Raw genomic sequence first — 144,179 nt, 5'->3', positions numbered from 1 at the left:
ATACGTTGTTGGTGGATACGGGAGCAACTAGAACCATTATACGCCCGACAGTTATAAACAGCCGTAAGAAACTGTTACTAACGAGGTTGCGACTTCGGACCGCTACAGATGAAAATGCCAACATTCATGGAGAAATCCAGATACAATTAAGAATTGGAGCAGAAAAGTTCGGCCATACTGTTATAGTTGCTGACATCGAAGAGGATGTTATATTAGGAATGGACGTAATAAATATGCATGGATTTAAATTGGATTTTAAGAATAAGGTAATCAAAGTTGGTAACGAGGAGGTATTTCTTCATCCACATGATGACAACACTGTGCAAGCAACCGTTAAAGAAGATACAGTCGTGCCTGCGAGAAGTGAAACGATCATAGTAGCGCGGTTACAGGGAATTGTGGACGAAGGGACACCTGATATGATGGAGCCTTGGAACCATGACGACGAGGTTGGTCGAGGAATCATAATTGCAAAGAAATTGGTGACTTCGGCTAAAAAAATACCTGTGAGACTTATCAATGTCAATGACTACCCAGTGACCATCAAAAAAGAGACAAAAGTAGGAACTTGTGTACCTGTGACATCCATAATCCGTCAGACGACAACATTTGATAATTCCAACGACAAATTCGACCAAAAGGTTGCAGTTGCTTGATAGTCTCTAAATCAGATGGAGAAAAGGAAATTTCTTCGGCAGTATCGTGATATTTTCGTACCGAAAGGAGGAGAGACGGGAAGAACTACCGTTATTAAGCATAAAATTGATACTGGTAATGTTAAGCCAATTCGTCAAACAGCTCGACGATTACCACAGGCGAAAAGAGAGGAAGCTGAAACGATTGTTCAGGAAATGAAGAAAGACGGAGTGATAGAACCTTCTACAAGCCCATGGGTCTCTCCGGTGGTCCTGGTTAAGAAGAAAGACGAAACGACGAGGTTCTGTGTGGATTACCGTTTGCTGAACAACGTTACTAAGAAAGATAGTTATCCTCTGCCTCGGACCGACAATTCATTTGACACATTGGATGGAAGTAAATTTTTTTGTACTTTGGATTTGAAGTCTAGATACTGGCAGGTGGAAATGGACCCAGTAGATAAAGAGAAGACAGCCTTCACCACAGGATCTGGATTGTGGCAATTCAACGTTATGCCATTTGGACTCTGTGCTCCTACGACATTTGAGACGCTTATGGAAAATGTGTTGAGAGGATTATCTTGGAAAACATGCCTGGTTTATCTAGATGACATAATTGTCTTAGGGGAGACATTTGAAGACCATCTGAAGAATTTAGAAAACGTTTTTAATCGACTTAAATCTGACCAATTGATGTTGAACCCCAAGAAGTGCCAGCTATTTCAGATTCGAGAACTAACGGCTGTTTGATATATATATATAGAGAAATTTTCATTGTTGAAGTCAGTCAAAAATTAATATCGAATCGAGTTTTGAAATGTAACGCGCCGCGTATTGTCGGGAGTATCAATTGTAATAAATGTAAATAAATTATATAATTATAGTGTGAAATAAATTAGTGTATTAGCAAAGAATATAGACGCTAGAATAGACGCAATATAGACGCAAAGAATATAGAAGCGTCTATATTCTTTGGTATTAGTGTAATAAATTTATATAAATAAAGACTTCAATAAACTAAGTGTTAGAACATTTTCTATAATAAATAAAGTTAATAAATTAGACTAATAAACTCAGTTCAATACTTTGCCAAGACTGTATAAGTTTTGAAGCATCCTGTATATTTGGCCTTGTATTTGTTATTGTTGTTGTTGATCATGATCATTGTGGTCATAGACACCGAACAACTCATAGATAAGAGGAAGAGGGTTAGTTCTGGTGTGGTCATAATAGTATAAAAAAGAAGTGGTTAAGTTAAACTGTGGTGTGGTGCTTGTGGTTTGTGTTCAAAGGTGACAGGTGGTTGTGGATAACAGAACAGCCGGTATGACATAACCTTATTTTTCAACAACTTACTTTGTTTTCTTTGAGTATCATTATTTTGAACTTTTGGTGGTTTAATATCTGTGGTTTACATTGTTTACACTTTCCTTTTGCCATTTAATTAAATTTTGTTTTGAAACTTGTGCTTGTGTCTATCAGTCAAGCTAAGGCAGAGCTTAAAGTATTATCTTTGGTATTATACCAATACCATCCCCTGAGTATAATAAAAATGAGTCTACAAAAAGTTGCTGTGGTAAGATATTGTTTATTTTTATTACTGTTTAAATATTTTGGTACTAGTGTAGTAAAAGTGTATGATATCTACCGAGATAAAATTTATATTAATGAATTCTGCTTCACTTACTGATAATTACAATGATTTTAATTAATTATTGGAGCTCAAAGGTTGAGTATCTACTCATTTTTGTTTTCAACATTCATTGACTAATTACAAGATTTCTTATTGCTTGATATAATTTTATAACTTCAATTTATAGTATAAATTTTCGAAGTTTGTCACTGTGTAGTTTTTACTTTTTTTAACTAAATTTAATGTTTGTTGTTATCATTGGCGTAGCTAGGAGGGGGCCAGGGTGGGCCTGCCCCACCCTTGAAATATTCTAATAGAAAAAATTGCAAATTCATACAATAATGTAAACAAGAAACAATAAAAAACCAACGTACCAATCGCCTATACTATAGCCATCGGAACACAATTCTGTGTGTTTCATGTTTCACCAACACGAAACACACAACACTTTTTACTGAATTATTGATACTGTAAGAGAATTTCTGAACAAAAGGTTCTCACTAGGAAGTATGGCGCTTGCCAATTCAGCAGGTCATTTTTTAGTTAGATTTTAAGGGTTCAGAGAAATTTATTGAACAATATCGCAAAATTTTAAATATCAACACTTTACCTTAGGGAGCAGAAATGACTGTTTTAAAAAGTTGTATTTTACAATCTAACGAAACTGTTTGTGATGAATAAATAAAAAAAAACTTAATTGATTCAGAAAAAACATCCCAACCTATATTAACTCTTTAAAGTATCGATAATTTTGCCTATTTCAAGCACAACATGTGAGAGGGCTTTTCTGCCATGAGGCAGATTTTTAACTGGTTGAGAACGACAATGACTCAAGATAGGCATTCAGATTTGGCTTTGTTGTATACAGAAAAAGATATAGACATAGACTTGGAGAGTGTTTTAAATTCTTTTAGTGAACAGAGTAGGAAGTTTCTCTTTTAAGTAATATTATGTTAATATTTTGTTTTTGTTAATATTTACTATTATAGCGCATTTTGTCTATTTATTTTTGTATTGCACTGCTAATAAAAAAAAATTAATCCACCATACACTGGGGCCCAGGCCCCTATGACATCTGAGGCTAGCTACGCCAATGGCTGTTATGTACATTTATTAACTCTAAATTTAGATTAGTTAGATTGGCCTTAACTACATTACCTATAATGCAATACTTATAATAGTTTCCTTTAACTATGAATATTATTTCAGACCAAAGCAAGTTAGTTAATTTTAAGATACTTTCTAAGCATGTGTGGTTAATTGTAAATGATTATTTCTTGCTATGCTATGATATTTGGGTTAAAATCTCATGATAGAAACTTTATAATTTAGATGATTAGTAAGGTGGATTTAATTTTCAGATAATTATTAGTTGAATGCACTGAACATAACCAAACATCACAGTGTTGCCATATTTTTTTTGTATAATGTATATGAAGGGTACAGGAATAAAAAGGGCTCATCGACATTTTGTTTGTTTTGAGTAAATCAATATTTAAGGGATACCTAATTTACATATGGCTTCTTTAAAACACACATAAACAACTATAAAATAATATCCCCTTATTACTGAATGTCTGTATAATATAAATTTACTTTTGTTTGTCTAATTATGTACTTGTTATAAAATATAAACGCATAGTCTCCTTAACAAAAGTTGGGTTTATCTGTGGGGAAATTAATGCAAATAAGGTTTCTACTGTTTATTGACATAGCAATAGATGTTTAATTTTACAATGTTACATTAGTTTAAAAAAACTTACTACAGTAGACTCCCTCTATAACGAGAACTGAAATGGCAGACTAATTACCTCATTATAAGCGGATCTCGTTATATCCAACAACAATATTACTGTACATACATATGAATATGTAGTTTTCTAAAACATTAACTTTCTATAGTGAAGCCATTCGGAGCAATATAAGATGCTAATAAATATTGTTTGAATGGCGTTTTTGAAAAAAAGTTGTTTACTTTTATTGTCAATGAAATACATTAAAACAAAAAAGAGTTGTTTACTTTTATTGTCAATGATATATGTTAAAACAAAAAATCTGTATTCTGTAAATCTGTATAAAGCGTATTTTCAAGAATAATATAAACTACTGCGTCTGCAATTGGAAGAAGTCTGTCATTTTTAACTGCTTTAAATTGTCCAGTATTCTATCTATCATATTTTCTAAAGATGTGAAACAGTTTTATGCTTCTTCATTTGCGTTTTTTCTTTGGATAAACTTTCTGACAACCTTTAAAACACTTTCCACATATTGTCTATTAGGACCTATATTATTAGGTGTGAATGGTCAACCCCCTACAATAACACTTGTGAATCATAAATTGTATATTTCCGACTAAGAATCATAAATTGTAAGAAGTTTATTGCGGACGGCACTTAAAAAGGGTATTTATTTATAGCTACGGTCGGGCCAAAACGTAAAAAAACATGTTTTTCAATCTTATTTTCTCTCGTTATAAGCAAATTTACCGTTATAGTTCAATAGAAATTTCAAGTTACATCTAATGTACCTCGTTATAAGCGAAAACTCATAATAACCGTGTTCGTTATAGAGGGAGTATACTGTATTTATAATATTTAATGTTAGTGTAGTATTCAGCCGCATTCGGTGAACAGAACTTCTTTAAATCTTGCAGATCCTTATATTTTTCTGCAGAAATTGGCAAGACATCTTCATAGGCAGATTCTGGTAGTATGAATTCAGTACCAAGTATATTCTTTCGTATCAAGATGGGATTTCCAACTTCGAAAAAATGAATGGTCAACATTTCTCTCTCTTCTCGTTTCCTCATTGCTGAGGATCGTGATTTCCTACAATGCGGGCTGTCAATTCTCTCCATCTCTTGCGATTTTGGGCTGCTCTCATGGACTCGGAAAACGTCTCTCCAGTGGCTTTCTGTACTTGATCTGACCATCGGATAGGTGAGCGTCCTCTGCCTCTACGTCCTTCTACGTCTGGTCAACATTAATTACCTCAAATGGCGTCGGTGTTTGACGATCATCCTTAACTACCTCAATCCAATCGTCAGGAACCTCGCAGATTTGATAAGTCCCATATTTTTATCGCACTGACTGGAAATGTCATCATTACAGATTCCAACTTTTTTCTGCGTGAACTAAATGATGAAGGAACCGAAACATTATAAAATTTTTGTTTTTGGCCACTGCAAGAGTCACAAAAGATATTTAGATGTTTTGTATTTCGTCGCATAATGTTGTACACGAAGTGGTGAACAAGAGAACAAACGTCATCACGACCTTTCTTCCCCTCTATTTCTGGATACATGTAGAAGATACTTTGTGATGTAGCCAGTACGTGAATATTAAGTATGTATTCAGAAAGTTGCCTTTTATAGTAGACATCATTAGTTTGAATATTAGTTACTGGAAGATTTTTTCCGTAATCTATGCAGATAGATTCTGAAAAATTTGCGTTATTTCTACTGTTAATTCGAGACTGTCGTTTTTTGTCATAGAACGTGCCTGCTTTTAGTTTATGTATTTTGTTTTCTACATGTAATTTGTGAATCTCACGATCAAGGGATGCTGAGCAATGCGGATGATTTGTACCTTTTTTTTTCAACGTCTAATGCTGTAACTTTAATTTGATATTCATCACATACACTACAAGTATCTGTGCGTGGATAACCAAAACTTATATTAAAATCTGTGCAGAATATACTCCGGTATGTTTCATAAGATACTGTCACGTCTTTGTTGTTCTTTAGAAACATCCTGTACATTTTTGTATGTTTAATTCTTCTGGTAGATACAGCTTGGTTGAGTCGTGAAGGATATAATGGCTGGTCCATCCGTTGAATGAGTTGATGTGTCCGCGTACTTTACTTTTAATTTCGTCGTCAAGTCTGTGGTGGTTTCCATGTTTTCCGCTTTTATCACTTGGGGCGATCCCTGTTTTCTTCATACTACTGACTAAATATTCAATTTTCTTCTTAGTTATAGCATGAATCGACATAAAAGCTTTCTTACATACGGTAACCTCTGTCGCCTGAGACTCTATCATAGCGAGCACCCTATACTTGTAGACAGCGTCATAATGACGTGCATCTTCATTCTTCGACGGTTTTTGAACTGGCAAAACTGAGATCAGACCACTCAAATAGCTATTTTGTACACCATGAGATTCAAGAATATTGAAGTTTTGCAGTATAGTTTGTCGAGCTTGTTCTGGTATTTACTTGAAACACTTCTTTTTACACTCACATGATAGTCCCGGTTCATGACTCGCGAATTTATTTTTTTTACAACGTCTGCCATCCGTCCGTATGACTTTCTTTTCTTAGTTTTTGGATCTATACGCACTCCCATACTACCAATACTATAAGCTATCAATATAAGCAATATATAAAGCAATATATATAAGCAATATTATAGCTTCATTACTCATTTTAATTCTTACGAATACTATTTTAGCTAAACAACACAGACATAAAAAACGCATAATCTCTCTTCAAAGAACGCGTAAGAGTAAAGTATGACGCAACAATGAACAGTTGTTACTGAAAGTATGCGAATTCTCAGAAGGTCAGGTAATGGGCGTGATCTTTCGCTGAACACACATAAACAGCCCCTTGTATCGCTTTTTAGCCTGTAATGTGCTCCTTATTCCCTTTCGGGATAAATTAGAATAAACGGGAGGTATATATGTCAGGGTGGTCAGGGTAATACGCTCATTCTTATCTTTTGTTGACTTCCTAGCTGAAGAACGTTGAGTTGCAGGCATTTGTTCTAAATTAACGCAGTAATTATTTTCGGAAAAAACGTCATAATTAACGTGAATTATTTTCGCATTTTCATTGCGGATCTGCAAATATTTAATTTCAGACCATTTTACTTTATTGTTTTTAATATCTAGTTCCAAATTAATATGGGTGTCCTTAAATAGTTTAAAATTTAATATTTGTTTTTGATTTATTTCTGTTACTGAATATGGCTTGCCTGATGTTTTGGCACATTGTATTATGGTTATCCATTGTTCTGGAACATATACGATTTGATGTTTTCTACGTCTTTCTATCAGGGCATGCATTGAATCGCCCTCGTTTTGTGAATGCCCTACTTCAAAAAACACGTGTGTAATATTAATGTTAAACTTTTTTACTGTATAGGAGTACATAGCAAAAACTATTCTATTTTTGCTTTGTCCTCCGCAACTATCCGAAAAAAAGAAAATGTCTGTAAATCCCTTTTTTACTTTTATTTCAATAAATAAATATACAGCACTACTAATTTCGTTAGCACCTTTCCGGCCAATAGTCTCATCCCAGACGTAGCAGTGTCCTTCATTGTCTCCTAAATCAACGACTGTAAAATTGTAAACGGTGAGTTTTCGCTTATAGTATGATGCAGAAACTTCTGACATTGGAGTGAATAAAATCTTCTGGAGATCAAAACATGCCGCAACTACTGAGTTACTACATTGAGCAAGCGACTTAATTTGCGTTACACAGTTGTAGAAGCGATATGATAAGTATAATTAAGCTATAAACTTTCCCTTTGTTAGCATAATAAGGTGTAAAACTCAAAAAATGTCGATAAGTCGATGATTTTATTCCTCTACCCTTCATATGAATGTTTTAAATTTAAAGATACTTTTACGAAATTATATTGTGTTATGAGAAGCTACAAGTTTTGAATAAATATAAGACAGCATTCATAAATATTTTTATTTTACTTAAACGCAGCTAAACATTGTAAGTTATTTGTGGCAATTCAGCTTTGATAAATTAAGTTTTAAAATAAATTTAAGTTTAGTTTAATGTAGTGTACTCTTTAGGTTATCTTCATTTTTTATCTTTAATATAAATTTCACCCCCGTAGACATCGTTCCGTCTTACTACACTAGTACCATGCATTTTATTAAATATATTGTATTTTTAAATGCATCTTTATGTAATGTGAAAGAATGAAATAACTGACGATATGGCAAGACTGACATCATTTAAGCTTACATTTAACGTCAAATTTAACATTTCTTTTCTTCCATTACACACTTAAATCTAAGATTTCGGACATACTCATATAACAATTGAAATAAATAAACAATGTCTGATTTCTTTAACCTAAAACAAGACATCATTCAAGGTTTGCACCTTTCACTGTTCTTATAGTGATATACAGCATTTACAGATATGATCTTTTCTGTACATTTCGCAATGATGATAGTGCTTATGTTTTACTATTAGCAGATGACATATCAATTGTTGATTATGCTAAAAACCTTGTTGTCTCTCTATCTGTCAACTTTTCATAAAATAAAGCAATGTTTCAAAAAAAGGATAATCCTTCAAAATCTGGCAAAAATTTCAATATATTCAATATTCAATCATCCCCCTTCTTGTCAATCTTCCACTATATATCGCACACTAATTTCAATTTGTGAACAAATGTAGTGAAGAAAAGTGTAATTAGCAGAGCCAAATACTTCAGGAGCATTGGCAAACAAAAATTGGGAATATTGATCACTACTGATACAGAAGTTTACCCAAGCCTCTGTTAGCCCCTACTAGAATATGTTCACATTTCCTATTGAACTTCAAAAGACCTGCCATTAACAGCATTGAAGTAGCTGAACAAAGTATTCCTAGTAGAGTTACAAATATAAGGAATATCAATAACGCTATCCAAAATTACCTACAAAGATTCTTTATAAAACAAAACAAACAACACATATCTCTCAATGTGTGTAGTAGCTCCCATTCAGATTCTAAAAATGACAACACAACAACTTTAACATCCTTCTTCTACTGTGAAAGCATATGCCACTAGATTATGGCATCTAGAAGAAATTTTGTCATCTAGAGAACACTATATTGAAATGCTTTAACCAAATGCTGCAATACGAAGAAAAAAGATTACGGTATCTATTAACATGTTGAAATACAACCAAATCTTCGGAAAGGTTATCATCGTTTTCTACTATTGTTCTAATACAATCAACCACTTGCCTAAGTAATTCAAGATACGATGCACCATTTAAGTTTCCAGTGATAAAGAAGGGTCCGTTAATGTGATTACTTAGTATACCACAACATTGTACAATATGTACAATGTATATGTTAATATGTATTGAAATAAGTATAAGTAGTCAATAAATTATACTCATAATATAACGGCTTCTCAAAATCTTTGTATTATAAAAATGTAGGCATACATATACTATTTTACCTGAATATTTAATGAAAAAAGTTTGTAATTTTTGTTTGTCGCCTTCCTTGAACTTCTGAAAAAAACATTTTTTCAATTGATGTGGAAACAATCGATAATGATTCTTTCACACTCTGGAAAGTTTCAACAGTCTGAATAAATGCTCTTATGGCGAAACAAGCAGCATACGCTTCAGCAACAGTAGGGATTTTGCCGAAATCTTCCAAGTCTTCATCAACCTCACAAGTACTTTGTTTGTCACTAGTTTGGTGACTCAGTACGATGTCCATATCTGACAGTTCTTCGCTCGTACTTATTTCGTCATCCACCCGTACATAGTCATCTGCAGAGCAGTCAGAACTGAGAAGGGAAACGGCCTCCTGCAAATGCGTTTGTGCAATATCGTTCTATGCGATTCCTGATGGTTGTAAGTCGTTAGTTAGGCCGGAAAAACGAAAACAGTTAATGATCGTTTCCTTCCGCACAGATTCCCATGCCTTTGATATCATTAGTATAGCATCAAGAATACTGACTTTCGTATCGTCGTATTCTCTCTCTTTTCGATAATTTTGTACACCAATTCTTTCCGAAAGCATGCTTTAAGACTTCTTATAACTCCTTGGTCCATGGGCTGCAGTACGGACGTACAATTTTGAGGCAGAAAAACGAGTTTAATTTGTTTTAACCTGTCAACTGGGAGGTGGGGTGGACAGTCGACAATTAAAATTATGTGTTTCTTTTGTTTTAAAAGTTCACTGTCCCATTTTATTAAAGTCTTTTCAAAAATAACCGACGTCGTCCAGCCTTTTTTATTGAAATCGTAATCAACAGGGAGATTTTTCACGTTTTTAAAACAGCGCGGCATTTTACTTTTTCCTATCACCAAAAGCTTCCTTTTTATGGAACCGGACATGTTGGCTGCAACAAGAACTGTAACTAGCTCTTTTAAGAGTTTACCACCGGAACATTTCTCCCCTTTAAACTTTAACGTGTGATCAGGTGTCAGTCTAAAAGATAACCCCATCTCGTCAGCATTAAAAATTTCATCATCGCTATAGCCGGACCTGAGTGTAGGCCACACATTTTCAACCCAGTCATTTGTAATTGATCTGTCAACAACTACTGACTCACCTGAAATTTTTCCATGGACAATATTGTGGCGAGCTCGGAAACGTTGAATTCAGGAAGCATTTCACTTAAAATCCTTCTTCAAAATCACAGCGAAAGCGTCAGCCTTTACCTGAAGCATCGGCCCACTCACGGATACATTGTTTGCGCGTTGTTGTTTGAACCAATCGAGCAAAGCAATTTCAATGTCACTGTGATTTGATGACCCAACGCGTTTTCCTTTTTCACACTTATTAAATTGCATAATAATTTTCTCTCGCCGTTTCATCATTCCAGCAATTGTTGAGCGTGACGTCTTAAATTCCCGGGCAATCGAACTCGCGGAATCACCGAAATCGACTCGGCAAATTATTCCAAACTGTTCCTCAATAGTAAATTGTTTCCGTGACATTTTTTCTATGAAGGCTAGACACAACTGAATTCAAATTCAGAAACTCTTGGCTTGGGCCAAATGGTGTAATATAAACAAAATTTTGTAATACAATGGACCCGTCTTGGGAGGTCTAAATGTCTAAAGGACAAGTAATCAAGTTTAGATGCCTGTCCGGATGTACTATAACCATAAATTAATAAATCCTTACTTCTCATTTCGTGGTACTAAATATCGGTAATACCTGTGACAAATAAAACACTACAATGTCCATTTTCATAACTTTACAGGATAGCACTTTTAAACTTATTTATTAAGATGTGGAAATATTATATTGAACATTGTATCTACTGCCATTTACATCATGTGTTGGTTATAATTATTTATTATTTATTTATTCTACAGTGTGTAAAAATGTCACAATTGAAAAAAATGGATGTTGTATTATCTGAGGTACAGATATGTACTTGAAATTGGACTCTGTAACCAATATTTTAACTACTAGTGTTCCAAGAAATACGTTTGCTCTAACCGATTTGTTCATTATAAGCAATATAAATGCGTTTTTTGTATGTCATTTTATGGGACCTACTATTTTGTTTGTTATATCCGATTGTACGTTATAGCCGGTGCCGTTGTAAACTATTTTGACTGTACTTAATAAATAATGTTTTGTATTCATTTATTTTATTTATAATTTATTTAGTAAAATGGCGAGTGAACATAGATTTCAAAACCAACAATACACCACAACATACTAATATTTTTATCCACTAAAGTTCAAACAATGAGTTAAAATTAAATGAGTTTTAAATTTAAAGTATGTTACCTTAACGAAGGTTACTAATTGCTTAATGGTTATTTTTTAGGTTACAGGTGGAAATAAAGGCATTGGATATGCCATTGTCAAAGGTCTTTGTGAAAGATTTAATGGCGTTGTGTATCTTACTGCTAGAGATGTCAATAGAGGGAAATTAGCTGTAGCTCAGTTGGAAAAAGAAAACAATTTAAAACCTGTGTTTCATCAGTTGGATATCAATGACCAAAACAGTGTTGATTCATTTAGAGATTTTATAAAAAAGGAGCATGGAGGTTTAGATTTGTTGATTAATAATGCTGCCATTGCATTTAAGGTGAGATTCTATTAAGAATTAAGTGGCACCCTAGAATCAGAACAATCACTATTACAACCACAAATATTCACTAAGTTTTATACTATGTTCATATCGTTTACATTGTTTTTTATTAGTAAAACAGTCACTATTATGCTTACCAATATCCACTAAGCTTTATATTGTTTTCATGGTAAGAATATGACTTAATGTGAATTTTTTTTATTTATTTTCAGTCTGATTCAACCGATCCAGTGGCTGTGCAAGCAAGAGAAACTGTAAGAGTAAATTATTTTGGAACACTAAGAGTTTGTGAAGCTCTGTTTCCTTTACTGAGAAACAATGCAAAAGTAGTAAATTTATCTAGTTCAGCAGGACATTTATTTAGGATCCCGTCTGAAGCTCTTAGGCAAGAATTTTCAAAAGGGGATTTGACAGTACCTGAACTTACTAATATAATGGAAAGATTTGTAAAGTAAGTTTGCATACATTCCATATACTATTTTGATCATGGGTTCAGTAAAGTGGTACTCTATTGTTTTGAACTGGCTGTTATGCTTTCTCTTCTAGATGATGATATTCCTTCTGTAATCAATTGGTTCTTTAGCTTCATGGGTATTATTGCTGCATCACGAACGCCACATTCTAAGTCTCCCCATTTAACTTTAAAAGAAGATTCTTCTTCTTCTTAAAGTGCCTATCCGTTCCGGACGTTGGCGATCATCACGGCTATCTTCACTTTGCTTATTGCAGCGCGGAACAGTTCAGTGGTAGTCGTGTTATACCACTTTCGCAAATTTTGAAGCCAGGAAATGCGTCTTCTTCCCGGTCCCCTCTTACCATTTACTTTCCCTTGGAGAATCAGCTGGAGAAGGCCGTAACGTTCTTGATTTCTCATTACATGACCTAGATATTCCAACTTTTTAGTTTTGACGGTCATGAGAATTTCACATTCTTTCCCCATTCTACGCAGGACCTCCACATTAGTAACTCTGTCAACCCAGGATATACGTAAGATGCGCCTATAACACCACATTTCGAAAGCTTCGAGCCGATTCATAGATGCAACAGTCAGTGTCCATGCTTCCATTCCGTAGAGCAGAACTGTGAATATGTAGCAGTTCAATAGACGGCATTTTGTTTTTAATGATATGTCTCGACTGTTGAAAATAGTTCTCATTCTAACGAATGCTGCTTTTGCTTTTATTATTCGCTGTTTAATTTCTGTTGAGTGGTCCCATTGGCTATTTAAATTGGTGCCTAGATATGTATATTGCTCGACTCTTTCGATATTCTGTTGGTTGATTGTAAGTTGAGCGTTTAGTATTGGTTTTTTACTAATTGTCATAAATTTGGTTTTCTTTATGTTAAGAGCTAGTCCGTATCTGTTGCTGACTTCTGTTATGCGATTTGTTAATATCTGTAAGTCATTCAGATTATCGGCAAAAACTATAGTGTCATCTGCATATCTAATGTTATTCAACCATTCACCGTTTATTAGTATTCCTTTCGCACAACCGTCTAAAGCTTCCTTAAATACCCATTCAGAATAAATATTGAACAACAATGGAGACAAAATACAGCCCTGTCGTACTCCACGTTCTATTGCAATTTTATCAGTTAACTGGTCTTCTATTTTGATTTTGGCCGTTTGATTGTAGTAAATGTTTCTGATAATTCTAAGATCTTTGTTGTCAATTCCAATTTCTTGCATTAGAGTCATTAATTTGTCATGTTTTACTCTGTCAAATGCCTTCTGGTAATCTATAAAGCATACGTATATATCACAATTCACATCCCTGCATCTCTGAAATAGCACCTGTACAGCAAAAAGGGCCTCCCGTGTTCCCAGAGCATCACGAAATCCGAATTGTGTTCTTGTTAGTTGTTCCTCACATTTTGTATATATTCTTTTGTGTATGACCTTTAGAAATGTTTTAAGTAAATGGCTCATAAGGCTTATAATTCTATAGTCTTCGCACTTTCTCGCATTGGGTTTTTTTGGAAGATTTATAAAAGTTGACACTAACCACTCTTGGGGAACAACGCCCGTATCATATATACTGTTAAATATATTTGTCAACCATTTTATGCCATCATAGTCCATAAGTTTTAAGAATTCTGAGTGAAAATTATCAGGGCCTACTGCTTTACCATCTTTGGTGCTTTTGATGGCATATTTTACTTCTTCGACTGTAAATGGTGGTCCAGATTCGCAATTGGTGTTTGTTGTAATACCAGTGTTACTTCGTATATCTTCAAAAGTTTTTTCCACGTATTTGATCCAAATATCTCTTTTATGCTCTATTTCCAGTACTATGTTTCCCTGATTATCTGTCAGGAATCCAGTGTTCTTGTGTTTATATAAGCCTGCCGCTTCTTTAATCTTTTTATGGAGGTTAAATGAATCATGTTTGAAAGAAGATTACAATTAACAATCACAACCAAACTTAATCCCGTAGATGCTATTTTTCAGATTTAACTGAACATCGTTTGTTGCTGAAGTACTCTTGCAAAACCTTCTTTCATTAGACTTAATACATAGAAATAATTATTGAGTCCTTCTATTAAATACCCAAGTGAAAAATACTGACTAAACATGAAAGACAAAAGATTTACCTGTTGATTTGCTAGAGCAAATATTCAAATGCAATTACTATTTTTATTGGGAATAAGCCACAATTTAAGTTTAAAATAAGTTTTTTTGACGTTTCGATTTTCACTTCAGAAATCGTTCGAATTTTTTTATGAAGTTAACCGTTTTCAAAAAAAAAATTTTTTTAATTTTAATCCATTTGATTATTGTTCGCAGAAAAGGAAATATAGCCGGCAACGTTGCGTTCCTTGTTATTCTTCGTTAATTACTGTAAATCAGCTATCATGAATCATCGATCGTTAGGCATAATATGTATTGATACTGATAACAGTGATAGAGAAAAAGCATGTATGTATTTGTTTTTATTAAATATTTAATAATTAAAGTTTGAATACTGTTTTTACTTACATGGAAAATTATTATTACAATAAATGTTCGAAATGGCCACCATTTGCACAGATACACGCGTTTATTCGACGAATCCAATTATTCTTAATATTATAAGTATGTAAATTATGTCTGATTATTTCAGCAGCATCAGAAATTCGTTGTCGCAATTGAGCTTCTGTTTTAATTTCATCCTGGTTGTCGTATACTAATGATTTTAGATGACCCCAAAAATAAAAGTCCATAACATTGCATTCTGGTGGTCTGGGTGGCCACAGAACGTGTCCATTTCTACCGATCCAACGACGAGGAAAAGTGATGTGGAGGAAATCTTTAATATGTCTCGTAAAATGTGCTGGAGCCCCGTCATGAAGAAACCACATTTCAGAGCGTATTTGTGACAGAACGTCTTCAAGAAGTATCGGTAGAACATGCGCAAAAAATTTAAATAGGATTCTCCATTCAATCTTCTGGGAACTTCGTACGATCCAACCAGACGATTACCAATAATCCCAGCCCATAAATTTATACTAAATTGTTTTTGAAAATTTGTCCTACGTATAGCATACGGGTTTTCATCACTCCACACGTGACAATTGTGAAAATTAAACACACCATTTCTCGTAAAACAAGCTTCATCTGCACACAACACTTTGCACGGAAATTCGGGTTCTCTGGCGATTTTGTTTTGAAACCATCTACAAAATCTTAATCTTCGAGGTAAATCGCCTTGGTGTAAATCTTGCACTCGTTGGTAATGGTAAGGATGTAACAGTTGTTCCGTAAATGTCTTGTGAACAATGTTTTTTGAAATGCCAACCATTCTAGCCACAGATCGAGTACTTACTCTTGGATTATTACTGACTATATCTAAAATCACATCTTCTGCATTTAGTCTACGGTTACTTCGTGTTCTTCCGCTAGTTTTTTTAGGTATCACACAACCCGTCTCTAATAATCTTTGGAACGCGTTCACAAAACTTCGGGCATTAGGATGTCGTCGTTCGGGATAGCGTTCAACATAAAGTCTAACAGCCCTATTACTGTCACAGTGGGCTTCACCGTACGTAATTAACATATCGTGATACTCGTGAATCGAAAACATGACAATACTATTTATTCTTGAGCTACGGGTAATTACAACTGTTTACAAATAATGTACCTTTTCTGTATCAAAATAAATTAAACTATCGCATTCTGCCCATACCTTTTGGAGCGCAACGTTGCCGGATGTATTTGCTTTTCTGTGGACACTAATCAAATAGATTAAATTTAATATATATATTTTTTTTGAAAACGGTTGACTTTATAAAAAAATGTTATAAGACTTTTTTGTTTTAAATGCTACACTACCTTTAAGGAACGCACTATTTTCCGGGACACCCTGTATATATATATATATATATATATATATATATATATATATATATATATATATATATATATATTGAATTAAATATGCTGATCAGGAAGAAGGTAGGCCAGGCACTCATAGAGCTTAATGTTAACTAGGTGTTAAAAAACCTTCCTTTGTTGAATGTCAGATGGTAGACTATTGTAAAATTTAACACAAGTATACAAAGGACTTATCTCTATTAGAGACAATCTCTAAAGTGGGAATTTCAAATTAAGGCTTGAGCTATCTACTGCAGCACCCCAGAAGACTACTCCATATCGCATAACGGAATAAAGTGTGCATAATATACTGATGGTAAAATCCCTTGGTCTAGATAGCTCTTTAACACCCTTAATGAGTAACAGGCTCTATTCAGTTTTTTTGTTGTATTTTGAATTTGTTCCCCCTAATTCAAGTTCTGGTAAATATGACGATCAAGAATTTTAACTAATCTAGCAGGTTCCGTGTTTTGTGATTCCGAACTGTTCTCGTGACTGGCTGGATCTAAAGTAAACAAAAATTATCTTATCAGTATTAAGCAACAACCGATTTCCACTGAACCACTGTTGAGTCTTGCTTAGAGTTTGCCCTGCCACTGTGAGGAATGTTTCTAAAGTTTTTTTTTCCAGAAAAACACATTTGAGTCATCAGCGAAATTTACAAGGTTTGAGTAACTACTAACCACCGCATTTGGAAGGTCGTTTATGTAGACCAAGAAGAGACAAGGCCCCTGTGCTATGCCTAATTTTAAATTGATTGGTTCAGAGTAAACCTTACATCCCTTTTTCTCCAAGCCTACTTTTTGTAACCTATCTGTGAGAAATGATTTTATCTATTTTAATGCTTGTCCCTGTATTCCATAACGATGAAATTTTTGTAATAAGAGAACATAATCTAGGCTATCGAAAGCCTTAGATAGGTCCAAAAAAGCACCTAGTGTTTTCATCTTTGCCTCTAGTTTTTCTAAAATTTTTGATATAAAATCATAGGTAGCTCTCTCCCTGGGAGAAAACCATGCTGCAAACTACTAAATGAGTTGTTTGTAGTAAAAAAGTTTTGTAGTCCAGAATATTTCGAGTTTTCGAAAATTTTTGAGAATGATGGAAGAGGACTTATTGGTCTATAGTTCTCCATTTTAGTAACATCACCTTTGTAACTGTAACATCTTAGTAACATCACTATCACAAACAATTGCCAGTTTTAAACTTTGAGGAAATTTAAGTACCTTCCTGAAAGAAGCAGTAACTATAAAAGAAAGAGGAAGAGAAATCTCTGATGAAACACATTTAATTATGTTGGTTGATATTTCGTCATAATCACAGCTATGCTTATGTTTTTTAAGTTATTTATTATGTGGTTTATTTCTTTCTCTGAGACGGGAGTTAGAAACATGCAATGATTATTTTGTTCGATATTAATTAGAAAATTTTTTACATTTTTTATAAATTGATTTATTTCGTTAGAAAGCACCCTAGGGTCATACTATTAACAGAAATTACCTTGATTTGTGGAATTATCCTTAACTTCTTTTACCAATAGCCAAGCCATTTTATAATCGGTTCACAATTTGTCGATAGCTCACTACAAGTTTAACCCTAATTAGAGAACTGAAATACAGAGAGGATAGGTAATACGATATAATAGAAAAACCAACCTGAAACTGACGGTTTAAGATGTTTTCGACTAACCCACCTTGTATCTGAAGGAATACAATACCTTATAATCCTATTACGAGGGTATTTTAAATGGTTAGAGATGACCGACCAGTGTCGTAGAGTATATGATTGAAACATTTATTTGAACTAAATAAATATATTTTTTAAATTGTACTTATGTAAATTGTATTTTTTAATTTAATTTAATTTATTTTATTCAAAAATAAAAAGTTTCTTGCCATTTGTAAAAGATACATTTATTTAACTAAGGGGAAAGGCGCCAAATGTCGCCTGGCAAAATTTCCAATGTGTTTTAAATATATCCATTATTTTCGAATCCGGAGAAAACTAATAAATATTTTTGAAAAATTTAAACGCAGAATGAAAGATTACATTATTACTGAGGGCAGAAAGTCCCTGAAAACTTCTACAATGTTTATTTTAATATGTTATGTAACAGGGGTGAAAATAAAAGAGAAAATATAGTATAATTTTTAATTGAAAATATTGTATGCAAAAGAAACTTTTTATTTATTCTAAAAATATTTCACTGCAAATAATTTACAAAAGAAATATTCGAGACGCTAATTACTGCCGTAGATGCGGAAACACCGACGAGCCATAAATTACATGCGATCAAAAACGTACTAAACAACAAAATTGTTTTCGTTCGTAATAACTTTACCCTTTCAAGTTAAGTTTCGAATATAAACTGAACAGACGAGACACGTGGCCAAAACCGGCATCTTTATACCCATTATATTATTAAAAATCTGGGGAATTCCATCCTAATTATCTTGCAACGAATAGTACCTTCGGATATAAATTCCAGGTTTTCTAGTAAAGTGATTAAACGCGAAGATTAGTATTGAAATATCCAAAGAGATAAGGTATTCTTATTTACAAAATTGTTAATGGTTAAATTCTTATTTTTATTAATATAATATAATAACCAACATTAGCCGTGAAAGTTTTAATTGTTTTTTTGCTAAATATATTAGTATTAAAATATTATTAATATTATATATAACAGTATTAAAACATTCCTATATTATTATTTAATGAATAGACATCTTAGGAACGCCTATGATTTACGACCTTTATGAGTTTGAGGCACATTTCGTGCTATCAACAATTTGTGAACGGAGAATAGTTTCATTTTCGTTATTTTCAATTCGTTCTTTATAACAATTTTTTCAAGATTGAGTGAGTAAAGAATTGTATTTTCGTTTTTCTGTCCTGTAAATGTCTTTATCTTTATAATCAACATTATTACTAGACAGCGTAAACAAAACATCAAACCTAGATTTACAATGTTGTATATCACCATTTTTAAAATACTTTTATTGATTTTTATTTATTTGCTGTATTTATCTCTTTGAGTGGAAAACATTGTATAAAAAGAATAGTAGAGTTATTTTATTTGGTACTTTGATTAGAAATAGAAAGACATTTACATATTTCCACCAAAATGCGAGTGGACTGTACACAAGATATTGATATACTAAAATGCATCAAAAGGAAAAGACTGTAGCGATTGGGCAATAAAACTATGAGAGATCGAGTACCATCCCAAACTCAAACACAGCTTTAGAAGGAATCTTACAAAGAAGTAGATGGAAAACTTAGATTTAGATATTACGGATATAAAAAAATCTGAGCATTTCTGGATCGTTTTTGGTATTTTGTTTTTTTGCTTTCTTCAATGTTGTGAAATTCCTTGTCTATAAATGACCGTGGATAATCATAATATTATTCTGAAGCTATTTGCTTTTGGCATCTTAATGCAATTACTATTTTTATTGGGAATAAGCCACAATTTAAGTTTAAAATAATTTTATTTTTAACGTTTCAATGTCCACTTTTTTAACTGATTTTCGAAGTGGAAATTGAAACGTCAAAAATAAAATTATTTTAAACTTAAATTGTGGCTTATTTCCAATAAAAATAGTAATTACATTAGGTGGATAATCATGGTTGGTTAAATTCATTGTTAGCAGGTTTTTTTCTGAAATACGTTTTCGTTTTCCCCACGTTTGGTTACTTGGAAATAGAAAAACTCTTTGGACAGTTTGATTTTAGCTGCCTCACTTAAAATGACCATTCAGTTGTATAATATACATTTTAGAGTAGATTGTCTTAATATTGTTCTGAAGCTATTTTTTTGTGGCATGTTAAAGTAATTACTACTTACATGGGAATAAGCCACAATTAAAGGTTAAAGTAGGTTTATTGACGTTTCAATTTCCACTTCGGAAATCGTTCTCAAAATACAAACATTAGTAAATTAAACAAATTTTAAAAGAAAATAAATTAGACTTACAATCAATTTAATTTAACTATCCAGACGACCGGTTTAGCTTTCTACAATATGCAAAGCATCTTCAGGTCTCGATACAAAGTTAAATACATGCTGAAATAATAAACCCATATTAGGGTGTTGTCTAATAAATATAAACGAATATAGTTGATATAAATTACAGTAATTATGCCAATATTACATGTCTGTGGTTTTTCAAAATGAATAAAATGTTTAAGCAGACAAGGTAAGACCCACAAATTGGTAAAATAGTCTATTAAATTGTAATAAATTAATAAATGAACAAATAAATAAAACATTACTTACATGCCGGTACTCTATTAATTGATGGTTGAAAGAACATGGTTCAAACTATCCTGTATTGTTGAATGGAGAACTTAAGTCTGCTATTGTAATTGTTTGACAGTAAACGGGGAAGTTCTTGAGGAGACAGATTTTATCCAATGAAGTAGAGATAGGTGTAATGTGATTGTTAAATGAAAGTAATGTTCCATACCATTGAGTTATTTAAAAGTTATTTATATTTATTCTAGAAATATATTTATGAAATGTGTGTTATTTATTGTTATTTATTGAGATGAGAAAAAAAAAATAAAAAAATAAAATCTCAATAAATAACACACGTTCACGATTTTTTCGGAGCTGACATATAATCAAAACATCTTTCGTTGGTCATAAGAATCGTGATGATCCCTTTCAAATTGCAGAATTTAGATATTTTAATTTTTTTAGATCAGCTGAAAACAATAAGACGGTGGAAGAAGGTTGGGGAAGTTCTACATATGTAGTTTCAAAGGTTGGCGTATCGGCATTAACAAACATTCAACAGCGATTATTTGATGAAGAAAAGCCGAATCGTAACATCTCCATCAATTCAGTTCATCCCGGATATGTAAAAACAGATATGACGTCTCAAAAAGGAGTTTTGTCTATTGAAGATGGAGCAAAAAGTACGTTGTTTGCAGCATTGGATGCTAACTTAAAAGGAAAATATATTTGGCAGGATTGTAAAGTCGTTGATTGGTATACTGATAGTGTACCACGAAATTAATGAATAAAAATTGAACAAAGACTTTGTGTTTGTAAATTATTTATGGCCAAAAACTAACACAATTGTAGTTTTCTATTTGCACATTTCAACATAACGCGTAACTTATTAGATTGGCATGGTTGACCTATCATCCTAATGATAGGTCAACATTTTGAACTTGTCAGAAACATTGCAGGTTAAAATATTGTTTTTGCTGGTATATATTCATAGTTGAGCACCATAGCCATATTGGCCGGAGTATTTGTTTGTAGGTAAAAAGTTACTTATCTATGGAGTTTTTTCTTTAGATCGGCCTTCCAACACAGTCTCGCCTCAAGATGTATACCCAGGTACCTAGCAGTATATGCAATAGGGATTTGGGTGTCGCCTACTTCAAATGGTACATATTGCTTCCTCTTATGAGTGAAATTCGCATGCACTAATTTGTATCATTCAATTTTATCCTCCATTTTTTCATCCAATCATCGATATTGTTCATTGAAGATTGAAGATTTTTGCAGCTTTTTCGTGATTATTTCCCACTGCAAGAATCTCTTTGTCGTCCCCAAAAGTTGCAATTTTGTTCTAATTAGGGAAATCCATTTTTTGCAATAAGTAGAGAACTGGGCCTAGTGTACTACACTGCGGTATTCCTACCTTGATTTACTTTAGCTCTGAGTGGCAATGCTCCTGTTTTATTATTTATTAATACAGAATTAAGAATTTTTAAATCTGATGGGCTAGCTGACATATAAATGAAACTGCAGTAGTATATTTTATAACGAATAAAACATCTATAAATTTGAATCAAGGAGTCTTCGTTTGCATCCCAATGATGATTGGACAGTTTTTAATATATTAAGATTTGCCATTTCCAAGTAAGTTTACTGTTGAATGTAAGTCCTAAAATCAGTATACTCTTTACTGCGGTACAGCACAGTACCAAAATTGTAGAAAGTTACTAATATTTTCAATGTAGACCTTTGCGGGTTTGACGGGAAAAGAAATCGACGAGTCAAAGGCGTGCGGTTTTTATTAAAAAAATAATCAGGATTTTAGAACGAATTGATTGTCATAAAAAACATTTTCTTATTTTATAGATGCCGTAGAAGAAGAAAACTAGTCCTTGTTAAATATATTTTTTGGGAAAAGCCCTTTATCCGTTTACATTAATAAACTTATGACTGATTCTAGGATTAAATTTAATTCTTATTGTCAAATGAGATTTAATGACATGGGATTAGAAAAAGGGTCGTCTAGTAACTTTTAGTACAGGTAAAAGTTTCTAAACAATTCTTGGTACGAAACAGTACTAGTAAATAAATGGGTCACCTTAACTGAATATGTATTTCCATAAAATATAAAAAATATGTTCAAATAAAAACTAACATTATACACAATCTAATCTGAGCCATCTATGTCATCTTTAGATTCATCAGTAGTATCTTCGGCTAGATCCACAACTACTGGTACCATGGTAATTTCAATGAAGTTATCAAGGTTCCACATATTCTCCTCTTCTTTCACTAGATGCTCCATACATTTTATTCACGACTGTAAGATCACATTGCTGAAAGCAGATTTTTTACATAATTGAATATTTGAAAGTAACATTGTTCCTTGCGACTTCATTATTATTTGAGCCCACATATGTTCTATCGGGTTTAACTCACAATGGTATGACGGCAATCGAACTATAATTACGCCTCGTTCTCGCACCATTTCATCTACTACATTGTTTAATAAATTTATCCTAATGACACCGTGCTAAGTTTAGTAACTCGATTTTCAAGAATTGGTTTATCGAATTTAATATGTTTTTCTAGTAAGCCAATCCGCAATCTCGGCTTTTTTCCACTTAGTTGTTGATAACAACTATTATACACGCCACCAGTGATATGGAGCGTTATCCATAACAATAACATATCCTGGTTCGATTTTTAACACAATATCTGAAACTCATTTTTCATAATGATCTGCATCCATTTTCTCATGGTAATCTCCAGTCTTTTTAGAAACAAATGCATTTCAACCTCCTTTAAAGAGTCGCTACCAATATGGCTAATAATAAGGCGTTTTCCCTTTCCGGATGAGGTTTTAAACCTGTGGACAAACCAGTTAGGAAAGCCTTTCGTTTGCTTTTCACGTTTAAATCCTGCCATATTTTTGTCATAGTATATCCTTCATTTAACAATATTTCATCTGTATATGTTTTTTTTATGTCTTTGAAATTCTTTTATTTTTTTCAGATACTTTCTACGCCATAAAATAATTTTTTATTTTTCAATAGGGATACTATTCCTCTTTCTCTTTAAGTACCTTTAAAGTTCATTTCACGTAAAGTACGTAACAAAACACGTCTTGATATCTTTTGAATATTTTCATTAGATTGAAGAGAAGAAGCAATCTTTTTTATAGTTGGTCAGTGGCCGTGTCAGCCACTCCACACTCTGTGCAGTTTCCATTCGCAACGTTCCCTATGCTTTTCAGGTAGGCCCGGAAGGAGCCGTGCCCTATTAGGAACTGGGTGAAAATGTAATTAGCGTATCTGTCATCGCACTTCATCCATTCTGCGATATTTGGAACTAATAACCTTGTCCAGGCTGCCCTATGTTCATTTGTCCATTTTTCCTACCACGTTATGCTGCATGCCTAACAAACATTTTCTCCTGTTCATTTTTCCCGTAGACTGCCGCCATTTCCCCTATAAAAAGTGTGTGATTCTTAACTTATAAAAGCAAGTGCTTTTTTCAATTCTGTATAATGATTTGTTAAATAAAGTAAAGATAACAAACATCTTAAGCTTATACTATGTATTTATTTTAACACAACCTTTACAACTTTACAATTAAATCTAATGATTTGATAAGAAATTAAAAATATGTATGTACAATTTTAACAATTTTTACAATTTCTACAAATGAATGTTCATGTTAAGATAAAATGCCAAATAGCATGAAAACATGTCTAAATTTTTAAAATTTCACAGTATAGGTTTCTAAAAATGTTTAAGAAGTAAGCAATAATTCATTATTTATTTATGTCGTATATATGAGAATATTGGAGAGATCCACTCTGTACATTTTTAAATTCTAATTTTTAGTGTAGGGCTGTAGTTTTCCATAGCTTTACTATCATCTACGGTGTAACTAGAGTTAGTCGAAGAGTTATACCTTTTCAGAAATAACATCCCCAATATACAGATACAAATCTCATAAAAAGAGGATCGATACTGTTGGACAGAAATGAAAACATAATTTAAGTTACCGGAGGAAAACTAAAAAGATGGCAAGTGCATCTCTTCTTCCAGTCTGGATGTTATTTTAACCGCTGGATTTTATCTTTGCTATTCTGGGTTGCTCGTACTGCACTTTCGAAGTTTGTATCTCATAGTTTTCCTACTGAGTCAGTCCATCTAATTGGTGGTCAGATGATCACCCTATACTTCTCTTTCTCTTTAGTTTTTTCTAGACCATTAGCCCATTTATAACGTCTGCAAAGGTAAACTGATGTGCCTGTATTTATGCCTGTGTTTGCATCTTTCTTCTCCAACATCACATCTTGAATACGTCGAAGTATAGTCTAGTATTTTGTTGTATTCCACTGTTTTTTCTATAAACTTTTTAATAACTAGTAACTGGTCGGTTGTATAAACCGATCTGAAATCTGTCTGGTTTTAGGTTAATAGAAATCGTAACAGATGGCGTTACAGCTCTTCGTGAGCCTTGGCCTGCCTGAAAACATCCTTCCCTATCGACTCGAGTGCCGATCTTGTCCATCTCCTCACTCCAATCTTTCTCAAATATTCTTCCACATCGTCCAGATATCTAAGCTTACCCTTCTGTTAGAACCATTTAATAATCATTTATTTCAGTTTCGGTTTTATATAGCCAGTATGTTAACGTCTTAAAAAAGCGTTCAATGCATTGAGTCGAGAGAGTGTTATCGGTAAAAAAAATTCTTCCACGTAAGACAATTTAGCATTTATTTTGTAATAAAATCCAAAAAGAGTATACAGAGAGTTCGGTTTGACGCTGCAGTGAACGGAAAAGATTACCCATTCGATTGCCACGATTTTTATTCTTTTTTCACGTTGATATTAGGAGATATATAAGAAATAAGCTTTTAATATCATAATAATAATAACCTTTTTATATTTTATTTTTGAAACTGTTAATTGAAGTTTTTTCTGATATTAGACTTTTATTTTCAATCGGAGGATGTAAAATTAATCGCGTGTGCATATGAGGTTTAACGAAAGTGTATTGACGATGACTGGACAACCGTTTCGACTGTAGTTTTCGATAAACGTGTGTGGTTTTGACTAAGTTTGCAGTGAAAAATCGTAAAGTGCTTCGTACCACCGCGTATATATAATTGTTTTAGGATTTTAATTTAACTTGTCCGGAGACCTGAAGATGAACAGAAAATTGTAGTGGTTGAAACCGGTTGTCCTAAGTTAAATAAAATAGATTGTAAGTCAGTATAAAATTTATTTCTACAAACCTGTTTGAAATGGACTCATATGTGCAAATGCTTTCTGAGCAGAAAGCGAAACGTCTTCAATAAATAGATGAAGTAGCCACCTTCTTTGTCTTTTATTTCTCCACTTTGACCGAAAAACCCACCACTCTCCGAGTGTTCCTTAGCTTATTATATATATATATATATATATATATATATATATATATATATATATATATATATATATATATATATATATATATATATATTGTACGTAAAAAATGATGGTACAAAAATGTAGTTCTTTTTTAATAAATATTTTCGTTTTTTATAAACTTCTGTACCGTAAAAAACAATGTTGATATCACCGATTAAAACTTGGTCTTGATGTGAACACCCAATGTTTCTAGTGCTTTAAACCTTAATTTTACAAAATTGAAGGGTAGTTTGGCTTTCTAATGAACCTAGAATTGTAGCCCTTGAAATTACTTTTCAAATAGCTTTATATACATATATTAAATCTTGCAAATCAACTAACTTATTAAAAAAAACCAATGATATTTTTAAGAGATAATTTTGAAACGTGAAAAAAATACGTAATTTGGAGCTCCCACATATCTAAAGTACGCAATAATGGTTTTGAAGATGAATATCTCGGAACCAACAAATAATATTGAGTGCTTCGTACTGTTATTAGCATTAGCATAGGGGTAGTTTCTATGGGTTAAAAAAGTTGCAACCAGAAAAATTTTGTTTCATAAACAAGGAACAAATTTTTATTGATTTAACTACATAAGTTTAAAATTTTAATGTATACAAAACTATTTTTAACGTTATAGTCGCCTTTAGGGGTTGAAGAGTTTAAACTAAAGAAATATCGTTCCATAAGCGAGGAATGAGTTTTTAGTTATATAAATGGAAAATTAAAATATTTAAAACTATAAATAGGCTTTTTAATTTTTTTTGCATAAAGAGATGAATTCTAGGGGTTAAAATTGTATACGAAAACTGCACTCTTTATCTTTAAAACGCATCTTGATCTTTGTCGATAGGTCACTTGGATCAAAATATATCGAATTTTTACCGTCGAGCTGATACAAATTTTATTGAACATTGATTTCGCGCACGTAATTGACATTCAAAATCAACGGTCGCTTCAAGCGTTGTTTCTAAGAGAACGGTTCATTCTACACAAACATGATAAACATTTTTGTTTAAAATTATCTCAGCTCATCATCATCATCATCAGTGGCATTACAGCTCGTTATGAACCAAAGCCTTCTTCAGAACAATCTTCCATTCGCCTCTGCCTCTAGCAACTCTTCTCCATGCTTTAACTCCGATGGATTTTAGATCATCCTCTATGTTATCTCGATACCTAAGTTTTGGTCTTCCTCTGGCTCGTCTTCCCACTGGTCCTCTTCGGTCGAAAATTTTTCTGATCGTTGCATCTTCATCTCGCCTAATTACATGTCCTATCCATCGAAGGCGTGCTAATTTAATACATTTTACAACGTCAGGTTCCCCAAAACTTCTATATAACTCAAAGTTGTAGCGCCTACGCCACAAACCCTGTTCTTGGATTCCTCCATATATTTTCTTTAGAATTTTTCTCTCGAAACGTTTAAGCAATTCTTGGTCGTTCTGTGTAAGTGACCACGTTTCAGACCCGTATGTTAACACTGGCCTTATTAGTGTTTTATATATGGTAACTTAAATTTTTCTGGGTAGTTTTGTGGCCATATGTTTCCTCAAGCCATAATAGCACTTATTGGCAAACACTACTCTTCTTTTAATTTCTTCGCTGACCTTGTTGTCTTTGGTCAGCAGCGAGCCCAGGTAGACGAAGGTGTCCACACCTTCCAGTTCCAGATCATCAATTAATAGTCTAGGTATCTGGTTGCCTGATCTAGTACAATACATATACTTGGTTTTCTGTGCGTTTATTTTTAATCCCATTCTAAGTGCAGACGCCCTTAGTGATCGAAATGCTTCGATCAGAGATTCTGTGGACCTAGCAATAATGTCTATGTCATCTGCATATCCAACCACTTGTACAGATTTATTAAATTATCTCAGCTACATATTTTATTTAAAACAGTTTTTTCTACGGAGTACAGATTCTTCGTAAATCGATTTTTTCCGTTTTTAGACCCCTACGCCTGGAGTTTTTGAGGGGGAAGACCGGGGGTAAAAGTAGTAAACTTTTTTGCATCTTTTTTGGAGCCCCAAAATTAATATTCTCGGCAAAATTCAGCTTGTTCGTATGATGTTTAGGGGTCAACTATGTGACAACTGGACTATAAATCCATGCAGTCGACAGAATTAGGAGATAAGGTGCTATTTTCCGCCCGAGTTACTGGACGATCAGTATTGTTTGTCGACTATGTAATGTCTTTACGAGCACCTTGACAAGAGGCGAGCATCACAGTCTCCTATTTTAGATAAAATTATAGTTGTATGCTGGTAGGTTAGACCTTGATCAGTTATATGTAGATCGTTTTTGAACACACTAAATGTTAAAAAGAAGCCATAATTTAACTTATACTAAAGTTCAATAAGTCATGCAGGGGGCGTAAACATTAGCGGGTGTAGGCCTCTAAAAGGACCGCATTTAGGATTATCCTTTCGTTTGGCCAGAATTATTATCTTGTAAAATATGAAATTTATAATTTAATTTTGCAAAAATGTTTGCTTGATTGATTTTAGTTGATATCCGACAATAGGAACCATCTATAAAGGACAAAAAAACCAAGAAATTATTTTTTATCTCAAAATCAGCCAACAAATTTTATGGTTGAGATTACCGAAAGTACACGCTGATTATAGCCGCAAATGTCAAACATGGAACAAAAAATTTTGGTTTAGCAGTGTTTGCATGTTTTATAATGTTATATGCTTCAAATATAAAAAGATTTAAAAAAGTACATTTTGTTTATATTATGTTATGAATTCTGCAATTTTTGATTTATATAAAACAAGAATGAGTAAATATTTCTTGGATATTATGAGTAGATATTTCTTTGGAGATTAATTGCAGCTAATTATTAGAATTTTTTTTGGCAATTACCCTTTGTTAGATTAGGGGATAGATTTGTCAATCATCAAATCAGCAGTTGCCAGATTGCAACAGATGTTTGCAATTAATCTCAAAAGAGGCAAATATTTACTCGTTATTGTTTTATATAAATTAAAAATTGCGGAATTCATAAAATAGTATAATCAAAATGTAGTTTTTAAAAGGTTTCCCGCTTTATATTTGAAGCATACAACATATGTATTAAAAAAACATGCCAACACTGCCAAACCGAAATGTTTTATTTCATGGTTGACATTTGCGGCTATATTCAGCTTGTACTTTCGGTAAACTCAACCAATTTTATATACAGGGTATTTTCAAAAAATATAAGTTTTGTTTATAATTTTTGTTATAGTTGTTTGTACGATTCCAAAAAGTTTAAATATTGAAAAACGGTTATTTTTTTTTTTTTTGGAATAAAAATACAAATTGATCAATAATGATTTCGGCGTAAATATATGGCAGATATCAAGATCTCGGCTACTTTTAAACATTATTCTGTGAACTGGATATGTCACTATCATTAACGTTTATAACAAGTGGTTCAAAAAGTGTTTCAATTATATTTTCCAGCCGCCACATTTCCTTATCTACTTTTTCTTGAACATGTAAAATGCAGTTCTTTCATATTTCTGGTGTAATTAATGAAATTGAATTATAAAATAGATTTATGGCATCATAAAATTTGAAGGAGGTGTTCTGTATTTTCATTTTTAATATTTGCCCAGATGAGTTCAATGGGGTTTTAGTGATACTGGGGAAGTCTCAATACCAGTTTATTCTGGGTTTTTGCCATTTCATCAATTAAGTATTCATATCAATATCATAAAAAATTTTGTTTTTTACGATTGAAAAAAGCTATATACGTTAAGCATATGTTGATCGAATTTTATATTTTTGGAACGGAGCCAATTCTGGATATTGCTTTTTTAATATCTGATAATTTGTAAGGATTTTTTAATACCGTTATCCATCCAAACAAGCTTTTTTAATGGATTTGACTGTAGTGTCTACTCATATTTTAGATTTTGTATGCCCAGCGTTCAACCATGTCTCATCCAGATAATAAATTTTGCGCTTCTCTTCTCTATATCACACCACAATGTCGTCTCTGAATAAAAAGGCGTTTTTTCCATGCGTTAATAAAGAAAATTAATTATTTTTAATTAATTTGGCAAATCAGGATCATTGTTCATGTTCTCATTTAAAACCCTATGTGTGAGTATTTCGTTTCTCATAAAAAAATTTCATTAATAACCGTAAACACACTTTGATCAAAACTCCAACTTTACTCTTTTTTACTCCACTTTTTTACAATATCTAAAACCACTAACATGGGACTTTCTCTTATTTCATATTTAAATACATTTAAAATTATTTCTTTCACTTCAGCGCTACTTCTTGTAGTTCGTTTTCGAGAAGAACTCTATGTATTTTCAACTAATTCACCAACAGAATCAGTGAAAGACGTTTTCAACAACAGTCCAACTTATACAGTCTTTATACAGATACAAATAAATACTTAAGTAGTTTTAAAACGCACATTCGTTTATATACACTATGTATTTTAGCCTTAGTTTCTTGAGGGCTTGAAGATGCTGTAAAAGTTTTAATAAAACCTATTACGGATTGTGAGTAGAAGACTTATTTCCCTAACATTCATGAATATGTGCTCACTGCTCACACCAGCAACCTTTTATCATTCTAAATAAAGTAACTTTATTATTTATATTTTAAACAAATTATATAAAATGAGTACCTTGGGTAAAACCAGGGGTAATAATAGAACGGTTGAAGCGTAGCACTGGCCATGTTACCTTCCTTGTATACCGTAGGCCCTAGATATAGCAGACTACCCTGCTATACTCCCAAAGCCGCGACAGCGGTATAAAACGGGAGACTATTATTATTATATTCTATTAAAATATTTTAATAACTTATTATGTCCGCTAACGCCACCTGCTAACGTATTAACAAAGCATACGTTGTTTACTTCTGAGAGACCTGTCAAATTCAGACGAAATATAAAATTATTAATAAAATATAAATAAATATCATTTGATAGTTTTAATCATATAAACTAAATAAAATGTTTAAAAATAATAATAATTGTATAAGTGAGAAGTGACATAAAAATTTAAACAGATGATTCAATATTTTTATTAATTGGATGACATTTATGACTTTTAAATTTTGACAATCGTTTTTTTACTTCTCATTTAATGTCTATATTTTGCTAGTTACTTTTCATGCAGTTTTTAATTTAACCTACATAGAATAAGTATATATGATGACTAGAAACTGATCGAGACTAGTGAATCGATGTAAAGAACCGCTATTTTGTGACGCCTTCTCTTCGTGGCGCTAGTTTCGTAATGCTCGTCTTAGCATTTTACTATAGAGAAAAAAGTAATACAACGCCAGTATAGAAGCTGTAGCAAATTTGTATTATTTGTTTATTTTTTATCCACATTGACAAGTGTCAATGTGGATATTTGTAGATACACGGAGTCAACAGCTTAAACCTTTGATTGGATCGATTAGGAATAGTTACAGTATAATTGCTTTAGTACAAATTCTTCTTTATTAAAATATTTAACAACTTTAATACTTATTGTATTGCAGCCCCACACTTAAACTTGAATTCTTAAACTGACTTCTTTAAAAGTTATCCAGAAAATATGAATTGCTTAAGATAGTACTGTGAAATTGTTCAGTCTTTTGTGAACCTTTAAACCTTTAAAAGCCTACTAACTAAAAAATCGCTCTGATATTTTAATATTCTTCCCCTAGCAATAAAACTACTAATGCTGACCAACCATTGAAAGGCCTCGCTCCACCACCTTCGCCAGTTTTTTCGTTGTAGTGTTCCCAAATGTATCCGGTTTTATAATATTGATCGATTACATTTTTTATTAACGCGGACCTCAACGTCTCGTATTTTTCTTTAGCTAATACCTGGTAAGGCCCATTAACTTTGGAATAATGATAAAGGGCTTTCGTGGCCAAATAATTGATTGGTATCCATATCTGACCTCTCCAATAAGGGGGATCGTGTTCGGTGTTTCTCTTTCCATATAAAGGTGAATCTTTCGATAAAGACTGTAACCCGTAAGGGGTAAGTAAGCGAGGTATTAGAACTTCTAAGGTTTTCTCTAGTTTCGGTGATTTGGGATCTAAAACTTGGAGCATGAAAGGAAACAAACTAACATAACCATACGTTGAGTCTACTAGGCGATATTCTGGTTTCTTCATAACAACCCTTTGCATTTCGAGGTTTTGATTCTGGTTTCTTGTTAACGGTTTCGGTTTTTGTAACTTTACAGCATCCGTATGGAGACCATAATCTGCATAAACTTCAGCGTGATCTGACCAATGTAACCTGTCCATTAACTAAAAAGGAAAATGAAGTCATTAAAATCATTCTTCTGCATAATCAATACGTGAAAAATATATCAAATATGAATGCCCCGGCCAAAATACATATACTGTTGCACCCCCAAAAGTGATACACGAAAAAGAGTTTTTTAATAGATCAATTATTGAGTTAAATAACATATATATCGATTTAAAATCAAAGTAGGACATATTTGTTAGTGACATCAGATGAAATTAAAAAAATAATTTTTAAGAGCCGTCTAAAATTAAGAGAGTTGAATAACCTATTTGCCACTTACTTTAGTTTTTCACTAGAGATCACAAAAAACAATTTTAGTTTAAAATAAGTTTATTTTAAAGTAAAATTGTGGCTTATTCTAATTAAAAATAGTAAACAGTGTTTTTCTGTTTATTTTATTTTACTAGATCTACAGAAAAATAATGTCAATAATACAAACCTCATTATTTAACAAATACTTTGCAGTTTGTTCATATTTGTAACCATCATTTCCTAAAAGTTTAGCTAGGCGAGCCATAGTCTTTGCAGCAATGGCCATCCAGCAATAAAGATCGATATGTCTTTCATCGTCAGTTGGATGGGACGCTCTAGGATAATCGTCTAGTCCTGACGTTAGCGTTTTCGGATTGAGTTCTCTTTTAGATGTGGCATCCCTTCCACGCCACCTGTATGATCCTGGCATAGTACCTTTTTGAGTTGTGTTGAACCAAGCAAACCAAGCCTGAAAGAAAAAAATGTATGTGTCAAAGACAAAGCTTTAATAAAACTAGAAAATTGCATATATCTAGATAATTTTAATTAAAGACGCCAAATTATTAATTAGATTTTATTATAATTCAGGGTTCTATTTCAATTCAGAAATACCTTAATCTTTATCTAGTGTTCAATAACAACAGGAGTAGAAGGAAATAAATGAAATTCAAATATGTTCAATACAATTACATATATTATAATGTTAGAATACCTTGGAAATTATGCGTATAAAAATAAATCAATTAGACATATCATTGTTATCCTATCCTGACAAATTGAACTGCGCAGAACAATTAAACTAACTTTAAAAACGTAGAGGGATTTTTTGAAAGTAAATTGTATAAAATTAGCAGCAATCATGCAGTTTAAAATCAATTTAGTCACAGTTGAAAGGTTTTCACCCATGTATTTAGCGGTTTTAAACATGTATACCTTTTTGTTATATTTATTTTAGGTAGCACTGAAGATGAAATATTTATTCCGCAAACATTCTGTGATTTAGCCCGAAAGGTTTTATTTAAATAAGCATACCTTTTATAAAGGATTTTTTACTAATTTTTTTGTGATAGATGGTATACAGTCAACTATAAGAAATTACTCTAAAGAGATTCCATAATCTATTAACTTACCTGCAATCTAGGATAAAGCCTTTCCAACATCTTAAATCTCTCACCATTCAATTCGTTATCATATCTATCCAAAATACTTTCCAGCGTCAAGAAGAAGGTAGGTGGGTTCGCGTTCGTATTCTTTTGAACTACAAATTCACTGGGTACCTTAGCTAAAGCTTCAATTCCAAGAATTTGCTCTCTGGGTATCCAACCTTCCACGTTCATGAGATCAAACCAATGACTCATAATGTCTAATTCCATGTCCAGACTCCATTTGGAAATTAGAAAACCGTGAAATCCTTCGTCCCAAAGGAAACCACGCGGGAAGAAGCTCCTAGAATATTAAGATATTTTTTTATTAATTTTGCATTCTTGTAAATTTGAATTGCAAACTTAACGATCTCCCGATATGTTTATTTTAAATATTTATGTTGAAATGTAGTACTTAATTTAATTTAAATAATTACACTAATGGCCATAAAATGACCTTAAATTATAATAAATTATAAATTTATTTTTTACAATAATTCAGAAAAAGAAATCAAAGAAACGTAATCTTATAATAAATTATTAAGCAAATATTTTATTATGACAATCAAAACAAAAAATTCGAAAGCAATGGAAAACCGTTAGTACTTTGTAAATCGTTCCTGGATTATTAACAGTAAGAACACGAGAAGTAGGCCTATCTAATTTTCCATTTTTCACATGGAAGTAGAAGAAACAGTATTACAACGTATAGAAAAACAACAATTAATATGGCATATACATCTAAGGCGAATGGGAGAGGAACAATTCCCAAAAAAGATATCGGAATGGACCTCGTCGGAGAAGAGAACGAGGCAGACGACATACAACATGGCTACACGGAATCACCAAAACAATATCAGAAAGAACTTTAAATGAAAACGACTGGCGGAATAGACAGACTTGGAGACAGGAAAAGGTGTATTACGCTATATAAGGGATTATGTAGCAGTAAAATTATTACTTAAACTTTTATTAATTTTATACAGATTAGTACGAGTTCCATGGTGAATATTTGACAAAATACAATACCACTAGGCAATCATAGAAGTGGCTCTGTCTATACTAGAGGATTCTAATAAAACGAGGAGTGACGAAAGTCTGTATGATGTCACCAACAATGTTCAATGTGTACTGGACGAGCAATATTAGCTGAACGCTTGGAAGACTTCAGATCCTTGTTAGTCTAGATAACGGATAAAGGCGCCATAGAGATCTTATATCAATTCACGAAAAAATACTACGACACTAGATAAAATACATATAGCTCCAGGTCATGGAGTACTTAATAGTGCAGTCGTAATTCTTACCAGAATTTACATATCTTGCAAGGCTTTTATGTCTTGTAACAGAACAGAACAGAAACAGTATTAAGTAGCAGAAATATCACTATGAATCTTCGCAAAAGTACTCTTAAATGGTATTAGGTATCAATATTTGGTCAGTCTTGCTATACGGATGTGAGACCTGGACTTATCGTGGATGGCACACTACCAATGCAGAGATAGTTAGAATAACGAATACAGAGAGGTATTATCGTCAAGGATTATGTAGAGACAAGTCTCAGGAGAAGATATTTGGGCGCACGAAACTATCTTGGTTATATACCTTAAGAAAATGAAGGGTTCCTCAGATGGAAGATCTATTTTGAGCGGTTGATGATAGCCGGTATCTAAAGATAAATAAAACGAAAATATTTACTGAGCTATTCAAACTCGTTGCAGTATTCAATAGTCAATAAAAACTATGAATAATCAACTATTTGTTGATCGATGATGATTCCCCATGCTACTTTCACAAAAGATAGTTTTTACTTTTTTACCAGAAACAAAATAAAAGCTTTTAATAGCACACACAGTTTATTCGACATTACTATTACGATGGCTGAGTAAACATTTGAAAAGAACAATTAAAAAATGCCTCCTCGGTAGCAAAGTGGGTAGAACAAAAATTGGGTTGTATCTCGCTGAGCACGAGATTTTACTATTAAAATAACGTCTCCTGTCCGCTTGATCGGTACTTAATAGAGAAATCGCAGTCGTTGGGACATAATAAGTAACTATATGCAAAGACAATATCCCACATACAAACATTGGACACATATAAATATCATTACATACAGTTGGTAAATGTGAGAGATGTTTGTATGGGACTCCATTTTGTCTTCAAAGCTGCAACTAGAAGACAGCATGCGTCCGATAATGAACTTATAAAGATTGTGTTACTAGAGCGATGAAAAATATCCTTACGAACCGATACTATCAAAAATGATAATAACATAATCACGCAGAAATAATATGCTATAAGAGATGACAGAAAAGTAGATTGTACAAGAAGGTTAAATACAATACCTGCACAAACTTTTGGTTGTAAAATATACGTCCTAAACATTGCTGAGCATATTAAATTTCAAATACATACCTCGATGGAACTGCTGTGTACAATGGAGCTCTCCAATAATAAACAGGTTCTTTAATGTAATCACTTTGAACTCTTGAAGAACCATAAAAATAACCGATTCCACCAATCATGTTACTCAGGGCTGCTTGAGCAAATTTAATTTCCCTTGGTTGATATCTAAAAGAGTTTTGTACTATGAATTAAAATATACATTTACCTAGAGTATATAGTTCTATTACGATAAGAATGAAATAATGTCATTCTAGTAACTTTTAATGTTCACCCATACAGCAAACTCCCTATGTATAGATTCTGATATAATCTAGTGACTTTTAAAGAATTATCAGTTGGCAAAATATTGCAGTATTGCCAGTTTATTTCTCGCGGTTTTTCGTTATTGTGTTTGTGAATTGAAGGTTAGGTCGTGTTGGTTATTTACTTTGTCGTTTCAATTTTTGCTACAAATTAAACTAAAAAAGTTCTTTTGAGAACTAATAAACCTTTATAAATTTACAAAAATGCATAAAGCTTTGAGAAATTGTGCCCAGAAAATGGTCATTTCTTTAAATACCTATTTTGAGACAGAACGTGACCATCAATTTCCATTATAAAGTCAATTTATATTACTTCCGTTTGAAGCAGTATATATATAATTAGAGATATATGTAATTGTGCAAATGAGATGGAACGACAAAACAAGGAGAGATGGACGGGAAACATTGTACATTGAAGACCACGCAAGCACAGTCATAGTATAGGGAGACCACAAAAGCGGTGCCTAGATGGCATCAAAGCAAAAGTGGGGAGGAACTGGTACCAAATAGCACAAAACCGAGAAGAGTGGAGAACTCATGGAAAGGCCTTTGTCCAAGTGTGCATGCAAACAGGCTGAAGAAGAAGAAAAAGAAGATGATGATGATGTGCTGGCATACTAAAGCTTCTTCTAATTTTATTCTAGTCAGAAAAAAAAATTAAAAATCAGTGGGAAATCATCTTAATCAACCGCAAAATAGATCGGTTAACCACTTTCTTTTTAGCTTGTAATATTGGGAGTGGATGTAGTAATTTGTTAAGATCATTTTCCAGTTTCTTATTGTGAGTAGTATCTCATATAGGTTATAATAACAGGTATTATCATTAAGTCGTGTGGATTAGAACTGTTGGGAATGTAAAAAATGTGATAAGATAAATGGACATATTTTCAGATTTTTTAAATATAAATTTTATATATCTTGTTTGAAACTCAATTTCATATTAAGAATATAAAAAAATGTCAAAAATATAAAAAAACATTTATGAATAAATAAAATATATTATTAAACTTACCCTTTTTGTTTTAATTTAAACGTTTTCTCAAATTTTTCCAAAAATTTGCTTCTGTATGTCTCAAGTACTTCAGTATAGGCGTTTCCATTTAAACTTTCCTGCGTATTGAAACCTGATTCATAACTGATATCTATAGTAAAAGGAACTTTTCCGGTTAATTGTATTGCTACGAGGTTTGGATCTATCTAGAAATAATAAAAATGCAATACTATTTATAAGAACTTTTTAAAACTTAATGTCACGGAACTACTATTCAAGTTACTTTTCATAATTGATATTTACAAAACAGTTACCTAAATTTAAACAATTCATCGTGGATGCTACATATATGTAACATAAATTAGCTCAGCAGACCTAGTCTGTCAATCACTTGGTGGATTATTCTGCTTCTTACTTTAGTTTTCCAGTTTGTGATTTTAAGTTCTTCTATATGGTCTTCTTCTTAGCCTTCTATCGTCCATCTTTGGATATAGGCCTCTCCCAACAACTTCCATCGATCTCTATCCTGAGGAACATACTTCCAATTTGTTCCGGCTATTCTTTTGATGTTGTCCATCCATCACATCTGTGGTCTTCCTCTTGGTCGTCTACCTTTGTTAGGTCTCCAATATTATATTGTGTCGTACCAACATTGATCTTACCAACTTCGCCTAGCAGTGTGACTTGCGAAGCTCCATTTAAGTTTGGCAATTTTTGTTGTGATATCCAACTTTTTTTTTATCTTATCCAGTCGTTTCTCTTTTTATCTAACAGTCGTATACCTAACATTGCTCTTTCCTCTGCCCTTTATGTTGTGGCTAGTTTATTCGTATTTGCCTTGGTTAGGGTCCAGGTTTGATATCCTTTGTTCCTTAAATATTGAGATATTTTGCGGTCCTCAGTATTCAACTGAGTTTTCCAAATCCTGTCCATGCCAGTCTTGCTCTTCTGGTGATTTCCGCACTTTGGTTTTTTTGCCAAGTTTCAGAATTTGGCTTAGGTAGAAATATTCCTGGACTTGTTCTATCTCACTGCCATTTTTATAATTATACATCTGGGATCGTCTGTGTTTGTCATTGTAGTCTGCGTTTGTGAAGTTCTTCTATACCTTCTTAAAAATCCCTTTTCTATTTGGTTTTATCTCTACCTTATTTTTCCGCCAATTCCACCACTTAAAACAGTAACAATATAAAATTAGAAATCAAAGTTTGTTTGCTAAAATGATTTATATTTTCGATTCTTCTGAGTCATGGACCTAGACTGAAGCGTCATTAAAGAGACTCGAAGCATTTGAAATATGGAGCAAAAGACGAATGTTGAAGATAGACAAAGTTACCAACGAAGAAGTTCTGCACAGAATGTATAAAGAGCGCGAACGGGTGATGACCAAAAAACAGTGACCATTGGCAAAATGTAATACCTTGGCCATATATTGCGTAATGAACAACGATATGATCTACTTCGGAACATACTTCAAGGTAAGTTGCAAGGAAAAAAAGGTACAGGAAAAAGAAACATATTCTGGTTGCATAACCTACAAAAATGGTTTAACTTGACCACTCTGAACTTTTTAAAGCAACAGTCAATAAAGTCAAAATACCCATGTTAGTGCCCAACATCCTTAACAGTTTGGCACCATAAGAAGAAGAAAAATGTACTCCTAGTATATCCATTCCTATATTTAGTCTCTACTTCACTTATGTATAATACTTCATTAATTTTTGCTTTTTCTCTACCTTCAATTTTTCTGTTAGTTTTTTCTCTTGGCCCCCAATTTGTAATTTTGCTCGTCCATCGTGAGTCATGCATTCTCGCTACATGGCCTGCCCAGTGTTTCAGTTCCGTTATGCGTTCCAGAACATCAGCAATACTCGTCCTTCTTCGCAGATCTTCGTTTCTTATTCGGTCCCGCAACGTCACTCCCAGCATGGACAGTTCCATTCGTCTCTGTGCCACTCTCAATTTCGAAGCCGCAGTCTTGGTTAGAGTCATAATTTCCGACCCATAGGTCATGACCGGTAATACGCATTGGTCAAATACTTTTCTTTTGAGGCTAATTGGTATGTTGGCCCTAAGTGTGTCTCGCAGTTTTCCAAAGGCTACCCACGCTAAAGAAATTCTTCTTTGGATTTCGCATGTTTGGTTATCCCTGCTGATTCTTATTTCATGACCCAAATACGTATATTTCTCCACCAGTTCTACCACTTTGTCTTGAATAGTTAAATGGTTATTGGGGACCATATTTGTCATAAACTTAGTTTTAGTCAAGTTCATTCTGAGGCCCACCTTCGAACATGCGAAGTCCAATTCATTTAATATCTGTGGCTAAATTATCTGTGATAAGGACAATGTCATCTGCGAAATGGAGATGGTTAAGCTTTTCGCCATCTATTGTTACTCCTCTGTGGTACCAATTGACCATCTAAAGGCATTCTCTAATGCCGTTATGAATAATTTCGGTGACAATGTATCTCCTTGCCTTATCCCACGTTTTATTTTTATTGGTTGGGTTTTATCGTGCATCTTAACAGTCATAGTGGCATTTTTGTAAATAAGTTCACTATAACTATGGTCAATCCTACTGCCATTCATTGCAAAATCTATGAAAGTGAAGACAAGAGGTTTGTTGTATTCTATAGATTTTTCAATGAGTGTCTTGACTGTATGGAGGTGATCATTGTTACCATAATTTGATCGGAATCCTGCCTGCTCTCTCGGTTGGTAGAAATCTAATTTTTTTTCCAATCTTGATGTCACTAACCTAGTGAAGAGCTTGTATATGTGGTTCAACAGGCTAATAGGTCTATAATTTTCTAGGTTCCTTTTTATCTCTTTTTTTATGCAAAAGGATGGTTATAGCATTGTTCCATTCTTTGGGCACCTCTCTTTGCTGTAAACATAGATTAAACAGTTTCCTTAATTTATTTAATAGCCTATCTCCTCCATTTATGATAGCTTCTATTACAATTCCATCCTCTCCTGGGGCTTTTTTATTTTTCATTTTTCTTAACGCTTGTCGAATCTCAACTACCTTTATCTCTGACATTAGTTTGGAACCTTGATTCATGATATTATTTGAAATGGCTGTTTGTATTCCTGTTTGATCTTCTCCTCTACTTCCATTTAATTTCTCGTAAAACTCTTCGACAACCTGTATTAACTCGTCTCTACGTGATATTATTTCATTTTGCTTGTTTCTTAATTTATGAATTTCTCTACGTAGAACTTTTAGGCTGTTACTTTCCTGTATAGTATGTTTAATATTATCGGTTTTAAATTTCCTTAAATCTCTCCTGATTGCCTTCGAAACAGTTGTATTCATTTCTCTTCATTCAGAGTGTGACTGTCTGCATTTTTATCGCTTCTCATTTGTCTTCTTTGATCCGGCAGCGGATCCAGTATGTGGACTTATTTTACTAACTGATTTTCTTTTAGGACAGCGCACTCGGTGACTTTCTTGTAAGACGTTTATGATGCAATTATTCAAGATCGTTCTCGGAGGTTTCATGCAGTAGTAGCTTATTATTGATATGTGCCTGATATCAGTTGATATTTAATGGGGGTGTCCAAATACCATGAGATTTATTTTTAATCATTATGTTCCTTTCTCGTTTTATGTTGATTTGGACTTTCGCTCGTATCATACTGTGGTCACTGCTTGTGGTGAACTTGTTGAGTACTGTTACATCTTTAATTATTTGTTTTTTGTCACTTATGATGTGGTCGATTTCGTTCCATGTTCTACCGTTTGGACTTTCACAGGTCCATCTTCTGTGCATCTTTTTGTGAAAGAAGCTGTTCATGTTGAATAAATTATTCTGAGTAGGAATCCTAGTAGCGTTTCTCCTCGGTCATTTCTTCCTGGAGAACCGAATTTTCCCAAGGAAGTTTCTAGCTCTGCTTCTTTTACACCTATTTTTGCGTTGAAATCGCCACATAAAATTGTGAATTGAGTACGAGAGTCATTAAGCGCAGTAGATATATCGTCATAAAACATTTCGATTTCTTCGTCTGTATGGTCTGTTGTTGGAGCGTATATTTGGATAATTTTGAGTTGATATCTACTGTTCAACTTCAGAATAAGATATGCCACTATAGATGATATACTTTGGTACTTATAACTACTCCATTGTGTACCTGCTCCAAAAAAAGGTTGATAGTGTTTAATGATTATTTTAATAATAAAAAGACGTTGATCAATTAAAAGGCTGGAAAACTGTATTAAAATTAAAAGATATTTATCCTAACACAAGAGTTTGGTGAGTAATAACAGATTTGCAAAATCCATTTTTTTTCAAAATATAACAAATGAAGCAAACACAAAACTAGAAAGTTCGGTTAGGTTTAATTATAATAATAATAAACGGTATTATGTATGCTGCCCTGTGTTGCTATTCGTAAAATGACCAGGCTACAGCTGAAAATTACTTAACATATTATTTACGGGTATCTCATATTATGAAGTTCTTTCAATTAATCCAAATTAAACGTTTAGCTTTTTGTTTGTGTTTATATTTTGAAAAATGAATTTTGTAAATATGTTATTAACTACTCAATAAACTCTTGTGTTCGGATAAATATGTTTTAAATTTAATACAGTTTTCCAGCCTTTTAATTGATAACTGTCTTTTATTTTCAAAATAATCACTTAAAACTAGTGAACCTTTCTTTGGAACAGGTAAACAATGAAATATAAGGTATTTATTTATACGACTTTTACTATTGCATTCAATAAGAGCACACTTAAAATATTTAAATTTCATAGCAAGTTGATTTTTTCATTAATATTATGTACCATTTTATTAGAAAACGACATTTTTGAGAGAAAACTGAACTTTTCTATATAATACAAAGTAAACTGCAGCAGAGTAGGACTCGACGGAAGACATTACACTTTGGCAATGTGGAGAGGGTACGAGTACGGGTTATCTCAACAATGCAATTTTAACAACCAGTAATTTTAACAGATCCTTTGCTAACATTTTTTATGATTTGGACATAGTGTGATTTTAGTCCATTTCTGTGGTATATTCCTGTGGTTAACAGATCTCTTTTACCATTTTTGACATAGGTATGCATAATTAATAATGGCCCTACGCTGTAAACATTGCGGTTGTTTTCTCATCACTCTGCAATATTTTATTATTTTTTAGCTTCTCTATTTTTTATTCGATTCTGTTTTCATTAGTTTCCTCAATGAAGACCAAAAAAGTTCTATATTCACTTGTTGCCGGGCATCTAACATTTACTTAAAGAAAGATTATTTAACTCTTTAAAAAACACCAAGAGAAAATATAATGAACTACGAAATAAATTAGACAATTAGTTCTTATATATTACCTTCTGATCTCCATTAAATGCTTGTAACTGTCCACCTAACACAATTTTTCTTGGTGATTTTGGATTGTCTTGAGCAAGTCTTAACGACGATATCACAGTTTCTTTAAGTAAATGCAATCCAGGTGCTGTTGTGCTTAAAAACGATTCATGACTCAGCACGCCTACAACAAATCATATAATACAACACTTAATAATTAAAAAAAAAGATGGTACAGTAGGCGGTACAGTAGACTAGCGCGAAGCTTCATATTGTGTTTTCTGTATTTTTAAAATTTAAATATTATTTTTAAAATTGAATAAAGTAATTTTATAAAGCAATATTTATTATTTATATTTTAAACAAGTTATATTATATTAAAATAATTCAATAAATTATTATGTTTGATCCTAACGCCATCTGCTAACGTATTAACAAAGCATACGTTGTTTACTTCTGACGAAATATTACATTAATAATAAAATATAAATAAATATCATTTGAAAGTGAATCTAATTATTAAACTAAATAAGATGTTTAAAAATAATAATTGTATTTATATGAAATTATTTTAATACGAGAAGTGTCATAAAAATTTAAACAGATGATTCAATATTGTTATTAATTGGATGACATTTATGACATTTAAATTTTCACAATCGTTACGAATCGAATTTTTGATTGATATATATTCTTTAATTATTTATTTCCCATTTAATATCTATAATATTTTAGTTATTTTTCATGCAGTTTTTAATTTAAACTTGCTTAGAATATAAAAAATAAATGATGACTAGAACCGAATTGATCAAGAGTAGTGAATCGATGTGAAGAACCGCTATTTCGTGACGCTACCCGTGACGCCTTCTCGTGGCGTAAATTCCGTGACGTTAGCCTCTGTATTTTACTATAGAGATAAAAGTAATACAAAGCCAGTATAGAAGCTTCGCTTCAAAAATTAGAGAAACGACTAAAAAAATAATATTTGTAAAGTTGTTTAGAGTAAAGTATGTATCAAGATCGGCTCTACTCTACCGTTCAACGCTCCAAATAAAATGTATTGCAAAAATCATATATACAATGATTGCTGATATCCCAGTTTTCACTAAGCAGCGCTTATTAGATATTTACAACAATATATATAGTCAAACATACCAGACAACTGGAAAAAATATTTAATTAAGATTTCCCAGACTCATACAGACCTATTTCAGTGGGATCTTGTGTCATAAAAACATATGAACGACTTATTATTAAAAATGGGTTAAAACACTGACTGGAAAAAAATCTGTTATTACCAGCAGTTCGGTATGTATTCAGAAGAGGGCGCTCGACACAAGAAGTTACAGCATCATTTGGTACAATTAGCATTAACTCGAAACAACTCAGTCTCCTGCTTATTTTTCGACATTAAGGGGGCATATGATGTATTTAGTCTAGTCTAGACATACTAACAGATAAATTATATGCTATAGGAATTCCAGAAGGTGATATTGCGAATCTAATGAAGTTGTACTGTGATAGTATGAGTAGAGTGATATGTATGCCCAAATCAACATCAGTTGGATTGCCATAAGGAAGCATTTTAAGTCCATTATTATTTATGCCGTACACTGCTGATGTTACCAGGTCTATTAATGAAGAAGCCAGATTACTTCAATACACAGACGACTTTTGCGTTTATACAGGAAAGAAGTCGATCGAAGCCATCAATGCATTAGAAAACGCCACAGAAAGAATTGCCGAATGGTCGCAAAGAAATGGCGAGTGTCCATTGTGAGTTTTAATTTATCAGCGCATTGTACATGCGCTGATAAATAGTGTTCATAATTTACATATTATATACATATAATTAAAAATACATTTTTAGAGCAAACGTTACTTTAATCAATGTATATATATTTAGGGATTCTACAGTATTCACTGCCTTCCCTCGCTCAACTGTTTCCATCTCTATCTGTTGTTCCATTCTCCATCGTTTAGGCCTCTCTTACTCATGGCGTTGTCTACTTCGTTCCTCCAGGATTTTCGGGGTCGTCCTCTTTTCCTCCTTCCCATGGGGCTCCATTCGGTTATTCTCTTTATCCATCTGCTGTCGCTAGTTCTTCTTACATGTCCATACCACTTTAGTCTTTTTTTGTTCTATATATGTCAGTATGTCTGTTTCTATTGATGTTCTTTGCTTTATTTCGTCATTACTTCTCCTATCCATTCTTGTTACTCTGCAGCATCTTCGCAGGCATTCCATCTCTGTTGCTACTATCTTACTGCTGTTTTTCTTATTTATGATCCAATTTTCAGCCTCATAAGTCATAATATTTCGCACTAATGTTTTATAAATCTGTGTTTTTGTCTTCATATTTAGGTGTCTATCCGACCATACTGAGTTAAGTTGTCGGATTTCTGTTCTTGTTTGTCCTAATCTTTGTGTAATTTCTTCCTCTGTTGTTGCCTTTTTCGTGATTATACACCCCAAGTATTTGAATTTATCCTTTTTATTTGAATTTGATTGTTACGTTGTCACCAATCTGCATATCTTCTATGTCTTCTTCACTTGTAGATAGGTACGCTTTTTTCGCGAGATTAATATCTAGGCCAGGCTTGGTATATTCTTCTTGTAGTTTCTTCATCATGTAGCTGAGGTGGTCTTGGTCTTGTGCACTCACTACTTGATCGTCTGCAAAGCTTAACGTATATAGGTATTCGTTCCGTACCGGTACTCCCATGTCTTCGCATTTTCTTTTCCATGTAGTCAAGGCTTTCTCTAAGTATATTTTGAATAGGGTTGGAGATGTGGAACAACCCTGCAGGAACTCTTTTGTTGTGGTGAAGTCTCCTATGATTCTTGTTCCCATTTTAATGGACACTTCATTTTCTTTATACGGAGCTTTTGTAGCTTCTATGAGTTCCGTCTGTATTTCTAATTTGTACATTGCCTCCCATAGTTCTGACCTTGGTACAGAGGCATACGCCTTTCTCAGGTCCACAAATGCCAAGTGTATATCTCTATTTTTTCATTTTTTCTTTTTCAACACTTGTTCCAGTGTGTATATGTGGTCTATGCATGACCTTCCTGCCGTGAAGCCAGCCTGATCCTCCCCGATTTTGCCTTTTATCGCTTGCTCTATCTTTTCTCGCAGTATCTTCCAATATAATCTTCCTATTGATGATATTACGCTTATTACTCTGTAGTTTTCGCATCGTTTTCTATCTCCTTTTTTAAATATAGATGTCATATATGCCTCCGTCCATTCCTTTGGGAGCTGTTCTCCATTTATGGCTTTCTGAAATATCCATTGTAGGATCCGGTGTATTTTTTTTTATCCGTATTTTATAAGCTCAGGTGAGATGCCTCCAGGTACCGGTGCTTTCTTATTTTTGATTGCTTTTATGGCCGTTCTCATTTCCCTATCTGTTATTTTTATTTCTTGTTGTGGGAATCTGCTTCGTCTTCGCCTGTTTTCTTTTCCAATGAATTGTGGTCTTTGTTCTGTTAATAGTTCCTTGTAATAGTCCTTCTATTCTTTGTCCCATATATTTCCCAATTTAATTTAATCAATGTAATAATAGTATAACGAGCTTCAAAACTTGGTCTGAATAATCTGACACTCGCCAAAATTGTCAATCTCTGATATCTTTGATACCTCGCGCTTTTAACAGCTGGCAACTCTAATTTGCGACCATTTTTTCTCAGGCAACCTTATACCATCATATTAAGAAATTAGCAATTAGCTTTAATTTGATTTTGAACATGCATATACGTCATAATGCAAAAGGCTGAAATGGTATGGTCATGTAGAAAGGATGAATGATCAACGATGGCCAAAGAGAATGTTACAGTGGATCCCCACCAATCGCAGGAAAAAGGGAAGACCAAGAAGATCGTGGAGACAAGAAGTAAAAGGTTCAATGGAAGATAGGGGTCTACAAGTAGATGACTGGAACGATCGCAAGCGTTGGAAGCTAGGTTGCGAGAAACGGCGGCAGCTGTAATAAACTCGTTATATATATATATATATATATATATATATATATATATATATATATATATATATATATATATATATATATATATATATATATATATATATATATATATATATCATAAGCAGCGTATTTTATTTAAATAATAAATGAACGAAATTTTTGTTCAAACAATAATTACCATTAAGTAATTTAATCAGAACTATTGGCGGCCACTTTTTGACTGGCAACCTGTTATCAATGTATTCTCCTATTTTTAAATGTATGTAAAAATGTGAGTTTGATTAACTATGTTATGAACGTAGTGATTTTGCAGTGGGATCTCGTATTATAACATTTTACTTTAATTTATGGTTCTTTTATTTATGGGTCTTTATTGATGTTAATTAATATTTAAAAACTCATTAAAACTTTATTATTATTTTCATATTTGGGAAAATGTTTCCAATTGAAAGCAAAAAGTGATAGTCAGTGAAAATTCGACACTTTTTTAAAGATTGCTGCACAACTTTCAGTGAAACTTTAGCATCTCTTTTAATTACCTGATGTATTCACTAATTTTATTCTAAAATCTCCCAATGTTGCAGTTTTCCCTCTAATGCCAGTGATTTTAGTAGCAAGGTTTGTGGGTTGTATGGACCCCTTTGTTTCTTCATCTAAGGCAACATACCATAACAAGGAAACTTCTTCTTTACTTACATTAGGATTATTTTTCTAAAACATATTTGCAGGTTACAAAATTTTATAATGATCTAAGAAATAAAAACGTTCTACCTTAATACCAAATCGGCATTAGTAAAATATCTAAATTTGATGACTAAATATGCGCCAAAAAAAAGTTAAGAGAAACTGAGACAGATAGGTAAAGAGGCAGAGAAAACAGAAGGAAGTGTTAAATACAAGTGAGTGGAAGAAAATGCAGTAATACGAGGGTTGTCTTTTTAGTTTTGTATATAGCCATAAAGACAAAAAATATATAGACTTGAAAGTACTTCATTGCTTTTAAAAATAGGCCCCATCGATAGATACACTTTTGCATATGTTTAAATCAATATTGGTAAAACAATTATTCCAGTGTTCAGTTCATCATCAATTAGCCTATATTTGTCCACTGCCGAACGTAGGCCTCCGGTAAAATTTTCCAACTATTTCTATCTTGTGCTTCTTGCATCTAGTTTGTGGTGATGCGCTTGATATCATCCGTCCATCTAGTCGGTGGTCGTCCTCTGCTTCGATATGCCTCTTGCCTTGGTCGCCATTCCAGAATCTTTCTGGTCCATCTATCATCCGTTAATCTGGCAACATGTCCGGCCCAAGCCCATTTAGCCATGGCTATTTTGAACTGCATCTGTGACTCCTGTTCTTCTTATTTCTAGGTTTGGTACTTTATCTCTGATGGTAATACCTAATATTGATCTTTCCATAGCGCGTTGTGTAACTCTTATTTTATCTATTGTTCTTATTGTCAGAGTCAGTGTTTCTCGGTGTTCTCGAATTGAGGACCGCTACCTGAACAGCCAAAATAAGTGCACCAAATTACGGACCGAACGAGATTTTAATGAGTAAGGAAATATTTAATAATAAAATATTATTTTAGATTTAGTTTATTTTGAGCTGTCTTGAAAGATAGTCAAAATGAGTGAAATTAAAATGATCTTAAATGAAAAGGGAAACTCGTTACTTGTGTTGGATGATTATAAGTATCGTGAAAAAAAGTGCTTAAAAGTGGTATGTACGGTAAATAAATGTAACACAAAATTGTTTACGTTAGGTTAGGTTAGGTTAGGTTGGGTTAGGTTGGGTTAGGTTAGGAATAAGGGAAAACAGTGATGCTATGAATTCTTTGACAAGAAAAGAATTACCTACGTAAGAAATAATATGTACTACAAGAGACGTCAAATCCAACCGCGTTTACTAACCTGTAATTCCGATGCGAAAGTATAAATATTAAATGTAAATATGTGTAACTCTTTTATGTTTAAAATATTGTTTCTTAAATAGGCACTAAATATCTACGATTATTTTATACCTTCTTAAAGTCTTGGTCCTCAATTCGTGCGATTTTTTCAGGTATAAAAGTAAACCCTTACTTAAAATTTCATTTTGGTCCTCAATTCGTGTCTGCCCGTGTTTCTGCACCATATGTAAGAACTGGTAAAACGCAGTGGTTAAAAACCTTTCTTTTTAAACAAACTGGGATAACAGACTTGAAAATGTTATTCAATCTACCAAAGGCAGCCCATGTGAGACCTATCCTTCTTTGTATTTCAGTTGTCTGATCATCTCGGCCTAAGCGAATCTCATGCCCTAGATATTTGTAAGCTATTACTTGATCGATGCTATGGCTCTCAATCAGAATTTTACCACTGACTACAAGGTTGGTCATAAATTTTGTCTTTGAGGTGTTAATTTTAAGACCAATTGTTTTGGACACTTTATAGAGCGTGTAAAGCATTTTTGTAGCTTTATCAACTCTATCAGATATTAAAACGATGTCATCGGCATATCTTAGGTGGTTCAGATCTTCTCCATTTATATTGATTCCCATGTTATCCTCTCGTTCCATTTGCTTGAACATATATTGAAGAACAGCTGTAAACAATTTAGGGGAGATTGTATAACTGATACTAATCAGACAAAGGAAATAAGATGCCGCATTGAAATTGCACGGTCAACTTTTAATAGAATGAGAAAACTTTTTTGTAATCGCGATATCAATATATCGCTCCGAATAAGAATGCTTCGATGTTATATTTTCTCTACCCTTTTGTATGGGGTTGAAGCTTGGACACTTAAAAAATCCAACATTAAAAACCTAGAAGCATTCGAAATGTGGTGCTACCGACGTATTTTGAAAATATCATGGATGGATCGCAAAACAAACGAACTCGAACAACTAGGAAAACAATGCGAAGTTTTAAATTCCATAAAAATAAGGAAATTGGAATACTTGGGGCACATCATGAGAGGTGAAAAATACGAACTACTAAGGAATATAATGCAGGGTAAAATCAAAGGCAGAAGAAGCGTAGGAAGACGTAAAATCTCGTGGCTACGCAATATCCGTGAATGGTTTGGATGCAGTTCAATTGAACTATTCAGGCGCGTAACCAACAAAATTATAATTGCCAGAATGATTTCCAATCTCCGATAGGAGCGGAACTTGAAGAGGAAGAAGTATCACCCTGTCTAATTCCACGTTCTATTCGAAACTTCTTGATATCTTCATGAAGGCGGACACAAGCTGTACCAGTTTCGTAAATACTTTTAATCAATGCGATATATCGGTAGTCAATGCAGCAGTCAGCCAATGCTCGAAGCATTTTATGATGATCTATAGTATCAAACGCCTTTTCATAATCTACGAATATAAGAAAGATAGGCTTATTATACTCTGTACAGTTTTCTATTAGCGTTTTTATAACTTGTAGATGATTATTTGTTCCGTATCTGGAGCGGAACCCAGCCTGTTTACACGGTTGGTAACTATCCAGTTTGTTCACAAGCCGTTCAGTTGAGACCTGCAAAATCGCCATTTTAAAGGCATCGATGGCTTCTTTTGGTGAGTGGAATCGCAGCCCACGCTTTGAATTCTTGATCTTTGGGAATGTGAAGAAGTCGTTGGGACTTAGGTCGGAGCTATATAGTGGAAGGTTTAACAATTTGATGTTTTGAAGCTCCAAAAAGTCTATAGTCTTTTGGACAGTGTGAGCACTTGCATTGTCCTGATGTAGGATCATTTGCCGTTGTGTCGGAGTTTTGTGATTTGTCTTCTGATAAACAAACGGTTATATACCAATCAGAGGTAACCGTTCTTCGATTTTCTAAAGCAATTGTGGCCAGATGACCAGATTTTGACACAAAAGTTGCGACTATTATCTTTGACACACTTCAAGAACGTATACTTTTGTTGGGTTTTCCTTATCGTGAAACACCCATCTCCAAGATTCATCTTCACTAACAATACTATAAATGTTTTTTGAACTTCCTTTGTTGAACTGTTAAAATGTTTTTTGCCACCAATTGACGTGAACCACTTTTTGCTCTTCTGTGAGCAAATGAGGGATCCAACGGGAAACCAACTTCGTAATACCCAGTTCTTCATGTAGTTGGATCGAGATCTTTAAAATGCCCAAAGATGCCTCTATCTCCCGGTATGTCTTAATTAGCTGACGAACCGCATCAATGTTTTACTTCACTGTAAGACTTCTGTTTTGGATGGATCTGGCCTGAATCTGCCACTGAGACTGGAGCGACCACGTTGAAATTCGCAATACTAGCGGGAAATAGTTCTCGGCTAAGATCCATTTTTCGACCAACTTGTTAATTTCAAAAATTCACTGTATCTACATGACTTGTTATGTTACAATGAAACTGTCGATTTATGTCAACAAAAGATTGAGGTTACATTTGTGTCAGAAGGTTTTATTGGTGGCGCACTCTAAGCAGCTTTATACAAAATTAAAAAGACAAACCTCATATAAAGTAGTTTCATAAAAGCTAATAAAAAAAATTTTGACATAAAAATGCCACCTTTCAACACAAATCTTTTATTGTCCATTCCTCCCCATTATTAACTATTAAATTTAATCTGGTAAATTATTTAAAACCAAGAGATCTGGCCATTTAATTTGTGATCATCCAAATTAGTTAGTCAATGAATCCCGGTTTAGCTACTCCTTAGGTCTGAAATATTTCTTCAATTCTTAATTTAATTTATAGTTCTAAATTTTTTTCTCTCCCTGTCTATCTTTTCTCTGTCTAGAGGATGTTGAAATATTGATATCAACTAAACAAAATTTACATATTAGGGCTATATGTCATTTACAGTAAGTTAAGGTAGGTACAATATAAACTGTCAATTGTATTTACTTTTGGAACAAAATAGAGCCAGTCTTAACTGTATACTCTACTGGTTCGTTTCATTTAAAAGTTTTAACAAATTATGGTGGCCCAGACTTATTTTTCTGTTGGTAAATAGATAAACGTTGTATACTAGTGAGTGTTAAGGTTCAAAATGGCAGTGAATTACATGTTTACAGTGCCAAAGTTGTTAGGCCGTGAAAATTACGATGGTTGGGCTTTCGCAGTGCAAAATTATCTTGTTCTATAGAGCGTTTCACGTTAAGAAAATAACATTAGGCTTATGGAGATCAGTGTTGCCAAAACTCTCAGGCATGCGGTTTACTAGATTGTCGATATATTTTTCGAATTTCCATTTTCAATTAACATTTAACTGTAAAGTCAGAATAACAACTGAAGAACCACAAAGCCTTATTATCATTATGTAGTCTCAGAGAACGACATAAAATCGCTGACATACGCACACCGTATTATTTTAAGTTGCAATTAGTAATTAGATATACGCATTTCAAGCGGTTCGTTTATTTGCTTTTAAATCTTTAATAGCCGGCGAAGTGCATGATTTAACTAAGCAATATTTTCTACTGATTTCTATGATTCATGGTATATGATAGTCTTACTAAAATACAAATAACCTGTCGTTACTATAATTCAAATATTATAAAATTATCTTTTGTAAATACTATTTATTTAATTAAAATCATTTTCCCTACTTTTCATCTCTTGTTTCGAATGGACACTTTTGGTCAATTACGTTAAAAAGTTAAAAAACAATTATTTAATTCATGTCTGTGAAAACGAAAATACAATCTATACAACCCTGAATCGTGCTTGTGTTCATTGTGGCATCGCTGCGCTTCTATCGTCCATAAGAAATACATGGCCCTATCTCCGCAATGTTATTTTCTTAACGTGGAACGCTGTATAGAAGGTTTGTCCACGTGTTTAGATGGAACTGAATCCAAACTAGACAAACAAGAAACAGCTAAAGCCAAGTTAGTTCTTTTGCTTGATCCATCGTTATATATACATATAAAACAAGCAAAAACCGCGAAAGAAATTTGGGACGCTTTAAAAAAGTTGTTTGATGACTCGGGGTATGTGAGAAACATTAGTTTATTGAGAAGTCTAATTTAGTCACACTTATTTAATTCAAATAGTTAAAAAATTACAAAAATTAAGTGGAACTCGTTTTAAAATTGCCGATGAGTGGATAGGTTCGCTACTTTTGGCGAGATTACCTGAGCGTTTTTTACCAATGATAATGGTGATCGAACATTCGGGAATTGTGATTTCTACCGATTCAATTAAAAAAAAAAACTGTAGGACATGAAAAGTGATGTTGGTATTACTGGTAGTACGTTTGCAAGTAGTAGTAAACTCGGTTCGCTATTCCCAGTCCGAACTGTCTAGTGAATTTAGTAATTATTTTTTTGCGAAGTTAGTTACTTTTTGACAGACTAAAAGTGGATGGAAATTACTATAAAACCAAGCATACGTACTCATAGCCAATATTAATAGTAAACAAACTAAATAGTAAATAAAATAGAACTTTGTGAATTACCGACAATCAATATTTATTTATCTGCACCATATAATAAATAGTTATGTTAAATTATAACAACTAAAATATATTTTTTAAATATATACTACCCAAAATTTGATGGGTTTAGTATACACTTCCACTATTTAGAATAATTCTTCTTTTTTTTAAAGAAAGAAGTCTGCAATAGTAGCATACTTGAGCTATTAATACTGAGAAGTAGAAATTGTTGTGTTGTAGGTTCCCTACAATGAATCTGTCAAAATGTGCCCGAGCTAAGCGAATGGAGTTTAGTAACAAAACCAGAACCAATCACAACAGACGGTTTGAAAATGGCATCAATCACAGAGGAGTATTTAAGAAATGGAGACTTTAAGAAAACTGAGTGGTATATGGACTCGGGAGCTAGTGTTCACTTAACGCCAAATGAAGACTGGATTAATAATAAAAGAGTAAGCGATACATGTGATATTATAGTTGCTAACAAGAACATAGCCAAAGTAAAGTGTTCAGGTGATTTGGATTTAACAACTGTTGTTGGTGAGAATAATTTTAATATTGTAATCAAAATGCTCTTTGTGTTCCAGAATTTACAACTAACCTTTTATCTGTCAGCAAATTAATAGAAAATGGAAATTCAATTAAATTTGAAAATCATTGTTGCAAAATATTTAACTGTCTGAACTAATCGCAAAGGATGATTTGATAAATGGTGTGTACAAATTGAATATTAAGGTTAATAAAGATTTTGAAAAGTGTTTATTTGTCAATGTCCAAACATGGCATAGAAGGTTTGGCCATATAAACAGTGTTTATTTAAATAAAATGAAAGATGGAATAGTAGATGGACTGAATGTGACTGGGGAAATTGACATTAAAAAACAAAACTGTATAGTTTGTTGCGATGGCAAACAAATACGATTACCGTTTTCACTGCAAGGTCACAGAGCCAGTAGTTTATTGGAGATTGTGCACACTGATGTATGTGGACCTATGGAGAACAGATCATTAGGTGGCTCCAAATATTTTGTTACTTTCCAAGACGATTTTAGTAAAGTGGTTTTCATTTATTGTATTAAAACAAAAAGTGAAGTTTTTAATTGTTTTAGGAATTTTAAAAGTATGGCTGAAAACCAGAAAGGTGTTCATATAAAAACTCTGCGAAGTGACAATGGTGGAGAATTTTGTTCAAAAGAATTTGAAAGATATTTAAGTGTAAATGGTATTATACATCAAAAAACCAATCCCTACACTCCTGAACAAAATGGAGTATCTGAACGTTTGAATAGGACAATTGTAGAAAAAGCAAAGTGTCTTTTGGTTGATGTAAATCTTAAGAATATTTTTTGGGCTGAAGCTGTAAACACAGCTGTTTACTTAAACTTAAAAAATAGATCTTTGGCTCTAGTTTAAACAAAACACTGTTTTGAAATGTGGACAGATAATAAACCTGATGTTAGTGGCCTTTTAATCTTTGGCAGCAACGTGATGGTACATGTTCCAAAAGAAAAAAGGTCAAAGTGGGAGAAAAAAGCTATTTTGCAAATGTTAGTAGGATATGCTGAAAATACAAAAGGATACAAGGTGTCTAATCCAACCACCAAAGAAATTATAGTAAGCAGTGTTGGTACAGGGTGGTCCTTAAGTAATTATACAAAAAGAAACAGTAGATTCTACACTTTAAAATATTACGATTTAAGCCAAATTGCTTTAATAAAATGTTGATATTAAGAAAGATACAGGGTGTTAAAGTGCAAAATTAAAATTTTATTTTTCGCTATAACTTTCATGTTTGTAAACATTTATGTATAAAAATTTACAACTGGGTACTTTTAAATATAAGAAATTATAATTTGATGCAACTGATAGAGGGCACCACTTATGCCACATATATGGTATAAATTTGCACTTAACTTTTTTGCTCTTTAAGTTACCTGTATTTGGAATAAAAAATATTAAAGATACATTATTTTAACAAAAAAAAGGTATACTTGTTAATAACTACAAAACTCAACAGTTTTCGAGATAATCGCATTTTAAAAATCAGCTGCATAATTCTGATCTAAGGCAATTACTCCAGGCAACGAAGAAAAAATAGACAAAAACATTAATACTCCTGAATTTTGGTATAAAATACCTTTAACTAAAGTTAATAGTTAATAAAATATTAAATAAAATAAATAAATTAGCAGGATAATTAATAATAGGATTTGACAAAATAACAGAATAATAGGATTTTACATCAAACATTTTACGTTTTATGTTAAATTAAAGTCATAATCAAAACATTTTGTTTACAAACCAAATTAAGAAATAGTTAAACTAAATTACACAACTTTTTGTCAAAGTAAGTGTTCAATATGTCCACCATTTTCTTTAATTTATTTGTCAATATATTCCATAAAAGATCGTCTCATATTAAATAGCATTCTTGTTTCTAAAGAAACTGCTGCAGTATTTATTTCTTCCCATAGTTGGTTGCGAATGTTTATGGGATTCTTATAGACACATTGTTTTAATGCGCCCCATACACCAAAATCAAGCGGATTAAATTCGGGGCTACGTAGTGGCTATAATGTATAATGGATGAATATATAGATGACATTACTTATTTATATGATTACGTTACAGCTTACGAGATACTGTATTTACATCTCGGACAAATGGACTATTATGATTTACTAACGAACTAATATTATGCTGAACTAAATTGCCTGTGTGTTTACTATATTCATAACAATATCGGTTATTAGGACAACGATGATGTTTTTGTAAAAATGCTGAATCTTTTAGGTTAGATTTGTAGCAATAGTATTATGAAACAGGACACATATGTGTTATTCAATATCTATGCTCTAGTTTCTATTTGTCCTAATAAAAATGGGTAAACAATTTACCTAATGAACAATAAGTATTCTTTTCGGATTTTTTATGAATTAAATAATTATATCAATAGCTCACCACATTGCCAAGGAATATGACTACCATGACCAATCCAACGTTCAGAAAAGTTGTATTTAAGTATGACTGCCTTCTCTCTAGAATGTGGTTGTGTACCATCTTGCATAAACCACATATTTTGGGTTTTTTGCATTTTACGATAGGGAAAAAGTAATACAACGCCATTATAGAAACTTAAAAAGCGATAGCAAAGGGAAATTGTAAACATGATGACAGCCAACGTCTGAATATGGACATGGCACCTAAAGAAGATGAAATATATTTTTTTCAATAAGACATTTAGCACATATAATAAAGCATTTTGTGATATTACATTATCACCTTTGAGTTCTTTTAAAAAGAATAAACTATGAATTATGCTTATCTACAGGTATTCAGTGCTTTACCGCACAAATATCAAACTAAGAATTATTGTGCAGCTGACTTATAAAATGCATTTATCTCGAAAACATTTGAATTTTCAGGTTACTAACAAGTATACCTTTTCTTTGTAAAAATAATGTATCTTTAATATTTTTTAACACAAATAAAGCTAACTTAAAGAGCAAAAAAGTTAAGTGCAAATTTATGCCACACATGTGGTAAACTCCATTCGCTTAGCTCGGGCATATTTTGAGAGATTCATTGTCGGAAACCTACAACACAATTCCTACTTCTCAGTAATAATAGCTGAAATATCCTACTATTGCAGACTTCTTTCTTTAAAAAAAGAAGAATTATTCTAAATAGTGGAAGTGTATATTAAACCCATCAAATTTGGGGTAGTATATATTTAAAAAATATATTTTAGTTGTTATAATTTAACATAACTATTTATTATATGGTGCAGATAAATAAATATTGATTGTCAGGAATTCGCAAAGTTCTATTTTATTTACTATTTAGTTTGTTTACTATTAATATTGGCTATGAGTATGTGTGCTTGGTTGTATAGTAATTTCCAGCCACTGTTAGTCTGTCAAAAAGTAACTAACTTCTCAAAAAAATAATTACTAAATTCACTAGACAGTTCGGACTGGGAATAGCGAACCGAGTTTATATGTGGCGCCCTCTATTAGTTACATTAAAGTAAGTATAAAATTATAATTTATCCTACTCAAAAGCATCCAACTGTAAATTTTTGTACAAGAATATTTACAAATGTAAAAGTTATAGTGAAAAATAAAATTTTAAATTTCCACTTTAACACACTGTATCTTTCTTAATATCAACATTTTATTAAAGCAAGTTGGCTTAAATTGTAATATTTTAAAGTGCAGAATCTACAGTTTATGTTTGTACAATTACTTAAGGGCCACCCTGTACATATATATATATATATATATATATATATATATATATATATATATATATATATATATATAATAAACTCACTTTATAATTGACTTCAACTCTGGCTGACCATTCTCCACCATGATTGCCTCCTGGTTTCTTTACAAATGAGGTTGTAATATTAAAAGGCCCATCAATAATTTCTTGAATACCAAAATTGTATCCATCATGCTGCAACCAACCATATTTTTCCAGGTTGTCACCTTGTTCACACCAATGTCTAAAAAAAATACCCTAATATTATGACAATTCTTACTATTGGAATAATACACATGCTATAGAGCATTTCACGTTAAGAAAATAACATTAGGCTTATGGAGATCAGTGTTGCCAAAACTCTCAGGAATGCGGTTTACTAGATTGTCGATATATTTTTCGAATTTCCATTTTCAATTAGGTAACATTTAACTGTAAAGTCAGAATAACAACTGAAGAACCACAAAGCCTAGAGGCCACCAGAGAACGACATAAAATCGCTGACATACGCACACCGTATTATTTTACATTGCAATTAGTAATTAGATATATGCATTCCAAGCGGTCCGTTTATTTGCTTTTAAAACTTTAATAGCCGGCAAAGTGCATGATTTAACTAAGCAATATTTTCTATTGATTTCTATGATTCATGGTATATATTCTTACCGAAAAACAAATAAACTGTCGTTACTATAATTAAAATAAGATAAAATAAAATTATCTTTTGTAAATACTATTTATTTAATTAAAATCATTTTCCCTACTTTTCATCTCTTGTTTCGAATGGGCACTTTTGGTCCATTACGTTAAAAAACGTTAATTTAATTCATGTCTGTGAAAACGAAAATACAAATTATACAAAACTGAATCGTGCTTGCGTTCATCGTGGCATCGCTGCGCTTCTATCGTCCATAAGAAATACATGGCCCTATCTCCGCAATGTTATTTTCTTAACGTGGAACGCTGTATAGCAATTTTAAACTTTTTGGTTTTCATTTTTATTTAGTTTTGATATTAAATCGAGCTCCTTTTAGTTACCTTATACCATCTCCTCCTGGTTTTAGACGCAGAGGAAAATACCACATAAGACCGGTAACTAAAGATGTTGGATCTCTAGTTTTTAAACCAAAATAAGCACCTGGTCTGTAACTACCCCAAAATAAATCAGGAACATCTAAACCACTATGAGACACTACCTAAAAAGGAACAATACACACGTACCAATACGTACATCAATTTTAACTACATTTTCAAATTATTTCTATACCTACCTTTCTATCATCGAACGGGGTATTTATTCTCGTTTCTAAATAACCCATATATCCAAAACAAACTGCTACACTAAGAACTAAAATGACTACAAATTGTTTCCAATAATGAAAGAGATTAACCGATTCTGAAGATTTTGATGTTGAGGTACTGCTTCCATTACTGCTGCTGCTATTGGTTCCTTTATCGGCTTTATTGCTATCTGAATTTGCCTGAGATCTACGTTCACGTTGCCGAACCATGTTTTACTTATCTTAAAAACTTTAATTCAAAAATCTGGACAGTTACAAATTATCTATTCTGCACCAAAATCAAAATTGTAGTCTTGGCAGTGACGTTCGGCTTCCACAATAATACTCCTCTTTTTTTTAAAGTAGCTTCAATTTGTGTCATCTTGTAAAATATAATGTCCATTCAGCTCCGGATTTTAACTTTATTAAAACTATTCGAAAGATACTAACTAGTTTTCCCAGAATTGAATATTATGTTTTAATTTACATAATGTTTGCATATATTAAATATCCGTTTATTTATATTTTCCTACTGAAAATTTTGTCTTAATTTTGATTGTGTGCACAAATAGTCAACGTTTCATTTTCCACAAAAGAAGAGTTATTGCCAAGGGCAATGTGTCACTGCCAAAAATTTAATCTCTTTTCGTGGTTTTGAGGTTATAAGCACATATTTTTGAATGTTTTGATGTATTAAAATACGATATTTTTGAATCAATTAAAAATCAAACAAATGGAGTTACAAACAATTATAAACCAGTTTGAAGATAAAGAGGATGCAACGTTTAAAGAAAATACACTGGTCATTTCCAAAGGTAATTCTTATATCTAAATAAAAAAAATATTTAAATATCTAAATTATAGGTATTCAGGAAAGGACCATTGCTATTCTTGACTTAATTGAACATTTAGACACTTTGTTAACAAACGACCATGCATCTAAAAGGGATCTAGGAATTTCAATATTAACAGCAGTATTAAAGAATATTTCTGAAGATTCCTTGAACAAACAACAGCTGGAGGTTTTAGCAGTATTTTACGGCAACAAACTTAATGACCATCATCAGGAAAGTATTTTTTATATTACGTATATATTTATGTTGGACTTCTCTTACTTCTAACTTGGTGAAGTTGTATTTTCATTATTTTTAATAGTAGAAAATATAACTAGTGGGAGCATTAAAAGAAGGGGTAACCTAAAATATATAGCAGAAATTAATGACACGCTCTACTCTATTATGAAAAATTAACAAGTCTGCTTAACAAAGGGAGATTTGTAACTAGGTAATTAGGTAGTGGTAAACCTTAAAATAATGTTAATGTTTGTTAACATCCTGTTAGCTTTAACAGGAAGATCAGTGAAATATCAATGGCATCCCCAAAAGCACACATATGACTTGAATGCTGTTTTTTGTTAGTTGAACCTTGTTTCAGGTTCCACGAAAGATATATTTGTTCCCTTTTTTGTTAGTGCTTTAATTTCCATTATTTCAATTTCTTATGGGCTTATATGATAAACTTATAGGAATAATTATAATACCTAAATTCTGACCTGATCGTGCTACCAGCAACTGGTTTCACAAATAGCTCTGAAATATTAATAGTAAAAACCGATAATTAACAAGTTAAAATATTACTAAAGTGATTATAGTGATTGTTTAAGTGCAGGAAATCATATGTGAGTAAAGAAAACTTTGATTTTGTTTGATTGCATGATAATAAACTGAATAAATTAATGTTATTATTCAGACTGAAAACTCACCAAACACTAAAAAATACTCCACAGCATTGATTCACTCACCAACAACTTTTCCTAGCAAAGATCAGGTAATTATCTTTCTGCAATAGAGGGCCTCAAATTACAAGATTATTTATTAGAACTCGGATCACTTGTAGATCCAAAATACATAATTTTTTCATCCAGAATTTCAAACAAACCGTGTATGTGTATCAAGTAAATCAGCTGTAGACAAATTTTTAAAAGAACATAATTCTATTAAGATTAATAACACAGTAATACCAGTAAAAAAGCTAGTTACCCCATCACAAAGACTTGTTCTATCCAACGTAAGTCCCACAATTCCACATAATTTATTGGAAACCGAGTTAAAAACTATTGGATTACAGCTAATGTCACCCCTTACATTTTTACGAATTGGAGCAATTGATCCAGCATATAGTCACATACTTAGTTTTCAAAGGCAGGTGTACATATCTCCTCCAGAAGATAGTTTCCAAATTCCTGATACATTAGAAATTAATCATGATGACTTAAAATATCGCATATTTCTTACAACAGATACATTATGCTATAAGTGCAAGCAACCAGGTCATTTTGCATCTCAATATGCTGGCCTCCAACTCCAAACTTCAACTTCTTCATATACTAGATCACAGCAACAAAGTTCCTCTCTAAACCATTCCTTAGACAGCAATAATTTAAGTGAGTCTATATCAAATACTACTAACCCTGAAATGATATGTGAACAAACACCAATTACTCCTACATTTAATGAGCCCAATCCCGACAAACCCGCTTCTTTTGAAGTTCAAACAACTCCGATAACTAAACCTACGACCTCAAAACGAAATTTATCTGAAATTGCAACACCTAGCCTAGAAGATACACCAGATATTACTAATTCCTCAGAAACAAAATCTTACTTTCCAACACATGTTCCAAAAGTTCCAAAGAAAAAGTTGAAGTCGAAAGACAAACCCTCATTAGAATTTCGAGAATTGCCCCAAAAGATAACCAATTTTATTGACAATCACAATCCCAAGTTCCCACTCGTTAGTCAACAATTCACTGATCTGTTAGAGAACACTCACGGTAGTAATGATGCATTAAGCATTGCTAAAGACTATACCCTACATATTCCATCTCTTATAGAAATGATAAATGAAATACATACCCAGACTGAAGATCGAAATTTGCAAATTAAATGTACTAGACTAAGTAAAAAATTAACTAAACAACTGCTTGAACATGTTGGTTAATCTGACTTAGACAGTGATATATCTCAAAACTAATTATTTAAATAAAAATATAATTCATGTATAATAATATTTTACAGTGGAACTTAAACAGTTTTCACACCCGCCTACCCTTATTTCAGGTACTTATTAGGAAATATTCACCTGATATTATATGTCTTCAAGAAATTAATTTTAAAGGCAACAATGCGTATAACTTGAAGTCATATAATGTTTACTATCAAAATAGACAGACAAATCATGCTAGTGGCGGTGTTGCGATATATGCTAAAACCGATTTACAAGTAAACAGAATCACAATTAATACAAACTTAGAAGCAATAGCAGTAACAGTAACAATAGGTACTAATCAAAAAATGAACATATGTAACATTTATATTTCCCTGAGCCAAAATATCCAAGGCAATGAACTTTCCGACTTAATTATGCAAATTCCATCACCAAAATTAATTCTTGGGGACTTTAACAGCCATAATCTTCTATGGGGTTCCGAAAAAACAACTAAAAATGGAAAGTTATTAGCAAACATAATCAATAGCATGAATTTAACAATAATGAACGACAGAGCTAAAACTCGTTTCGACGCAGCTACTGGAAATTTTTCAGCTATTGACTTGTCTATTTCTGACCCATCGACGTTACTAAATCACACGTGGCAAACCGTAGACGATTTATATGGAAGTGATTATTCTCCAATAATAGTAACAAAAATTTCCAACCATACAACAAAAACCAATCCTTTGCAAAAGTGGAAAATTAAGCAAGCCAACTGGAACATTTTTAAAACAAAAATTTCTGAAGAAATATCGAATATCCCTATAATTGAAGAAGACATAAACTTAACTTTAAAATTGTTTAATAACTTAATCACTGAAGCCACCACAATTGCAATGGGAAAAACAAAGTATATAACAAAAAACAAAGTTGTTCCCTGGTGGAATGAAGAGTGTAAATTGGCAATAAAACAAAGTAAAAAAGCTTTAAATACTTTCAAAAGACATAAAACCAATGAGAACTTAATAGAGCTAAAGAAAAAAAGGGCATATGCAAAATTAATTACTACCAGATCTAAAAAAGAGTCTTGGAAAAAATATGTTCAAAGTATTAACAGGAATACAAACATGTCATCAGCATGGAAAAAAGTTAAGAAGATATCTGGCGTCAGTACACAAAATGGAATAAAATACCTAGAACGAAATGGAAACCTAATTAATGAAAACAAAAAAATTGTAGAAGAATTAGCTGAAACATACAGACACGAATCTACAAATGAAAATTACAGCAATACGTTTTTAAGATATCGTGAAGAAGAAGAAGCAAATCCAATAGAAATTATAGTCAATAACGATGATATAAATACTCCAATTAATAAAACAGAACTATTAGAAACAATCCAAATGTTAAAAGACACATCACCAGGTCCAGATGACATACCCGCAATATTCTTAAAACAATTACCTAACGAAACTTTAGACTTCCTACTGAATCTTGAATATGGAGACAAGCTATTGTCATCCCTATACTAAAACCTAACAAAACGCCTACAGCAGCAGAATCATATAGGCCAATATCACTTACATGTTCTACTTGCAAACTGCTAGAGAAAATAATAAATAATAGACTTATGTGGCATTTGGAACATCACAATTTACTTATACCGGAATAAGCTGGCTTTCGTCCTTTGAAATCTACTATACAATGTTTTACATTTAGAAAGTCAAATTAATGAAGCCTTCTGTAACAAACAGAAATTCATAGCTGTTTACTTTGACATCCACAAAGCATTTGACTTAGCATGGCGACACAGAATATTAACAAAGCTGCAGACTTGGGGAATTCAAGGAAACATGTTGGAATAACTTTCTAAATGAATGCAAATTTTCAGTAAGTAGTAATGGAGAACTTTCTAGTATTAAGTCTTAAGACAATGGAACACCACAAGGATCTAATTAGCCCTACACTTTTTTTAATAGCAATGAATGATGTTATAAAAAATCTCAGGAGACCTGCACAGGCTAGATTATATGCTGATGATATGATAATGTTTATCAAAGAAAAAATATTAGCTCGATGGTCAAACTTTTACAAGAAGAACTAAATAAACTCGAAAGTTGGTCTAATAGGAGTGGATTCTATTTTTCAGCTGACAAGACACAATTATTTTTTCCAAAAAGCCTATTCACACTAACATACCTGCCTTAAAATTCGGCACAAAGTTTTTAAAACGAAGTACAGAGATAAAATATTTAGGCATAACATTCGACGAAACTTTAAGTTGGAAACCACATATTAAAAAATTGGCGATATCATGTCAAAATCGTATAAATCTTCTTAAATGTTTAGCCAACAAACAATGGGGTGCTGACGGAGATACATTATTACTGTTGTATAGAATATACTACAGTGAAGAATATGCTATACGGATGCATAGCATATTCTTCAGCGTCGAAGTCAAATTTTAAAAATCTTAGACATTATACACAACAATGCATTACGCATAATCTCTGGAGCTTATAGAACAACTCCTGTTGCAAGCCTCGAGTAGGAACTTGGAGAGCCATCATTACATGAACGACGGAAATTACTTAGTCTATCTTACGCTTCAAAACAATCATCACTACAACCTGACAACCATTTTCTTACTCAGTCATCGTTATCAAATATCTATATAAGAACACATTTACCATTTCAATTAAGGATCAAAAACATTTTAAACTCTATTGAAATTTTTAACTTTCCCGCAACACATTCAGCAAACGTAAACACGCCACCTCCCTGGTTAATACCTTTGCCTACTTATCATCATATCATAAAACTGAAACTAATCCACAAATATTTATAAGCAATTATAATAGAATACTTTCTTCTTTCCCTAAATATATCCAAGTTTACACAGATGCATCTAAAACAACTTCTGGTGTAGGATCATCATTTGTTATAACAGACATAATAAAAAGTTTCAAATTGCCCACATAATCCACTGTGATAACTGGAGAATTGTATGCAATATACAGAGCTCTAAATCACATACAAACAGTCAAACCAGATAAATTCCTTATTATTACTGACTCAATCAATTCCCTCCATATACTGTCAAAAATGTACACTTGCAACCCGATTGCTAAATTAATTAAAAACCATGTGGGTACCATCACATATAGGCATTAAAGGAAATGAACTAGCTGATAAAAATGCTCGAGAAATAGCAAATTCCCCAAATATCAGACCGATAATAAAACCATTAGCAGAAGATCTCAATCCGTACTGTAAACAAAAGCTGATATGTAATGGGACTAAATGTTGGGAAGAAAAATTCTCAAATTTAAAAGAAATTAAACCAAATTTTGGACGATGGACTAACAACGTCCCAAGCCGTTTCCTTCAGGTTGTATTAACCAGACTCCGATTAGGACACAGCAAACTCGCACATGAATATTTCATAAAGAAGGAACGTCAACCAAAATGTACGAGTTGTGACGGGCCGTTAACAGTGAAACACGTATTAACGGAGTGTCCCAAATATAGTGCTGAAAGACTAACTAATAAAATTCCATCAGTTATAAGAGATATTTTTAGTGAGTGTACCAGTGAAAATATTGTGAAATTTTTAAGAGATTGACATATTGAACCACATATACTTAAGTATGTTATTTATTTGTTATTTGTAATCATTATTGTTTACATTAAATTCATCCGCTAATAACCAATATGGTTGATGCGGCTGCCTTTAAATAAAAAAATTATAATACCTATTAGGGAAACAACATTGCTTTTATCAACAAGGTTGTTTAATGGAGTTTGCAAAGCCAATCATGTTTTGACTCACAATCTTCAAATATTTATTTATTTATTTAGACACCTTACAAACACTATAGACTAATAGTAATTACATGTAAAGTGTTTAAGATAAAAAATACAATAAATGAATGAAAGAAGCGAACATTAATAATACAATAAGAAAAAAATACAATAAACCCCTTAAACCTAGTGCTGATAAGCAAGCAATGTCTACAGCTTTTTACATTAAATATATCCACATGAGTCAGTCTATTAAATACTTCATTACAAATTTTTAACATATTGTTTATTGGTGATATCTTTCTATAGTAATTTGTAAAGAATAGATCTAGGTTAGTTATCCTTAACCTACTCTTGGGTACTCTAAAGTAAATAAACTCAATTAAACCACAGTTTGTTTACTTAATTTAATACTGTTAACAATCAAGTATATGAACATAATGGCCTGACTGTTTCTTCTAGTGGCAAGTGACTGCAACTGAAAATAGTCTAACATTACCCTGTATGAGACCACATATGGATATTTCTTATTTTTCCTTACATATAGAAATCTTAAAAATCGTTTTTGCACTTTTTCAATCATTTCTGAGTTTGAAAATGCAGTAGGAGACCAGATGATTGAAAGCATATTCCATATGTGGTCTCACCCGGGCATTATAGAGTTTTATATATATATATATATATATATATATATATATATATATATATATATATATATATATATATATATATATATATACCCGGTATTTAGGCGGCTCACGCCCTTCCGGTAGGGATCTATGGAGGAGTATCACATAGCCGCAAGCCCTTATCTCTTGCCGTACTGCTCCACCATAGGCCGATCAGATACCAGCATATTCTAGACTAAGCCGCAGATTCATTTAGAATTTTAAACTGCTGCGTTAGCCTTTTTGTTTTCTGTACACCGAGCTGGGGATTGAACTGACATCTCTCGCAGTGAAGCGAAGGAGAAGCCAGCCGCCCAGCCCGCTTGGCTATCCGATCGACTAGATAGAGTTTTATAATTGTGCTTATTCTGAAGTTGTTGCTACTTCTACTAACAAAACCCAAAGCATGATAAGCTCTGTTAGTTATTTCATAAAAGTGTATATTGAACTTCATGTTGATTTGGAATTTAACTCCAAGATCCTTCATAACACTCACTCTCTCAACTCGATCATCATTAATATAATAATCTTCAATAATACTATTGAGTTTTCGCGTATATGAAACTACTGCACATTTTTTAACATTAAGGGGATATGTTCACGCCGCTGTTAAAATGAGTGTCATTGAAATAATTTAATCATATTAGTCATCATATTTTAATATTTTGATTTTCTCGAAATTTAATTCTCTGAACAGCGACATTGTTGCCAACGAGGCCAAGTACTGGAACTTAAAATATAATATACGATCGGTAGAATCGGTATAGTTCGCTTTCAGTCGACAGTCTTCTTCAATGTAAGTTGAAATTAGATATTATTTAAAGTTTCACAAATTCTAATTTTTGTATTGGATTACTCGATATAATTTTTTTATTTTTGTATCGTGTTGTGTTGTTGTTTATTTACCTTTGAAGTTAAATTTCTGTTTTTATTTTGTTGTTGTTTTTTAGTTTTATAAACATTTTAAATAGTGCATATCAGTCTTGTTTTCTAATTAAATTAAAAAATTAAATTTCAAGTACAAAAACATTACTTATAATAAAAATATACACCTGTAAACCTTATAATTTATTAACCGAGCAGCGGACGCTAAGGACTGATCAGTTCTTTGTAATTTTACATTTTTCTTGACAACAAGTCTATTGAATTTATATTTATTTTCAGCCGGTAAACGAAAACCTTCTTCTTTTTCTTCTTTAGGTGCCGTCTTCTTAGCGAAGGTTGGCGATGGCCTCTGCAAAGTCTTCCCTATTTGGGCTTTTCTTATTAAACTTTGAAAGTCTAATCCTGTCCAATATTTGATGTTGCGCAGCCAGGTCCTTTGTCGTCTACCCGGGCCGCGTCTGCCTTCTATTTTCCCTTCTATAATAAGCTGAAGGAAGTTATACCTGTCGTGTCTAAATATGTGTCCAAGATAAGACGTTTTACGCTTCTTGACAATTTCTGTGAGTTGACGTTCTCTATTCATACGCCTTAAAACTTATTCATTTCTAACGCGGTCGGTCCATGGAATTTTCAGCATACGACGAAAGCCCACATCTCAAAGCTCTCTAAACATCGTATCGAGCTGACTGTTAACGTCCAAGCTTCCACGCCGTCGCATCTTTTAGAAGGTCGCATCTTTAAGAAGGAAACGAAAACCTTCCGTTGCTAAATAAATTTTTTGTTCATTTTGAACTTCACTCTGTAAAAAGCTCATTAGCCCACTCAATCTTGTTTCTAAAGTTGTAACTTCTGCAGTTTTTCCGATATTTTCCATGGACACGAAAACAGAAGATGCCACATATGTCATAGTCGAATCATATCATCTGGCAAACATGACTCAATAAGAGAATACAATATCGCCGCAAACTTGTCAGCAGTTTTGTCTAAGGTCTCAAGTGAACGAAGTTGACTATCAATCATATCATAACGAGCAGAAATATTACAAGGACTACTAGAAACTCGACTTAAAATTAACTTTAAGAGCTCTCTAATGTAAACTTCTAATCTGGATATCCTCTCTGCCAAAGCTAGTCTGCAACCTCTGAATAATTTTTGAACTCGATTGGAGGTAATTTAAATTTGAGCTTACCTTTACACTTGATGTCTTTGAACTTACTGAACCTGTTCTGTCATCATATTTGTACTTAAGTTTAAAGTACCTTGCACTGTATTTATCCTTTGCCTCCATCTCACTGATTAACTCTTCTCCGGAAGCTTCTTCGAATATACTTTTAAGTACCGCACTCTCCACTTCACAAAACTCATTGTATTCTTTCCCCTGATTCTGTGACCTCTAAGAGTTCCCAGGTTCCCACTGTACGCTAATTTTCTGTCAGGGTCGCGTGTCTACCGGTTCAGCTAACACTGTCCAAAACAATAGCAATTTTCGTAAATGCATTACGAACTACCGTTCTGCGTTTTCGCAGAAATAATACGTTCTTCGTTTTCTGGGTTCGAAATAATACAAAATTAAATTTTAAGTACAAAAACTTACTTTTGTATTATATTATGTATATTACACAAGTGTGGTTTTATTTTAATACAGTTTGCTTTGGTGGTAGGTACAAATTCGACTAACTGTATCTAATCTATGCAATTCTAATATTATTATTAGTATGAAAGATGATACTACATTCCTATACATACATACATTACATATAGTACGGCTGTCCCAAGTAGAAACACTGTAAGCGCCAATTCGAAAATTGTTCACCAGAGCAGGAAACGTGAAGGGCTCTGCTTTTCAAATTTCTATTTTGTTTAAAATAAAAGTGAATACACATTAATATAGCATAAAATACTCTTGTTTTTTAGCAAATATTTTTATGTCTGTATTTTATGCCCTGACTAGGTTTTGAACACATACAGTGTTTTTATTTGGGAAACCTAAAAATATAAAATAAAATATCCCAATTTGCAATGATACTAAGTACTAAAAATTATACTTTATTCACGTTAATTTAACAAATATAGGTATAATTGGTTTAAAAACATTTTAATGGTCATTGTCCTCTAATTGCTGCAATCCACGGTTATGGAGGAGATCGTCCACTGCTGTCTCAGCGACCGACAAATTAAGCCAAAAGGATCTTCTGTTCTCGGGCATCAAAGAAATAAGTTTCTGTATTATTTCATCTTTTTTGCTTTTACGAATACCTCGTACGTTGGTGCTTTGTGGAAAATTTGACACCACGAACCTGACTTGCAGGAAATCAAGCTCCTGATAGTTTTTATCTTCGAAGTTGGTTTTGAATTTAAGGGATCTAGAGCCTCGTGAAAAGTTAGCTTCTACTATGGGATTTATTAAAAATGTTTTCAAAGGATCATTTTCATCTCCCTTTCGATGCTGCCGTTTCTTTTTTAGCCATTGGAATGAAGTTTGTACTTGAAGTACATTTAAATTTTTTCGTGATTGTCTTATAACAGACAATAAATCTTGAAAGTCAAATACATCTCGTGCTTTTTTAATTTGTTGCTCAATGTTGCCATGAACACCATCTGCAGTCATGTGTGTATGACCTTTGGTAAGATACTTGAATGTTATGTTGTTTACATGAGAGGTATGGGTATCATTATTTACCATAATCGCTAATGCAGTAAACAAATACCAGTTTTTATTTTGGGCAGTGCAATTATCTGCCCAAAAAACAAAATTGTTCGTATCACGCTCTTCTTTAATTAAAGCGTATATTGCATCGATGATGTTAGATGCGTCACGACCGCCAAATGCTTCATGCCAAACCACTGAATAGTTGGAATTTGATTTCTTTTTTAAAGAAGCGAAGACTTCATTAAAAACAACTAAACGACTTGTAAAAAAGACATCTTTGTTTCCTGGCATAACTGGTAACAATAATACTTTTTGCAAGTCAAAAGAAAAATACTTAGTTTTATTAGTTTCTGGTAATTCTGCATCAATTTTGTAATATCTATTAGCATCATCTGCTTTCTTTTTGTGTGCCTCCCATTGAGTTTTTTCGGTAGAAGATTCGATCGAGTTTTCTGTGCCTGTGCTGCTTGCTTCTACAAAATTTTTGTACTCTAAACAATCAGAGCATGAATCCATTTGGGGCATGTGTAAAGATATTTTCATTGTCTTCATCATTTTTCTGTAAATTTCAATTTGACATATACCTGGGTGCTTTAATTTGAAGTCATTAAACATTGAAGCAACTGTTAAATTTGAAGGCAAATATCTAGTGAAAGGAGCATTTTTGCGGCGGTAATGACTCACGCAGGGATTATAAGAGTTTATATGGTTTACTATTATGTCCCTGTTACGGATGTTACTGGATTTCTTACCTCGATTTTCCTTTACATATGCGTTAAGCGGCTCCTTTTTGGTAGCATATGCTAATTCATTGATAACCGAATCACTGGTATAACCAAATGTATTGAGTAAAAATAGCTTGCATACTGGCAGAAATTCGGTGTTATCCTTCTTAGCTAAATAAAATACCCTTGTTTCATTTTTCTTATACACATTATTAGCAGCTGCTGGAACTCTTCTACGGAAAACAGGTCTGAATGAAACACATTTTGCAAGCCAGATCCTTCGAGTTGTGTAATCTGCATCCCAATATGCATTCCAAATATCTGCTCGGCATTCTTCGCTGAATTGAGAGCAAGACTTCTTACACTTCGCAGTGCATCTAGGCAAAATGGGATGTTTATTTTTGTTATCTATACTTTTTTCTATAGCTGACATTTGTCTCCTTTTCTTAGTGACTTTTCGTTCCGTAGGTATGCTTTGGCGTTCAGTAGGTATGCTTTCAGATGTCGAATCTGGATGATCACTCACGTTTCCAGGATTCGAGTCAGGTTGGTAATGTGGGTCGGTAATGCTATCATCACTATCCCCTTCTGAAGATGAAACCTCCAAATCACGTCTAAGCATTTCATCAATCTCTTGAGGGTAACCATTATTGCTATCAGCTTTGGTATAAATCGATTGCTCCTCCCTAAAACCAAAACAATAATGAGAATAAAGTTTTGAATATATTATGATATGTAGTTTTATGTTAGTTTTATTTTTAGTTTTATTTATGATGCTTCATTCTGAAGCTGCCACAGGCAGATAAACTGATCGAATGATCTCCAAGAAGCAAAAGAAGAAGAAGAAGAATAAAAAGTTCTATATTATCTATAAAAAAATCGTTTACCTTTGAGTATCATTTGTGGATGATTCTCCCCAGTCATTGTTGTCCAGATTTCGACTCATATCTAGTATTAACTGAGTTCTTCGATTTTTATTCATATTTATAATATGCCGACAAATTTGTACTTCACTTAACACAAACTAACAAACGACTAAAAAATGTGTAATGATTGCAACTTCAACGGTCTCAGAGAATATAAACAACATAAATATAATTTTGATGATATCGACAGTATTGAGTTTTGGCAAATGTAAACTCTATGATTCCCACGGTAAATCGCTGTAAATCCCAAAACTAAATAAAAACACTGTATATCCCGTATATACAGTGTTTATACTTGGGAATATGGATATAATGTGTTTTAAATTGGTAAAATGAAGTTGGAATGTGATATACAGTGTTTCATAGCAACCATAAATTGTGGTTCTGCAAATTTTTTTATTTTTTTTTCTTCGTCAAATGGTAGATAATATCACCCCATATCCAAAAATGCAGTAAAAGCTATTTAAAAAAAAATGGATATACAGTGTTTCTACTTGGGGCAGCTGAGTATTTTTCATATAAAAATGTGTGCACGTCGTTCAAGATTTACGACGTCAGAACCCCACAGCGTTGCCAAAACATCAGAATAGTTAGTAAGTAAGGAATTTTTAAAATGTCAACTATTTGTCAAACTATTATATAACAGTAAATACACTTAGTTTTAAGACTACTGCAACACACTAAAATACATAAGAAAACATTTTAATACAAAATTATATATTCTAAATTTTAAACTTACCTCTATTTAGAGCATTAATAGTAAAAACGTCCCTCCATTATTTCTTGTTCAAAATAATCTATCTTATATGAAAGCTTATCAGCTTTTCTACAGACTAATTAGTTGTTTTGGCATAGCACAATCACAATACACAACAATAATTAGTTTTTAAAGCTATTAATCTAAATTTAATATGTATTTATAAATACAATTTATTAATATATAATATATTATGATCAAATTGTGTAAGAAATCAAAATATAAACAGAATTCTTACTCTAAAAAAGCGGCAACACTTTAAACAATTTTGCCACACGCTGAACTGTCAAAAAATTTGAAGTATTCCCATATCAGTTGCGTACAATTGTCTAATATATTTAATTAAAATTATTATTTTGTGGAATATTAGACTTAAAGAGTTATTTCATAAAATTTATATTATTAATAATAACAAATGTTTTTGGTTATTTAATTAATATAATTCTAAAATTCCCAATATAATGATGATTACATTTTTCTGATTATTATACCATGTTGACGCCTATGAAAAATCGAGCAGTTCCGTATGGGTTTCGTATTATTAGCTGTGTTAGGAAAATTTGAACTCTAAGGTTGCCTTTTTGGAACTTTTAAATATAAGTGACGTCACTTTATATAAATTGTGAGGTGCACGCATTTTTATATGAAAAATACTATATACACAAAACGTTTATTCATTTGGAAATATTTTATTACTCACATTTCAGGCGACAATTCTGAATTATGAACCTGCCTAAAAATATTTATTCCAAACTGATAAAGAAATTTGCAATTGTTTGAAAAACAGGTAAATAATGTTAAAAAAAAAGGATTATGGTAATTGAACTATTTATGTATAAAAACAGTGTTTATAAGAATTCTAAAATATGTTGGTCAGTTGAAAAACACTGTCACTACAATAATAATTTTTTTCATATCGAATGTCAACAGGGGAAGTGTTTTCCTCAGAAAATTTCAGATGTTCATCTTATTTCTAATTATGACTCAAGTAAATATCAATAATCTTTTTCACTTACGAAAAAAAATAATTCGACAAAATTTAATCGATTATTACATAATATTGTTTTGTCTATAAAAATTAAATTTGTTAAAAATTTAATAAAACTGGAATTGGTTTTATGTATTATGTAAAAACCAGTATAATCCCACAGTAAACTTTACTGACCATAGTTTGACTTTCAACCACGATTATATAACGTCAGGGTGCCAAGGAAAAAAAATGGTATACTTGTATATTTAAGACATTGTGACGTTATACAATCATGATTGAACATTGAAAGTCAAACGAAACGAAGCCAAAATATTAACTGGGAGGAGCGCTTTGCTAAACAAAACCACGTGATTCGTATTACCATGGTTACTGCATAACCCATAGACAATAAAACCCATCACAAAACTAGTTTTCTATGTTTTGCAGATTTTTCTTAAATTCAATTTAATATATCACTGCTGCCTTCTACTAAATGACACGTGAACTTATTTTCTCATCTATTAAGTGATAGCCGAACTAATTTATCACTATCAAAATGCTAACTTATTACGGTAACATCAACACAATCCCTAGTTTGCAGCTTTTAATTGTAATTTTATCTTTAGGTACAGTTAATTTAAAAATTACGGCAGTATGGATAACGAAAATTTGCTTAAAATAGAGGTTTTTTAATAATTAATCATTTAACGTAGTTATTTTGTACCTAAGTTCAAAAAGTATTACACAATACCAATTTTTAGGCACGTTACCATGTAAGTTATGACATTGATTCATTTAAGTACAGTTATGAAAAAATTACTGCTTTCTTTGGAAATTTTAACTAGATATCATTAAAATAGAAAGTTTACTGCTTACGTAGATAATCATAAGTTGAAGATTTGTTTTGAAATAGTGACGATAACTGTACCTAAAAAGTATATAAATTTTAACATTGTGACATACCACCTTAAGAGTCATTTTTGAATTGTTAAACCATTGAATAACTGATCTTAGATCATCTTGCAATTTCACTTCATCTTTCTTATTAGAGATTGTTTTAAAAAGTTTAAAATCATCGGCATACATTAAGCTGTTACAAGATTTAATACAGTCTAGCAAGTCGATAATAAATAAAATAAAGAGCAATGGTTCTAGTTTGCTCCCCTGTGGGACTCCTGAGGATGACACATATTGGTGAGAAAAGCAATTACCTACTTTTACTGTATTCTTTCTATCTGACAAATAAGATTTTAATAAATTAAAAGCTTTTCTTAAGAAACCAAACTGTACCAGTTTATTTAAAAGAATACAGTGATTTACCTTATCAAATGCTTTTTCTCAATCAGTATACAGATCGTCCAACTGTTCCCCTGCCTCAATAGCCTTAGCAATATATTCAGAGAGAACACAGAGATTAGTTACTGTTGATTTTTCTCTTAGAAAACCATGCTGGAATTTGCTGATTTTACTCTTAACATGCTCATATATATCATCATAAAGAATACTTTCAAAAATCTTAATAAAATATAATCTGCAAATTTGTTTTTTCTTTTGTATGTGCATTAAAACTTATAGGTTTATGCTTATCACATTTATTATCGGATAGAGAAATTGTAAAATTGGGTTTCCCATAACTTGTAATATAACCCTAAATAAAATAAAATAATCATTTAATATACCTTCACCAGATTGACTGAATTGTCCAAAATTCTCCTGGGAATAAACCACAATTACAAATATTTTTTTTTGTTGTTTTGATATCCAAGTTAATTTTTTTAAATTCCTAAAATCTTTCAATTTAAAGTGAAAGTTTTATGCTTTTTTAGGTCCTGCCTGCTGCTTTATCAGGGATATTAAGTTTGATTCAGTTTAAAGATTTTCCAGGAGAACAAGTACCAGTGTTACTTAATTTAATTCATAAAAATGTACCATGTCAACAACAACAGAGAGCAGATAGGTATACTATATACCAAATATTTGAAATTAGTCTTAAATTACACAAAGAGAGTAGGTATATCTTTAAAATATTTTACTAAAATTATTAAGTATGTACAATTGCTTTTTGTCCAACAAGATATGTAGGTCCAAGTTGTTACTAAACCCTATTCCCTTATATTGCTTAGAAATATAAATTCTTATTTTGGGGATATCCAAATCTGATTTAACTGTCCTCAATTCTGTGGGACAGTACATATTGTACATTATTGTACATATAGTTACATATTAATGTTCAGCAACATTCAATCCATAGATTTTGATATTTTCATTTTTGTGACTTTATTAATACTTTGTAGAAAGATCAACATTGTTAATGTAATTTTTAGATATACTTGACATGAAACTGGAGTTTGTGTACATAGTTTTGACACTAGTGGATGGAGAAAGGGACCCTAGAAATTTATTGTTTTTATTCAAATGGATGAAAGTGTTTCTGGATCACTTTTCTCTGCAACATTTAACTGAAGACATTTTTGATGTATTGGCATGTTACTTTCCTGTGGATTTTAGAGCTCCTCCAACTGAATCGGTAAGATATTTTATGTACGGTAATATTTTTTGTTTGGTTTTAAGTCACCAATTTATAAACATTTACAGGTTGAGGTCATTAATGATTTTTATTTAAAATTTTTTTTTTAAACGATTTCCGAATTGGAAATCGGAATGTTAAAAGTAATGTAATTCTCATTACAATCAATTGTGGTTTAATCCCAAAAGAAAATAATATTCTTTTTTAAGGCGGCCTGCTTGACTCTTTGTTAATTGTCAAATTTGGTTGTTATTCTCAAGTTTGGTTGTTATTCTCTTGAGTATAATCGTGAGCGGTCGTATTGCAGCCAATCGGCTTATTTTACATTATTATTGGAGATACAAGTAACATATTATTTTAAATATCTGAATTATTATTGCTGCTTTATGGCTTTATCATTTCTGTTATTACATTATTCTCACCTGGAGTTTTATTATTTTTCATTTGAGTCAGACCATAACATTTTAATCTTTCATCATTCTTAGGATCTCTGCCAACCCTTAGTTTACAAATTTTTTGTTTGTGTTTAACTCTATTTCCTTTATCTATCCATGCTCTATAGTGTTTTCTATAAAATTCTTATGTATTTTTTAATATTGTCTTTTTCATGTTATTTTTCTCTATTCTGGCTTTACAGGGCAATAATTCAGTGTTTTGTGCATGTGTTTATTAGCGTTCTTACTGTTTTTTACATCTCTGTATTCTTACGATTTATCTTGTCCTTGTTTGACCATTGCTCTTTTGCTTTCTATCCATTGTCTTATATCTTTGGAGATTGGATTCTGGCTTTTACCAGACGGTAGTATTTTCCTTGCTTTTTCGACCAGAACCATTCTTTAAGTTTATATAATATATTTTTTTTCTTTCCAGTTTTTTGTTGATATCTATTCTCGAACTAGTAGGTGGTCACTTTCTTCATTAAGGTGATTTAGGGTTGAAACATGTTTGGTATTTTCTTTGTAGTTTGTGAGTATGTACTCAATTTCATTTTTTGTAATCCCACCAGGGCCCTGATTCTAATTGAGATTTCGACTCAAAACATGTCGTAATTAATATGGCGACGTCGAAATACGACTTTGCGAGCCTTGTGGATTTCAGCTGAACTAACCAAACGACGTCACTAATTTTCGATTTATCGAAATTAATTTCAACTTCAAGAAAGTGGTTGAAATTTCATTTCGAGTCGAAATTAATCTGACATGACTGGCTGGACTGGGAGTGGAGAAGTGAACTTAGGTTCAGTTTACTTAACTGAGGCAAAAAGTATTAATATGGCAGCGTTGTACGGACATTTGCTGGTTTTGGAGGAACTAGAGAGGATAGAATGATATCCGACGCTCGCAACGGAGGATAAGAAGAATGTTACGGGATACTCAAAATCATTTTTCACTAAGTGATGCTCAATTTAGGCAGCAATTCCGGCTTAATAAACAAGCTGCAAATTATTTGATAAGGGTATTAGAACCATATTTCGAGGAGGGTCTTTATGCCTCTAGGATACCCAAAATGTTTAGGGTAAGTATTACTAAGCTGCAGTAAATTTAAAAATATATTAGAATATAACCACTAAGTCAAATCTTAGTGGTTATATTAACCTTAGTGGTTATAACTTAAGGATCTACCACATCGCCTTTTTTCTTTCCTTGCTATCTTTTCTTTCAATTCAAAATATAATTGAGAATGGCCACTATTTATGATTTAACAACTCAAACAAGAAAAAAAAGACGCCCACGTAACGTAAACAAAACAAACATTCAACAAGCGTAGGCAGCGTGCAGCCACTAAACAAGCGGGCCAACCCAAATTTTCAGCAGTGTCAAAATGATAAAGTAAATATCCCCAGTTTTAACTACAATCGAAATGAATGAGAATCGCTAGCGATTGCGACTGTCATGGCGTAGTCGCTTTTAAATTTCGACATCAAAATGAAATAGAATAAGGGCCCAGGTCTAGCATATATCCATTTTTGTCGTATTTTTTGTGGAACATTTTCTTCTCATATTGTTTTTTATGTACCAGGAAGTACATGAACATTTCTCCTATGCTGTTTTTGACCCATTCCAAAATTTTGTATATACTCCTCTGTTTTTTTTTTCAAATGATGAAAGATCTTAAGACAGCATTGGTCAGAAACAAAATATATTAACTTAATTTAGCTATTCAATAAATGATATGGATCTATTTTTGACCACACATAAGATAAGGGAAGAAATAACCACAGAAATCAACAAGCTATTTGATGTCATGCACTGTTCCTAATCCTGAGTAAAGTAGCTAAGTATGGACAGGCATTAAATGAAACCCTCACAACCAATTAGAAGACTTCCGAATTTGTGAAAATGCCTTTTTTTTGAAGCCTCCTGTTATAAACCAGTTGTCCTGGTACTAATTGAATTATTCATGAATACCCATTTCAGAATTCTGGATCCCTATACCAGCATGTACATCTGCTTTGTGATTGAACATTGAACACAGGATTTCATGCAAACAAAACTGGATAGGTATGCACATTACTTCGACATGATTGGACACAAATAAACCCAGAGACAAGAAACTATGAAAACAAATTGGGTTACAAAAAGAATGCACAAACGGAAATAACCTGTGCAGAAAGAATTTGGCTAACAATCGACATATCAGAAACAATAAATATATAAATTTTTAATAGATGTGTTAAAAACAATATTACTTTATGGAAACTTAGAAATATGATGAAATTACAGCAAGAAAACTATAAGTTTTCGTGAAAGGATATCTAAGAAAATTCCTGGAGTTATACTGGTCCAATAGAGTAACCAATACAGAATTATTGGAAAGAAGAAAACAAGACAACATCTGTGGGAATCTAGGAAGGAACATGGTAATGGATTGGTCACTCTTGTGCAGAAACCAAAATAACAGCAAGACAAGTATTCAAATATCAACACAGAATAAAGGAAACTAGGTGTACCAGACAATAATAGGAAAAAATATCGGATTAAGTTGGACGAAAAAGAAAACGGCATGCCCTAGAGGAGAATGGAAATAACTTGTACAGAGATTACCCAGAGAATACACGAGAAAGAAGATATGCTGACCTGACCAATCAGACATCTCACATTGTTGTGCTAGAAACACAGAAGCACCCAATACTACGCAAGAAAGGATGATACATGATACTTAAGACAGATACACCAAGCAAATGGAGGTCTTTATACAGTGTAACAACTTAAACTGATGATAAAGGACTGTTGAACGTCTTTCATTTCAGGTTTGACACTGGCAAAGGCATTTTGTATACGAATTTTCATATTATCCCGTGTTGTCGGTTCGTCGTTGTATACTATATTCTTGATGTACCCAAAAAAAAATAGTCCAGGGAAGTACCTAAGTCCTGGATATCTTGAGGGCCATTCCACAGTACCATATCCGATCCAACTTTCGCTGTAGTTATTATTTAGCACATGCCTAACATTTATTGTACGATGCGGTAGTGCTCCGTCATGTTGAAACCATGTGTTTCATCATTCATGTTGATGATGTTTTATCTAATTTTTCAAAGGAACATTCCCTAACAAGCCAGCAACTCGTCTGTTAAAAACCTATGATACTCATTGTCAGTAACTGTTCGGTTGAAGAAATAAGATCCAATAATATATGATCCAACAATGCCTTCCCATTCAACGACCACCACACTGACCACAAACAGGACTAACGTTACCGAACTATTTTTAGGGGGTACATCAAGAATATAGTATACAACGACGAACCCACTACGCAGGATAATACAAAAATCCGTATACAAAATGCCTTTGCCAGTGTTGAACCTGAAATGAAAGATATTCGATAGTCCTTTATCAACCGTATATGGCTGTGTCTTGAACATAGTAATAGCCAACATTTTGAGCATTTATTAACATAGTTAAATTCAACTATTTTTTAGTAGCATACGTTTTATTTGATTTTTGATATTTTGATTTATGTTTATAAAATTAGATTATAATTTTTATAATCCACAAGGAAACTAAGTTCCTGTAGTTGGCTGTATACCATATATTAAAAAAACTTTTTAATAAAATCCTTTATAAAAAGGTATATAAAAAACCCATTTGGGCTATGTTAAATTGACAAAACGTTTTCGGAATAAGTATTCCATCATCAGTGTCCTAAAAAGTATTTAACCACTTAATTAAGAAGAACATGAAAAAATTTTAAGTTTTGACTAAGGTTAATGTAAAATGTGGTTAATACTTACAGTTTAATACATGGAAATAGCCACTAAATATGGGGGTAAAAACCCTTTAAAAATTGCTAAATGAAATTTAGTTTACATTATGTCTAATTTATAATTAAGATGGTAAAGTTACCGTTGGATTGGTAACATGGCGACATATGACTCTACATTAAGTTGCAAGTCCTGAGACGGTATGTCTACGAGGACTTTATTAAAGCAACTGATTGAAATGACAATCTTGATAGGTTATGACGGAAGTTGTGACAGAGCAGTCAGTGTAACTGTATATGTCTATTTAAGACAGAAGCCAACGTTGTTTAAAAATTGTGAAAGTTGAAATAAAAATAAAATTATAACAGTATCAACCATCAATGTTATTGTTTTAAATTATGTATGTGAGATGAAATTGTGGTGAGAAAATTATGTGATTATAGTTAGGCAACCAACTATACAGTGTCAAGTGGTGTGATGAAAAGATTCTAATATAAGGCCCTTTATGTTTTAATAACATTTGGTACCTGGAAAATGGAATCTAGACACAGGTGGAAAGTTGGGTTCTTGAAAAAGTATAGGAATTAATATATTTAATATGTGAGAATGTTATTCAATGAATGAAATGAAACTATTGTAATATAAAGTTCATGTAAAAATTGACTTATAACTCAATTATATTAGGCCCTGTATGTCAAAAAACAACATTTGGTACCTGGTAAATGTAAAACTTCTTGAGTTGTAAGTTCATGAATATAAATATCTGATTGGGTGTTAACAAACTGAGTGATGTAGTTATATTTTGTGTGTTGACAAGTATATGAAATGGACAAAATTTGATGGCTGGAAGTGGTTTTGTAATATATTGATCGTAAAGTACTCAACTTATAACTTGAGAAAAGGCCCTATCTGTTATAAAGCAACACTAGGTACATAGGAAAAATAAAAGATTCAGTTATAAGTTGGTGAGTTGAATGAACTATTGGTCTATATTGACTATAATAGTAAAATGAAATTGTTGTAGGTGGCTCTGTTAAATTTGAGTGAAGAGAATGAAAATCAAGGTGTTTTGAGAAAATTGTGATAAACGGATAGACTACAGAAGGCTGAGGTCCCCAGAGAACCGAAGCCAAACCCTGAGGGAGTTGTGTAGAGAAGTAAAATAAGAATTTAATAATCTGGAAGGGGGGGGGATGACGGATGATCTGATCTGAATTTCTAAGTGTCGAAATAGAAGCATGGAAAGTATTGGTTATAGTGGTTAAGACATGAAGTTTGGGTTGTATAGACACCCTGTATATTGTATATATATATATATATATATATATATATATATATATATATATATATATATATATAAGAAAAACGAGAAGTACTTGTGACTCGTTTGGAAAAAATATATAAATATGTTTTGGATGGGTTGGAGTCAATTGTCGGTGGTGGTGATATATATATATATATATATATATATATATATATTTATATATATATATATATATATATATTATATTATATATATTATATATATATATATATATATATATATATATATATATATATATATATATATATATACAGTGGAACCTCGATTATCCGTCTCTCTATTAACCGTCACCTCTGTTAACCGTCAGCGTTCATACATAAATAATATTGTCGAGAAGTACTTGTGACTCGTTTGGAAAAAATATATAAATATGTTTTGGATGGGTTGGAGTCAATTGTCGGTGGTGGTGATATATATATATATATATATATATATATATATATATATATATATATATATATATATATATATATATATTTATATATATATATATATATATATATATATATATATTATATTATATATATTATATATATATATATATATATATATATATATATATATATATATACAGTGGAACCTCGATTATCCGTCTCTCTATTAACCGTCACCTCTGTTAACCGTCAGCGTTCATACATAAATAATATTGTCTACATAACTAAAAATTTAGTCATAAATTCATTTTGTTTAAGCATTGTGATAAGCCAAACGAAATTCGTTGAAATGTACACGTACAGTTGTCAATTGAAAAAAAAAATAGAAATTATTGCGGAACTGAAGATAGGTGTTTCTGCTGTCATATTGAGTAAAAAGTATGATGTTCCAAGAACAACAATCAATGATTTAAATAAAAATGCCGAAGGACTTGAAAAGTATTCTTCGCAAATGAAATCGTTGGATGGCTGGGTGAAATATCGTAAGACAATGAAAAAAGCCACAAATGAATCACTCGACACGGATCTGTATTTGTGATTCATTCAAAAAAGAAGCGAAGGTGTTCCTCTATCTGAACCAATTGTTTCCGAAAAAGCTTTGATTTTCAACATTAAATTGAATGGCGATCCTTCATTCAAAGCAAACAGCAGTTGGTTGGAAAAGTTCAAAAATCGCTACGGTATACGGGAACTGAAACGAAAGGTGAAAAATTGAGCGCCGCAAGTATTGAAGTCGTTGACGAATATAAAAGAAAGTTTCAAGCTATGATCGATGAATATGGTTTATAAAAAAAAATATCCGGGTGCATATAAAAATATGCACCTGGATTTAAAACGCAAAAGCAACGAATCACGGCAATGATGTATTCAAATGCAAAACGCCTTCCTTTATTATTTTTTGGTACAGCAAAAAAAAACACGTTGTTTCAAACATCATAATGCATGGATGTCCCAGAAAATATTTGCTGACTGGTTCAAAAAGGTATGTACTGCAAGCCAAAATTTGTCTATCTATTTCTCTAACGTCTTGTTTTTTTAGGTTTTTATACCGGACGTTCGACAATACTTACAAGAAAAAAAATTGCCACCAAAGGCGATTCTCATTTTGGACAATGCACCTGTCCATCCTGAAGCCGGTATACTGCGAAGTGACGATGGAAATATCACGTGCTCTTTTCTGCCTGCGAAGACAACATCATTGATACAGCTAGTGGATCAATCGGTCATTGGAACATTCAAAAAAAGATACAGAAAAAAATGTATTCAAAACCTAGTTATGGGAGAAGAATATTCTTTGCCAGCAGAATACTGGAAAACATACAATTTAAAACATGCAAATGACAATGCTGTGGATGCTTGGGCTGATGTTTCAGAAGTAACGCTGAAAAGAGCGTGGAATAAATTATAGCCTGAATCAACTCAAGATGAAAGTGACAGCCAAGCGTGATGCGATAACAAATGAAGTTATAGCTGAATCAACTGTTTTGTTTTCGTTGTCTATAGATGACATAAACGAATTGTTAATTTGTGATGAGGACGCAAACGGCTATCGATTGCTGACAGATGATGAAATCGTTGAAATGGCAACGGAGGCAGACGAAACATATTCAGAAGCTGACACAGACTTTGACGGTGGCGATGTTGATGATGCTATTGCAACTCACAAAAATTTGCGCAAAGAAGTTGCATCGCACATACAACAATTCATCGAGTGGTATTCTCGGCAAGAAGAAGCAAATAAGGTAGATTTGATGATTTTACGTCGATTAAGAAATTCAGCCGTTGCAAAATGCGAAGTAACAATAAAACAAACAAAGATTTCGGAATGTTTTAAATCAAATTGATTCGACTGTACTAACATAAATCCCTCTTATATTGTTAAATAAAACATACAACTAAAATTTGAGAGTTATGCTATGAATTTTTATTTTTTTTTTTTAAGGTTGTGTTAACCGTCTTTTCGAAAATCCATCATACCCTTGGTCCGGTGCCCTGACGGATAATCGAGGTTCCACTATATATATATATATATATATATATATATATATATATATATATATATATATATATATATATATATATATATATATATATATATATGTATGTACATATATATAATATTTGTTTCGTTGGTTTCGTCAATAAATTCATTTTAGTTTAAGATTTTGGTGTGGATAATACATTTTAAGTTATATATTACCTTCATTTATTTATGTTTTAGTCAATAACTCGAGAAGCTCTTTCTGAAGCTTTATCCCCTTGTTTGTGTGCCAAGCCCGAATTTGGAGATTCGTGTATTACATTGGCCCTTGAAAAGCTGGATTCGTCATTAGAAATTGCAAAAACGGATAGCTTAAAATTACTGGTATTTATATTTTTTTCTTTTATTAATAATTTTAGAATTTAAAAACTAAACTGAATACGCTTGTATCAATTCATCATACTTAAAAGCTTAGGAACTTTAGTCAGAGTTATCAACTAATAATCTTTCGGATTTGCATCGTGTCGTTGAATGGTTGAGTTGCGGTGACTAACTTCCTATTCTGCTCCTGATGAAGCTACATATAATTTTAGCGAAACGTCGAGATGAACCCTCACATGGGACACATGGGTGTAAGTCCGGAAGATGAATAGTTTATTATACTATTTTCCAACCTTCGTATGTGATAATAATTTGGTCCCGATTTTCTTCTACGAAAACATCACATTATCTCTTCCTCTCGCATCTTAATTCGTATTGGCTATTCCGCGAACTTATTCAATATTTTCAAAAAAATCTAAATTTTCAATCCAAAAAACTTTGTAAACTTTATTTAGAATTCTGAAATAGTTTGAGTGTATTTATAATTGGCAAGTTTACATCGCATTTCTCTTTCGCACGCAGTAACAGGTGATTTATTTGTCATTAACGAGATATATACAAAATAAATTTCAAACCCTTGTTTCTAGGAAAAAAACCATTACTTGGTTATTCAGCTCATCCTAGCGTAATTATTTTCTCTCACCACTTGAAACATACTTGTTGGGTACGTACTGTTTACGTAGAAGAAGTGCGGGCCAACCACGAAAAATATGAAGAGACAATAAAACATGAACGCACATTCTAAGAAAACAGAAACGGGCAGAATTAACCAATAAGAAGATAAAAAAATATTTACTAAATCGTCCTCTTAACAATAATATACCAATAAATGCCATTATTTCTACATAATCAACTTCGTGCCACGATCTTTAAACGCAAATATCTGCCTTAGATTCGTAGAAATCTTCGGTTTATTTGTACATTTAACTATCTTCTTCTTCTTCTGTTCGTAGCACTACAACCCGGGATGGGTTTTGGCTGACTGCACAACTTGCTTCCATCTTGAATGGTCGTCCATAATAGTTGGGTCAGTGGGTAGCCCCATTGTTCTTAGATCTGATATATTGTTTCTCCATCGCATTCGTGGACGTCCTAAGGGCCTTCTTCCTGTGGGGGCTTCCATCCCCCCTAAGATGGCCAGCCCAGCCCATCTTAGGGGATTTAATCTCTTGGACTATATCGCTCGCTCTATACATCTGCTTGACGCCTTGACCTCAGCATTTGTTCTCATTCGGTATTGGTTGCTATTAATGTCGTGATAAGACCCAAAGATTCTTCTGAGGATTTTTCTCTCAAAACATCTAAGTTTTCTTTCAGTTTCTTTGGTCGAGGTCCACGTCTCACACCCATACATGAGCACCGGTCTAATCACCGTTTTATATATTCTAATCTTTGATGTTTGTGTCAGGCTTTTAAATTTAATAGTATTGTGGAGGCTGTACATACATCTGTTTGCTGCCTGAATTCCTCCTTTAATCTCTTCCGCGATATCGTTATCTGCAGTGATTGTTGCTCCGAGATATTTAAAACTCTCCACTCTTTCAAAGTTATATGGGTCCTATTCTATCTCGTCCTTTTTGTCTGTTGATGCACATGTATTTGGTTTTCTCTTCGTTTACCCTTAAACCAGTTTTAAGTTGTGCTGCTCTTACTATTTTCTCTAGGATGATATTAAAGAGGAGAGATGACAGCGCGTCTCCTTGTTTCAGGCCACTGCTTATTTCGAAAGATTCTGAGAGTTTGTTACCTATCCGTACTCTGGATCTACAGCTATTCACACATAACTTAACAAGCTGGATAAGTTTTTTTTGGAACTGAAAGTTCTGCCATTGCATTCCACATCTGATCCCTTTTAATGTTGTCGTACGCTTGCCGGAAATCTATGAAGAGATTATGGATAGTTCTATTGAATTCCCATCCTTTTTCAAGCAGCTGTCTTACAGTAAAGATCTGATCTATGGTCGATCTATGTTTTCTGAAGCCGGCTTGGTATTCCCCCATGAAATTTTCTACAAACGGTGTCAGCCTACTTAATAGGATGTTCGATAAGATTTTATATGCAGTATTAAGTAGGGAGATGTCTCTATAATTAGAGCACTTGGTTTTGTGTCCCTTTTTATGGATGGGGATATAAGTGTTATTAGTTTGTGTATTTGTCTATGTAGAGTTTCTCCTCCATACTTAAGGAATTCAGCCAGTATATTGTCAGAACCTGGAGCTTTTCCGTTCTTCAATTTGTTAATTGCTTGCAATGTTTCATCTATTTTGGGGTCTTCTACCGGTAGGTCCACCCCAAAATATATATTTTCTCCATGTTCTTCCTCTTGATGTATGTTTAGTAAAGTCTTGAAATATTCTTGCCATGTTTGGAGCAGCTCTTTTTCATTTATTATTAATTCATCATTTTTTCTGAGTACAGACACGCATCTAGGTCTGAAGCCTTTCTTTTCGTTTGACACTGATTTGTAAAATGCTCGACTATCTGACTGTTGTCTATTCCTTTCCATTTCTTCGTATTTCTGTTGTTCATACTTCCTTTTTTCTCTCTAATTAATTTTCTTGTTTCTCGGCGTGAAGTTGCATAGTTTTCTTTACTTTCTGCTGTTCCTTGTTGAAGTATAATGTTTCGCTTTATCTGCCTATCGTGTAGTTTTTCTTGACATTCTCTATCAAACCATTTCCTTGTTCTTTTCCTGCTTTTTCCTATTATTAGTTGTGCTGACTCCGTAATTGATTTTTCCATTTGTTTCTGTTTAATTTCTGGTTTGTAATTTTCTCGGATTTCCTCATTTTGCGTTTTCTCGATGTTCCACTGTCCCAATGCTTCATTGGCCTTAGGTTTCTCTGAGGATATTCTCAACTACTAGGTGATGGTCTGTATCTGCATCTGCTCCCCTGAGGCTTCTTACATCCAGCACATTACTTCCATGTCTAGCATCGATAATTACGTGGTCAATTTGGTTTCGCGTGGAGTGGTCATTGGAGACCCAAGTCTGTTTATGGAGAGTTTATGTTATAGAAATGGATAAAGAAAAAGTATCTGACACGTTTTTTATATTCTTGTCTCTTGCAATAAGACTGCTAGATTTTCGAATAATGTTATGATTTGTAAATTACTACTTACTGGATTTATGTATTTCCAAATACGGTTGCCTACAGCTTCATCGTCGACATGCTCTATATTTTCGTCTAGGTCAACTCAGTAAAATTTCATATGCCACATCACTGCACTATTCATAATCATTGTCACTTGTGTTATTAACACTGCCGTTGGCAGTGATCATCATCACTATCTCGCATCAGTTCTCGCATCATACAATTCCTCCGCAAGTGACCTCAACGGATTATACTACGATATTTCATTTCATTTCATTATTCAATCTTCGCTTATCCACTGCTGGACATAGATCTCCCTCATAATTTTCCATCTATTTCGATCTTGTGCCTCTTGCATCCAATTCCTATGGCAACGTTTTAGATCGTCAGTCCAACGTGTTGGTGGACGACCTCTGCTTCGGTAGGCATCATCTCTTGGTCTCCATTCCAGTATCCGCTTTGTCCATCTATTATCTGTCATTCGAGCCACGTGACCTGCCCAGTTCCATTTCAGTGTTGCTACTCTCTCTACTGCATCAGCCACTCCTGTTCTTTGTCGTAGCTGGCGATTTGGGATCTTGTCTCGTAGTGAAACGCCCAACATAGCACGCTCCATCGCCCTTTGACACACACGGATCTTTTGGACTGTTCTCCTTGTCATGGTCAACGTTTCCGCACCGTAAGTTAACACTGGCAAAACACACTGATTAAACGTTTTTCTTTTAAGGCATATTGGTATATCAGACGATTTGAAAATATGGTTCAGCTTGCCGAAGGCTGCCCAAGTCAGTCTTATACGACGGAGAAGCTCAACGGTTTGGTTATCTTTTCCTATGCGAATCTCATGACCTAGGTATTTATAGGCCATTACCTGGTCTATGGATCTTGTTCCTACGCATATATTATCTTCGCTGACTACAAGATTTGTCATCATCTGGGTTTTAGATATATTTATTTTCAATCCCCCTTCTAGCGAGGAAAGGTAGAGCTGATTTAAAAGTTCTTTGGCCTCATCTATCCTATCAGCTATTAGTACAATATCATCTGCAAACCTTAGATGGCTAAGCTTTTCTCCGTTTATGTTTATGCCCTTGTCGGTCAGTTTTGCCCTTTTACATATATATTCCAAAAGCGTAGTGAACAGTTTCGGCGATATGGTGTTCCCCTGGCGTACTCCACGTTGTATCGGGAATTTCTGGTTTGACGATCACCCACTCTAACACTGGCTGTTGCTCATAATATATTGTAGTATTAAACACAATACTACGATATAAACACTCTCAAAACTTGAATTTCTGCAAGGGGCAATTAAAAACATTTGTGAGGAATAACTAAAGTCTTAAATCTTAATAATAATTTTAAAAGAAAATAATTAGGAAAAACCAAAACCTGGGCCACTTACCCGGTTTTGGCCGTCATGTTTAAATACATGACATGTGTATTTAATAACAAGTAGGTCTAGTACGATAAAGACAATTTGTATGAGCGATTCCCTAGCGATCTTAATTTTAATACCGGTTATTTTGACAACTACTGTTTTTTGGTTAACAAGCTTATAATTCGTTTTATTTTTAATTTATAGCATAATTAAAGACGCTGAAAAACATTTATTTTTTAGACCGGAGGTTGTCCGACATTTCCAATTTCAATTTACTTAGAAAAGGCTCCTGAAATATGGTCATTGCTGCAAAAAGAAATCTTAACTAATACGTCAGACAATATAAGACAACAATGTCTTACAACCCTGACTATAATCATATCAAAAATGTCACAAGGTCGAACTGACGAATTTTTAGACGTTTTACAAAATATACTTGATACTCTAAAAGGAAACTTACTACCAGATTCCAAATTGTTTGAGAAATCTTCGCAGATTTTACTTTATGTAGCTGCAGGATCCGAACATTCCTGTAATTATATTATAAAGGAAGTAGTACCTATCCTAACAAATATTTATAGTATGACTACATATAATAGTCAAAAATCTATTATAGTTCAAACTCTGGTTGAATTTGCCAAAGAATCTATCAAGTTTAACAAGACTTTATACCTTGGAGAAGTACCCGAGCTCTCGAAAATTCCTTTATTGTGTTTGGAAATACTTAATTATGAACATAATTCTAGAAGAGTTGGATTTGATTGTTTAACGGTGCTGGTTCCTCATCTTGCAGTCGAGGTAAGTTATAGTCTACTATTTGTATTGTTCAGTTAGTCGAGTCAATGTAACATAAATATTCTGTTTCTACTCATATATTAGTAAGTAAGAAGTCCTATACTAACTGTAGTTTACTATGATAGTGGAGGGTTCTCGGTCAAATGTTGGAGATTAAAAAAAGGATATCAGCTACTTAATCTTTTAATTGGAAATGTTTCGTGCATTCATTCATCAGATCATCAGTTTACCTACAAATTAGTTAAATAAGCAAACATCTTTAGAGACAAAAATAATTTGCATATATGGTTTACTTTACAAAAGATATGCAGCATAGTAAGTTAGAAGTGAGAGAAATAGCTATAGCTTTATGAGAAGCTTAATAGAAATTTATGACCCTACAGATTAAAAAATACAAAACGTTCAGTTTTAAGTTAGAAAAAACAGAACTTAAAAATGAAATGAACTAGAAAATATTTAAAATGTTCAAAGAAGAGTATTTTAAAAAACTTCATATAAGTAATAGAACAAAAACTATCTAAGATGGAATACAAGATATTATTAAATAATAAACAAACATTACTATGGTTTATATTTAACTTTTGGTAACATTATTAAGTAGGCTTGTTAAAAGCAGTAAATGAAAAAGTCACATTACCGACGAGACACCATGCTAAAACTTCAAAGGCTATCAATGAAGAGATCCAAAATTTAACAGCTTTTGCTTGAATGTGTGTTAAACAACTTATGATGAAATCGTATGACTACGAGTATACCCGAAAAGCCAGAGTGACATTTAATACAGCTCGAACTAACCGAGCAGTACTTTCAAAAAAGTTAGCATACCAGGGTGTTGCCAAAGTTAGTGTAAGTTGACATCAATGAAGTGAACAAGGTTTCATTAACATTTCACTCATTAATGTGGATCTTAACTTTGCATTAACCTGTGAGGACACAACTAGTGCTTGCACTAGTGAATTTGTTAATATTTTTTATGTAAACTTTTTCATGAAAATTTGATGAATTGATTAAAAGATTATAATAAAAAGGGGTAACATTAGACAGAACACTGTCTTTTAAAGAGGATTTGACAAAAACTGCTCAAAATTTGAGTACAGGAAACAATATACAAAAGCTTTGCTGCATGGGGAGCATTGGCTTCCACTCTCCTCTCTATTGTCCTGACCCTTCTTTACTCGACTGTTGAATATTGTACTTCAATTTGGCTACACAGCCCACAAGTAAAAATGGCCGACACTGAGCTGCACGTTATGTTGATTGTGATAGCTAGGGAAATTAAACCCATCCAATGGCTTTTAGTGTTAAGTCACATTCTGCCTCCCGAATATTCAGCAGCAGAAGAAATATAAAATGATTATAAACAATGGAAATTCGCCAAGATACCGAGGATGCCGGAAGTACTCGATTTCGTTCTAAAAAACCACCAATAAAAATGTCAAGAATGTTTTACTAGGCTTTCAGTATAACGAATGCATGGTTCCAAGAATGGACTGCTTGTGCATTAAACAGACTGCTGAGCAACATGCCCTGCATTACCCATAAGCCACCAGGGTTTGATCTTTCACAGAAAACATGGTCCATGTTTAAATAAAATCTTAACCAGATATGGAAGATGTGCATACACATACATGTTACATAAATAGGAAAAGCGGCCATCTCCTCAATGCGTCTGTGTAAATGTGTAAATATTTTGGACATTCCATATGATAACTTAATAAATAAATTGGCGGAGTGTGCATCTCACGTAAGTTTCCCATAAATGATACTTAACCTCTTATTAAAATTATAGTGTTATTTCATTTATGGTTGGAGGTTGACCTCTTAATTTACTCCTATTTGTACATGAAAGAATTGTCGTTTTTTTCATATTTACTAAAATCCTTCCTTTTAGCAGACGGTTGTTAATATTTTTAAGGCACCTTGATCGGATTAACAATAATACTATCACGCTTACCTCTAACTACTATAACTCGATCATCTGCACAGCCCAGAGTTTGAAATCCTTCTCTTTTGGGCTCCCTTTTGGGCTTTACTAAAAGATCGTTAACTACCATCGACCATAGTTTAGAGGATAAGACTCCTTCTTGAGGGCGAACACTATCTTTAACTGCTCTTTGCTGGTCAACTGATCTCCGAAGTACTGAGTTATCTTCCTAGTAGTGAGCATGGACGAATGGAGGGTGGTATAGTTTTTAGGTCGAGGAAGCATTTGGCTGACTACGGACCTTCTTCTTCTTTGTCAACCATTTTCCATCCACTCCTGAATGTAGGTCTCTCCCAATTGTTTCCATCTTTCTCTATTTTGCGCCAATCTAATCCACTGTTTGCCTGCCACTGCTCTTATGTCATCTACCTATCTTTTTTGAGGTCTTCCCATGCTTCTTGTTGTCGTCCTTGGTCTCCATTCTAGAATTCTCAGTGTCCACCTGTTGTCATTATATCGGGCTACGTGACCTGCCCAGCGCCATTTCATGTTTGTAATTTCTTCCACAATATCCCTAATCTTCGTTCTACGTCTTATCTCGGTGTTTATAATCTTGTCTCTCAGTGATATTCCAAGCATGATTCGTTCCATTGCTCTTTGCGTTGTTTCTAATTTTTTAGCAGATTTTTGGTAAGGGCTGTTGACTCCAAGCCGTAGGTACAAACTGGTAGTATGCATGTGTTATACACCCTTTTCTTTAAGTTTACAGGAATGGAGGTGTTTTTCAAGATATATGCTAGTGTGCCGAAAGCGCCCCATGCCAGTTGTGTTCTTCTTTTAATTTCAGCATCTTGATTTGGTTTTTCTAGTTTGATGACATGACCTAGATATACATAATGTTCAACATTTTCTATGGTATGATTTTGTATTATTATATTTGTCTGGTCTCAGCTCAGTATTTTTGTTTTACTGTAGTTCATTTTTAAGTCTACCGCTCCTGAAACTGCATTTAATTGTTATAACATATCATTTAGTTCTTGGATATTATCTGCGAATCTCAAGTGGTTTAAGTATGATCCGTCGACGTTAATATCCTTATTGTTCCATTCTAGTTTCTTAAATGTCTTCTAGAGCAAGGGTAAATAGTTTGGGAGAGATGGTGTCTCCTTGCCTTACTCCCCGGTGCAGTCTTATGGGATTAGTTTTTGTGCTTTCGTCCAGCTTTATCTGCATGGTGGCATTTTCATATATGTTGTTAATTATGTTAGTGTATCTTGAATCTATACGTGCATTTTCTAGAGATTCAAGCATTGCCCATAATTCGATGGAATCGAATGCTTTATGGACGAACGCCATTTGAATTGGAACATTATACTCGGTGCATTTTTGTGGCTACGGTACTAAAATGTTTTCTGAATCTAGCCTGCTCGATAGGTTGATAGAAATCGAGCTTATGTGTTAGGCGGTTGGTTATGATTTTGGTTAGTAATTTATACAGATGTGATAGCAAGGATATTGGTCGGTAATTTGTTTGCTTTGTCTCCTTTCTTGAATAGTAGAATGACTTCGGAGTTGTACCATTCTTGGGGAATCTTTCCTTCGTCAATAACTTTATTAAATAAAATATTTAATACCTGTTCCATTTTTCTGCCACCAATTTTCAACATTTCAACTGTAATTTTATCTTCTTCTGGACATTTATTCGTTTTTAGTTGATTTTATTTGGACCAAAGTATCAATAATATAAACGCGCCATTTATTTTTTATTTCTACTGTCAATCTTAGTCTTGCATGTTTGTATTCAGATGATCGTTAATAGAAGCAAGGCTGGTTCGACCGCCAGGCTACATGATAAAATGATCATCAACTTATCCGAATCATACTTCTGGTTTAACAGAATATGATTGCAGAGCCTAGAACTTAATAATTTCATGAACATATCGGTAATCACAGGAGAAAGAGGCGAACCCATCAGGGTTCTAGATATTCGTCTAAAGAAATTGCCGTTAATAGAAAAAAACGTAGGAGAAACAGCAAAAGCCAAATCCAAAGACTTGCGGTCATTTGTCAAATGGTCCCGCAGATCAACGAGCGAATCTTTGATGCTAATGTTAACAGCTTAAAACTAACAAAAATGTATAGAGAAAAAGAAAGCAAAAGAACGGTAGAATTCGATTTGACCATATGTAAAGTGATGTATAATTTTTTAGAGCTACGAATTCGTCGAAGGAAATATTAGAAGTAGGTTGTCTGGCGGTATTTAGACTTTTAACCATACCAAAACAATCAGCTCTTGACTACTTAAGTTCTTAAGTTATGGTGCGTGAGTACCTACTCACCTGTTGGTTTTCGGCTCTTAGGTCAAAGTAATTTGTTTTTCTTTTAATTCTGTTTGAAGTGTCAACTATATAAAATATTTTAACAATCGATTTTATTTTCAGACTAGACTTGAAGTATATGCAGCTCTACAAATAGCAATGTTTAATAACGAGAGGCCAGAAACTAGAAATTCATATTTAACATGTTTAAGATCAGCTGCTATTGCATTCCCGACCGAAGTGAAAACGAACATTTTGCAAAAAGTTAATTGTGAACCTCAATTAATGAATTCCTTATTAAGCTCGTTGATTGTTTTAGTTAATTTAAAGGAATTTAAGGACTATGTCATTAATACATTCGTGGAAGCTCTTAAAAATATGGAGCTGTCTTCAATTGCGATTAAAAATTTGAAGTGTTTGGTAGAACGCTTCAAGGAACAAAATAATACTCGACTTCTCAAAGAACTTATAACCTATAACATACTAGATATTTTAGTAGAGTTGGTTTTAAGGAAAAACAGTGCAGATAATGAAGTATCAGATGTGTCCAAAATTTTAAAAGTTGTGATATCTCCGCAAACAACTGACCTGCAAATAGCTATATATGAAAAATATTTTGAAAGTATATTTGACAAAATTTCTCATTGTGATTTGAATCTGGTCATAATGGATGGCTTGGTGTCAACGTTGAGACAAGATGTTAAAGTAGATTATAAGTTACTTAATATCTGTAGAGCTTTTAGTATAGAAAGTCAGAATCATATTGTTAGAAATACTGCTTGTGAACTATTGGCCAATTTGGTTAACAAAAAAGATGATGGTAAGTTTTTTTTTTAATTTCAATACAATTATGATAATGGACATTTCTTCTCCTTCTTGCTTATGGGGAGACTACTTGTTTCTGGCGTTTGCTCGTCAGATCTTTGTACCAAATAGTACTCTTTCATTAAGCTTCACCAAAAAGTAGGGTACTCTAAATAAAAGCCAGCTTAACTTTTTTATGTTTTTTCAATGTTTTCATTCAAAATTTTTTGAAAACGATTTCCAGGTTGGAAAACGAATTTCCGGGTTGGAAAACGAAACGTCACAACAAATATAAAATGTAATTTTCAGTATAATCAATTGTGATTGAATCCCATAGTTCATCTGTATGACACTAGCTCGATGGAGTTGGTAATAAGGCTTCCAACGCAGCCTGAGTCCAGGATTTCCACCGCTCTACCCTGACATCTCTTTTTTTGTTTATCAAGACCAGCTTATGTCCCCACTGGTAGTCTCTGGACAATACGCAAGCACACGTGTGGTTTTAGGGAGTCGTTCAGCCTTAAAAAGTTTCCACTTCGTTTTCAAGAAAGTCTTTTGTGATGCTAAAGGAATCTTGTTCAGCACATCTAATCCAAAGTACCCGTCTATGGGTCGACTTCCCTTTGAGGATCACATGCGACTTTGTCGATCAATTTTTTTTGCGGCATCTTTTATTTGCCTTGTTTCGGACAGCGTTTTGTGCGAGTAGTTCGTGGGGATCGCTGCTATCTTGATCCCAGTAGAGCAGTTTTGTAGATTCCACTACCATAATCTTTCGGGATGGAAGCAGATTTGTTCTGTACAAAAAAGGGTGTACATATGTGAAATTATCAGAGAATGAGAACTGTATTAAGTAGGGTTGGTTCAAAATAATTAGGAGAAGTAGTAAAGGGCGATACAGATGATAGCCAAATCATGTTTATAAAAAGTCTTACCAATATTGCTATACACACACTCGCGGTATTTGTAGGCTTCCATTCGTGATATAAATGGTTACCGGCTAAACAACATCAGATATGCATATGACAACATAGTATTTGCGGACAACTTAGAAGACCTACAAGTTTCTATGAACAAAATCACGCATTACAGTCAACAATATTGATTCCATATAAACGTTCTTCTTCTCTTCTTAAAGTGCCTATCCGTTCCGGATGTTGGCGATCATCACGGCTATCTTTACTTTATTTATTGCAGCGCGGAACAGTTCAGTGGTAGTCGTGTTATACCACTTTCGTAAATTTTGAAGCCAGGAAATGCGTCTTCTTCCCGGTCCTCTCTTACCATTTACTTTCCCTTGGAGAATCAGCTCTCCAGCTGATATAAACGTTAAGAAGGCAAAACTTATCATAATTAGCAAGAAAAGGATAACAGAAGGTCAACTCTACGTCAACCAATAACCTGTAGAAAGAGTGACGCACTACAACTACCTCGGCACCATAATAAATGAAGAATGGACCAATAATGAGGAGATTAGACCACCCATCGGAAAAGCTAGATCCACCTTCAATCGGATGGGGGCCTTCTTCAAGAATCACAACCTCTCTTGTGACATAAGTAAGAATGCTGCGATGCTACGTCTTCTCTGTCCTTTTTTATGGTGATGAATCGTGGACCTTGAACGAAGATATGTGCAGAAAACTGGAAGCATTTGAGATGTGGCTATATCGGAGAATACTTAAGATCCCGTGGACTGACCGAGTCACAAATGAGGAGGTTCTTAGAAGAATGAATAAGAACCGAGAGGTACTGACCACCATCAAATCTCGAAAGTTACAGTTCTTCGGACATATTATGCGAAATGAATTCAGATATGCTCTCCTTCAAGCCATCCTGCAAGGAAAAATATTTGGAAAACGAGGTCTAGGAAGAAGAAGAACATCTTGGTTAAGGAACCTCAGAACCTGGTTCAATACAAAATCTGTGCAGCTTTTCCGCGCTGCTACAGATAAGATAAAGATTGCCATGATGATCGCCAACATTCGTAACGGAAATCAAGAAGAAGAATAGCACTATTAGAAGTAGTCTATAAAATACTTGCAAAAATTATTAGGAAAAGATTAATAAAATATGACTCCAAAGTGATTGGAGAATACCAGGGAGGGTTTAGACCAGGAACAACAACTGCTGATCAATAAGTACGAATCAAATAGGATTGGATTTAAATATAACACAGAAACATTCTTCTTGTGCCTAACCTTTCCGGATGTTGGCGACCATCATGGCAATTTTGACTTATTTTGTTTAAAGCTACTTGAAACAGTTCTACAGTCGTCATATTAAATCAAGTTTTTAGATTACGGAGCCAAGAAAAACGTTGTCTTCCCGAGCTTCTTTTACCAAATACTTTCCCTTTAATAACCAACAGAAGTAAACTATACTTTTCATTATTTTTCATATGTCGGAAGTACTCTAATATCCGCTTTTATCGTGATAAGCACTTCACTTTCTTTAATCATTCTGCTGAAAACTTCAGATTTCGTAAATTGATCAACTCATGAGATTCATAGTATTGGTTTATAGCACCAAATTTCACAAGCCTACAACTTCTTTATAGATGTCTCTGACAGAGTCCAAGGTTCCACTCCGGAATTGTACATCTTGTTGTTAGACATAAGTTTTATCTTTGAATAACCGAATTCATCTTAATAAATGCTGATCTGCTATTTAGTATCAGTTGTTTTATCTCTACAGAATGGTACCATCTGCTATTTAGATTGATACCTAGATACTTATAACTCAGGACTTTTTGAATTAGTTGCTTGTTTATCAATAGCGAAGTATTTATTATTGGCTTTTTACCGAAGATCGTGTCTTTGGTCTTATACATTGGTTAGACGAGCTAGATTTTCAAATCTAACCCATATATCTTCTGGTACGTGTGTCATTAACGTTTGCTGCCCTGCTATACTATCTGCTAACACGACTGTATCTTCATCATTAGAATTCCGTAATTGACATCTGCTACGGAATATTTGAAGATTTGTGCGGAGCGTTTATTAAAGACAAGATCGCACTCTTGTCGTACTACCTTGTTGTAGAAAACGGCCTTTCAAGTGATTCCAGTTTGCATATCAAAAAGGAGTTGTTAAAAACAAATATTTTAGGAATTAAATTGTTAGTGGTCCATTCAAATTTAGTCTTCACTAATTAAACTTTATTATTAATTTGCATCTAAATGTTGCCCTCTTCATCTTCAAGCTCATTTTCATCACTCCCTTGAATCAGTTGTAGCAATTCTGTTTCACTCAGTCCCTTTCTTTGGCGGAACATACTTTACTAACGTTTAAATGAGATCAGACACACATAAAAATTAAACGAAAACTATAGATGAAAATTACACTAGGATGCTATGTCCCCGCATAATAATAAACCTCGCCAATTATTTTCAAATTTCGTTGGTTCCAAATCAGTTTGTAATAGGGACCCCATATAATCTTATACACGTACCAGAAAGCACTGGAAAATACGTAGTTACCACTCTATGACTAATAATTTTCCATAACATTTCTATACAAGTGAGGACGCGATACGATAAACAAGGCACGGTCTAAACCCGGTAGACAATTATTTAATTCTGAATCTTACTGTGGATGCCTCCAATTTTATTTTTCCTCCAATTTTCATAGAAATTGTACACCAATACCGTGGGTAATAAGTAGACTTCGGCAAATATGCAAATAAAAATGTAGAAAATATGCGCATAAATATGCACGTGTTTACCCGAAAATATGCAAATATTTTACAAAATATGCATACAAATAAATAAAAAAATCGTAAAATAGTAACAATTTTATTTAAAAAAAAAAAGTGTACATAACTAAATATTTCCTACTATTCATTAAGATTTACATTTATTTTAATTAACTATATCATTTTTAAGTATGAATAAACTTATTTAGAATTATGGTAACAATAAATGACCAAGTGGTGTTCAAAATTTTCTAACAAAAACTTGTGGCTTCTGTCTGAGTACATATATTTATATATGGAAAAACTTCGTTCAACATCAACTGATGTAACGGGAGCAAACTAACCAAAACATTTGGTTCTAAATTAATTGTTTCCGAAATATTTCCAGCTAGAACACTGACTACTTCAGAAAGAATATGGTAACCTTTATTTTTTTCCATAGTAGCTTCAAATTTTTTTAAAATATCTTTTCCAATATTACCTCTAACGTTCCGACAACATGACGCAAATTCTTTTATTAATGCTGTACTTTCGAACAATGACAGTTTTGGTGATTCTAACTGAGTAATTATTTTTTGAACAAAACTAAAATTTGATTTTATAAATGAAAGTTCTTGTTGAAGCAAGTTACTCTGAAAAGTTTGTTTAGAATCCAAAAGAGATTGGGAACTTTCATCTGTTAACGTATCAATTATGTTCTTTATTTTAACAAAATGATCTGCATAAAAATTAGCTGCTTCTAACCATGTTCCCCATCGCGTTAAAATAGGTTGTGGTGGAAGAGGAATGTTAGGTAGCATTTCTTTATAAAGTTGAATTCTTATAGGAGATTTAAGAAATACTTTTTTGACACTGGATATCATGGTATTTACAAGAGGAAACTTTTTTCGTATTTCCTCTGCAACTCTGTTTAATCCATGCGCTACACAAGTAACATGTATTAAATCTGGGAAAAATATTTTTAAATTTTGTCCTGCTTTCACCATATTAAGGAGCAGCATCCGATAAAATAAGCAGTAATTTATTAGAAGGAATAGTTGTCGGAAGAAAAAAAGTTGCTAATGTTTCTTGTATAAAACGCGAAATTGTTAAAGCATTTGTTTTCTCAAGTTGCTGGCATGAAATAAGATGAGATTTTGGTAAGGTATCTTCTTTAAGAACACCAATCAATAAATGAGCAATATACTTTCCTGAGGAATCAGTGGTTTCGTCTATAGATATGTAAAAATAATTATCTGCAATTTCTTCCTTAATATTAATTAACACCGACGAGTATAGCCCGTTCACATTATTTCTTCTTAGAGACCGATCACTTGGAACATTAAGTTTGCAATATTTTTTTAGAAACGAACTAAAATTTACATTTGCTAATTTTGAAAGCGGTATGTTTGCAGACACTAATGCGCGACACAAGTCTTCATTAAAAGTTTCTTGCTCATCTAATTTTTTTGAAGTAGATTGGAAACATTTAGCCATTAAAGTTTGATGTTTTCCTCCTATTTTTCCTTTTTTTGCAATGTGTGAAGCAGTTCTCACATGTTGGTCTATCTGAAATTTCTTCTCACATGCTATCTATAAATAAAAATAAAAACCTTTATTTTAACCCAACCTTTAAAATATAAAAATGTACAAGGTGTTTTTGGTTAATCAAATAACTGGTTTGGAAAAAAAAACACTCACTAAGTGTTTTAAATGCAGTATTAATCCACAAATTAGTTTTTGTTACTAACCATTAGTACATCATATAACTTATTTTAAAATTCAACAAAAGTTTTTTTTTTGTTAATTCAATTACAATAAAAATAATTGTGTTTTAGAATAGCTGACTTCATAAAAAAAAGTAAAGGTGAAAAATTTTTCTAAATACACACCATTGTATTGTACCATGGACAATTTTTTCTCACTAAAGGAAGCTATTTTTCATTTAAAAACAACCTACGAGTACTAAATTTCAAGTAAATACGTTTATTGGTTTTAAAGTTATTGTTGTTATTAACTAAAAGAATTTAATTTTTTTTAATTTTAACACCCTGTATCTCGAAAAGTAAATAAGTTTGACCCCTCATTAACAATATCGTTTTGTTCAATTTTTCGAGAAGTATCTACAGTCAAACGTTGTAAGTGTCATTTGGAAACACCCTGTATGTATGAAATATTAGATATTTAATAGAAACTATTAGATACTTACAATTTTGCCACAGACTGAACAGTAGATTTTTCCCATATCCATAGACAGCTCTTTATAAGGTTTAATCCAAGTTGAAGCACTGGTTGTTTTAGGCATTATAAAATCACAATCTTCCTTTTTGTTACGCACAACGAGTGTTTACGCTTTGAATATCAAAACAAAAATGATTTACAAATCTGAGCATCAAATTAGAAATGTTTAGGTACCTAATTCAATAAACTGGGAGATTTTGGAAAATCCCTAAATTAGGAACAAAACTATTAGCCGTTTACCTGCTGTTAAGATACAATAAATTGTAGATAGATTTGGGGATTAGATCATAAAATGCAAATGAGCGAACCCTTAGCGATTATCCAATAACTGAATGCCTCAGTGACCGAGACTTTCTAAGAATGTTGAGGGCTACTTAAATTGATCTTCTTTGAAATTGTAAATGTTTTGTACCTGTAGAGATTACGTACTTAAATCATTTCTTGATTAAAATGACTACAAAATTTTATACAAGAATTGAAATAAATTGGTATGTTTAAAAATTTTCAAATACAGTATAAAAATCTGAACTTTTATGCACTTTATGCAAACTTTTATACAAATATGCCAAAATATGAAATATTTGCATAAAATATGCACAATATGCAAAATATGCAATATGCATATTTGCCGAAGTCTAGTAATAAGTTTTAGGCGTGGGTAGCTTCCATGACGATTTGCCGATATCGTGCTCGATCTTGCGCGGCATCTAATAATTCATCTGCTGATAAGCCAGTCCATTGACGAAGGTTTCGGAGCGATGAGTATTTCTTCCTAGCAATTCCTTTTTTTCCGTCGATCTTTCCGTTGAGTATCAACTGCATTATCCTGTATCTGCTTCCTCTCATTATACGCCCCAGATATTCGAGTTTTCTCTTTTTTATCATCTATAATATTATCACCAATACCTAAACAGTACTTTTTTAATCCTCAATTGTCAAATTATTGTGTTCGAGGTCAAAAGCAAAATATGTGTCTTGTTTAAACTGTTATAAGCTACAGTTCAGTGGCTGGACTACGTGCTGAAGGTATTTTGCAACGTTTTAGTTCTTTGCCTTCGGTCTCATTATAGTAGTAATGAGAAAACAATTTTTCCTTACTGTTTTTTGGCACTTATAGTCAACGGTAATAAGATAATAAGATCGGGTCTTAAGTACACTACATAAGAGACTCAGTTGTATTTAATTAACGTAATATTAAAAACATTTTTTTATATTTTGGGCTTTATTCTTTTTATGCAAATTTTTTATATTGTTTTAGACGAAAATTTAGCCGAATTTTTAAGTAAAACAAAGGAGATGTGTTCGTCCTCTGTAGTAAATTATTCAAAAAATACTGTACTTTTATTTTCATGGATAACAAAAGCATTATTAATGAGAAATCATCGTTGTGGTCTGACTTGGTTAGATTGGGTAAGAACTTATTTATTTAGTATATAAGATATCAGCTATGTTAGTATAAATCATATTAAATTTTTAACTTGAGTTCTTTCATTCTCTCATTGGTTTCTTATTATAGTTCTTTCAGTTTGTGTATTCTATAGTTACTTAAAACGCCATATTGCCTTATATTCATGGATAACAAGACCAAATGTAGACCAAACAAAAGAAATTATGCCACGTATTGAAATAGCACGTGCATCATTCGTTAAACTTTAAAAAGTTTCTTTGTTGTCGGGATATAAGATTAGGACTACGCCTAAGAATGCTTCGGCTTTACGTATTCACTACTCCTCTTTATGGCTTGCATGGAAGCCATAAAGCTTTATGGAAACATGGACATTAAAACAAGTGCATCTGAATAAATTGGCCGCCTTTGAATTTTGGTGTTACCGAAGAATCCTACGAATATCATGGACTCAAAGAATGTCAAACGCACAAGTTACTAGAAGAATAGGAAATGGAGCTGAAATAATATTGATTATTAAAAGAAGAAAACTTGAGTACTTAGGCCATGTGATGAGAGGGCAAAGATACTCATTATTTCAGCTTATTATGCAAGGCAAAATTCGAGGAAAGCGAAATGTGGGAAGACGAAGATTATCGTGGCTTAAAAACTTGAGGGAATGGTTTGAATGCAGTTGTGTAGAACTATTTAGAGCGGTAGTCACCATGGTCCGCATAGCCATAATGATTTCTAACCTTCGTTAGAAGATGGAACTTAAAGAAGAAGAAGTCTTATATTCGAAATAATACTTTCATCTTCTGGTAACCTCAATTGATTTTCATCTATCAAAAATTAAACCACAGGACACAAAATAAAAACCCTTGAAGGCCTTTAGATAAACATTAAAAATCAATAATGTAATGGGTTTCTGTTATAGACACTGTAATATAGTATTTGCGACTGAGACATGGAATGTAAACGATTTATAGACCGTCGGATTTCAATACGAAGTTCAACAACGATTTTATCCCTTATGCCTTTTTGTGTTTTGAAAATGTCAATTAGATAAGCAAAAAAAAGGTAATTTAAAGTTGAACCGGTTTACTTTTTTTTTAAATTCAATTTTCCTTAGTTTTCTTGATTTTCCTTATTTTTTCCAAGTTAAAATTTTTCGTTTTTACGACCTGCCGTTATATTTTTTTTGCAGGCTCCTTATCGTAAAAACTGCCAAACTTTCAAGTGGCATGAACGAGAAAATCACTGACACTGACCTATTAACATTACCTTTTTAGGTTATAATTAACACCCCTAAGGCACCAGTAGTTGTTACGCCAAATTTAAAAAAATGTGATATTCCTCTATCGATTCGTAAAATGGCATAGGGAAGAAAATCGTTGCAGCAGATGCGATTTTCTTCTTTATAAAAGAAAACTCAATCTTTACGCAGATTTTCCTAGGAAGCCCCACAGTTTTCACATATTTTCTCTCCTCGATTTCATCTTTCAGTGCTCTCAAAGGTACAAGGGAAAAACCGTGTCCGTAATCCGACGGTCTATTACATTAACACAATCAGTTCGTCGTTTTATATTAATTTATGGCTTTGAACGGCGTTCTTTTTCGAAGCCTAAGAAAAGGAGACTACAAGCCTTAGATAGCATTGATAAAGGTTAACTGTTCTGTAATTGCACTATCCTAGAGATTTAATTCTTTGACTCCAAAAATCACTATCAGCAATTTTAAATTACAGATTATTAAAAATTGCAAAATCTTCGATGGTATTTGCTACAAAAGTAACCTGCCAACGAAATATTCAGGAAACTAAAGGAATATTTTTAAAAAGGCTTAATATTATTAAAACTATTTCACATTATCATTGGGCGCAGAGAAATCTATTCTTTTGAAAGTTTGCAGACCACTCATCAATTCCCTCATAGGATTAATGTAAATCGGTGGAAGTTACTTGGTTTCTAGCACCGTTCTTTTTTTTTTGTTATATAGTTATATACACAGTGAGTTTTAAATGGTCTCGAAAACGGCTTGCACGAGTTTTATAGATTTTGGTGTGTAAGGTTTGTGTGGTATTTACATTGTTGTCAGATCTTCCATTTTTTTTTCAATCGCAATTGCAGTCGTCTTTACTGGTTTTCTAAAACTACTAATTTTTCTACTACTCAAATATTGACATACCTCTAACATAAATTTGTTTTCAGCAGCTGTAAGCCTTTTACTGCATCAGTTTCGTTAAACTTTTTACTAATTAATTGACAGTAGATCTTGTTATGATAGTATTAGCATATAAATTATTAAAAAATTTTCAAATTAAACGAGTTTATTCATCTACATGTATTATTTTAACTTAAGCGAAGATAATGTAAATGTAGCAATAACTCCGAAATTATAGCATTTAGGTATAGGGAACATTACATGAAAAATAAGCATTATTTCAAAAGACAAAAAATATACAGTGTGTTCTATTTGAAATAGGAAAGTTCATTAGATTTCCAGAAAAATCGAAGATCTGACAACAACGTAAATACCATAATAATATCGGCCGCATCACGAGACTCTTACAGACCAAAATCTATAAAAAACGTGCAAGCCGTTGCCGAGATAATTGAGGAGTTCCATACATAAAACTCGCTCTGTATATCTTCAAACATTGTACCTGTTATTTAAGTTTTTTTTTATTCTATTTCGTTGTTTATTATGCATATAAAAGTGGAACTGTAGGAACTCGTGGTAATACCCATAGCTATAGCATGCGCGTTAATTTACATAAAAAAATGTTTTTTGTTCGTAGCATCAATCACTTATACTTATATCACACAATATTATAAGTTATTGTGTTTCTGTGTCGCTCATTATTATAATGTGAGACAATCCAACAAAATATCTATTATAGATTTACAGTCACATACAGGTCGATTCGAATTAGATATTATGTAACTATGGGTTAAGCTGCTGTGCGCTATATGGAAACTAGTCTTTTTAACGAAAACCTGATTGTGATAAATGCTATTCATTTTCCTATTTCATGGCACTTTTTGTTTAGCTAAATGTTTTATTAATTTGTTTTTTATTTTTATTTTATTTTTATTTAACAATAGTCTCTTTTTAGTTATTGCAATTACTAGAAGACAACAGAGATGTACCTGAGGGATTTAGAATAATTATGAACGACTATTCAGAGGCACTGAGTTTAGAAGTTCATTGTAATAAATTGTAAGTACTGTCAAGGGATGTAGGTTTTTTATTTACGGTCTGTTTTTTGTAATAATACCTTGTTTCCGGGCTTATATATCGTGGTTCTTTCTCACTTTTTGTCTGACAATGGCCAGACTCATTATTACTTCCTTTACCTTTTTCAAGGTTGGTTGTTTAATCTGTGGTTCTACTATTGGTCATCGAAGTAAAAAGCCAATCTGATCATTTTTTATCTCAAAAATTCTCCTCCCCTCTGTATTTACAGTAGTTAGTCCTTGGTTGAAATTAGTGTGTCATCCCTCTGACCGCGCTGTAAAACTTAATATACTTTATTTTACGTTACAAACGGAACGTTTGGCTTATGAAGATCAGTGTTGCCAAAACTCTCAGGCACGTGTTGCTACTAGACTACCGATATACGAGTCATTCTAATCAGAGCCTTGTTCACCACTGTGTACATGTAGTTAACTTAATTTCACTAATAAGCGGATACATATAGTTGAATACACAATAATGCATTATAAATACTTGTTTCTTTAATAGACATGTATAGGTATGTAATTATTACGCGTCTAATAAATTTTTCTATTGTTTAATACCTATTACATGTTTATTAACGCTTTTGATAAGATTTCATTTGCATGTAAATGATAACAACAATTTCTTACATAAAAATGTTTCCTTGTATATAACATGCATTCCGCTTAAAGAGGATGTTATATTATTTGTATAAGTACCTGGGTATGAAGATAATTCAAGATGGAACACTCGATGCTGCTATAAAAGACAGAAACACACAGGGTAGAAAAGCCATATCCATGATGAACGGCATTCTGTGGGACCAAACAATATCTAAAGCGAACAAACAACTCATATACAACACCATATGGCCAGTTTGGCCAATGAAACAAAGAACAGGGAAACTGTTACTAACAACAGAAATGAACTTCTGGAGAAGAGCAGCAGGCAAATCAAGAATAGATCGTATACCAAATGAGAGAATACGAGAAATGATGGGAGTCAAGCATACAATAGTTGATGACATAAAAACAAAACAGTTAATATGGTACGGCCATGTACAGAGAATGCCAGATGACAGAATTCCGAAACAGATTTTGACGTGGACACCACAAGGGAGAAGAAAAAGAGAAAGGCCGAGAAGAAGCTGGAGAGAGGGAATTGAAAAAGAACTAGAGGAAAGAGAAATCCCTCCAGGCCTATGGTTAAATAGAGAAGAATGGCGGTTAGAAGTCGGAAGGCGTCGGAGAACGCTGTAAACCGACAGTAATAATATATCTGTGGTCAATTCTGCTGTTAATCAAAGAGTTTTTCACTGCCCAATGTTCGACACTGTCGAAAGCCTTTTCGAAATCTATGAATGCTATATAGAGGTATGTGGTATTCATTTGCTCGTTCTATAAGTATTTTCATACTTAGTAAATGGTCACTTGTGATGAATCCCTTTCTAAAACCAGCTTGTTCTTTCGACTGGTATCCGTACAATTTTGTCGTCAATCTATTGGTTAAAATTTTTGTTAGGAGTTTATACATTACATTGAGGAGTGTTATAGGACGGTAGTTTTTTATATTTGCTTTATCCCCTTTCTTGTGTAGGATAATGGTTACGGATTTCTTCCAGTTGTTTGGGATTCTTTTTTCTTTTAATAACTTGTTAAAAAGGGGAATGTAGAGTATTAATTACCACTTTTCGACTATATTTCACCATCTCTGCAGTTATTCCATCTTTTCCAGGCGATTTGTTGTTTGTCATTTTTTTCAATGCCTTCTTTATTTCTGATTTGCTTATTTCTGGCTGTAGCTCTGAGTTGACATTTTTTATTTTAACCTTAAGTTGGTTTTTAATTTCTTCTGGTGGTTCCTTTTTATTGGTGTTATTATATAATAATTAAATATTCAGCAAGTTTAAACTCATTTAACAAACTATTTGAATATTGTATATGACCATATTGTATCTAATAGCAGATAAATATACATAGAAACTTTTCCGATCAGTGGTGAAGCTGAATGTATCCAACAAAATATTTTTCAAACATCTCAAACTTGATGTACTAAATTGCTTGTCAAATACTCAATGTCTAGTAAATATTTGTTAATTTTAATCTGTCCCTTATTTTGCAGAGCATTGTATAGACAAAAAGCTTTTGTTTACGTAACGAATAAGATTATAGAAAAGTATAACCAAAGTAAGCCAGAATATTTAGCAGCTTTAGGATATTTATTAGAATTTACACCCCAACAAGCCATTCTACTTCAATTTCCAAAGGTGAGTTCAACAATTATAATTCTTAGAACTTAAGTGATACAATAGATCAAAACTTAAATCCTGTCAAATTGTTATGAAAAGAGAGAAGAGAGAAGAAGATCTGTTAGAGAAAATGCACCGCTGTATTTTCTTCCTCTAGACAGAGCTGGCACAACTTATCGTTAGCTCCTCAATATTTTCGCAGTAGTACGTTAGACTTATGTTTATATGGGATTAAGCTACAATTGACTGGAATGAAAATTACACTTAATAATTTTTATTTGACTCGTTTTCAAAAAATATTTTAAATTTTATCTTGACAGTCTTGCGATTTCCCTCCAAATACATTTTTTTGCATTCACAGGGTATTTTATAGATGCAGTTTTTTGATCTCTCTTGTGTGTTGTTAGGTTTGGTTTTGGACAAAATAGATCTCAGTGTGTTGGTTGTTTTGAATGTTTTTCAAATTTTTTTTTTTTGAATGTTTGAATTCCACCATACTGGGGGAAGGTCATGTTTAAACACGTTAGAATTCCTCGATAAAAATACCTGCTAATAATTGAAATAAGCATGAGTCCATGGCCAATCCAAAATTTTGTTTATAAAAATAGCTCCATTATCGCTGGTACGTTCAGTTTAGTCTTTGTTATCAATTTATCATCCCTCTCTAATTTGACTCTTATTATTTTTTAAGGATTATAAATTTAATAGACTATTATGTACGCTTTATGTATCATTTGAAGATTCAAAAGTTTTACCATTATTCGCAGACCCAGCCAAATATATATTTTTTTATTTTAGATATCTAGGTTTGTGATCTTGTGTTTAGAGAAAAACAAAGAACCGAAAGTGTTAATTGTCATTTTGGGAATTATAAAAATGATATGTAATACCAATAGTGCCTTGCTAGAGAGAAATTTGGAAGATTTCCTAAATAGGATAGTACAGTTGACCGTTTTTAAAGAGAGTATGGTGAGTATTATTTTGAATATTATTGTATAATTTATTTGGACACAAAATACAGTATAAATTTCCAATATGTATAAGTTGGTTTTATGCATATTGAAAAAATAATTTTATTCAAATGTTCAAGTTGTATATTTTGTTTTAAATTCAAAGCAAGGAGGCGAAGGAAAAAAACGAAGAAGATAAGTACGACATAATGGCTAGAAGCATGCAAAGATAACCTAAAAAACGAGGATTTTAAATAGAAACAGCTGACATGAAACAAAAGTGGAGAAGTGATACATTATTTTCCAAGTTTATAAGCCGTTGTTTGGAAATTATTTCTAAAGAATTTTGTTGATGTATACCATACCTAGTGATCTAGATTATGAAGAATTTATCTTAGAACTTTGGTACACACTAGACTCGAATGATCCATTGCTCAGTCCTGGTAGATTATGGACAGAGTCGTTCTTAGAGGTGAGAAAAACAAGAAAAAATAGATAAAAACAACAAAAAGGAAACAGGGGAGAGAACAACTCTTCAAAAAAGGGGGGCGATAGTGTTTCTAATGTTTGAGTCCCCAAAAAAAGAACAGAAATGGGATGTTCAGAAAACGAAGAGAAAATGTACATGTGCGTATCAGAAAAGTCTTCTCTGTCTTTTTACGGTTTTGAATCGTGGACCTTGAAAAAAGGTATGTGCAGAAGATTGGAATCATTTTAGATGTGCTATATCGGGGAGTACTTAAGATCCCGTGGGCTAACCGAGTGACAAATTTGGAGGTCCCCAGAAGAATGAAGAAGAACGGAAAGGTCACCATCAAATCTTGGAAGCTACAATTCTTCTGAGACATTATGCGAAATGAATCCAGATATGCCCTCCTACATGCCATTTTGCAAGGAAAAATATTTAAAAAGCGAGGTACAGGAAGAAGAACATCCTTATTAAAGAACCTTTGACCCTAGTTAAACACAACATCTGTACACCTTTTCTGCTCCGCTCTGCAGACAAGATAAGGATTGTCATTATGATCGCCAAAATTATTTGCTACAAAATATTATACTGAAACTCCAGATTACAAACACCCTGTACAATAACTTAATATGTTAATTATTCCAATATATAGATGCAATAATTAAAAATAAACAAGCAAAAACATGTTGACTGGAAGTTTTTATAATAAGATGTAATTAATTAATTTCAAGGACACTGCCTTATAATAAAAATGCAAATATATCGGAAACTAATAAAGATAGATATAGGGAAAATTTAATAAACTTACAGTATTTTTTCATTAAATTCTAAAATATGGAATGTTTCATTAAAAAATATAGTATACAGTAGTGAACATCTGATTTTATATTTTTACATACAGTACGTTAAGTTTTGGATTAGATATTGCACACTACATAAAGTGCTAAAGAAAATCATTTAGTAACACATAACAACTCATGGAGTGTACATCTCCGTCCTTAGATGTTTGTTTTTATTATCTATACCAGGTTCATTTCTTATAGTACATGAACTCGATAAAAATACACTGACCTGCATTTCTTTAAAAAAATAAAACAAAACATACACTTTTATTGAAAATAAAAAATAAATCCTAATAAAATAAGTAATAATTCCTTATGCCCTTCAGAAATAATTTAAAATTTTTGACCTTCTACGGCTGAACAGTATCCCAATCTGTCATAAAAACTTCTGCAGACAGATGAAAGAGTTTCTGTTGTAACAGAATTGGAGACTTCTCTTATTCGACTTTTTATTTCGTCCAAATTTTGGGCTCTAGCCTCAGGATGATCGTAGATGATACTTTTTAAATGTCCCCAAAAGAAGAAGTCGATGGGTGTAAGTTATGGAGAGCACGCAGGGCACTGGTAACTCGATTCGGGGAAGTATTGTTTAAATATTCCCTAATTATTCGAGCGTTGTGAACTGAACAACCGTCTTGATAAAACCAAACATTCTCCAGATTTACAGCAGGAAGATTGAGAATAGCAGGAAGAACATGATTCTGTAACTAATCGAGATATACTCTACTATTCAAGTTGTCCCCAATAAAAAATGGATCCATTATGTGGTCTCCTAAAATGTCAGTCCAGACGTTAACTTTTTGAGGACCTTGAGTTCTGTCAACAACACTTCTGTGCTGGTTTTACCGCGCCCAATAACTCGTAATGGAAGGATTGTGTCTCCCTAATAACGAAACGTAAGATTCATAAGTGAATAAAATGTTTTTAATAAAATTTGGTTCAGCATTAGCCTTCGTTATTAGAGTTTCACAAAACTCCATTCTTCCATTCTTCTTCCAACTCTCCTTAAATATTTAAAATTCTTGTAACCGTGCTTTTTCCATACTTTCGTTACAGTAACATTGCTAGAGTATGTTTCAACTGTAGTGGCGGAAATTTCTAGTAACAGTAAAGCCTCACCAAACAAAACAGTGGCGTTCCAAAAAATACTTATGATTTAAATCAAATTGTTAAAAATAGGTACACACAATTTATTGTACAATGATATTAGATTATATTTTTGGCAATATTGTACTACATTTTAATACATATTATTATAATATCACATACATTATATTGTCTGTATGTAAAACCATAGATACGTATTACAGATTACAGTATTAATAAATATTAATTACAAAGATTGTTTCAACTTTAAAACCTTTATTATTTATATTATTACTCACTTAAACGTCACAAAGTTAAATAGAAGAATATACGAAATGATTGTAATAAAGTAAAAAAATAATACATACATACAGGACAGTTTGGAAAACTTATATTCACATAAGTTACATAGGTACATCGTAATGTTAAATTATATTATTCACTTTCATAATCAGATGCACTGTCGTCATCACTAGAATCATTTAAATCTTTATTAATTACATCTATGCGACGTTCAGTTTCCAAATACTTATCTTCAACCTTGACAACATGTTCACACACTTTCTTCCAGTTATCTACAGTTACTCTAGCAAATTCCTGTTCCACCAACACTTATATGTCTTCTAACTTAAAATAAACGTTTTGTTTTGCAACTTCATTTTTTATTTGAGCCCAAACCATTTGTATAAGGTTTAAGTCTGGATGATATGGCGGGAGTTTTAAAGAAACATGTCCAAATTCTTGCAGCACTTTGTCAAATATGATCTTGTTTGTGTCGTTTGATGATTTCATACAATTGCGGTTTTAACATTGACGTTACAAATGGTACATTTTTTCTGTCAACCAAGATATAATATCCATTTTTTTAGAATGGGTGCTTTATTAATTTGTACATTATGATATGACGCATTATCAGTAACAACAACAGATCCAACCGGCAAATTGGGGATTAACTGTTATTTCATCCATTTTTCATAATCTTCTGAATTCATATCATCATGATAATCTCCTGTCTTGGCTTCTGACTTAAAAATCAAACGGGCATTCTGTATGAAACCCATCTCCCCACCACCATATACGATAACCAACCAATTGACTTACCTTCGCTTCTGTAATATTTAATTTTATCCAAATATTTAATGCATAGAGCACGAATGTCATTCCGTTCAATTAATAAACGTCGATTATCTTTCGTTTTCTTCCATTTAAATCCCAAATCTTTCACAATTCTGTAGAGAGAACTCACACTTCCAGTCCACTCGTACACCTCTTCAAACCTTTTCTGCAAAAGCTTCAATGATACACGACACCGTTCAGTCTCATGAAAACGATGAATGGTATTTCTAATGAACTGTTTTTCATACTCCCTCAAGTCTGTCACGGTTGCTTTCCTTTTAGCAAGTGTTGTAGCTGGAAATTTTAGTGCATTATTTGACTCTGCGTTTTTTAACATACTCGCTTGTTAAATGATCCTTTCTACTGTACGTAAAGATACTCCAGTAGCTTCACCCACACGTTGTTTAATACTGGTTCGATTATCTTCAGGAAAAATAGTATTTGCATATATTTAAATACATTATAAATTATTCCTTTGGATTCTGGTGTCAATCTGATCTGTTTACTCGTACCACACTTAACCATCTCCATTCTACAAAATAGTTCTAATACGCGTGGTAGCACCTTTCTTGTTGAGACTCGACAACATAATGGGACTAAATTACGAACTCGTTTGAAATCCAGTGACTAGAAATTCTCGGAAATATTTCTTATTGGTTCTTTGTATGTCCTTAACGAGTCGTTAAGAAGTCATTAATAATGACGGTTTTAAGGTTACTGATACTAAATTAGAAATTAACTTTTACCAAACTTTATTACAACGCCACTGACAGGGGTCTGATCATAGATATTCTATTGTCTGCGCGATTAACTATTTCGTGAAAGTTTGATTTGAAATAACCTCTAACAGCTAACTCTTTAGCATCGCTTTTACTTGAACGTGTTGAATCTACCTCGATTGTTGCACAAATTTGTGTATCCCGTATTATCTTTCCTCAACATTTTTCTGTTGACACTTCTTGAGCGTGACATTTGCAATTTGCAAATTCTGCAATTTTTGAGGCAATAACAAGTCTCAAATTTTTAAACAATATTATGAATTTACTGTACGCAAGGAATTGGTCTCCCCTCAAAACACACAGAAAATAAATCTACACACTGTTGTCCAGAATTACCACCATAAAACCATTTTATTATTTGAACTTTTTCTGCGGGAGTATAAACAGACATGTTGTTTACAAAAATAAATTAAAGATCTACGCTGTTAACGCTTTAAACAACCACTGTATAATGACAAATTATTGGCGACGGGTCAACGAAGCAGGTTCGTGAAGAATCGACGGTGCGCAGTGTTGTTATTTATAGGGTGTATATCTAATCTAAAACTTAACCTACTGTATATTCGTATGTAATCAATTGTAAATTATGATTTTATTTTCAGAGAGTAAGAATGGAAGCCATTCAGTGTCTTACAGTCTTCTCGCTGGTGTTCCCTGTATACAAATTATTGCCGTTAAAATCAACAGTTATATATACATTGGGAACTTGTGTAGATGACAAGAAACGATTAGTGAGGAAAGAAGCTATGGAAGCTAGATCTTTATGGTTTTTATTAGATGCACCTGTATGAATTTAGTCATCATAAAGTACAGATGTATAATAGTTTTAAATACAGTTTCTAAAAAATATGTATTATAAAATTTATTGTTTTTAATTGTCCTTAAATATTTACTTGATGAATTCTAATCCTCATCGTAACCTCTTCTTAATTGTCAAGGAGTGTAAGATTTCACTATTATTGACTATCTTTATTGGAAATTTACTATAATTTCGGTTTAAAATAACATTACTTTGACTTTTCGATTTCTAGTTCGGAAATCGTATATATTAAATTAGTTTTTAGGATGATTTCCAAAGTTGAAATGGAAACGTCAAACTAAACCTATTTTAAACTGGTTAATTCCCAATAAAAACAGTAAATAATATAACGTACAAGAAGAATTCTACGCGTGTCCGGAACAGAACATAGAATCAAGCTATTAATTTAAGCTAAAGGTAGAAGGTCGAACACTAAGAGGAAGATCTCCAACACGATGGGTAGACCAAATGAAGACTGGTGGGGAAATCCCTACATGAAGCCGTCCATATGACACAGGATCGCAGCTAATTTTTGACAGCAAGCTAAAAATATTTAGAGTATTACCACGCCCTGACAAGGACTCAAGGAATGAGGAGGAGGACGTAAAGTTAAGTTAGCGGAAACTATTTTGACCGTTGTCACATACCTTATTGTTTCTTCACTGGAAACCGTCTGTTCTACACCGAACGTACTGCAACGAATTGACTTATTGTATATTTTCGACTATCTACAATACAAATCACCAAGACTTCGGTGGGTTTGCTATATATAGGCTCTCCGTCAACACCACATGGACCTTTTATTTGGTCCTGGTATACTCAGAGCTCTTGTATCAGGTCATATAGGCCCTCCTAGCAACAATTACTTCGGAATCTGCGTAACTATAGTGAAGGTTTAGATTGTGGTAATTGAGACCTAAGGTATAGGCACTAGTACCTGATACTCTAAGGCCAGAAAGATAGATTTTCTGATATTAAAACGTTAATTTTTGAAAGGAGATTTGATTTAAATAAAACTTGCCAAAAAAATATTTATTTTTATATACATGTTTTGTCCCCAATACCTGGCATTACAAATTTTGCGGAATCCAAAAAGATACCCAATACCTGACATATCAAAAAAAGTATTTAAATAAAAAAATATAACTTATTTATTCAAATATCTAATTAAAACAGGAAAACTTTATTATTTCTGGAACTCTGTACATTCCACGATTATTTAAACTTGCTGGTTCGTTGATCTTCTCCACATTATCAGTATGATCATATTATACCATATTGCATCCTCTTTATTTGGCCATTCCCACGAATTAAAGTTGCTGTTTACCATAACATTAACAAACGCCTTATTTTCGTTTCTTTAGAACATGGTTTGTCTGGCCAAAACAATGCCTTCTTAAATGGAGTAGGAATTTTTCCATCAATTGGTATATATTTTTCAGGCGATTTTTCAAGGAGACTCTGTTGTAGGTTTTCTAAAGTAGTTGTATCGTTAACATTAAAATCGAGTTCAACAACTGCAACATCGCCACCTGGTGGATTATTATCCGTATCAAAATGTAGTTGTGGATCTTTATCTGTATTGCATTTATCTATGCTGTTCTCCTTGTTATCTGAACGGTCTTCTTCTGTTGTTGAGATTTCAGGGTCATTTAATTTGGGAACGATAAAGGTGTTGAGTTGTTTTTCATTTTTGATCTTCAGCCGAACTTTAAAAAGACTTTCCGTTCCACGTATCCGAGTCTGCTGCATTAAATTCTTGTAACAAGCCAGGGTCAATGTAGGTCTCTCACATTTGTTGAAATGTTTTTTCTTGTGGAGTTTCGTCTATGGGGAATGGATTATTGTGAATTTCTGTATTATTTTACTTGAAATATTTTTGGTAGTTGATTGCATCGGCGTTGAATGGGCACAAACCGGCAGCACGAAAACCATTCAATATAATTTTCGGAGTAATAGAATTCTCTATGGCTTTTACTAGAACTGGTCCAAAATTCTTCATCATTTTTGAACCATTGTTTTGTACTCTCCAATTGTTTACTTCATTTCTCCAGCAATTTTTTAGGGGTTTAAAAACTGTTACATCCGTCGGCTGCGCAATATGTGCCGAATTAGGATGCAATGCAATAGGAATAATTTTTCTTTCAGTACAAAAATCACTAAGAGGCAAAGTCAAGTGACTAGAATGTCCGTCAACGAAAAATATAATTGGAAACTCAATTTCATTTTCCACAGCCCAAGGATAAAAAACGTTGGTTATATACGCATAGAGAGTTTCCGCGGTCATCCATCCACTTTCACTTTACCAATTGCAAAACATTTTGGCACAGAAGCAGATATACCCGGTGGAATCCTTTAATAAGCCAACATCACCATGCCTGGGGCAATGTTTTGTGCTGCGTTTGCTGTCATAAGAACAGTAAGGCACTCTTTCTCGTAATTTATTAGATGGCTGTAGACAGCTTTCTTTAGGATTCATATAAAAAACCGACTCATCAGCATTGAATACTCGTTTAGGATCATTAAAAATGTCGTAATAGTTATTCTCCTCAAGGTACGATTTAATATCCCTAAACCAGCGGCGTAAATTTTGTTCATTGACAGATGATATCCCGGTGGTTAGGTTTTGCGCGACTCTTTGTGTCAACTCTGGATGTCTTTGTAGAAAGCAAGAATACCTCTTTTTGCCAGGTGACGACATTGTGACTGATAAGGAAGAAATAGTGAAAACAGTGGAAGACTTCTACAGACAACTCTATGAAACAAGTGAATCCGATGAAAGACGCCCCTTACCAAAGATAGAGAATCAAGGCTCAGAATTAATGCCGAACATAACTGTTGACGAAATTAAAAATGCACTTCGGGTGATGAAGAACAATAAATCCCCAGGTGAAGACAGGGTAATGACCGAAAACCTAAAACTAGGAGGAAATAAGCTCTTACTGACACTTGCTAAACTGTTCAATAAATGTCTATGCGAAGCGATAACACCGACGCAGTGGAACAACGCGGAAATCATCTTACTTCATAAGAAGGGAGATATCAGCGACCTTAGAAACTACCGCCCCATTAGCTTGTTGTCACAAGTATATAAGCTATTTACAAGAGTTATTACCAACAGGCTAGGAAGTAAGTTGGATTTCTATCAGCCAAGAGAGCAAGCAGGTTTTAGAGCAGGATATGGCACGAATGATCATTTACAAGTAATTAAGAACTTAATAGAAAAGAGTGTTGAATATAACAAGCCATTAGTCATGATATTTGTTGACTACGAAAAAGCTTTCGACACAATAAGTCATCAAAAGATGTTAAAAGCCTTAACAGAGTGCCGTATAGATCATCGCTATATAAACATGATAAAATACATCTATCAAAATGGGACAGCAAGTGTGAAACTGGCAGATAAAAAGACCAACGTGTTTAAAATAAAACGGGGAGTGCGACAGGAAGACACAATTTCGCCAAAATTGTTTACAACATTATTAGAGCATATGTTTAAGAACGCAAATCTGAGTGAAAAAGGAATTAATGTCAATGGAGAAATGCTTAGTCATTTGAGATTTGCTGACGATATTGTCCTTTTTGCTGACAGAATCGATGATGCAGTATCGCAACTGGAGAAACTATACCTAGCCTCCCTACAAGTAGGATTAAAAATCAACCACACAAAAACACAAATCATGACAAATCTTGTGTTAAGCGAAAAGATTTCAGTAAATGGCATGTATATTGAAGAAACCACCTCATATAAGTACTTAGGACATGAGATACGCATAGGAAGAGATAATCAAACGTGCGAACTAAGCCGCCGCATAGGACTCACTTGGGTGGCATTCGGCAAGCTAAGCTATGTTCTTAAATCAGAACTGCCTATGTGTCTTAAAAGAAAAGTCTTTAATCAGTGCGTGTTGCCAGTACTTACATATGGTGCAGAGACATTAACACTAACCAAGAAAGTAAGAAATAAAATTTGTGTTACCCAAAGAGCCATGGAACGATCGATGTTAGGCATTTCTCGTAGGGATCGGATCACGAACAAGGAAATAAGACGGAGAACAGGAGTGACAGATGCCATAGAAAGAATTATGACCCTTAAGTTGAACTGGGCGGGGCACATAGCTAGAATGTCGGATAACAGATGGACACAGCGAATAATACAGTGGAGACCGAGACAAGAAGCACATCGAAGTAGAGGTCGTCCACCAACAAGATGGTCTGATAACATAAAACGGATCGACAAAAATTGGATGCAAACAGCACAAAACAGAAATACATGGAAAAGACTGAGGGAGACCTATATCCAGCATGGATAGATCCGGGTTAAATGATGATGTGCCAACTCTGGATGTCTTTGTAGAAAGCAACAATACCTCTTTTTGCCAGGTCTTCCATTTTTGAAATTATTTTCATGTTTGTAAGTTTGAAAATTAATTCTACAGAATCAATGAGCTGAAGTTTTGTTGCTGGAAAACCACGATCAGAAATATAAAATAACCATTTGACCAACAGATTTTCTTCATCAGGGGTTAAATTTATAGCAGGTCCCTTTCTGCATTCTCTAGGGTATTTACCACTTTTTTTATATATATTAATGTAGTTCTTGGGATCCCATATATTTTGCTTGTTGTGGCAACAGGTATTCCGTTGTTAATATCTTCCAGGGCTTGACGTAATGTCTCATTAGAATATTTCTTCGGCATTGTCAACTGAAATACAAAGAAAATCTAAATTAATAAACAAATATTATTTGGACCCAGCAGCAAACATATGTTAGTAACCAATATCAGACATGGGTGTCAGCTAATGGTGCAACATAAAATTATAAAATTTTGGTTGCATTTACTGGGTTATTTACGTGCTTGCTACTTAAATATTCATTCAAAGTATAAAAACATCTGAAACGCGATAGCTGACACTAGTGTCACTTACTGGATAGTCGCTCGGATCTTGTACCAGTAACTGGTAATATTAACAACAATAAGGTAATTTTAACAACAAATACGTACATTTATATTACTGTTAAATGGATCTACACTAAAAGACTTACCCTTTAAATATACATTAACGTCACACACCCAATTTATATAAACTATTTTCTTAGCGTTTTTGTTTAGTAATTTCGCCAAAAGGTGCACTTTTAACTCACTTATAAAACTAGTCAATGTCACCAACCTTAAAATTTATTTTATCGGCGCATTGATGCCAACATATTCAAACTATTACCCAAGGAAGCAAAGGCCGCCAATACTACAGACTGTACTGTTTCAAATAGTCTTAGTACATAAATAACAAATTCTGGTGTCGCTTATTGGGGTACTGTCAGCAATGGGAGCCACTAGTTAGATCAGATACGGAGCCTTATATTTTAATTTGTGGACTTAAAAGAGTCATTTACTGGGAAACTTCTTTTTCTCTCGTGTATATTTTATTTACAGAGTTGGGACGAAATGCTGTTCTAGAGTTCGTCAGATCTTTGTTTCCTTGCAATACTTTTCCCCTGTACGACGATACACCTCGGGATTGGGGAGCGCAGTAGTCGTAGCGCAAGTCTGACCGTATGATGAGTTAGTTGTACTGCTGCTATCTGGTATAGATGTGCATGAGTATGTGCCCGTGTATTTATGTGTGAGTATGTGCCATGTTCAAACAAAAAACTACATGACATAACTACAGTCCCTGCGTCATGTTCTCAATTGATATAGAGCGTTTATTTGGTATTCACACCTGTCATATGGTCCTATATACACATATAGTGTTCTCTAATAGCCATTGAAACTGAACATAGGGTGTTCCCTAATAGCCATTGTGACGCGTCGTATTTGGGATGAGAACTTCCCAACTAAGTCTATATGCGGAGCTAGTCAGTTTAGAGCTCCCTTGCGTACAGTCTTAGATCACCTAATCTTCTTCTTCTTTAGATGCAAATCCACTAATGGATGTTAGCGATCACATTTTCCATTAATTCTCTATTTCTTGCAATATGTATCAGAGATTTGTCGTTAATCCCTGTTCATTGCCTTATGTTTCGGAGCCAGGACATTTTCCTGCGTCCCATTCCTCTCTTGCCTTCAATTTTACCCTCGATTATAAGTTGGAGGAACTGGTATTTTTCATTTCGCATGATGTGACCTAGATACGCCGTTTTCCTTTTCTTGATGGTTTCGAAAAGTTGGCGTTCTTGGTTTATTCTTTTAAGGACATCTATATTTGTGATTTTCGCTGTCCATGGTATTTTTAGGATACGGCGATAGAGCCACATTTCGAAAGCTTCTAATCTGTTTATATCCCTCGTTTTGAGTGTCCAGCCCTCTACGCCATATAGCAGCACTGACCACACGTAGCACTTAGTAAACCTTAGTCTCAGTTGAAGATCGAACTCTGAACAAGTCAGTACCTTCTTGAATTTTACGAAAGCTTGTCGAGCTTGCTCAATGCGACATTTTACTTCCCTGTCCGATGCCCAGTCTTCAAAAAGCCACGATCCCAGGTATTTAAATTTACTCACTCTTTCAATGGACTTAGTATTCAGTGTTATGGTGGAGTTTTCAAGTGCATCCAAGTTTCTGGAGATGATCATAAATTTGGTTTTTTTGGTATTAATCTCTAATCCCATTCGCTTACTGTATTCTCCGATTATAGTGACAAGTTGTTGAAGATCGACTATGTTGTCACAAATTAAGACACCATCATCAGCATATCGTATGTTGTTGATCAGTACTCCATTCACTTTGATTCCCATCTTTGCATCCTCCAGAGACTCTTGAAATATGGCTTCCGAATAAATGTTAAATAAAAGAGGGGAAAGCACACATCCCTGTCGAACGCCCCTTCTTATATGTATGGGTTTGGATATAGAATTGTCTATTTTTAACTGTGCCGTTTGATGCCAGTTCAAGTTTTCAATGCATCTTATGTCTTTTTGGTCTATATCAACTTTCTTGAGGATCTGCATTAACTTGTGGTGTTGGACACGATCAAACGCATTTTGGTAATCTAAAAAGCATAGGAACACATCCTTCTTCTGATCGTAACAATTTTGGACCAGCACCTGTGTTGCTACTATTGCTTCTCGTGTTCCTAAACCTTGCCTAAACCCGAACTGGGAGTCACTGATGTCCCATTCACATTTTTTGTATACTCTTTGATGTAGTATTTTTAAGAATATCTTTAAAGTGTGACTCATCAGGCTAATGAGTCTGTGATCCTCACATCTTTTTGCATTGACTTTCTTGGGCAGGGGAATAAAGGTAGAGCGTAACCACTGTTGAGGATAGCAGCCAGTTTCATAAATTAAGTTAAATATTTTGTGTAGTGCTGAAATTCCCCTTTCATCCAGTAATTTGAGTATTTCTGACGGGATTTCATCTGGTCCAGGTGCCTTATTGTTTTTTGAATTGAATATTGCCTTTTCTATCTCCTCTTTGGTGATTGAAGGGCCAGTCAGCTGGTCGTCTGTATAAACTTCACTCATGGGTCTTTCGTCATGGAAGAGCTCCTGGATATAATTTTCCCATATATCAATTTTTTCCTTTTCACCCAGCACTATCTGGTTATCCTGATTAACTATGGTGGTTGGTCTTCGTTTTCTGTATATTCCAGCAGTTTCCTTAAGCTTTTTATGTAAATTACGGTCGTCGTGCTGTCGTTGTAAATGTTCTAGATCGATACATTGTTGCTTAAGCCATTCATTTTTTGCTATTCTTATTTTTGCTTTTATTTGCCTGTTAATGTTTTCATACATATTGCTGCCATCTTGTTTATTCTTGTGTCTTCGTCGTTCTTCCATTAGTAATAGTATTTCGTCTGTCATCCATTTTTGCCTCTTGTTATTTCGTTTGTACCCTAAGTTGTTTTTCATGATGTCTGTTACAGCACTTGTAATCGTATTCCATGTTGGTGTTAGATCTTCGGCAATGTTGGTCGTCAATATTTGAATTTGTGCGTTTATTTCATTGCTTATTTCTGCTTGTATCATTGGGTCTTTCAGTTTGTCCAGTGCTATATGTTGTTGAGTTTCAGGCTTGTTCTTGCATGAAAGAGCGATCTTTATGACGGCCACTAATAGTACGTGGTCAGAAGGGACATCTGCTCCAGGGTATGTGCAAGCTCTTTTGACAGTTGTGCTGAATCTACCGTTGATAAGAATGAAGTCTATTTGATTTCTTATTATGTTCTGAGCTCTATCGGCTGGAGATTTCCAAGTATAAAGGCGACGGGGGTGGAGTTGGAACCATGTGTTGGTAACTCTCATGTTTTCTTCTTGACAAAATTGTATAAGTCGGTCGCCCCTTTCGTTCCTTGTTCCAAGACCATAGGGTCCAACTACGTCTTCAAAGCTGCCCTTCCCTATTTTGGAATTAAAATCTGCCATAATTATGTTGACATCATGTTTCTTTGTCAATTTAAGTAGTTCTTTGATTTTACTATAAAAGTTTTCCACTACTTCATCTGATGCGTCTGTAGTTGGTGCATAAACCTGTATGATGTTGAGATTATTTGGCTTCGCTTCAAGTTTTACTAAGGCTGTGCGGTCGGAATATGGTACAAACTCTGTGACAGCTCTCACCAATCTTTTAGTTATCATAATCCCGACGCCTTTTCTATGATCGCGGTCATCATTGCCTGAGTAAAAGAATGTTCCGCTTTCTGTAGTGCATTTACCGGATCCAGGCCACCAGGTTTCTGAGATCCCAAGGATATCTAGATCAAATCTGCTCATTTCTTGAGTTAGGTTAGCCAGCTTCCCGGCTTCAAATAAGCTGCGTGTATTCCAGGTGCCTATCTTTAATGTCTTTCTTAAGTTTGCTCGTACGTTTGAAACATTCAAGACCGCTCCCCCCGGAGATCCGATTGGGGAACTATTTATACCTCCGGATAATTTTGAGTTGAATGTATTCATGTGATTGTCTTGGGAAATATAATGAAGGTGGTATCCCGTTGCCTTCCTTCATGCCGCTTCAGGGCTTAGTTTTCAGCCGCCCACTATGGAACAGACGCCGTTTGCAACTGCCCATTCTGGGTACAGACGTTGCTATTTTCACCATATCTGGCTACCCTCACTTAGTTTAGCCTGCAGACCAATGCAGTTGCCCAGGGTGTGGCACGTGGAGCCATAAGTGAGAGTTGGGTGTCTTATGAGGACCAGTTATCAAGAACCATCTCCCGTCTATGACGCTCGATGTGGTCGTTCCGATGAAAGGTACTACCTCTATAACACAACCCTACAACCCCGATCACCTAATACAATTTTCAAATTCAAATTCTTTATTTTCTTTCTGACAAACATAGTTTGTATAGAATTAGTCATAAATATACATGGCTAAAAACTAAACACTAAACTAGACTAAACAAGACATTTAGACAAGAATTTAGAAGCTAAATGAAATACAGCTAATATCTAAGATCTAAAAAATTCTTCGACTGTATAAAACACTTTTTCACATAAAAATTGCCTAAGATTCCTCTTAAATACATTTTCAATCAAATTTTTAAATTTCAATTCAAATTTTCATTTGTTATAATTGGTATAAATTATAAAAAATTAATTAAAACAAAATTTTATATGGGTAGTGACTATCGAATGGTACGAGCTAAAGTTAAAATTATTTAAACAAGGAAAGACATCGATTACTGAAATAAAATTAAATACGCATATAGACACAACCCAATGACGTCTTAATATAACAAGTCCTTGAAACCAAATTAAAATCAAATACAATGACACCTCCTACTGAAGATATGAATGTTCTCAATAAATTCATTACACAAGCTATTTGATAAAACCAAAAGAAAAATTGTCCAAAAAGAAAGAACGAAGAAAAACTTAGCAGTGAAACTAAAACCTTAATGAAATAGAAAAAAAAATGTAAAATATAACACAAACAAAAGTAAATAAGAAAGATGAATCAAGAAGTACCCAAAGTAGTCATGAAAGATCTGAGAAAATATTCTTCTTTCTTCCTTCTTTTTATTGCCATATTGCCATTGTATTCATGATTGTCGTTACCAATTAACTATAAAAATAGCATTATTCTTCTTCCTTCTTGAATGTAAGCCCGTTTCTTCTTCAATATTAGCATCCTAAATTGTTTAAATTATCGCACCATCTTTTTCTTGGTCTGCCAATACTTCTTCGTCCATTTGGTGACTTATCTCGTGCTATTCGTACTATCCTATTCTCTGCCATTCTACTAATGTGTTCGTTCCACTCCTGTTTCCGTTTTGTCACCCATCCATTTATATCTTCTATATTGCATGCTCTTCTTATTTTTCGCTTCTCTCCCTATCCAACGGACTTTTCCCTGATATTCGTCGAAGTATTTTCATACTTCGACGAATAGCGTCGAAGTATGAAAATACTTCGTATTAAAATTAATATTAAAATATTTTCATATTCATGTTAATATAGGTCTAATTGCGGCTTTATAAATTCTTGTTGTGTCTTGTCTTAGGTGTTTGTTCTTCCAGATTGTGTCATTAAGAGATCCCGCCGCTGTACCTGCTTTTAAGCGTGGTTGTCGTACTTCTTCTTCTACATCTCTGTAACTAGTTATATATATATTCCCAGATATCTAAACCTTGCTTCCTACTTTATTATTTTCTGATCAATTTTGATTTTATATCGTAGTCGGTATTTAGATGTTGTCATGCATTTGGTTTTTTCTGCTGATATTATATTGCATTTCTTGACTGTTGTATTAAATATGTGTGTTAATCTTTGGAGCTCGCCTTCGGTCTCGGCGATTAATGTGGCGACGTTTGCATTACATAATATTTGGATTTCTTTGTTCTACTTTCTGTACTCATGACCTTTACGTACTACTTGTATTATTTCGTCTATTATTATATTAAAGAGAAGTGGGTTTAACGAGTCACCCTGTCTGAGTTCGCTTTGTACCGATGTTAGTTTTCCATTAATCTTTGCCTATATTCGATTATGAAAGTAAATCTTTTCGATGGTTTGTATAATATTGATTGGTAAATATGTTTCTTTTATACAGTAGGTGTAAGACGTCTTCGACTTGGATGCGATCGAAAGCCTTTGTCAGGTGTATAAAACATAGACATGCTGGTTTATTGTACTCGACGGCTTTTTCTGTGATTTGTCTTAGTACAAATATGGCGTCTACACAGGATCTTCCAGATCTGAATCCTTGTTGTTCATATGATAAAGTTGTTAGTTTATTGATTTTGTAGGATAGGACTTTGGTGGTAAGCTTAAGTGCGGTGTTCAGTAGATTTATACCTCTGTAATTGTTGGGGTCTTCTTTATCTCCTTTGTTGAACATTTGTATCATTATACTGTTTCTCCATGTGTCTGGTATCTTGTATAATGGTTTTTGTATAAGTTTTGTCATCTCAAGGGTTATACTTTCTTCTCCGTGTTTTAGAAGCTCGTTGGTTATTCCGTCTGGTCCTGGCGACTTTCTATTTTTGAGTGACTTTATGGCTATCTCTTCGTCCTGAAAACTGATTTCCATTTCGTGTCTTAATTCAGGTACGTTATTGTGTTGATTATTATTTTCCTTTTCTTTAAACAGTTCCGTCAGGTATCTTTCCCACTCGTTTGCTGGTATGTTATTGTATTTCTTCAATGAGAACATATAATAACGAAAAATCTAACAAACGATAGAGGCAAATAAGAGCTTAAATGGACTTCAAAGAAAATTAACAATTAAAAAGAGTCAAATAATCAAATAAACTGGATAAGAGTGACGCAAGATAGAAGGGGTTGGAAACACGAGGAAGAGGCCTATGTTCAGCAGTGGACTTTTCAGGCTGGATGATGATGAAATAATCAAATTAAAAACAAACAGTGTCAAATAACTAATAACATGCATTATTAAGAACAGTGGGATATTTCTATCAAGAACTATGCAGTAGTAGACAGGACACCAAAATAAAGATGAGAAAGGTAACTGAAAAAAGCCTATTAAATCAAGGTTCTGAACTAATGCCAGACATACCGCTTAGTGAAATCAGACAAGCAATGGATAAGATGAAAGACAATAAATCACTAGGAAATGATGGACTATTTATCGAATCACTCAAGAACGAGGAGCGAGATCCTAGCCCACAAAATACAAGAATTTTTTAATTTATGCTTACGAGAAAAGTTGATATGTCTGAATGAAATAAGACTGTAATAATTTTGCTACATAAATAGAAGATAAAACTGATCTGGAAAATTATCGACCCATTATGCAGTTAAACCATATGCACAAACTTTTCATAATAAATAACTAAAATACTATAGTGATAAAAAACCACACGACGTGTACAAATCAGAGACCAATCGGAATTTTGATCAAAGTTTGACCATAACGACCACCTGCAAACGATAAAACAACTTAAACAACAATTGAAAAATTCACAGAATACAACAGACCTCTGGTATTATTTTTTATACATTTCCACAAAGCGTTTAACTTGGTAGACTATTCCAGAGTAGTATAAAATATTGGTAGAAATGATACAAATGCAATAAAGTTACACGAAACCAGTAACGAAATAAAAATTTAACGAGGCGTTAAGATGACTTACCATCGCCAAAGCTTTTTATAACTAAGTATCCTAGAAGTGCTTTTAAAACCATTAATTGATATCATAGAGGGATAAGTGTCGACGGGGAAAGACTGCACCACCTGAGTTATGCTGATGACATAGTTTTGGTAGGATATGACCTAGGTGAAATCAACACCCTGTTAGAAGAACTGGAAAGAGCCTGCAGAAAAATCGGTTTAAAAATAAATATTCCCTAAACAAAATACATAACGAACCTTGTACCCAGTAACAATTTAAAAATTCAGAAAGACGAAGTAGAACTTGTTAATAAATGCATATACTTTGGACACGAAAAGAGAATAGGCAAGGAACACTAAGTATCAAGAATAATAGCACGTAGATGCGCAGCATATGGAGCTCCCAAAAACGCATTTAAAGACATACCGACTGACCGTGCAAGGTTAGAGCAAGAACAAGACTAAGCCTGCGAGACTCTTGCGTCTTGCAGTTAAGACTGAGTGTTGTTATAGCGAGTAAAGTAGTTCGGATATATGCTTAGAGACTACGAGACGCGCAAAAAAATATGTAACAAAAATTTGGAAAATTGGACTTAAGCGCATTACGAACAATACCATAAACACACATAGCGAATCAAAATATTCATTAAAAGAACACTTGACACATTTGACACGTACTCAAAGGTCATAATTACAATGTAAAAATAAAATATTTTGTATATTCTTTCCCAGCAGACGACTTCTTCGTTTTGAAATTAATTGTCCAGATTTTGGGAATAGCCGCCCTCTAATCATAAAATAATCTTCTTGCGTTGCGACGCCGGCAGCAATATCGTATCGAAACTTTTTAAAAATATGTCACCTTAGCCAACAAAAAATATAATAAGGTTATTATACCTACCGTTAAGCACACCCAGTTAATAGATAATTCAATTTTTTTCCGTATTATAATTTAGTTAGGAGGAATCTAAATACTACAAATCTTATCGGCCTAATACTAAAACATCGTTTCTGCTGAGTGTGCGATGAGATCATTCAGTTAAACAAAATTTGCTAAAAGGGCGAGGCTAATATTCAAAAGTAACGAGACAAATTAATAACAGATAATGCCGGCTACCGTGTAAACGAAATACCGAAATATTTAAAGTAACGTAGTAACGTTATATAATTCTCGGTTTGGTATTCGATACTTGGATATCGAATATAAAGTAATGAGTAGTTACTTTTTGGACATCACTAAACCACAGTATAAAGAGTGACAAGTTTACAATTTGACATGAGTGACGAAGATTCAAATAGTTTTAGTCGGAGTAATGAGAGTTGGAGTCAAAGATCTAAAAGACCTAAAAGCAAATTTGATGAGTTTTTCGAAATAATTTATGCACCCCAAATAGCTTTGTGTAAATTGTGTTAACATAGAACGGTTGAAATGAAAATGAAAAAAAGAAACACTTCAGGTTTAAGAAAGCATCTAATATCTTTCCATAAAAATGAATCACAAAAATTTCTTCCTGAAAAACCAAAATTCGGTGGAGATATCACAAGCTTTTTAATAACCGCTGAAAAAACTGGACAGGTAAGAGAAAATATACTTATCACATAATTACATATATTATGTACCTAGTACTTTATTTTGGTAAATTACTGTATTTATTAAGTAGGTATCTCCTTAATTTAAAATAACTTCTTTTGATTATTATCGCTTTTTTACCTATTCTTTATTTTTTCAAGTTAGTTTTTTATATAAAAGTAGAACTGAGATTGTGAACAACATTAATTTTGCTTTAATAAGTGGATTATAGTTTGTTATCTTATCACCAAAAGAATCTGTGCCCTTGATACATGTATGTGGATTTTTTGCCACATACCAACCTTTTTTAAGATTTCCATTTCATATCAGGTGAGGGTCCATCAATCCCTTTCTAGACAGATAAAGTTCTTTAAATTGCAGTCAAGTTTATGTCAATAATTTGGTTTTTTTGTGTTTGAACCATGTTAAGTCTTTGAAGTACACTGGTATATTTTTTATACCACTTAAAATTATTCCCATGTTGCACAACGGTCCATAAAACGTACCACCTAACAAAATAAATTTGTCCTTCGGCACAGCAACGGCTAAAATGTACCACTATACTGAACCGCCTAATAAACATGTTTAAAACACGTGCCAGAAATATTTCCCATATTTCCCAATTTGTGTCTTTAGATATCAGTTGCAATTCTAAAAACTTCTAGTGCACGTGTCTGTAAAACAAATTTTTACATCGTGATATTCTTATTAAAAAGTTACTTCAGGTTAGTAGGGATGACAGAGGAAGAATTGTACCGGGAGTTTGAGGGAATTCCTAGTGATCAAGAATCAGAAATTGATGATAACTCAAGTGAAGACGAGACGTTTGAACCACCGAGTGATGAGTTTGTATTAAATAATGACGATGTGTCTAATGAGGAAGATGTGGTGAGTAATGAGGATGTTCCTTTGGAGACGAAAGTTAATAATAAAAAAAAGACAGTTTCATGGTCTACACAGAATATTAAAAAAATACTACCAGTAAAAGATTTTACTGATGAACAAGGATTATGTCAGGAATTGTTACAAAAAAAAAGACATCTTGCTTAACCCTTACAGATTTTTGAATCTGTTTATATCTGATGTTATTTTAGATAAAGTTACTTTTCAAACCAAGGTGTATGCGGAACAGGAATTTCAAAAAAATCAAAAGAAATATACTCCAACATCCGTGAAGGAAATAAAAGTATTTATTGGTCTAAATCTGCTAATGGGTATAAAACCACTGCCAAGTTATTGGAGTTATTATTGGAGTGTAAATAAAGATCTTCATGACGACTATATCTGCAAATTCATGCCTATAAATAGATTTTGTTGGCTGCTAAATGACAACAACCTAATGCAAGGAAAAGGGGAAAATAAATATGGTAAGTTCTATAAACTCCGGCCTTTCCTGAATGAAGTGAATAATTTTCAAAAATACTACAAACCAACAGCTAATATAGCTATCGATGAGTCTATGATAAAGTACAAAGGTAGAAGTGTATTGAAACAGTATTATGCCCAAAAAACCAATAAAAACGGGCTACAAGATTTGGACACTCGCTGATAAAAATGGCTATCTATATAATTTTGATGTTTATACAGGTAAAACAGATGACTATGTAGAACACTATTTACGTGAAAAAGTAGTTCTAAGGTTGACAGAGAACTTGAAGCAAAAAAAACCATGTTTTATTCTATGATAATTTCTTTAATTCCTATGACTTACAAATAAAACTAAAAGACCCCGGATTTTATTCATGTGGAACAGTTATGTCAAACAGAAAGCATTTGCCAAAATTACGTGAAGGTAAGCAACTAAAGAAGGGTAAGTACGATTATCTTGAAAGTGGTGATGGAATAACTTTTATTAAATGGAAAGATAGGAGGTATGTTCATATTCTTTCTAATTTTCACCCAGACAACTTCTGTATAAAGAAGGCAAAAAGATTGTAGCATCACCTTGTATATTTTAAAAACACCGAAATATATTTTCAATCTTTTTGCATCGCTGGCGTTGATAATAAACACATTTTAAAGTTTGTTTATATATCACAGATGCGTATTTCCTCGGTATTCTTTTGATCGAAAGCCGCTTTAGGATGTATTGCGCTTCAAGTAAATATCCACTTGGGTTGATGGGAACGTTATGCGAGTTCCCATCAACCCAATAGGCAAGTGGCGGATGATTTTTGAGGATTATAAGTTACTCTCAGTGGAGCCTCTGTCGAAGGTAATGTTTTTTCGTTTTTCGTCCTTTATCATGGGAAAATGTGTAATATAGTAGCAGTGTGAAGTTTTATGGGAAGAAAGTTAGGTTTGGGAGAATTTTTGAAAAGAGCACACGAGGCGTGGGTAGTCGGAAGGAACCGGAAAATTTGTTGTGAAAAATTGAAGTATACTCGAGTGTAATGTGTCAGTTTTTGCATGAGTAGCCACCTAGACACTGTTTTGTTTTCATGCCGTCTCTGAGAGATTTGCAAAACGGCGTTTCCAACAACTTAGAAGGATACCCACATGGTTCCATTGTGTCTGAGTTTTTAAGGAGCCAAGTTTAAAGATTTCGTCCCAGTGCCCAGCTTCCATCCTCATTTTGTTTGTCCCAAGTCATTCCAGGCTATTTCGCAGTGTAAGATGCAGATTCATGTAAGTACTCATTTTTTTTTGTTTCATTTTTGTAGTTACCTCTTCTCAGCCCCGTAATTTCTGTTCCCAATTTTCAACCCCTTATAATGAAATGATCCCAATGTGGTAGGCAAAATAATCGTTACAAAATGGATCGAAAATGTGTGTTCCATGTCCTACGCCTTTGGTTGATTATAATCTTAACATGAATTTTGTAGACAGATTTGATCCAATTAAGTCTTCATACGAGTTGGATAGGAAAAGCAAAAAATGGTGAATGAGAATTTTTCTCCATTTTCTAGACTGTTCTGTTGTAAACGCCTTCATATTACATAAGATCTAAAAAATTTTTTGGTCTACCAAAAATATCTCTAAAATACTTTCGAAGAAGAGTAATAGATGAATTATTGGCGGAAAAGTATGTGGAATTAACTGCAGCTAATTCGGAAGAAAGTAGTGGGGTGCCAATAAATAAACGACAAAGAACTTTGCCTGAAGAAGTAAGATTTACGTCTTCAGACCACCAGCCAATATAGTCAACAAGAAGAAGATGTGCCCGATGTAGTACTAAAGCACAGCAAGTCCGTACTGAATGGACTTGTACCATTTTTAAGGTCCCTTTATGCCAGCAAAACAAAAGATTGTTTCCAACAATATCATAAAAAATTATATTTTTTTTTTATCTGAAAATAAAGATTTTTAAAACAATATTTATTATTTCTAATACACAAAGAAAATACTGGTGCTGCACAGTGGTTGTACCATTCTCTATATGTCAAAGTGACAGGTTTTTTAAATGAAATTTCTTATTTTTTATATCTGTTGATTACCAATTCCAACTTAAACACAAAAAAATGTTTCTTATTTAAAACTTTATTTTGTGTATAACTAAGGTCTAGAATAACAGACTTCTGTGCCTCAAAGAGTTAAAGCTTATTAAATGCAAACGTTTATTAAGAAACAGATTCACTCTCGTGGGGAATGGTAGATAGCTCAGTTAGATAGAGCATTGGAATGGATCGCTTAGATCGTGGGTTCAAACCCCACCTGGTGTCAGTTGTTTAGACATCTATTAATTTGGTTGGGCTTTATTACGGCTATGCTAATTAATAGCAATAGACAAATGGGTAACTGCGAGACTTGCAAGACCAAGACCAAGACCGGGAGCGCAATGCCAAGACCAAGACCAAGACCAGGTGTATGGGCGCAAGACCAAGACTATCTAAGTCTCGTCTTGTTCTTGCATTTGGGAAACACTACATAAAGACACTAAAATTACGTATTATCTTTAGATATATTGTAATTATAATTGGTGTTATTAAAAAACATTTTACGAGTGGTATACGATATGTATGGTAGGAATTTTTGTATAAAAAGCAGTTAGACGTCTACCTGGATATATACCAATCGTATGTTATTGCATTACTTAGTAACGTTGGTAACAACAACTTAATTCGTGTTATTCGAATCTTCGTAATTTATTAGTAATTTCGATTATTGGATTGAAATAATAATAGGAAAATAAAATTTCCGTCTTATAGATTATGTTTGTCTGTCCGTCCGTTAGTTCGTCCAGTCTTAGATTGGAAAACTGTAATGGATAGAGAAAAACTGAAGACGGATTCGGATTTCGCACTTACAGAGATTACGGCAAAAATCAAAACGGACCTATTCACTTCCAGTTATAAGAAAATTAAAAAAAAAAACTGTATAACTCGCAAACGACGCTCGCCGATAGATACACTGACAACTGATTAGTGTTAAGCAAAACTACATCTAAAAACATGGTTTACTTCCGGTCATAAAAATTTTTCACTTTCGGTGAAAATTTTTTGTTGACTTCCGGTGAAAATTTTTGTTTGCTCGAGATTCACTTTGTTTAAGGTGAAATCCTCCTCGCTCCTGTTCAATGTCCACAAAACTAAATTTTTATCATTTACATCCTAATCAAAATTCATCCAAATCCATCTACATCCAAATTCTACTAAACCTGATCTAAGTATTTCCATCAATGCATCAATGGTGAGGGTAGTTAGAATTGCAGTGATGTGAAGTTTTTAGGAGTGACTTTTGAATCTCATTTAAGTTAAGACTCATTGTTGGACTGTATGTAAAAAACTCAATTTTAAATGTTATCAATTGAGAAATTTGGGTAGAATACTTAGTCTGCAACACCTTCGTCTTTTTTATTTTGCTGAAGTACAATCGACAATGAGGTACGGTATAACTCTCTGGGATGGTTCTCCTAGTATAAAGGACGTTTTCAAGGCCCAAAAGCGTATTGTGAGATGTATTGCAAGTGTTCCGTATGGTTAGTCTTGTAAAAACCTATTTAGAGATATAAATATATTAACAGTGTATGGAATTTACATTTTGGAATTATTGATCGGGGTAATTTTGCTCTGCAATTGTGGGTTTGCTTGGCCCGTCGTTCGCCAGGCGTAATTGGCTGAAGAGTGTGCGACTTGAGTCATCCAAACCTCTTGTTAAGCGACCTTCAGTTTTATTTGCGTTTGGGTGAGCGTCGTGTTTCATCCTTACCACATAAAATCATCCTAGTACAAACCTCCTCGTTGGTAAATCAGAAATACGAGCACTTTTTAGCGCGTACTCTGATTCGGCGAATAATGATTGCTGATTGTACAGGGTGTACCGGATTGGCAGTGTGCGCCATATTCAAGCTTTGGCCGGTCCCTTTGGGATCCTTGACTCCGCGTACCAGTGCAGTTACTGTCCAGTCGGGTTTTCGAACTCTTTTAAGACTGTACACCCTTCCAGATTCCTGGAGTTTTTAGAATAGCGTAGATCCCAAATTATCTAAGTGGTGGATAAGTTATTTTTTCCTACTCATACAGCTATTCTACTAAACATCGAATGAGATGAGGCCATAAAGCACCAGGAAATGATAGCATAAATGGCGAATTGTTGAAAAAGGAGGAAACCTTTTACACCAAAAATTGTATGACATCATTTTGAGAGTATGGCAACAACAGAAAATGCCTAAAGAATGGAATGGAAGCGTTATAATTCCCATAAAGGAAACAAAGAACAATTCCGAAACTATAGAGGCATATGGTATATTAGCACATCATATAAAGTGCTATCAATTATCTTGCTAAAGAGACTCACATCATATTCGGAAGATAATCTAGGCGATTACCAATGCGGTTTTCGTGCTGGAAGGTCAACTATAGATCAGATATTTACCATCCGACAAATATTAGAGAAAAACTGGGAATTCAACCGCGATGTGCACCAAATTTTCATAGATTTCCAGCAAGCATATGATTCCATAAAAAGAAGCAAATTGTGGATAGCAATGTTAGAAATGGGAATACCAATAAAATTAGTTGAATTAACGCAAATGTGCGTGACAGACTTATATGCGCAAGTAAAGATAGGAAGCAGAACATCGATGCCATTTGGTATAAATTCAAATATCAAAGATCAAAACTGTTGCTGGCCTTTGCCGATGATATAGATGCAGTCACGCATTGTACAAGAGACATGAGAGAGGTATTTTCACAGCTCGAGGAGGAAACAGGTAGTCTGGGTCTCCCAATAAATAAAGAAAAGACGAAATATATGGTAGTAACCAAAAATCCAAGACCAAGAGTTAGACAGAACATCAGTATTATTGATCACAAGTTCGAAGTAGTAAAGGAGTTTAAATACCTGAGGGCGATAATCACAGCGGACAACCACATAGAAAACGAGGTCTCAGCAAGGATAGCTGCGAGAAATAGAGCATTATACTCCCTTTCAACATTATTAAGATCGAAGCTGCTAAAAAGAAAATCTAAATTAACAATGTACAAGTCGATTATTCGTCCAATTATTACATATGGCAGTGAAACATGGACTCTCAACCAGCGGGAAATCAATAAGCTTCTAGTATTTGAAAGAAAGGTTCTCAGAATATTATTTGGCCCTTAAAGAGATGAATTCACAGGGGATTGGAGAAGACGCTGCAATGCTGAATTGGTGACTCTGTATGGAACTGAAAACATAGTTAGACATATCAAGGCAAACCGAATAAGATGGACAGGTCACGTGGTACGATCAGAGGATGACAGAGTGTTAAAGACAGTGTTTTTTGAAAGACCAGATGGTAGAAGATCAGTAGGCCGACCGAGAAAAAGATGGAAGAATGATGTTGAAGCCGATTTATCTAGAATTGGGGTACAACAATGGAAAATAGAAGAGCAAGATCGTACAGGATGGAGGAGGATCGTAGAAGTGAAGAAGAATTATTGATACTAATTCGTAAAAATAAAAGAACTTTTTTATGTACCAGTGATATTCACTCACACAACACAAGAATAAGAGACAGTTTGTAGTACCCTATTGACATAGAAATGAGTAGAAGTCATCTACGGTCTGTGGTTTACTACTATATAATCCACTTCCTCAAAAATTTAAAACTACAGCTTTTAACTACAGCGGGAAACTGTTTTAAAAACCAAGTTAAAGAGTACCTAGTGACCATGTGTCCTTATACATTAGGTGAATATTACGAGAGTGTATCTGTGAATGCCCAAGCTGCAAAATAACCAAATTTAATATTATTTTAATTATATTACGATGTCTATATAGTACGTTTTATATGTATTTTAATGTTTTAAATATTTTTAATGTATTGTTCCATTTTTTGTAATGTTTAATATTTATAATTTTGTACTGTTGACTTGCTATAAACCTTGTTGTAACTTATGGTCAAATAAATTATCTATCTATCTGTCTATCTTACCTTACAACAAACGAGGGATTTGATTTTGATCCACAATCTTGGTTGCAAAATAAAACTTCGCACAGAAAAAGATTTTCGCTACTTTTATCTATAATATTTTCCGATGTGAAAACCTGATAGACTTACATTTATTTAGTATTTATTTGGTATGTACTTTACTCTATTTTTAGCGTTGGATCCGCGCTCTTCAATATACAGATACATTGTTACCGTGACTAGTGAATCAGAAAATCACAGTGCAGGTACGTTAAAGATACCATTTCAGTAACTTCGTATAGTAATCAGTGAGTAAAAAATTGGCAGTTACAATAAACACCTTTAACACAAAAAACAAGGCATTATTATCGATCTGTTGATTAATAGCCAGAGTAATGGAATGCAATAAGCCCAAAGCCATTGGTGGGGCGGGAAACTGTTTATATCGGGAGCGCAGTTATTTTCTATATTATTAATGATAATAACAGTGCAAAATGAAAATTGATTGTTTTATGCACCGACAAAATAAATATTGCAAAGATAGTATAGAGTGGTGGTAGGTATACAAAGAGAATTAATTACTACAGAATGATTTCATTTTTTATTAATCAATTCCTATGTATAAGGTATATTCCAACAATGAAGATATGTAGATCTACTTGCTTCTTGGACTATTACGCAGTATTTGACTTCTACCATTGTATAAACTTTAAAAATTGATTAAAATAGTCAATATAAAGATTTGACATGGCAGGTATCAGCAAATAACAATAAACTTAGAATTACTGGAAGAGGTTTTGTAGCTCTGTCCCTTAATGTAAGAGTGACTTTTTTGTAATTACAGATTAATAACGCAAGGCAAGAATGACTTCGCTGTTTTAGATATAACAAAAAAAAAATCAATTTTATCTATCACGTTGGTTTTTCTGTGGGTATAAGTAAAACCAAAAAAATAGTTATTTATTTTATGGGAAAAAGTATTAGATTTTTGTTTATTTCAAAAAGCCACTAAGATGTTTTGCAACTTAAAATCTTACTTACGAGGTTATAAAAAAGCAATAAATTAAATTATTTTTAAATAAATTATTACATTACAGCACCTATAATATAAAACTTATAATAGATTCTTAAAAACGAGTAGTGACAATCATTCTTAATACTTAAAAAGTAAAAAATCAAAACCAAAATTGTCATAGTTTATAAATCTTGCTAATATTCACTATTAAATTAAAATTTGCTCATAAGAAAATAAAAAATAAAAAAAATCAAAGCGAAAATTGTGATAGTTTATAACTGGCTAATATCCACTATTTACTCATAAGAAAGAGACTCATAAAAATGTCGAAAATCTTAAGGAATAAAGTTTTTGAGATCCTGCAAATCATTAAATTTAGAAAGTGTTATTTTTGGTGGAGTGAGTAGGATATAATAATGGCGGAGCATTGTTTGCTTTTTCTTTGTTTGGTCGTCGTAGTAACAGTTTCCAGTCATCTTCATAATACTATTTGTATTCTATAAGAGCATTCAGACGACATGCTAGACACCTTAAATTTGTAGAATCACCTTATCTTTACCTGGACGAATTGAGGGGTATGTTTCAATCTGGGAATAATCTTTAAAGAGATGATGATCAAGGTAATGAACATCATAAGGATGATGTAATTTTGCATTTTTACAAATTTGCATATAACAGCCAGGTACATAAATATCCATGTTTTCCAGCTGACGCTCGATGCAAGCATACATCGAGTCGTAATGCATTTGAGTGGGTCCTTTTTCCAAATATTTTTGGTAAATTTGAATGTAAGATCATAGTGAGATAAAAAATTTCTATACCGTAACCCTCTCTCCTCCAAAGATCTTCTGCGCTGGCACGATTGCAGTGACCTAGTCCAGATAAATACAAGAGTCCTATAAAAGCACTGATTTCCATTTCATCAGTGAGATTATCATTTCGCTCTCGCGAATAGTTTTATTGAATGTAGGCTATGTATGTATTTGTACTTTTTAGAATGATACCAATTATCGTGCCATCCAAGAAATAATTCGAAATCTTGACAGCGTCCTTTAAATTTTTAGTAATTTTTGTAGGCCCTGATAAGCGAATTACTGTGTTATCCTGTCTTGTTCTAATGATTCTTGGCTTTGGAGGATGCTTCTTCCAGTATTTTATACGATTCTTGTCTAAAACAATACAAATTTATCATGCCTTGTTAATACATATTCTAGTTTGTTAACATACCTATATAGACAAGGCGGACAGACTGACGAAATGCAACTGTTTCATCTGCGTCTGATATCTCCCGTTCTGTTTTACTGTCGTGATTTATACCTCCTCAATATCCCGTTCCTCTTTCTCTGATTTATCTTCTCATGCCACTAATTCACTACCACTATTATCTAATCGTACTACTTCTAAAAGTTTCTTCAAGTAAGCTTACCCGTGCTCGTAATCTCCCATTGCTAAAATCTAACAATCTTTTAATTGGAATTAGGGAAACGTACAAATTTCTAAGAGCTTACCTCGGAATATTTTTGTGTCGATATTAGTGTCGCCGGTCTGAGACACCCGAAAGCTAGTTTACTATACCACACTATTACACTGTAATAGTCACACGATGACTATCCGTCAGTAACAACGATACATGAAGGTGCTGAAACGTTCGACTCCTTACAATAACCTGTTTAATACCAACATCAAAAAATAGTTTACCCGGTCTCTCACACAGTGATGCCACTACCCAAAGGCTAATTGACATGATCGTTGCATTCTACTCTTCTATTTCTTACCCAGTTCTTGATGTTCTCCACCTTGCATCTACGTCGTATATCTGTACTTCTAGCTCTGTCCTATAAGGTCTTACCATTAATTTTTCTAAGTATTTTCATCTCTGCTGTTTTTAACATCCTTTTTGTCCTCTCTGTATCAGGTCTTGTTTCTGCCGCGTATGTCATTATTGGTCTAATGACTGTTTTGTAAATTCTGCCTTTCGTTTCTTTCCCGATATTTTTATTTCTCCACATTGTTTCATTTAAGCAGCCTGCGGCTCTGTTTGCTCTATTCACTTGATCTTCCACTTCGGTTTCGAGCTTTCCGTAGCTTTATAATGTTATGTCTAGATATTTAAACTCCATCACTTGTTCTATTATCTGATCTTCCAGCTCCAATTTACATCTTAGTAAATTTGCTATTGTAACCATGCATTTTGTCTTTTTTGGGGAAATTGACATGTTAAATTTTCTGGCGGTTATATTAAATTGGTGCAGCATACGTTATAAATCATCTTCACTTAAGAGAATAGTATTGCGTAGTCGGCATAGCAGATTATTTTATGTTGTTTTTCTCCCATTTGGTATTCTTTTTTAGTTCTTACTTTTTTTATTATTTCATCCATAATCATGTTGAACAATACAGGACTCAATGAATCTCCCTGTCTTACCCCATTGACAGTTTCAATAGGGTCGGTTAGTTCTTCTTCTACTTTTACTTTTATTGTGTTATTTTGGTAGATATTTTCGATCGTTTTGATTATTTCTAGAGGTATCTCTCTTGCGTACAGTAAGTTAATAACGTCTTTTAATTTGACCCGGTCAAATGGCTTTGTAAGGTCCACGAAACATAGATACGCCGGTTTGATGTATTCTAATGATTTCTCTTGCACTTTCCTCATTATAAATATCTATTTTTAACCTATTTTCTTGACTAAATTTTCTGCAAAAGAGTTTTGATGATTTTAAAGACAATTTGCATTCACAAGCTGGACTCATTTGTTGTTTATTTCTTTCAACGATTACATACTTTTTAGTAGTTTTTTCATACATTTTGGAATCATATTTCTCGCTTTGCATTCTTTTTATTCTGTTGGTAGATCGACCCCATTTTTCTTTGTGTACATTCCATTTTCTCGCCCTTTTGTTTTTGGTTTGATTTTTATTGTCAGTTTCAGCTTTATTGGTAAACTGGTTACTTTCATCAGTGTCATCGGTAGACACTACATATTCAGATCCACTGTCCTTAAATGGTTTCGCTTCTTCAGAATTTAAAATTATAGCATCATCATGAATATTATTCAAACTCTCAGATCACGGCTTTTATCTGCACATTTATTATCATTAAGTGATGCCTGCCCATCTTGTACACTAAAAACATAACTTCACTTTATTTATTACCAACAAATTAACTTAAAATATATTATTATAATTAAATGTAGGTATATTAACAATATACAACCGTAAACCTACCCCTAAATTAGTAAGATTGCTCCAGGAACGTTCGATAGATGAAAATGACCTTAAAATCATAAAGAACCTTTATATGAATCAAGTGGCATCTGTGAGAGTAGGACTGGAATCTACATCATATTTCTCAATCGAAAAAGGTGTACGACAGGGTTGTGTTCTGTCACCCCTCCTTTTTAATCTTTACTCTGAAACGATTTTCGATAGAGCCTTAAATGACATTGAAGATGGAATCAAAATCAACGGACAGACTATTAGTAATCTTCGCGATGCTGATGATACAGTCATATTAGCTAGCCAAGAAGCGCTACAACGACTAATAGATATAATAAACACTGAAGGAGAACGACTGGGCTTGAAGATTAATATAGACAACACGAAGGTAATGGTGGTTAGCAAAACATGAAATATGCAATTAAATATAAGAGCAAACAGTAAGAATCTCGGTAGTTGGATAACTGAAGATCTAGATCCAGACATAGAGATACGTAGCAGGATTTACCAATATGAGAACCTTGCTAAGCAACAGCAGCCTTAACTTAACGCTTCGATATCGCTTTGTAAAATGTTACATTTATTCCATACTGCTATATGGTGTAGAAATCTGGACCATAAAGGCCAATGTGATGAACCGATTGAAGGCCTTTGAAATGTGGGTATTTAGAAGACTACTTAAAACTCCCTGGACAGATCACACAACAAATGTCGAAGTAATAAATCGAATAGACAGAGAATGAGAATTGCTACCAATAATAAAAAGAAAAAAAACTGCTTATCTGGGTCATATATTTCGACATTCCAAATACCAGTTCTTAAAGCTTATTATGGAAGGGAAGATAGAAGAAAACCGGGGCATCGGAAGAAAGAAATACTCATGGCTTAAAATCATAAGGGATTGGACAAACCTCGATGCCCATGCACTCTTTAGAGCCACACAAGACCGAGAGAAGTATGCCAGAATTGTCGCCAACATCCATTAATTGGATAGGGCACCATAAGAAGAAGAAACTTACCCCTCTTGACAATCTGCACAGTCTGTTTTGATTAAGCTTAGAATACATTTTCCTTTTGAATTCATTATGCAAATTATGTTATAAGAATCGTTATTATTTTCTCAATAACACAACACCAAAGTCATAAAATAGAGTTTCTGGAAGTGCCACAAAATTAAATTCCAAAATCACGCAAGTCGAACTTAAGAGGTTTCTGCTAACAATTAGTTTTACGAGGTTTTTGTAGATGTCATTAGTACCATTAAATTTAAATATTGTCTTACAAGCTTTTATAGTTTAAAAGATATGTAAAAATAAAAACCAAGAACTATAAAAGTCATAATAGACCAAAAATCGACTTACGAGGTTTTGCAGTTCGACCGTCGAAATTATAGTCTGCTTCAAAATCATTCGCATTTATATTACACATAAATCCGGCTTTAGCAAAGCATTTTTATTTTTAATATTTTTATCAGCGACAAAGTACACCAAGCCACTGTAACACATATTATTAAGGCGTTGGTTATGGTAACGTTTTTCTCCAATTCTTGAAGAGAACCACCACTGTCTATACAAGTTAAAATCCTCTTAATAAAATAGCTCATATATGTTATCATTATTTTTAAATTCTGGATAATGCCTTGGACCAAGGGTTGACAATGTGAGGTAGTATTGGGTGGAAGAAAAATAAGTTTAACATTATCCAGGACAATCTTGGAGTGAGATGTAGAAACAATTTGTTTGCCCCTCCCATTAGGACCTAAGAACTAACTTAATGAAAGGACGGAATATTTTGTTAAAAATATTCATGAAGTTGCCTAGGATAATTTACCTGAACTAATTGCTAGAACTAAAGTAAAAATTACCCTAAAGAAAATAGACTGACTATTGCAAAAAAAAGAAGATAAAACAAGACTAAATATTACATCACAGCAATTTAAAAGCACTAATAAATCAATTTGTGATTACCTCATAGAACTACCAAATGACAGCAAAACTGATTATTCTCTCTAGAGAGTCACTAAGGAATTAAAAAAAAACCTTGCATGAAAGCTGGACAAAAAGTAACTTACAGAAAGCCAACAAATTTACTGAATATCTAGAACATAAATTTAGCGTTTCATTTTATATGAAATATACTCATTTGCTCTGCCTTTTAATAAGAGTAAGATCCTAAAAGTAACATTATAAACAAATAAACTATCACTGATTGAACTAATCGTACAAGCTAACAAGTTTTAATATTGTTCTGAAGCTATTTTCTTGTGGCATTTTATAGTAATTACTATTTAAATGGGAATAAGCCATAATTAAAGGTTAAAGTAAGTTTATTGACGTTTCAATTTCCACTTCGGAAGTTGTTCTCAAAATACATATTAGTAAATTAAACAAATGTTTTTTGTTACTTGGTCAAAAATTCTTCTAATAATTTAATTTTATCTGACTCATTTATATTGACAATTCAGACATACATTACACATTTTAAAGTAGACGACTTTAAAATGATATTGCCAATATGGCTGAGTTGCGTTCCTGGGACGACTTTACTTGTAAGATAGTTCATTCGATTACACGAAATCAACTTTAACTTGAGAATATCCGACAGAAAAAAATCATAGCATGTAATTCGTCTTTAAAAAGTCAACCATATGCCATGATGACAGTAAAATTCTCCTGTTAGTGATTCCATAGTAAATTATAAGGGGAAAAACCAGAAAAATAACCTTATAATACAGTATTTCCCAAAATAAACAGTACTCAAAATGAAACATAGATGTCTCTTAGTGCGCGCTGTCATATTCAAATTAACTAGTATAGACCTGTCAAGTAATCCTTATTATTATAAAATAATTATTAAGGCCTAATTAAGTTAAAAATGGTGTTAAGTACAGAGGAGAAAGTGTTTCTTGTGGAGCATTATTTTCGCGCATGCGGAATCGGCCGACGTAATAGTGCAAGTCTGCAATACGTGTGTGATCAATTCACACAACGGTTTAATAAACATTCTCCAAGTAATGCTGTAATTTTGAAGGTTGTTAAAGAGTTTAGAAATATGGGTAATGTATTGTGCCAACGAAAAGGAAACTCAGGGCGTCCCAGGACAGTTAACAACAACGATAACCAAGAACGTGTTTTTGAGCGAATCTTGGAAAATCCGAAATTCAGCCAGACAAGAACAGCGTTGCATCTTGGCTTAAAACGAACTTCCTTGCAAAGAATCCTGAAGGAGCTGCTTGCATTTTCGTATGTGATTCAGGTACATCAACAATAACATCCCAGGGATTATCACAGTAGAGTGGAATATTGTGCCAGAATTCTTGCATTACAGTATGAAAATCCTGAATTTTTGAAAAATGTATAGTTTTCAGACGAAGCACATTTTTATTTGTCAGGCGTGTAAATCGTCGCACAAATCGATTTATAGGCTTTGCCAGACCAGATGAAGTTCAAGAAGTTCCTTTACATAGCGCAAAAGTGAGTGTCTGGTGTGCAGTTTCGGGACACGGAATCATTGGACCTTACTTTATCAAAGAAAATGGTAGGCAAGTCACACTTAATCAACAGAGGTACATACAAATTCTTACACGCTTTATCCCTGATCTACGTCAATTTTGTCGTGCACGGAATTTCGTATTTCGAGACCAATTTTTCCAGCAGGATGGAACAACTTGCCATACTGCTGTTGCATTTCGTCAATTTCTTCAGGGACATTGTCCAAACAAATTCATTTCACGATTTACTGACTTCCCCTATCCTGCACATTCTCCAGACTTAACATCTCCAGACGCATACATTTGGGGCATGGCTAAAACTGCCGTTTTAAACGGGCACCACAAACTATTAATAAGTTAAAGGATGCCGTTAGAGGCTTCTTCGCGGATTTGAGACAACCTTTATTCCATAACATTACGAGAAATCTGGAATATCGGTATAAAGTCTGTCTTGAGAGAGGAGGAGCTCATTTAGAACATGTTATAAAGTGTCAATAATATGTATTTTTTAAAACAATAAAATAATTACAAGTTCAGTACTGTTTATTTTGGGCTATACTGTACTATCCCGACACGGTATGTATTTGGTCTACATTTAGTTTACTTTCAAATAACACCAAATTCCGATTTTATATGTTTGTTATTTAAAAAACATAACTGACGTATCCTCGATATATTACTGACTTACTAATACTGTTATTTTTCTTTTAATAACTTCCTCTTTTAATATGGGTAACCAAATCCTACTACATTCTGCCGAGAAGTTTATATGTACATAAATTTATATATATATATATATATATATATATATATATATATATATATATATATATATATATATATATATATATATAATATATATATATATATTTATAAGTATGGTGGAGATATGCAGATGATGTATTCTCAATATGGCCTCATGGATCAGAGTTGTTGGACACATTCCTGAATGATATAAACGATAAAGAAGAGACAATAACGTTTACCATGGAAAAGGAATATAATAACACACTACTTTTCCTGGATATTTTAATCTCTAAGAACGATACTGGATATGAGACTCAGGTCTATAGAAAACCAACACACACCAACAGATATTTAAATTTAAAATCAAATTACAATATTAATATTAAAAAGGGAATCATTAAATCCTTATACGATAGAGCCAAAATTGCTTGTTCTAACGAAAATTCGTTCTTGGAGGAAAAACATTTGTTAACATCTGTTTTATTAAAAAATGATTATCCTTTATCGTTTATAAATAAGGAATCGACCGAATAAAACAGAACAACTTAGAACGAGATCCTACAGCATATACAAGGAATAATACGAGGAAAGTAACAATACTTAGCCCAGTCTGGTTATATAAAAATCATCGATTTCACGGCAAAATGTTTCGCAGATATCTGAAGCTTTTAAGACATAGGTGGGGGTTACTAGATGACGAACAGATAAAAAGATACTCCTATTTTTACCTTGCGTTTTTTTTAAACAATAATTTATGGTCAGAATTTGATTTTTTATCTATAAGTTTTTTCCCTGATATTTTAAATAAACAATATTTATACCATTTTTTTATATCAAAAATATCTTTATTTTCCCGTTTTTTCAATTAAAATTGATAAATAATTTACGGAGATATTTGCAAAAAAGCAGTTTTTTTGCACTAATTTATAAATTTAATTAATTTTTTTATTAACAAAATAAAATTTTATTAATACATTTCAACATTGAGGAATTATCGTCCTTTAAATTTGTGCGAAATTTCTTCCCGATCGGTCGAATAGTTTAAAAGTTATTCAATTTGTTTATCCCTGGGACTAATTATTGAAACCATTGAACTTGCCCTATAAATGATGCTAGATACATTTAACAAATTTTATAGGATTCTTTAAGACTTATACTATCTCAGAAGTTAAATGAATATTGAGTTTTCATCGAAAT

The 144,179-nt window shown here is 33.1% G+C and overlaps 3 protein-coding genes across 3 annotated transcripts; 2 read left to right on the top strand and 1 right to left on the bottom strand.

Annotated features, from left to right (window-relative positions):
• The first annotated feature begins 1,965 nt into the window (after positions 1–1,965).
• LOC140439517 (carbonyl reductase [NADPH] 1-like) lies at positions 1,966–21,488 on the top strand. Its single transcript, XM_072529483.1, has 4 exons — positions 1,966–2,211; positions 11,820–12,083; positions 12,299–12,537; positions 21,149–21,488. The coding sequence occupies exons 1-4, from the start codon at positions 2,188–2,190 to the stop codon at positions 21,465–21,467; spliced, it is 846 nt and encodes a 281-aa protein (XP_072385584.1). The 5' UTR covers positions 1,966–2,187; the 3' UTR covers positions 21,468–21,488.
• A 9,678-nt stretch (positions 21,489–31,166) lies between these two features.
• On the bottom strand, positions 31,167–59,109 carry GCS1 (mannosyl-oligosaccharide glucosidase). The gene is made up of 10 exons (XM_072529482.1): positions 58,730–59,109; positions 58,497–58,654; positions 57,525–57,702; positions 47,326–47,497; positions 42,823–42,983; positions 37,504–37,688; positions 36,199–36,354; positions 33,769–34,084; positions 32,826–33,107; positions 31,167–32,382 (listed from the first exon to the last, which is right to left on the bottom strand). The coding sequence occupies exons 1-10, from the start codon at positions 58,967–58,969 to the stop codon at positions 31,765–31,767; spliced, it is 2,466 nt and encodes an 821-aa protein (XP_072385583.1). The 5' UTR covers positions 58,970–59,109; the 3' UTR covers positions 31,167–31,764.
• Positions 59,110–59,340: 231 nt separating this feature from the next.
• Positions 59,341–113,138, top strand: Mms19 (MMS19 nucleotide excision repair protein). Its single transcript, XM_072529481.1, has 12 exons — positions 59,341–59,553; positions 59,603–59,806; positions 74,942–75,121; positions 75,439–75,641; positions 83,825–83,968; positions 88,680–89,237; positions 93,600–94,296; positions 101,452–101,603; positions 104,696–104,799; positions 106,921–107,065; positions 107,846–108,016; positions 112,892–113,138. The coding sequence occupies exons 1-12, from the start codon at positions 59,472–59,474 to the stop codon at positions 113,078–113,080; spliced, it is 2,829 nt and encodes a 942-aa protein (XP_072385582.1). The 5' UTR covers positions 59,341–59,471; the 3' UTR covers positions 113,081–113,138.
• Positions 113,139–144,179: the final 31,041 nt, after the last annotated feature.

This window comes from Diabrotica undecimpunctata, chromosome 4 (genome assembly GCF_040954645.1).
Source record: "Diabrotica undecimpunctata isolate CICGRU chromosome 4, icDiaUnde3, whole genome shotgun sequence".
NCBI lineage: Eukaryota > Metazoa > Arthropoda > Insecta > Coleoptera > Chrysomelidae > Diabrotica > Diabrotica undecimpunctata.
Note: the sequence above shows the minus strand (reverse complement) of the source record. Positions and strands in the feature narration are given on the sequence as shown.

Coding starts and splice junctions, on each gene's coding strand:
- Mms19 (XM_072529481.1), top strand. CDS start 59,472: ATGGAGTTACAAACAATTATAAACCAGTTTGAAGATAAAGAGGATGCA. Junction 75,122..75,438: donor TCTTAAATTACACAAAGAGA/GTAGGTATATCT, acceptor TGTAATTTTTAG/ATATACTTGACATGAAACTG. Junction 104,800..106,920: donor GAAGTTCATTGTAATAAATT/GTAAGTACTGTC, acceptor CTTATTTTGCAG/AGCATTGTATAGACAAAAAG.
- GCS1 (XM_072529482.1), bottom strand. CDS start 58,969: ATGGTTCGGCAACGTGAACGTAGATCTCAGGCAAATTCAGATAGCAAT. Junction 36,355..37,503: donor TTTAAATTAAAACAAAAAGG/GTAAGTTTAATA, acceptor AAACTCTTTTAG/ATATCAACCAAGGGAAATTA. Junction 33,108..33,768: donor GGCTTTATCCTAGATTGCAG/GTAAGTTAATAG, acceptor TTTTTCTTTCAG/GCTTGGTTTGCTTGGTTCAA.
- LOC140439517 (XM_072529483.1), top strand. CDS start 2,188: ATGAGTCTACAAAAAGTTGCTGTG. Junction 2,212..11,819: donor GTCTACAAAAAGTTGCTGTG/GTAAGATATTGT, acceptor GTTATTTTTTAG/GTTACAGGTGGAAATAAAGG. Junction 12,084..12,298: donor ATGCTGCCATTGCATTTAAG/GTGAGATTCTAT, acceptor ATTTATTTTCAG/TCTGATTCAACCGATCCAGT.